This window comes from Ictalurus punctatus, chromosome 3 (assembly GCF_001660625.3).
Source record: "Ictalurus punctatus breed USDA103 chromosome 3, Coco_2.0, whole genome shotgun sequence".
Lineage (NCBI taxonomy): Eukaryota > Metazoa > Chordata > Actinopteri > Siluriformes > Ictaluridae > Ictalurus > Ictalurus punctatus.
In genome coordinates, this window is record NC_030418.2 from 19,737,778 (window position 1) to 19,856,251 (window position 118,474).

The 118,474-nt window shown below is 37.6% G+C and overlaps 8 protein-coding genes across 11 annotated transcripts; 4 read left to right on the forward strand and 4 right to left on the reverse strand.

The window, feature by feature from the left end:
* Nucleotides 1-9,056: 9,056 nt before the first annotated feature.
* On the reverse strand, nt 9,057-15,546 carry rps24 (ribosomal protein S24). Of its 2 annotated transcripts, XM_017462419.3 has the most exons (6): nt 15,455-15,546; nt 14,701-14,766; nt 14,407-14,616; nt 14,122-14,235; nt 9,567-9,586; nt 9,057-9,126 (listed from the first exon to the last, which is right to left on the reverse strand). In XM_017462419.3, the coding sequence occupies exons 1-5, from the start codon at nt 15,455-15,457 to the stop codon at nt 9,581-9,583; spliced, it is 399 nt and encodes a 132-aa protein (XP_017317908.1). In that variant the 5' UTR covers nt 15,458-15,546; the 3' UTR covers nt 9,057-9,126; nt 9,567-9,580.
* A 2,472-nt stretch (nt 15,547-18,018) lies between these two features.
* Nucleotides 18,019-25,692, forward strand: LOC108263461 (microsomal triglyceride transfer protein large subunit). 2 transcript variants are annotated; one of them, XM_017464261.3, is made up of 18 exons: nt 18,019-18,174; nt 18,453-18,637; nt 18,835-18,960; nt 19,654-19,761; nt 19,988-20,107; nt 20,565-20,704; nt 20,845-20,995; nt 21,250-21,398; nt 21,510-21,678; nt 21,765-21,872; nt 22,036-22,245; nt 22,389-22,600; nt 23,303-23,400; nt 23,575-23,696; nt 24,087-24,311; nt 24,564-24,688; nt 24,815-24,985; nt 25,320-25,692. In XM_017464261.3, the coding sequence occupies exons 1-18, from the start codon at nt 18,108-18,110 to the stop codon at nt 25,468-25,470; spliced, it is 2,637 nt and encodes an 878-aa protein (XP_017319750.1). In that variant the 5' UTR covers nt 18,019-18,107; the 3' UTR covers nt 25,471-25,692. The 2 variants fall into 2 exon arrangements, with proteins under 2 accessions (XP_017319750.1, XP_017319749.1); XM_017464260.3 differs by having other exon boundaries at nt 18,022-18,180.
* A 402-nt stretch (nt 25,693-26,094) lies between these two features.
* On the reverse strand, nt 26,095-42,113 carry pald1b (phosphatase domain containing paladin 1b). 2 transcript variants are annotated; one of them, XM_017464258.3, is made up of 20 exons: nt 41,199-42,113; nt 39,349-39,549; nt 37,957-38,059; nt 37,256-37,435; nt 35,760-35,924; nt 35,470-35,630; nt 35,301-35,376; nt 34,251-34,402; nt 33,903-33,996; nt 33,690-33,794; nt 33,473-33,568; nt 33,166-33,300; nt 32,910-33,026; nt 32,646-32,825; nt 31,280-31,477; nt 31,033-31,173; nt 30,856-30,927; nt 30,513-30,653; nt 28,002-28,157; nt 26,095-27,031 (listed from the first exon to the last, which is right to left on the reverse strand). In XM_017464258.3, the coding sequence occupies exons 2-20, from the start codon at nt 39,534-39,536 to the stop codon at nt 26,882-26,884; spliced, it is 2,610 nt and encodes an 869-aa protein (XP_017319747.1). In that variant the 5' UTR covers nt 39,537-39,549; nt 41,199-42,113; the 3' UTR covers nt 26,095-26,881. The 2 variants fall into 2 exon arrangements, with proteins under 2 accessions (XP_017319747.1, XP_017319746.1); XM_017464257.3 differs by lacking the exon at nt 41,199-42,113 and adding an exon at nt 39,868-40,663.
* A 2,226-nt stretch (nt 42,114-44,339) lies between these two features.
* On the reverse strand, nt 44,340-48,384 carry eif4ebp2 (eukaryotic translation initiation factor 4E binding protein 2). The gene is made up of 3 exons (XM_017464259.3): nt 48,075-48,384; nt 46,881-47,057; nt 44,340-46,767 (listed from the first exon to the last, which is right to left on the reverse strand). The coding sequence occupies exons 1-3, from the start codon at nt 48,205-48,207 to the stop codon at nt 46,736-46,738; spliced, it is 342 nt and encodes a 113-aa protein (XP_017319748.1). The 5' UTR covers nt 48,208-48,384; the 3' UTR covers nt 44,340-46,735.
* A 1,566-nt stretch (nt 48,385-49,950) lies between these two features.
* On the forward strand, nt 49,951-62,275 carry ppa1b (inorganic pyrophosphatase 1b). Its single transcript, NM_001200704.1, is given in 11 exon segments — nt 49,951-50,048; nt 51,352-51,416; nt 52,271-52,324; nt 52,496-52,615; nt 54,925-55,011; nt 55,141-55,267; nt 55,437-55,564; nt 56,667-56,752; nt 58,988-59,063; nt 60,667-60,706; nt 61,976-62,275. Coding segments are annotated over 11 exon segments (873 nt in total). The 5' UTR covers nt 49,951-49,987; the 3' UTR covers nt 62,005-62,275.
* Nucleotides 62,276-62,674: 399 nt separating this feature from the next.
* sar1ab (secretion associated, Ras related GTPase 1Ab) lies at nt 62,675-66,408 on the forward strand. The gene is made up of 7 exons (XM_017464717.3): nt 62,675-62,894; nt 64,000-64,071; nt 64,179-64,298; nt 64,432-64,497; nt 64,635-64,738; nt 64,886-65,017; nt 65,275-66,408. The coding sequence occupies exons 2-7, from the start codon at nt 64,014-64,016 to the stop codon at nt 65,389-65,391; spliced, it is 597 nt and encodes a 198-aa protein (XP_017320206.1). The 5' UTR covers nt 62,675-62,894; nt 64,000-64,013; the 3' UTR covers nt 65,392-66,408.
* An 816-nt stretch (nt 66,409-67,224) lies between these two features.
* Nucleotides 67,225-72,013, forward strand: tysnd1 (trypsin like peroxisomal matrix peptidase 1). The gene is made up of 4 exons (XM_017465038.3): nt 67,225-68,631; nt 68,746-68,876; nt 69,090-69,275; nt 69,812-72,013. The coding sequence occupies exons 1-4, from the start codon at nt 67,571-67,573 to the stop codon at nt 70,012-70,014; spliced, it is 1,581 nt and encodes a 526-aa protein (XP_017320527.1). The 5' UTR covers nt 67,225-67,570; the 3' UTR covers nt 70,015-72,013.
* A 466-nt stretch (nt 72,014-72,479) lies between these two features.
* On the reverse strand, nt 72,480-104,711 carry spock2 (SPARC (osteonectin), cwcv and kazal like domains proteoglycan 2). The gene is made up of 10 exons (XM_017463037.3): nt 104,359-104,711; nt 93,950-93,995; nt 89,635-89,749; nt 87,570-87,675; nt 86,716-86,830; nt 85,350-85,472; nt 84,803-85,021; nt 76,244-76,306; nt 75,292-75,429; nt 72,480-74,650 (listed from the first exon to the last, which is right to left on the reverse strand). The coding sequence occupies exons 1-10, from the start codon at nt 104,548-104,550 to the stop codon at nt 74,505-74,507; spliced, it is 1,263 nt and encodes a 420-aa protein (XP_017318526.1). The 5' UTR covers nt 104,551-104,711; the 3' UTR covers nt 72,480-74,504.
* Nucleotides 104,712-118,474: the final 13,763 nt, after the last annotated feature.

Sequence of the window (118,474 nt, forward strand, 5' to 3'; positions counted from 1 at the left end):
AAATCACTCAGTTCCTTATGGTTGCCCATTTTTATAAAACTTAATGGCAATTAAAAATGTTGTGATCATGCATCATCTTACACAGAATATCAGCAATATAAATGTGTCTTGATTTTGGAAAACCATTGAATGAATGCCCTCTTGTCATAGATACATACAGAAATAAAACCAGGAGAAAACATGTCATACAGATTAAAATAGAGTGAAATGTCTTAATGTGATATGTAGGGAATAAATCATTCAGACACAAGGCTTATTTGAAAATCACAGCTAGCAGAAAGCAGGTCGTAGACAGGGAGCAGTCCGTGTTTTGACATGTCAAATGACTGCAGTGAGAGGTGTGCGTGTGCTCTGCATTCAGCCGGTTTTTCCGGAAAATTCCACACAATCTCCTGCGGCTCGATGCGACCCCACCGGCAGCCCTTCTCACATCAAATTCAACATGCTTGTGCTACTAGAGGCTGGTGTCAATATTTTATTGACACCAGCCTCAAAGACTGCTGCTACAGTGACACCAGAGATAATTATTTTTTACCACAGTCTTTTTGTTCTGAGACATTTTCCCTCCTTCAACAGCCTGGCTCCAGCCATTCCTGTGGAGAATTGTTCTGCATAAATCAGCCAGTGGAATACTGAATCAGCTCCGCCACAGGGAATGTAGTTTTGTGTGCAGTGTGTGTGTGACTGATTATTACTACAAGTCGGGCCACAAAACCCAGGCAGAAGGAGCCCCCACGTGGCAGATTTTGTTACTGGAGTGGAAACACCATCTTTCACACACCCTGGGCCTGTTTCAATACTGTTTTAACAAGCACTCATTGACTTCATTTACCAGTTCCTTGTAGGGGAATCCCCACAACAGTCTTAATGGCCACGGTGTATTAAGTTTTGTAACATACTCTATTTGCTCATGTTTAGTAGATGAGTGGATCAAGTCAAAAATGAGTGTTGAATTAAGGAGCAGAAGCTGCTTCAATGGCATTGCAATCTGATGAAAAAAATAGCAGTTATTTATAAAAGCTAACGTGAATAATAAAATATTTTATATTAAAAAATTATATCGTGCCTTGACTAAACTTTTATCCACGTCTATGTTTTGTAAGTTGGTATTAAAATTGGGATTTTTACCATTTGATTTTCACAACAAAGGTGGCATGGTGATGTAGCGGTAGCTTTGCTGACTCACAGCTCCAGGGTTCCTGGTTCGATCCTAATCTCAGGTTACTGTCTGTGTGGAGTTTTGCATGTTCTTCCTGTTTCTCTTTCAGTTCTCTGGTTTCCTCCCATCTCCAAAAAACATGGCAGTAAGGGAATAAGCTATGCTAAATTGGCCCTAGGGGTGAATGAGTGTGTGAATGTGTGTGCATGGTGCTCTGAATGGACTGGCATCCCATACTGGGTATATTCCCACTTTGCACTCTGTGTTTCCAGGATAGGCTCTAGATCCACCGCAACCCTGATGGGGATAAACCGGTTACTTAACCTGAATGAATGATTTACATAGTATGTCTAACATTTGAAGGTGCAAAATGTTTATACTATAGCACTAAAGTTGTTGATGTTCTTTTGGCTGCTCCAATTCAGCATCACCACAGCAGATCATTGGTCCTCATATTTGATTTGGTATAGTTTTTTTTTTTTGCCCTTCCTGACACAACCCTCCCATTTTATCCCGGCTTGGGACTGGCACTGAGTGCAGTGGCTAGGGTTCCCTGCCCAGGAACTGAACCTGCGTCATGGTTGTGAGAGCGCAGTATCCTTAGCCACTAGACCGCCAGGGAACACTATGGCACAAAGGTTATTTAAACAAAAAAGCAGACAATTGTTGGTTGCACAAGTTTTAACCCCTCAGTGTCAACACTAGAACCACGTTCTGGTTGAAACAGAAACCGTTTAGGGGATTCACAGAAATAAGGGAGGAAATGCTTACACAATTGCAATCTTTATGGTATTTATTTGTAAATAAATATATAAACTATATTGACCCCCCTGCCCAAACATAGACACTGATATTATGGGCTATTTGTGTAGATTCATGACATATAATCCCAAATAAGTCCATTTTTGTTTCAGGTTGTAATGCTACAAAATGTGAAAAAGTTCAAGGCTAGTTACTACTCATTTTGTATATGTGAAACAAACTGGATTTTACATTTACAATTACTGCATCTCTTACATGACAGCGGATTCTCACTACTTTCTTACTTTAGCCTACTTTGCTAGTTAACATAAGCTTATGTTAACATTTGTTTTTTTGTAGCATAAGACTAAGAAATAAAGATGCTGATTAAGATGAGACTATCTAATGAGGACTTCACCAGAGGGCAAGCTAACAATGCTAAAACATCTTTTTCTTGATGTAGGGACTCACATTTGTACTTCAGAGTACAAATAAAGATGAGCATTGCCACAGTAATCGTTCCACCTCATGCTAAGGTCTGTTTCCACTTGGCCTTGAAAACAGAGCTGTGATCAGTCCAAAAATATGATTACTGAACACTGCCCTGGGTAAGGACATCTGCCAAGCAAATAAATAATGTAATATAACATAATGCAAACCTAACCTCAGGGATCCTGGGGGAAGCATGGCTGTTATCCACTCTGATTATGTGCATATTTAATCGCTGTTTACAGGCATGCTAATGAAATGCTCTTCGGAGGATGCCGACCAGATCCTTCACATTCTTTTTATAAAGTGGATTTGAGGTACATTAACACTCTCTGCCAAAGTCAGTGTGTCATCCAGTTTGAGCAACATGGCATTTCAGTTCAGTGAGAGGGCCAAATGCTTTCACTCTGAGCATCAATCAACATTCTCTTAAAAGCTTTTATTATTTTAATTACTCAGAAATTATTACTGTGTTGTTCATAGTTGATCTTTCAAATAAAAGGCACACTAGCATGATACATTAGGACATGGATTGTTCATCGGATTGTTTATAAAATGGACTATCCGTTAAACCTTGCTGCATTTGTAGAGCGCATTGCATCTCTCAGTTCAGTTTTCACTCGGCACCTGTGCTGACAATAGAATATTCCTCCGTGAAGCACAGTGCCCTGAGGCAGGAACACAGAAAGGCATGAAATCTTCAGATTTCCCTGCATGTTCCCAATGTTTTTGTGACTCATAAATCAGTGGGTTTGAACTGAGGTCTGTGCACACAGGGTGCTCTGAGTTTCTGTGGTTACAGCAGAACCCTAAAGACACAGTTTGCACAAGACTGCGTGCCCCAGTGACATTTCTCTAACAAGATCTCCTTAAACACATTGCCAGTTTGTAAGCTCTTCATAACGATACAAAGAACAGCAGTAGGATTATCTCAGCCTTATTGTAAGCATGTGCACTACTGATGCAATAAAAGCACACATACTAGACCCCTTTGGCTCTCTCTCATAACTATTTATGCTATTTTCTATAAGAGAAGCAAGTACAGCAGTCCACTGAAGCACTATGAGCTGTCTGCAGATCACACACAGTGAGATGAATTGTACAGTGGATATAAAAAGTCCACACCCCTCGGTTGAAATTGCAGGTTTTTGTGATGTTAAAAAAGAATCCAAGATAAGTCATGTCAGATCTTTTTACAGTTTTAATGTGAAAAATAACAATAAAAACATTTACAAACTGCTTACAAAACATTTTGCTTGCCATACAACACCCAGTGTTTTGGGTAAGAGTACATCTGAGCACTTAGCACATCTTGCTTTGACAATTTTATTGCTCCAGATCTATCAGATTGTGAGGGGATCCCCTGTGCACAGTTCTCTTTAAGTAAATCCACAGGTTTTTGGTAGGATTAAATCTGGACTCTGATTGGATCATTCTAAAATGTTAATCATCCATTCATTTGTTGACTTGGATTTGTGCTTTGCGTCGAAATTGTGCTGGAAGGTGAAATTTTACCTTTAGCTGTCTAACACAGGCATGCAGGTTTTGTACAAAAACAGATTGATATTTGGAGTTCCTTAATCCATTATTCCCTCTATCTTGACTTGAGTCCCAGTCCCAGTTGAAGAGAAGCAGCATCAAAGCATAATACTGCCACCACCATGCTTCACTGTGGATATGGTGTTCTTCAGGTAATAAGCTGTCTTGTTTTTAGAATTATGCTCTACCTTTGTCTTATCAGACCACAACACACCTTACCCCATAACCCAGACCTGAAAAATATGAGAGATTGTGGTCACATGCAGGGAGTGGCCAGTACTTACCAGATGTTCCTGCAGCTCCTATAATGTTGCTGTAAGCCTCTTGGCAGCCTCCATGATAAGTTTCCTTCTTGTTCTGTTGGTGGTAATGTCACTGTGGTGCCCAATTTTCTCCACTTTATTACAAATTTGTAAGCATGCTACTATGTTGGGTTGATGAACAGGCTCTTCTACGAAGGTGCAACATTCTGAATCCACTGTAAGTTAATGATATGGCTCTGAAGCTTGTTCATTACAGTATTTTGTTATAGCTGTCACAAAAGCATGTATAACCTTCTTACTATTAGCAGTCAAGAGTCTGTCCTGGACTTCAGAAATATTACGTACTTTGCTAAGATGATTTTTTAGGGCTGATGTGACCATAAAAAATATTTATACATAACTGATGCAAATTCTTAAAGAGCAATTTAATGCAACAGCCAAGTTCATGTTCTCTAAGCAGAGAGCAGTATGTACAAATTGTACATTTCACTTTTGACGAGGACTCTAAGTGGAAATAATTCTACACCATAGAGCATTCTCTCTTGCGTGCACCTTTCATAAAATTACAAGAATATCAAGTCGGTTTACAAACACAGCTTCTCTCAAGCTCTTGCCTCTGACAAACAGCCTCAAATTTGGATGCGTCTGAACCACTTTTAAACATTCTTGGAGTTTGTGGGAAAAACTAATTTGGCATCAGCTGATTGACTTTGAAATTGTCAATCAAAACTCGAGCCACCAGTTACTGACAAAGTGTCTTGAACCCATGCTTTATTGTGATCAGCAACTTGAACCACACCCCTAAATAGTCTTTAAACCCCAGTGTATTGACTGAAAACTGAAATAAGGAAAGCAAAACAGAGTTATAAAGGAAAGATTGAGAGGGAGCTTATTGACAACAATTTAGGTTCTGCCTGGGATGCTATGAAAACTATTGCTGGTTTAAAGTGCAAAAGGAACTCTAAAGTGGCACTGGAAGGTTATAGATGTGATTATCAGCTTGCATAAGAGTTTTATTTGAGGTTTGACACCCACAATTTTAAAAACAATAAAGTTTGAAAGCAGAAAATAAATATATCTGACAGTGGTCTTACTCCCTTTGGTGAACGTGATGTGGTTAAACACTCCAGAGCGTGGAACAGTCCTGGCCCTGATAATATAGGTAGATGCCTGCTTATCTGTTATCCCTTAATCAACAGAGGGTGCCAAAAATCTGGAAACAGTCTACCAATCCCAATCCCCAAACACTAAATGATTTTAGGCCTGTTGCTTTGACTTCCTTTGTCATGAAGTGTTTTGAAAGACTGATAAAAAAAAGAGCTCCTCGTGAAAACACAAAATCTCCTTGACCCGTTACAGTTTGTTCATAGGGCTAGGACAGGGGGTAGAAGATGCTACTGCCATTCTGCTAAACCTGTTATTCAAACATATGGAAGGTAGTAAAACACATGCCAGGACTTTATTTAGTGTTTAGCACGTTCGCCTCGCACCTCCAGGGTCAGGGTTCGATTCCCACCGTGGCCCTGTGTGTGCGGAGTTTGCAAGTTCTCCCCGTGCTGTGGGGGTTTCCTCCGAGTACTCCGGTTTCCTCCCCCAGTCCAAAGACATTCATGGTAGGCTGATTGGCATGGCTAAAGTGTCCGTAGTGTGTGAATGGGTGTGGGTGTGAGTGTGCCCTGCGATGGATTGGCACCCGGTCCAGGGTGTACCCCGCTTTGTGCCCAATGGCCTGAAAGAAGGATAAGTGGTATAGAAGATGGATGGATGGATCCCCACATTTTAGTAGACAAGTTCTTAAATTTTGGTCTTGATTTTAATATAGTCTGGATTCTTGATTTTTTTTAAAACTGATAGAACTCTGTTAGAACTGTATGTCTGAAGAGATGTCATCATCCATAGGGTCGGCATGATAACAGACATGTTTTAAAATTTGCAGATGATACTGCTATTTCCATCATCAATTTCAGGCGCAAGCCCTTAGCTCCTCAGAGTACTCAGAGTAAGGGGCAGGTGGTTAAAGTTGTAGAAATATACAGGTACTTTGGTGGCCTGATTGACAATAAGTTGACTTAACTCTAACACAGAGATGCTTTCTAAAAAGGGCCAGCAACAAATATTTTGCCTTCGTAAATTGTTGAAATTTCATGTTGATAAGACCTTGATGACCCTTTTTTGCAAATCCTACAATGAGTCTGTATTAACGTTTTCTGTAATATGTTGGTTTAGGAATCTCAGTATCAAGTCCCAAATTATCCCAAATAGTGAAGGTCAGCAGTAAAATCCTAGTTGCCCAGCAAAGCAAACTCACTGCTCTGTATAACAAACAGGTAGTGCAGAAAGCTAAATCTATTCTATCAGTCAGTGCCCACCCCCTTCACTCTGAGTTTCAGATTCTACCTTCCGGCTCCCGGTTTAGATTCCCCCCCTGTAAAGAGCAATAGTATAGATCATTTATTCCTACTGCCATTTCCGTTCTTATTTCAGGTAGGGGGATAAGTTTAGTATAGGAAAGTAGTGATGTTTTTCTTGTTAGTGATTTATTATTAGGACCCAAGCAACGATGGTGTGAGGCCCTTATTGGATCTGCTCCGCTTATTGGATCTGGCCCTATCGTTTTTCTAAGGATCATTATTAGGGCCCAAGCACCGGAGGCGCAGGCCGCTCTTGGCCTGCACAGAATAAGCAAATGCCTATTGTTTTTAATGTTTATTATTATTTTGTTAAGCAGTTTCATTCATTTTTGAGGCATTTGTGATGCTTCAAAATAAATGAAATTCGGCATACGCATCATACCTGGCGAAAATTAAAACATGTTGTAGTAAATAGGCTTTGCTGTGGTTCAGCAACTCCATAGCGCCCCTGAACAGTTAGGTATGGTCGTTGCACTCATGCACGACAAGGTTCACTTGGTTGTATCTGACTCTGTCCAACAGGTAGACAGCCATGCTGGCTGGAATGTGGGGTTTTCAAACATTCTCAAGGTGTTTTGAGAGGCTTACAATGATGGAAAATGCATGAAACTTTACATTTCTATTTCTGTTAGGACACCTTTTCATATGATATCGCAGTTTAACATACGTGTGCCTCCTGAGCTCCATAGCACCACCTAGGGTTTGAACACAAATTTGACACCCTTGTAGTGAACAAAAATTCAAGAAAATTTGGCATACACAATTTTTATAATTCTTTGGTCATTTCTTTTAGGTTTTGGACAACTGACTCAATAGTGCCCCTAACATTTCTGAATGAGTTTATTGTTGTGGTTGCCACAAAGTTTGCCTGATATTTACGAATTGTCCACATCCTATCAGACATATTTCCCATCGGATCGTATTAGCTCCGCCCAACAGAACGTCGGCCATTTTGAAAGTTTCGTGTTTCTTCTTAGATAACCAGATTCACTTGAAATTTAATTATTATAAACTCCAGACATATGTGATTATAAATTGTGAAGGAATAGTGGATATCTTAAATAAGGATGTAATGGTGGGCAATAGATTTGCTTAACACACAACACTATCAGATTCAGAGGTTTTAATGGTAAGGAGACAGTTAGATTGACAGTCATGAAATTTGGCATGAACATGAATGTCATCATTGTACAAATTTTTAACATTAGTTTGAGTGACTCCACCCAACAGAAAGTTGAGCAATTTTGGAATTCGTGCATTTTTTCCATATTTTTCTGAAACTCGTTCGTACTCCTCCTAGAGTTCAGTGGATTTCCTTTAAATTTGGTTGAAATAAACTTCACATATATGTGATTATAAATTGCCAAGGAATAGTGGATCTCAAATGAGGACATAATGGCTGCAAATTGATTTGCATGAGGCACCACACCAAACCAGGAAGTGGACATAACTCATGCTCGGTTTGATCAACCTTAACTTGTGCATTGCTACTAATCAGCCACTCCCGATTACAGTAATATGACAATTATGAGTCATTATAGCACCACCTAGACTGAAACTGTTATATTGCACTTTAAAAAGTTTATATGGGTTTACCATATGGATTCACGTTGATTTACTAGAGGATTTGTCTGATTTGCTTGAGAAATAGTCACATAAACCTAGAAAATTAAGGTGGAAGATTAATTTAAATAGGGTTCAGTGATTAAGGTAGTGTCATTGCCATAAATGATACCATGCTAAATAGAAAGTGTGAATAATTCTGTGCTGGTTTGAATGATGGGCTTCAAACTTCAAGTAGTTACTCCATATCAAGTCCTGATTACATCCACTTGACTTTTGTGCTTTTAGTTTTAGCACCACCTATCTGGAAAAGTAGGTGAACTGCACTTTGATATAGGAGGTTTGTTGATTTACCTGAAATTTGCCTACATCAATGTGTGTGATGAGGGTCAAATTTTCCTGCGTGGATGATCAATATGGGGGTTAAAGGTGTGGTTGAGGGAAGTAGGCACATTTTCTATTGTGTTACAGGATGTAACGGTATACTGGAACTGTGTAAAACTGCTGTTTTGAAGGAAAAGTCTTACATTAACTTGTTTACTGAATAGACAATGTTGAACATGCTCCTTTGGATAGCATGGAATATAATGGTGTCTATTTTAAGAGACAAAATGTAGAGCAAAATGTTACAGCTATTGAGAGTGCAAGTGACCAGTGTAAGATCAGTTGCAAAAGATGCCAGAGATTGGTAGTAGCTTTTCTAAATTCAATTCACTGCTTCGAAATCCTACATTTTCTCATGGGCTCGTTTTCTGATTACTTAATAATGCTCACCGTACCTCAGGTTTTAAATACTAGAAGCATATAGTGCTTTTTCTTTTTTAAATGTTAAAATGACTCCAAGTCAGTGTACAGTGTCCATAGGGTTCAAATAAACCACACAAGACAGCATCCTTTTAGAAATTTATTTGCGGACAATATACAAGAACATTCAGGATGATCATCTCCACTGAAGGTCTCACTGTTGGGACAAAAAATAAATAAAGTACACATTAGAAAACAGTCAATTTGGAAAAAGAACTCATGGCATTTTGCTTTTTGAGTCATCTACTGCTGCTGCTTCTCTATGCACACTAAAGGCAGTTCACTAAAAAATATCAAGTGGTTAAAGTTGGGTGACAAACATGGAATCTGGAAGTCACACTTCAAGCATGCACTCCATCAGCTATTCTAGACAAATGTAGAGTTAACTAAACATCATGCTGCTCACAGTGTAAATCAAAATTACTAGTCACTATCAATCTTGCTTTTACATGTTCAGAAATTAGAATTATACATGACAAACACAAACTGTCTTGTACTGGGATTTTCTCTAGAGGAAAAGTATTATAGGTTTAACATGCAGTGCACTCCAACTAAAAGTGGATTGCAATCAGCACACCATGCCAATTTCCGCTCTACCTTTTCCTGACATCTCATTTCTGAAAATATCCCGGAGAAGCAAAATAAAAAGGGCATAAAATGTGGGAAAGCATGAGATCCTTGTTCAAGACATGTGTGCAAAGAATTGTTCTGAAGGTTTTTAACCTCTAAAAACTCCAAGGAACAAAGGCTTACTTTTCTGTCTTAGAAAAGTTCTCTTAATCATTGTGCACTGTTTTTCATGGCATTACTAAATCAAGTGTTAAAAGGAGCATAAGAGGTTAAATCATAAACTTGCCAATAAGTTTAACTGTTCAATTCTACAAGTTGGTCATACAACTTGTGAAAGCCATCAGTGCCTTTTATTAGCACAGTCATGTGTCATAGATCTACTGATCACATTACATTGGTGGACAAATCAGTAGCCTGGGTGCCCAGGACAAGCAGATTGTGTGCCCGGGCTACTGTTTTTACTCATTGTTGCTTGGTGGTTAAGCAGGGTGCTGGTTGCACCAACATTTTTCATAATGCACTGCATTATGGCGTGACAGACCCTAAACAGAACATACAGGATTTTGCAGGGGGTTTTTTTTGATCATTGCAGCCAAAAACACTTGATTTTGCTGCAGATTTTTTTAACCAAAATTTGTGATGCAACTTTTACTAAATATTGGCACCATTAGTAAATATGTGCAAAGAAGGACGTGAAAAATTGTCTGTTGCTTAAAATTTTGATCTTTTGGTCAACAAAAATTCATAAAAATACACAGCTCTCATGGATATTAAACAATTGCATACAAAGCAGGTTTATATACATATACACATTATTTATTTATATATATATATATATTTATATATATATATATATATATATATATATATATATATATATATATATATATATATACACATATATATATATATATACACATATATATATATATATATATATATATATATATATATATATATATATATACATACACACACATATATACATATATATATATATATACACATACACACAAAATACATATATAGATATATATATTTATATATTATGTATGTATGTGTATATATATATATATATATATATATATATATATATATATATATATATATATATATATATATATATACACACACACACACACATATATATAAATAAACAACTGTTAAATACGTGTGCCAAATTTATTGGCACCCTTATAGTCAATACTTTATGCTACCTCCCTTTACTAAGATAATTCCAAATTTTCTCCTACAAAACCTGATGAAGTTGGAGAATATATGGCAAGGAACCTGAGACCAATCCTATAATAAGACTCCCTAGATCCTTCAAATTTTGAGGTCCACACTGGTGGACTGCCCTTTTCAGTTTTTCTTTTATTTTTTTGAACAGGTTTTCTGTGGGTTTTAAGTCAAGCGACTGGGATGGCCATGACAGGACCTTGATTTTGTGGTTAGTAAACCATTTCTGTGTTGATTTTGATGCATGTTTTGGACCAGTGTCCTGCTGGAAGATCCAATCATGGCCCAATTTAAAACTTTCTGGGGGATGCAGTCAGGTTTTCATTTAATATCTGTTGATATTTGATGGTCCATGATGCCATGTATCCAAACAAAATGTCCAGATCCGTGAGCATGAGGTACTTTTCCATATGGGTACCTTTCAGTGTGCGCCGAAACCACCTCTGTTGTTTATTGCCAAAAAGCTCTATTTTGGTTTCATCTGACCATACAACCCAATCCCATTTGAGGTTCCATTAGTGTCTGGTAAACTGAAGATGCTCGAGTTTGTTTTTGGAAGAGAGTAGAGGATTTTTTTCTTGAAACCCTTCCAAACAATTTGTGGTGATGTAGGTGACTTCGGATTGTAGTTTTGGAGATTTTCTGACTCAAAAGACGCAACTAACTTCTGCAATTCTCCAGCTGTGACCCATTTTTTTTGGCCAGACGAACCATCCTCTTCCCAGTGTGTTGAAATATAGACAAACGTCCAATTACAGGTTGATTCATAACATTTCCAGTTGAGTGGAACTTCATAATTATTGCCCTGATGGTGGAAATGGGCATTTTTAATGCTTTTGCTATTTTATTATAGCCACTTGCCATTTTGTGAAGCTCAACCTTTTGCTGCACATCACAGCTATATTCCTTGGTCTTACTCCTTGTTATGAATGACAAGGGCTGTTTCTAAAAGTCGCATATGTACTGCATTCGATGCAGTACCTACTGCACGGCCGCTGAAACAGTATGTACTAACGTGCGAGTGTGTGTAGAATGAACACAATCAAAGACATACTACATCCGCCATGTTGTCAGTCATGTGACCTTCAACTTTTTCCATAAACAAAAAATCTTAAAGGGACCACCCGATTAACAATGACACTAATGGCAAAATGCACATCAGGAAAGTTAACTGAACTAGCTATTTAATGCGGGCAGTGTTAACAGGTTGAGGTAAAAAAAAAAAAAAGAAAAAGAAAGAAGAAAAAAAAGGGTTTTCTTCTATTTATAAACCTGTTTTGTTTGCAATTGTTTGATATCCATGACAGCAGAATATTTGTAAAAAAAAATAAAATAAATATTTTAACAAAGGATCAAAAGGTTCAACAGCAAAGACAATTTTTCACAGCCTTTTTTGCTTACATTTACCAAGGGTACCAATATTAGTGGAGGGCACTGTACATTACTTCTTTACACCCATCACTTTCAAGTAGTCATTTAGTCTCCCAAGCCATGGGACTGGGCAGCAAAGAGTTTTCACTTGCCCAGTGAGAGATAAAAGTATGATTTGTCCACCTCTGCATTACTACTTCAGCTAATTTCATTAGTGCAAGTCAAGTACAGTGCCCTTAAAAGAATAGTACTTTCAAATAAGATGAAATGCACAAATTAACCCCTTACTAAATGTAGCTTCACAAATAAGACATTTGATAACTGAAGTTTGCATCTTTAGTGTTGCACTGGAGCTACAAGGCTAATATAGTTAACCAGTAAGAGAAGGCCATAGACTCCAGTTTATAATCATTCTTCAGACAACACACAGCTATACCATTTCAAACAGACTAAACAGATTGAGGTCTAAACTGGATTAAAGCAAACTGCATAGTCAAAACACTAAACAATAAAAGCCCAAACCACCTTCGTAAGGTGTTTTCAGACCTGTAGATATGTCCTTTGTTCTGAAACGGGAACTTGTTACAATGCTGAATTTTGTCCTTGGCTTGGTTCCTTTTCACAATTTTTCACTTTTGCAATATTTCAAAGCACAACAAAATGCGTTTATTTAAGTCCCGTAAACGAGTAAACTGCCCTCTCCTTGGTCAGAGTGCGCCTGTTTATGTTCCGGGGTGTTCAAGACGGATAGACAGCAGCTTTGTGACCTTATCGTTGTAGCTTTCTTTTTTAGCTGTGGTTATTATAATTTATCACTTTGAGCAGGAATGAACGTTTTATTGGGAAATAGTTGCAGTTCACCTGTTTCAGAGAAGGGCTATTACACGTAATTTAAAAATGAAGGGACGCGCTTTGCTCTTGAATTGCCATGACGTGCTCACCCACTGAATTCGTCAAAGATTAATCGGGTATGCTCATGGTTATCTAGCATATCTATCGCTTCTCAGCGTATTTAAATCGCAACAGCTTTTCAGGATTTCAGGAATGTTTAACCCTATAATGCACTGTGTTGTCCCAGAGTAACAAAACTATTTAAATCTGATAGGAATTAAACGATTTTAAAAACATTGATAGTCATGTTAATTTATGGATATTGGTGTGAAAGTTCCCATCATGCACTGCTATACAGATGGCTTTGTTGGGATGGATTGCTTTCTCACAACAAGCGAACCACTCTAGAGTTCACTTGCAATCACGCCGCTTGTTTTTGTGTGGATTGGAGCGTGATTGCCTTGCTCATATCTAAATGAGCCAAACCAAGGGAAAAACAAGCTCCAGGTTCCAAAACAAACGCTCCAAACGAGCCAAGTGTGAAAATGCCCTTACTCTGTTTTTACATTTTTATCTTGCACAATTAAGACACGGGGAGGTGTGGCTTTGAAGGCGGAATTATGTGATAAGGTATTTGAATTAGTTTCATTTATACTTTTTTTTTTTTTTTTTTTTTTTTTAAACAGACTCGTTCTGATGTTTTGGGACAAACCTACAATAATTTAGCAAAAAATATAAAACTTCAGATAAACTACATCTTAGATGAGGCGTTACATTCAGCATAAATGGAAAATAGGGTACATTTCATTTGACAAACTACTCCTTTATCTCAAGCGGGTAAATAGTGAGCCTTAAAGGATGAGTAGCCTGCAATATTATGCACACTACAGGTCACTGACTTTTCTATGATATTAAGAAACACGTTACGGGATCTCACTCCAGTAAATCTCTAATAGGAATTAGTCTATTTACGAGATTTTACCTTCTACAGTCCAGATGTACAAGGGAGAAGAAAGATGATATAAACATGGGAAAGGTGAGAAGAATTATTTAAAAAAAAAAAAAAAACGTAAAGACTGAAATATGGTATGGACAGAACTGAGAAAGTTGAATTGAAAATGTGTAAATAGAGTAACATTACCTTTTTGCCAGCAGCACCAACAGAGGCTTTCTTGGTGCCGCGTACTTTCTTCATTCTATTCTTTCTCTCCTTGCGCTGTTTTCTGGAGGTCTTTTTCTTCTCATAGAGGCCGTGCTAAAATAAGAAAAAGCACATTTTTGAAAGCCTGACTAACACTACTGAATGGACATCCTCGACTCAGTGGTTCAGGCACACAGCCATCATTTTCATCTGTTCTACGTCTTTCACAAGAAGAAATTGATTACTTCAGAATAAGAAATGAAAAAGCATGGAGCAACATCTCACTCTGGCCAGTCTGTATTTGGGCTCATTCTTCTTGGCATAGTCCAGTGAATCGTAGACCATGGCGAAACCTGTAGTCTTGCCGCCACCGAATTGAGTCTTGAAACCAAAGACGAACACCACATCAGGCGTGGTCTTGTACATTTTGGCAAGCTTCTCCCTGATTTCAGTCTTGGGGACTGTTGCTTTTCCAGGGTGCAGGACATCCAGAACCTGAGAAGGAAAGCATGCATCACTTATCAAGCATCAACATGGCAGGTACAGTTTAACTACCAGACTGTTTAAACCCTCACTCACCATTTGCTTCCTCTGAAGCAAGCGGTTTGTCATGAACTTCCGAGTCCTGAGTGTGACACTGTCGTTCTGAAACAGAAAAGGATAAACTGATTATCCTCTGCATGGACACATTTACAAGTTATTGAGACTTACAATTAAGCAAATAGACATGAACTCCCATGAGAACTGAGGTACAAATTTTCACTGAGACGTTAGAATTCATTTCAACTCAATTTTAAAGGCCTGGCCACAAGCATCACTTGCTAAAACACTACAAAAAAAAAAAAAAACCACGACGCAAGCAGTTTCTCACATACTGCACCCAGCACTAATTACTAACAAAGCTAGCTAACTATTTGAACAGGACCAGCGAGGCAGCAGAAAACACCTGGATGGCTAACTAGCTTAGCATTGGGCTAACTACACTAGACTGTTTAATAACCACACACATCAACTATAATAGTTAAAAACTCAAGATAACTAAAAGGTTTCATATCTTACAGCCAATTTCTACAAGCATTCTTTCCTCATACACAACATAACTGGAGCACGAGCCCGGACTAAGTCCTCAATAACAGAGTAAAAGCTAAACACAGACCTACATGCTACCACATCGTATTATACACTACAAAAAATAAACTCCCACCCCTACATTCATCTCAATATAGCCGTAATACATCCAGAGACATTATATAGAATTTTATTTTATTAATTTGGTAAGTTTGGTGCTTATGATTGCAAGGATTTTATTAGATTACTTTGAGGGGAAACTCACCATCTTGGCGTCGACTAGCTCAGGGGCGAAAAAAAGGAAGGAGGACCTGGAAGTGCCCAGCAATATGCCTGACCGGATCGGTGTTTGGGTGGCCACGTTATTGCCTGACTATAAAAAGCAGACTAACTGAAGAAAATGCGTTCACTGTACGAAAATAGTTAAAAACGTAAACAATGATGGGTTTTTACATGTAAGCGAAAAAAAAAATAAAGGGATTTTTATTATTAAAAAAAAAAAAAAAAAAAGCAACAAAGAACTAAACCATAAACTTGTCTATGGCTAAAACCCATTCGCTGTTTATGATGTAAATTTTACTGCTGCTAAAGGTCAGTAAAGTTTAGAGACAAGACCAGCTAAATATCATAGTCCTACATAGCACTGTAGCAGTTTTAGTTTAATGAATTAATGGTTTTCGCTTTAATAGGCCCCTCCTAGATGGTACACTGTTACCCAGCCAGGGCTATCTGTATTGGCCTAAGATATTAACTCAAGAGTGTTACTGAAAAAAAATAAAATAAATAAAAATACTTGATGTTAAAGTGTCAAAGACAGCATGATATTGTAGCTATTTATAACTCAGTAGCTTACTTTTTTTATATATATATATATATGAAGGTAGTAATATCCAAACGAGCCCTGTTTCCAGAACATTCGGAGAATGATTGTTTTTGGTTCCAGAGACCTTCTGATAACACTTTTTTTTTTGTGGTGGGGTTTCTGGAAATATAACATTTTGTTGTGCCTTATGGTTCAGAGAACATTTCCATAATGTTTCCCAAACATTCCTATAACTTTTAAATCATTTGAACCGCGCACTAACCTTGTGCTAACCCATGATGGCTTGGAGAATGTTCCCCTATGTTACATGCTCTAGAAAAGTTTAAATGATTTACTTTAAATACTCTGATAGGTCATCCACTTTTGGGTTACAAAGCTGAGGTTATCCCTTCTGTATTGGCCTACAATATTTACTCAGTGCTTATAAAATAATGTAGACCTGATGTTGAAGACAGTCTGGCACTGTAACCATCAACCTCATTATACAAATAAAATTTTGTAGCTTACATTTTCACATATGTTATATAAGAAGATAGTAATATAATATGTAAAAGAGCTCCTGGTGTATAAAAGCAGCCTGTTACAGGAGAACAAGGAATGTTATAATAATGGTGGCATGTAAGTGGTGGAATAGCTGCACTCTTTACTGCACACATAATGATGATCATTATATAATGCTGAAAGTCTTGCTTTTTAACCTGTGTTAAAATACAAGAGATAAGAAAAGAGCCTGTTTAAAATGAATAGCCATACTACAGAGAATTCAGATTCGTTTTGGTATGAAAATACCTCATCAATCAAATTCAGTAGCAGAGAAAAGGTTCTGAATCTTTAAATGGTTTTTGCAAGGACATCAGACATCAAAATTGTTTCCTGATTATCACCCTAAAAGTAGATGATAATGCAAAAATCATTTGCTATAAAACCTATGGAATTTGTCAAACATGCAGCCTAAAACGGCATGCCTAGATCCTACAACATTAGATTTATTTAAGTTTAAACAAATCAGCTATGGAGTTTTATCTGTATGCACAGGGTATTTCACTTCGAACACATTTCAGTGGCGTCATTGTGCTCTCTGTCACTATCCGCCTTATCTCAGGTTTACTTACAGATTTGCTATGATAAATGTGAAAAATCTAAATATTTGATGTCTTCTAAGGTAAAGTTAAAGTTTATACTTCAGTTTATACTAGAGTTACTGTACAGTTAAGATAAACCTTATACTTCTAGTAGTGGGACCAAACCGAGAGGTCAGAAAGACCTTTTTCAAATGTTCTTTGGCAAATCGGAATCATGTTGCTCAGTAGCACCATGTCCTCATGTGCCCTCGTGATTAGAGCAGGTTTTTTTGGGTTTTTTTTTTTTTTTTTTTTGCATTTTATTTCACATAAAGCAACATCATGTATGGCAAAAATAAAAGGTAATAAATTCTTGATCCCCTTGATGTTCGAACATAATATGCTTTAATGAGATAGATGTCTTTTTTATTATTTAAATCAGTGTAATTATTGAAAAAGCAACAATCATGGAAATCCAATGATTAAATCCAGTAATAAACATCACTGAAATATATCATGACTAATACACATGACATTTCAGATACTGTATACATTCATTCACACCTATGGTTAATTAATGTAGATAATTCACATAACTACCTGTTTTTTGGAGATGGGAGGAAACTGAGGAATGAGGAGGAAACCTACATGAGGATGGGGAGAACATGAACAATTTCACACAGACAATAACCTGAGCTCAGGATGGAGCTGAGGACCCATGAGCTGTGACGTGGCATTACTATGCATCTCACCTTTCTGCCATGTAATACAATGATCGTCTTAGTTATTGCTACGCAGAGAAGAAACTGATGTTACTGAATAAACACTAGTTTTAGAAGAAGTACATGTTGGCATGGAGCAATTCATTACAGGTATTTAAGCCACAGTACAAAACATCTCTGTATTGGCAGATGTTCAGTTTCTATATTGCATCATCCCCGCTTTCATTGGTAAAGCTTTTTCGTTGACACTGTTCTTTGTCAGACTGACCGAGTAAACCTGCCAGAATATTCTTGCTGCTCCAGTTCACAAAAATGAAGCCATACGTTTGTTTGACATTCTGCTTCCTTTTTCTTATTGGAATTAGGGACAATGTGATCGGTAAAGGTAATTTTATTCATCTGAACGATTTTTCATGAGGGATTTAATGCTCCTTCAAATTTTTTTCCACAATATTTCTTGTCTTCTTTGATTAATGACGTTTCTAATGTTTAATTTCAAACAGCTGATGCATTACTGAAATACAGCTGTTTCTAATTTTGGTACTACTGTGCTATTGATTTCTGTATTTTTCACCCTGCTTATGCATTTGATAATACCACTATGAGTTACTTAACACTTTTGTACTTCATTGAGTATAAACAGTGCTGGTGTTTCAGTCGTGCTCAGTACAGGCCTCCACTTCGATCCGGGGGTTCTGTATGAGTATGAGTACAGCACGTCTATGGAGGTGGCTCCCATCTCTGAGGATTTTGGAGAAGCTACTGCATTCACTGTGCTAGCAACCATACACATCCATTCACTATGGAGGAACAGCCAGCAAGAACAGCTTCTGCAATTACAAGTAAGTTTTATATTAGAAATAAAGGTTAAGGTGAAGCTTAAGGAATTTTATAATTGTTTATAGGTATATAATATTTAATGTTGCTAATATTGCATGTCTACATGGATCGCTTTTCACCTGAAAGGGTCTGGGAATTTTTTATTTATTTATTTATTTGTTTTAAATTTTTAAATATAGTTTACACTCTTTTACTGCAGATTCAAAATCTAAAACTGAATCCCAATTCAAGTGACTCCACCAGCAAACCTTTGGTCCTTGGTGACATGGCGAGTGGCTCTGAACATTTTAAGGAACCATTTCTTGTGCATATTCACTCAGGAAAGGTATGTTTATTCTTCTGAAAAATGGAAAACTCAAGTAGAGCACAGATGCCCTGTCATAGTGTTGCTAAAGGTTTTGATTAAAACCAAGCAGAAGCAAAACCAACATAACTCATCAATTAGTTTCAAACTACTTGGAAAAACTGCAGTCAGTATAGCTATTTGTGGATGAGATTAATTACTCTTATAGAGTCAGTGCAGAAACTACACAGATGTCTTTCAAAATAAACGATTTAAATATTACTCTTGATAATGATAAGGAATAAAGAATGAGGAAAGCTTGCTGAGGCAGGCACTATGCATTTAGAAGGACACTAAATGGTCCTTACCATATTGAACTAGATTTACATTTTGTGGAAATGTACAGTGCCCTCAAGAATTTTTATAGTATTATTTTATTTAAGAATTATATAGTTTTATTTTAAAAAAATAAAATTCAAACACAAAGGTTTTTTTTTTAAGTATTGCACTGGTTTCAATATGATCAACATCTGACATAAACTGTATTTGATTATCTCTTTAATTCATCTCTTCCTGTTTCTCTGGCATTGCATTTCTAAAACTAATTTCAAAAATCAGAATTCACAGGGATTTACTAGAGGACCTAGTGTAAAATATAAGGATCTCCAATTTGTCATGTAATGCCTTTGCTAAACTTAACTAAAATGTCCAGTAACATCTCTGTGATGTATTTAGATTAAAGAGGTTTTTGATGTTTCTTCGAACAACACGGTCAGCTTGAATTTCAAAAAAGGATTGGCAATGCTGCTCCAAATTCAAGCTCAGTCTGGAACCATTAAGGAAGTAAGCTGAAAACTTTTTTTTTATTTTTTTTTATCTTAATCCAATATTTTAAAGTCATGTTGTTTCACATATTCAGCACCAGTTTACTCAAATCACTTTCAGATACTATAGTTAAATACTACAGTGTTAACTTACTATATAGTTATACTTTTCCCTTTTAGTGAATCATAAGATATGATATCCATTTAATAAAAATATATTTGGCTTATGACTCATTTCATTTCAGGATGACACAACAGGACAGTGCCAGGTCTCATACCATATGTCAGGGGATGACATTATCAAAGTCAAACATCATGAAAACTGTGAAAAGAGAATGACTGATGGGAAGATGTTCGTTAACCAGGTATAAATATTACATATTCTGTAGTCATAAGAGCTTGGAACTCTCGTCTTAACTGATTGTGCAAAATGTATGATGGAATCTTATTTTGCACTGTGTAAAAATGTTAGTAGTATGCTGCTCAGAGAACACAGCAGACAGCTGTGCAGACCAAGGGTCATGTGAGCTTTTTATTTGGGCAAACAGTAACGTAAAATCGTGAACCTCAAAACAAATAACTCTGCAGCTTCCCTGCCCGCCTGACTTTGCTACACAACTGACATGCTGCAAATTTAACTGTTAACAGCTGAGTTGAATACCACAGAACTTATATTGTTACTACACCATTTTCACAATATTCTATTAAGAGCAGACACGTACTGTTTAGCCCTAGTGTGGCACTGAAACTTCTAAGAATTTTGATTTATTAAACGATAAGGACTGTATTTTATGTTTGTCCTAAATATTTCTGTAACTTTAGTTCTTTAGGGTGAGTTCAGGTGGGAGCTCTGAAACAGTTTTCACTATGGATGGTAGCCACATAAAATCAGTCATTTCAGAGGAATTTGGCTCACTGGTTTTAGATGAATATCCTACAGTAGGAATCCACATTTCTTCAAGGTATACTGCATGATTGTTTGGTTGAACCAGATGGCATTTAAAAATCTGTTGCATTATAAGCAGACCACATTTGTACTGTAAGATTAAATCATGATTGTGCATGAGACTGCATGTGGTGAAATCTGTGCGATTGTCTTTAGGCAGTTTTTGCAGCTCTTATCTACACACTCTGGTCCTAATGAGGCACAGGGAGCACTGCAGGACATGCTCAGGTCTCTCAAGGCAGGCTATGTGAATCATACCATTCATGCAATACCTGCTGTCAGACAGCCTGCCACCAAGAGATATTCAGTAAGTTACAATGATTTCTCACATTGTAATGCCTAATTAATTCATAGCCACAAAGCACACATACAGTCTTAAGAATGCCATTGTAATGTCATGATCCTGAAACATGTGGCTTAAGCAGGGCTTATTATATAAACTAAGTGTTTATAATGGATCTCAAGTTACTCAAAGAAGACACAATTAATGTAAAAACACAACATAAAAGAAATCTAAAAATGCCGAAAACCAGTTCACTTTTTGTTGAAATTTTCTTTTAGGTTCCTAAAATCCTAGCTCATTTGAAAGCAAAAGAGTTGCAGACTCAGTCAACAACAGTGAACATGTTCCTCCAGCTGTCAGAATACCTGCGAAATCTGGAAATGGTTCAAATAAAAAATATTTTGAAAAAGGCTCATGCCAATTTTGTGTAAGTATAAATAAAGTAAATAATTATGCCTATTTCTGTGCCATCAGAGTTGTTGATTTATTATTATTATTATTATTATTATTATTATTATTATTATTATTATTTCTTTAGTCCTATACTGATAGATGCAGCTGCAGCGGCCTCTACACCTGCTTCCCTGGAGGCCCTTGTCTCTTTTATCAACATCCCAAATCCAAAGACATCACCGCTGCTGGAGAAATTTCTCTACGCCTGTGCATTCTCTTCTCAGCCATCCACTCATTTAATTAATATCATCACTGTAAGGGAAATTCTAAACTATATTTACTATTGAGTTATAATTAGGAACTTTTTACTTAATTATACATTTTAATGTTTGTCTTCTAGCGCATCCTTACACACACATCTGCACAGTGGGAGACGCATGAAATGGCTCTCATTGTTCTTGGGACAGTAATCCGGAAAATGTGTTCTGCAGACATGTGCTACCTTCAGGTAAAATATAAGACAATGATTTTTTGTTCCCCCATTTGTTTTTATATTTTATGTTTATATATTTGCCTACATTTTTAGAAAGACACTTAGCACAGCATCCTATGAATGTAAGAAATGAAATGCTCCATTGTAAACTTTAAACACTTTGTATTTTACCTCCAAGGAAGTTGAACATGCTAAGGGACTTATTGTGAAAGGGCTGAGTGCATCCACTGAAGAAAGAGAGATAAAGTCCTACCTGCTAGCTCTAAAAAGTGCTTGCCTTCCAGAGACAGTGCCTGTCCTTCTCCAGTATATTGATCACTCAAAATCTGTGTCAAGCATTGTACTCTCAGCATTGCAGGGCTTTCCACCCCAATATATCACAAAAGAGGTAAAATAAACATTTTCTTTTTTTTTTTTGAAGAAAGAGTCCGGGGAAAACAAAAGAAACCACTGCATAGCCAATGCCACCTCTGTGTAAACAGGGCACAGACTGCATGCATAATTACCTTTTGATATGCACTCTCTTGTTAGGTTAAGGAGCATGCCAGAGACATATTTAACCAAAGAAAGAAGTCTTTTTCCATTCCTGTACGTCTGGATGCTGCTCAGCTCTTGCTTATGTATGATCCTCTGGACATAGATGTCCAAGAGATAATTCTGAAAATTGCAGAAGAAAAGCCTGAGGTCTCCAAGTTTCTTACCACCAAAATTATGAGCATGCTACAGTCAGATTCTCCTGCCAGGTAGGATCTATTTCCTTGAAGATTAAAAAATTAATTAAGAATTAAAAATTGTTTCTTTCTTCAAAGCATTGCTTTAAGGGATTTTTTTACACCTTGTGCTTAGTTATATTTTTACAAGATGTATGATTAAAAAAAAAGAAAGAAAAGAAAAATAAAGGGCCAAGCTCAAAATAGCTAAATATTAAGCTTTTAATGGCCTTAACAATAAACCATTGGTCAGAAAATTAGCAAGAATTAAAAAAATGCACTCCTGAGACCTCCTGTGCCACCAACATGCTCATTTATTTTTGCTCAATTGAACCGTTTGGGGAAAAGCTAAAAAAAGGGAAATGTACTTATATAGTCTTCTTGTATGCAAAGGTAAAATCATGATAATGATTTAAATGTTTGGTGTAAAATTCAAAAACACAAAATAAAGAAAGTGTACAAAATGATCTGCAAGTTTACCTAAAAGGCTTAAACATTTAAAGAAATCAAAGGGAAAATCTACCCCATTCTAAGTTTCTTTATCTATTTGTTTAATTCTTGCTAATTTTCTGACCAATGATTTGTTGTTAAGACCATTGAAAGCATAATATTTTGCCATTTTGTGCTTGGCCCATTTTTATTTTTTACCCACGAGTGTACTCTGATGGAATTTTGATATAAATTTTAAAAAATATATCTTCCTCCGCTTATCAAAATCTCTTGATCTCTTTTTAGAAATGTCATTCGTAATGTGTTGAAAGACCCAAAACTGAATAATTATTTCCATCTTGCACGATCTGGTTGTTCTTCTTCATATGCTGGACTGATGACAGGTATTAAACGTTTCCATTCACTTCCCAGAAATCTTTACCTTATTAAAGTTATTGCTTCTATTTTTGTCATCCAACCAACTTTATATGAATGAATTTAAACTGATTGAGACTAGTGCTGAATATGCTATGTGACATGAGAGTATTTTTCATTTTAATCTATTTAATGCTCCACAGAGAACAAGAACATGCTTGCATCATATGACTTTGAATTTCTCTTTTCTGAGTCTGGAGCTCCAAAGCAAAGCAATAGCCATTTCTATGCCCAAACCAGAGGGAGAAGTTTGCATTTACTGCAGGTACAAAAAGCAACTGTACTATTCACTAGCTAATGTAAAGAAATTCTTGTAACATAGACCATAAAGGCACTTTTAGGCATGATTTAGAAATGTTCCCACATCTTGGAAAAGAGTTTGTTAAAGTAATCAGTATACATTATGTGGAGTGTTATTTTCACACTTTCATAAACTCACCACTAATGAATGAGCTCAGTTGAACTGAACATCATTAAATCATTATTGCACAATGCTGTTTAATTACTGTATAATTAAGAGTTACCAAGACAACTTGAATTTTCAAAAAGATACAATACACATTAATTGTTCATAGATGAGAGTCACCTAACACCTAGTTCACATTACAAAGAAAGGAAGAAACAATAGATTAGCTTGTATTTTTGTATGCCCCAGGTTTCTCTAGAGACAAGTGGTCTTGATTCTCTGTTTGGGATTGAAGCAACAGGAGCAGAAGAGGAAGAGTTAATGGCAGGAATGTCAGCCATGTTTCTGGGTGTGCAGATCCAGCCCATTGTCTTCTTCCAGGGCTATGGAGACTTGATGAGCAAGTATTTCTCAGCAGGTGAAGGACCAATGAACATTATCTCTGGAAATATTCTCATTCTCGATCACAGACAGGTAAAATTTTGAGATGCATTTTTTTTGTTGTAATTTATTCATTGATCATTGATATTTTATTCCATAATTCATCCTTTACTCTCAGAATTGACTATCTGAGGTACTTAATCATGACACATTATGAGATAAAAAAAAAAAAAAAAAATTAAAATCAGATCAAATCAACATATTAAAGCATTTGCAGATAATCCCAAAGCAGAAATCGTTCAAAGCAGAACTTAAAAACAGCCAATGTACTCTTACCTCTATCAGAGTCTAATTCTCCAGTCTGGACTACAAGCTCATGGTATTTTTCATGGTGGTCTTTCTGTTGATGTATCAGCTGATTTGGCATTCAGCTTATTCACTCAGGAGTCAAAAACCTCTGTCAATAACAAGTATGTAAAATTGAGTGTGTGTATTACAATTACGTTGTCATTTCTATTCCTTACGAGCATTTATAATGATCCCTACATGAATTTTTCTTGGGGAGTTTATTAAGAAGAATCTGGTGCATTTCTTAGGTTCTCACTAATTGTCAGTGCCAAGGCAGAAGTGGACGCTCCACTCATAAGCACTATAGCTGAGACTGTGGTGAAGATGGACCCTTCCGTCAGATTTGTCACCACTGTTAGCTTCTATGACACCCCTGTACAATACTGTCTGCAGCTCATCAGAGATCCTCTGCTTTACAGGTAGAAGACTTAGATTTAAATATAGACTAATTTAAATGATATTTTTGGGACATTGTTTCAGAATGTATATATGTATACAATGTTAATCACACAAGCTTCAAAGTGGTCAAGCATTACATTGACCAGTCAAAGGATATAACACATGACAAATTGTATCATAATATCATAAAAATCTAAACATAGTATTCACAGACAACTTTAGCCTGACATACAGTACATGTATCTAATATTAAAGATGTACAGTATTTAAAATACAGAATACTGTAAGCTATTACGTTTACAGAGATTCTGTTATAATCTGTATTTTAATTAGCATTTCCATTTTCCTCCTCAGAGAGAGTGTGTCTACCCGAGTAAACATTCAAAACAGAACAAAACTTGTTCAGCGACGCAAACAAAAATGGACTCTTTCTGGAGAAGAGGCAGCATTCAATAGGGAAAATTCAAGGATGTGTAGAAATCTACTTAACCCAAACTCCAAATAACAATAAAATAATTTTGAGTCTTCATGATCATCCACTCATAAAGAGCATCGAGTTTCTCATTCATGGAGTATAACCTGTGGAAAACACTGTAGCTATATATGACTACACAAGTTCTTGCTTCAGAGACTAAAGGGACATGCTAAGCAGAGTGTTATAACAAATGACACCCTTTACAATTCAGACAAGCGAGAAAAACAAATCAATAAACTACTTTTCAATGTTTGCTGAATGATGCTGTAACTCTCTCAGGTGGAGCATAGTTAAGTGTTTACTATTGTTAAATATTATTTTAGGGTTTGTATTTTACTTGATTATGGAAAATACTCATACTTGTACTATTACTCAGCTACACTGTTTTTACCATTTACATTTTCATTTTGAACTTACAGGTAATGATTACAAATTTCAGAGAGTATGCCTTAAAGTATTTTTTATGCTGCCTCGATACCTTAATTCAGTTGATCAAACTGAGAAGCTCAGTTTTCATCCTGCTTCTACATATCAGACACTGTAATAAAAAAATAAATCATAATTGGTGTTGCCAGGTTCTAAAAATAGTATAACAATTCACTCACAGAAAACCCTATATACAGTATATTATATAAATATACATTCACCAGCCACTTAAGAGGAACACCTGTACATTTGCTCATTCATGTAATTATACAAATCCAGTCATGTGGCTACAGTGCAATTAATTAAGTCATGCAGATGCAGGTGAAGAGCTTCAGTTAACGTTCACGTCAAACATCAGAAAGGGAAAAAGTGTGATCTCAGTGACTTTGACCATGGCATAGATGTTGGTGCCAGACAGGCTGGATTGAGTATTTCAGAAACTGCTGATCTCCTGGAATTTTCATGCACAAATGTCTTTAGAGTTTACACATAAGGGTGTGAAAAATGGATAGTTGAAGATTGGAAAAACATCACATTTTATTTACTTTTTTGGTGAGCCTGTGCCCACTGTAGCTTAGGATTTCGGTTCTTGACAGGAATGGAACTCGATGTGATCATCTGCTGTTGTACCTATCCACCTCCACGTTTGCCATGTTGTGCATCAATGCCTGTGTTGGCTTAGTTTAGAAAAGGGGGTAAAACCTTTGCGTGAAATTTGACACCACAGCTGAATTTGCACAACCTCTGAAGTTTAATTCAGTTTCATATATTTAGAGATGTGAATCATCATTTCCACTTATTAATTTCACAAGCACTTTCATCCTTACACTTGAGCTGAGCAGTTAGGGGGTTAAGGGCCTTACTCAAGCGGTATCTTGGTGGTGCTGGCATTTGCCCTCTTAACGTTCTAATCAGTAGCCCAAAATTGACTGAGCCACTGCTCATCAAACCTAAAATAGTGTCCCGAATCATAAAACACCCCAATCTGAATCCTCTGTGAAAAGCTAGCATTCTGTTAGATGAGCTCTCCACGGATGGGCAGCGAGTAAGCATTATACTGTCTCCAGCGGTAGCGTAGTCTGGCCAGTGGACAACTATTGGGTGCCTCAAACTCAGGGAAGCCCAGCTGGTTGAGGAAATCGTAGATGCCGGCTCGTGCTGCCACCTGCCAAATCATTCAAAGACATGAGACATGAGATTTCTTTTCAAACATTTAATTCATATTTTAAACAGCAAAACTCAGCTGTTTTCTGATGCTGTTAATGCAACTAAAACTGTAATAATGTTCATGTCAGGGTATGTCTTAATATTTATATATAATGTAATATAATATAATATAATTTATTTATATGTTTTTACATTTTACTCCAATTAAAAATGAAATGGATGTTTACTTGCATAATTCAGGTCTAACAACAAAAAAAAATGAAAATAACATTATGCACATTCATGCCGATCATGAATAAGAGTAAAATTTTGGAACAGTTAGATAAGAGAATGTAACAGTCCCAAAATGTATATAAATATATTAGAAATAATATGGTGGTGCATCACTGAGGCTTTGGGGCTGTTTGTTTAGATGCTCATGTGAACATAGTGATAACATTACAAATTCTAGTAATTACAAAATGTGGTTGCCTCTGTCGAGAGGTTAAAATTAGACCATGGATGGACCCTTCCACAAAAAATCACTACAGACACAGGAATGGTTGCAGGACACAAAATGAATGTTTTGCAGTGGCAATCTGAGTGTCTGGATTTAAAACCTATCGAAATCCTGAGAATTGAAGTGGGCAGTTTATTACATGAGCAAACATAAGACTATAAAGGAGCTTGAAATGTTCTGTGTGGAGGAATTTGAGACATTATAGGAAGAGGATCAGTAGTGTTATTCACTAAAAAAAAATATTGTGAGGATGCCAATAATTCTGAAAGCAGTGTTTTGCAAAGAAAAACTATTTTATGAATCCCGAAACACCTAGACTACAAATGGTTATAATTATTTTAAAAAGTAAAATAAAAAGTTTTTTTTTTCCTTTTACTGTTAACAAGTATGAGTTTATTATCCCAGAGCAACAGCATGTGCATGTCAACTCTGTGTTTTGGTCTACACTGCTTATTGCATATGCTGTCACCTGGTGCATCCACAGGCTGAACGGTCGTCTCCAGGAGTCTTTCTTCTCCAGGTGGAGGTAACTGTTGAATAGGATGAAGTAAATATAGCGCTCCAAGTACTGCAGGCTTCTCAGACGTAACTGCTGCAATTCAGCATCTGATTTTGCTGTTTTGATCTGAGAAGGAAGAAGGAATGTCACATTTTTTGCTACTTGTCATTTGAAGTTATATAGAGCTGATGGCAGAACAAGGAGGACGTTGGCTCTATTCTACGCATATCTGTATGCTAGAAACTAAGGGGAAAGTATTAATACAAAAATGTACTGGATAGAAAAGTCTGTCTTTGTGAAATTTTACACAAGTGTGCCGTCGAATCATGAACGATTCGTTCATTTTGAATTAATTTTTAATATGACTCAGGAACAACGATTTGTCTGAGTGTGATTTGTCCATTTTTGACATGCATGCGCTGCAACATCTTCATAGGTTCTGTACCGGAAACGGAAATGATTAGTTCACCTCTCGAGTCGTTCGTTCTTCCAGTGCATAGACAATGCACCATACAGTACCGGAAACGGGAAGAATGAACGACTCAAACCCAAAGACTCAAGACGTGAACTAATCATTTCGTTTCCAGGGAACAGACGTGGCAAATGTGACGTGACTAAAGAAAGAAGGACTCGGATCAGGAGGTTGAGGTGAACCAACAGACTGCATAGCCTGAAGACCTAATGCTAAACTATTAATTAATCATTTCTGTTTATCATAATTCGGCCTTGGCTGCATTAGCCTATAGTTTATTTTAATATAGTTTATTAAGTACTAGATGTGTTGGGGAATTTAACATGTAACGTTGTAATTATATTCTGCTGAAATTAACGAAAATACTTGAAAAAAGATTCGTTCATTTTGCTGATCGAGATTCAAAGATCCAAATCAGTAAAATGATCCGAACGTCCCATTACTAGTGCCGACCCCATTAAAACAATCTCACAGCGACACCTAGCGGCCATAGTGAAATTGCAGTTTTAATAAATGATGTCCTTCTAGAGTTGCCGTAGTTAGTGTTGCATCAGAAACGCTGTATGGCTCAAGCACTTCAGCACGTATCCTAGCAAGTGTAGAAAAATCTGCATATTTTTTTCCCTGTCTGTTGACAGTTTGATTAATTTGTTGAGCAAGAAACTGAAACTTCTTGTATAATTTGTGTAATAAAGATTGCGTATGGTGACGATTGCTTTTATGTTTTCTTCAAATAGGCCATTAGGACTATTTGGAAAGGAAAGGAAAAGACTGAAATGAGGAAGCCGAATGAAAAGTACTGGAGTAATATTGTACACTTCAATTGAATGGTAGCCACTGGCTTGGAATCCGTTTATTAACCTTAAGACAACAAAGAAGTGAGTTTTAATGTAAACCATAAGCTTTTCTTCTTATTATTTTTTTATTTTTATTTTTTTTTAAGCTAGATGAGGTTTGATTTGCATTAGTTACCAGCGGCATGTATGGGTTTTTATAAATGTCTGTCAGCGGTAACACTTTTTTTTTTTTTTTTTTTTTTTTTTTTTTAGCACAAAATAAATAAAATGTAATAATAAATGCTGCAGCAGTTTAAGTGGTTATTGCTGTCTATTTCTTTGAGGGTTTTTTTTGTTGGTGGTGGTGTTTTGTTTTTGTTTTTACATGCTTGTCATGTCTCCTGCAGCCACTAAGAGGTGTTCTGAGCTCAAGGGAGATAAAGACGGTCCCATCAGATTACTTAAAACCTTACATGGGCTGTCATTTTGCTAAGAATTTTCTAAGAATGCCTATTAGTGAGCTGATATGGTTTGACTCCCCTCATGGAGATTGCTATTACTATTACTACTACTATTGTATCTACTCTTTCTTTAGTGCCTTGCCATGCCTCATCATCAGATGCTCTGCCCATGGACCACGCAGAGCCTGATATCTTTTGAACGCATTTCTGGCGACAAACATCAGGATCGGAAAAGCTGCAATCTGATCTACACAGTTCAGTCTAGATGGATTTCCATGTGCTGGTTTTCAGCAGGAAAACTTTGAACACTGTGACCCAGTGAGCTTTTTGGTGTATGATATAGTTACCTATAGTTCATGGCATCAGATCTTTAAATTTTATTAAAGGGTTTAATTAGAAGCAGGCAATGCTGAGTAAACAGCATAAAGTCACATTTACAGATACACTACCGCAAAAGGTCTGCGGTTCTCATCTGCCATGTTAGTCAAATGGCTCCTTTTTGTTGTCCTTGGACATATATATTGATGAAATATACCTGACTCGCTACTTCTGGAGAGTTCAGTATTTGGGTTTTTAAGGAATCACCCATAATTATTTCGGTTATTATTCACATATTAATGACAGGAAAAACCATTAATATGCACAAATCAGCTATAAAGAATGAGTTCCCATTGACTATATGAAGAAACTTGTACACATCAACAGAAATGTAACAACACTGTCTTCTTGTTGCTTAGATGAATAAGCCTGAATTAAAGGCACAAAAAGTCACCTGTTTATACGAGCATATAATGATCTCCCGTAAGTGGTAATGCATGGGAGTCATTGTCTCGCTGACGATGTCTAGGGCCATGTCCACTTCTCTTTTCATACGGTGACCATCAGGGAGCAGTCTGACCACCTGCATCACCACCTGAACATGCAAACACACCGTGTTCAATTTAAACGCTAGCACCAAAAACAAAACTGTGATGATACATTAATAGTGTCCTGGGGAGGTTTAAACAGAAAATGACCTAGATTAGAATTTTTTTTTAATTCTGCCCTGACCCACAAAGTTGCTGGAACATGTCTGAAAGTGATTCAAAGACAATAACAAGGAAAAAAAACTGTACCTCAAACTCTCCTTTTGTGTACTTTGCGTCTGGCACACTTACAATTTCGTCATCCACACAGTCAGGAAAGCCCTGAAGAAATCATTGTTATGATGTTATATCTTTGATCAGTCTGAGACTGATGATTGAGAATGATGTATTTCAATAAAAATGTTCACTCTAGACAGCATGACCTACATTGAAGTGCCAGAGAGTAAGTGTGGCGATGACCATGGCAGTTGTAGTTCGATCTTTCCCATCACTGCAGTTGAAGATAAAAGCTGAGCTGGGGTCCTCTCCAAGACTGCACTTCATGGCCTCTAATAGCTGGTCAAAAAACTAAAAGGCAGCAGTAACAGTTAATATCATTTACACCATATGTCATTTAAGTGTAATCTTTTACAGTTCTTGGCACTCAGAGGAATCCTGCGATGTGTTGTATTACCTCCTCCTTTGGAGCACAACAGTCAGTAATAGGGAGACGCTGATATGTGAGGCCTGGGTAAATGCTCTTTTGCTTGGCAAAGACTTCCTGGACAGTATGACAGCTTTTCAGCATTCTCATCTGCTTCTCTTGTTCAAGAACTACCTCAAGCCACTTCTCACACCTGAGAATATCCTCCTTTAGTGCCAGCTCCAGTGTCTGCGAAACAATATTATTTCTGCTGAATGTGGTTCGTATTTTGATTTTACTCCTTATAATCAATGAGAGAGCAGATTTGACAATAGCTCATCATAAAGCTTTTAGCATGACATCAACATGCGAAACACAGCTTACTGGTATACAGTGAATTATTTGCACCTTCCAAGAAATTCCAAAAATAATTATCTATATATAAATGAATAAAATGCAATTTGGGATATGTTTAAGCTTAATTATATGGAGATCCTGTACAGTTTCATTGTGTGTGTGTGTGTTTTTTTGTTTTTTTTTCAAACAAGTTATTTTCTAAATAGTTCATTTTTCTACAAATCACTGGTTTCCAAATGATCATCACTTCCACAATTAATTTTTGTTGAAGTCTACCCTGGAAAAAATAACAGCACAGACAATAACAGCGTCTCTAACAAGGTTGATCTTACACCATTCCTCCACAGAAAACTGTTTTATATTCTTTGTTTTATATTCCCACAGATTCAGCATTCAATTTTGGTCTCATCTGGCCAGAACACATTTTAATTGCAGTGATGCCTGGTAAAGTCCAGCGGCTGCATTTTGTGGGTTGCTTCCTTCATGCAATGTTTCTAAACAGCTTGTTGTTATGGAGGAGATGTCTAATAATTTATTTTGAAACTTGACAACCCCAAGGATCTTTCCCCTCATTCACCATCCTTTTCACCTTCCTTTTCACATGGCACATTTGTCTTCTCCAAGTCAATGTTTAACTGTTCCAGACTTTTAAAACTTAATCGCTTATGTATTCGTAAATTCATTATCTGATTTGTCCGTGTCAACAACTACCTAGATAGTTTGTGCAGAAAACGCTAACTAATTTTGACATACATGTTGAAAATACCACTATTTATATTTAAAAAAGGACATTTTCGTGAGAATATTCTTGGTTAGAAGAAAGGTAAGTATTTCCTCTAGTTGTGTACAGTTTGAGTCATTATATTTAATGTTTATCTTAATTTAAAAAATGTTTTCTTGAAGGGTGCCAATAATTCTGAAGTTATATCCATCTTCATGTATTCTAAGGCAAAACTCTTAGATCAGTTCAGATAATTGAATCTGAAAGTGTTTAAAGAGCTGCAGTGTTGAAGAGATGAAACTATATGTTAAATATGTAGACACCAAGTACTGGAAGTACCTCATGTTGTTGTGGGTTCTGCACATACACTTGGATTGGTTGCTCCAGACAGCCTGGTTCTCGAGAGGTGAACATCTGCCCATTACCTTCCAGAATCAGTTCCTCTTGCAGATTCACCCATACTATGCTGGAATGCCTCCGTCGCTCATCCGTGAGGTAAGATAACACAATAGAAACAGCCTGAAATAGGATTTAGTTTATTCTTATCCTTTCACTCAACATAGAATTACAACAGGACTATAAATGCAAGAAACCAGACTTTACCTCAGAGCTTGGCTGGGCCATGCCATACACAGTTGTCTTAAGAACTCGTCTGAAGTTGGCCACCCTCATTTCCTTGGCTGTACCAAGTACGTCTGGTACCAAAAACTCACTGGCCACCTTACAAACAAATCAATTATCTTTAGTGAGCAGTGTGTTTCTGAGGTAAATGTGTTGAGCTTTACATTCCAAGGCACATAAAATATCGACAGAACTCTCTTCTAATATACTGTATAAGAATGAGCACAAGAAACCTTACCAGTATCCTGGTTCCATCAGTGACAAGGCTGGCTGGTGCTAAGAGCTCAGAACGGTTCATACTGCCAAGCAGCCTGTAGATCCATGCATTCACACACAGCCACTGACTGAAACTCTGGCCAAACATCTGAGGATACTAGATGCCAATGATAGAGAAAGACCGATCACACAAAATCTATAATGAAAAAAATGTGAAAATGTATACAGAGAAAGACAACGAGGACTGAGATAGATTCAGAAAAGCAAAGAAAGATAAAGAAATACTGTGTAGATCATGCATTCCTTAATAATAATGCATGTTACAGTACCTGATCGTGAAGATAAGCATTGAACACTATTAAGTAGAAGTAAGACTCAAGACTCTGAAGGGTTCTTTGCAAGAAATAGGCCTTTGTACTGCTACCCTATAATAATAATAATAATGAAAAAGAAACACGCAATGCATTTATCACATGCCTCTTTCATAAACCTTATTCACATACATACAAATATGCTAAAAACAGTTAAAGTAAAAAATATACTCACTTGTATCTGATAATCCTCACAAATTGCTTCCATTTTTCTTTTATTTTCATATATTGCATCTTTGATGTTATGCATTTCTGAACACATTTCAATAGAGTTATTGACCTACAGTGAAAGAGCACAAAACATTTTTCACACTGCTGCAAACGTACTAGACGCAAAAGGACTACAATGTCATTAGGTACAGTGCTATCTGCAACTGTGAGAACTAACCTCATCAAGCACTTGTTGACCTTTAGGGAGACGACTGATCAGATTCTGAATGACTTGAAACTCTGGCTGTTGCTTGACCAGTGTGTCCTCTTCCCTTGACAATGAGACAAACATTTAACAATTTAACTCCACAAATGAATTCTTTTCACTGACTCTCTTTTTGGAAAAATGTGTGTATACAAGACTATCATATCAAACCCAGTGAATTGAAAGAGCTTTTGCATGAAGAAAAAAATCATTTGTGTTTTACTGATTAATATTTTTCCACATTAATGTTTCAGCTAAAGGCAGAGCAAATGGTAGAGGTAACACTGACCACCATTGCTGTATTGCTAGAAATACCCTCACCTGGTGTTGTACTGCACCCCATGTAGATGGTGAAAGACTAGTGCACCGAGGATAAGGCCGAGGTTGGTTCGTCCCACCCCCACCTGGCAGCTAAACAGCAGTGCAGGCAGAGGCCTGGAGCGATCACGCAATACTGACAAGCTAGGGCTTTTCTGTGTAGGAGAGGATGTCATCATATACATGGAGTGTTATTAGTTTGTGTGTGTGACATTCACTGTATGTAGGTCAGCATTAATAAACAGTATTGAAAATGACTTCTGTAGCTTAATCTACATAAACGCATTTTATGGTACATCCTTGGTAGTAATAATATTTTTTAAACTATTCCATTCCTTAGCTGTGTACCTTAAGCTTTTAAATGAGTAATTACCAATAAATCCTCGGTTAATGATTGTTGAGGCAAAAAATGCTTGATTTTGCTGTCTTTTTTTTTTTTTTTAAACCAATTTGTGGAGTTGGTTGTGCTTTTTTTGTGGAAAACTACTTGAATTGGTGAAATTGCAATTTCACAATACCGTCTTTCACAGTGATTTTTTTTTGGTAAATGAGACCTTTTAGCTGTGTCCATGTTTGACGCATATGAATTAAAGGGGGCTTTGGCTGAATGCGTGGAGTGATGATGTCACATGGTGTGTCAAATCTGTTGTGTCACATCTGTGGTAATTTTGAAAAATTGCAAGCTCCTGCAAATATTGTGGAGTTTCCTTGATTTTGTGTTTATTTCTGTAACTGCAAAACCGCAAACTCCTGGAGGGACTGCTAAACTGAATATAGATTTAGTAAAAAGGAATCCAGCTGTATGCACCAGATAAATCAGATATTAGCCACCAATTTAATGACATCAAATGCTTAATTATGACAGAACTGAAGTTCTTTCATGGGGTTCAAAACCTGCTGTCTCAGTATTAAATCTCAATTTCTTTTCTGTTGTTGTAACAGTTGTAACTGTGAAAAACCTTGGTCTTGGCAAGCCACAATAACCCCATAAAAGGGAAGTTAACAATATTTAAAAAGTGATAGTAGCACAGTAGTCATGAAATATGATCTTACCCTAAGCACATTTACAAATGCATCAAAATCCTCCTCCTCTGGTGCCCCCTCCATAGGAAGCAGGAGTCTGTAATATCTTCAAGAGAAATTCACTGGGCACTTAAAATTAAGAAATGTGATATACAGCAAATCAAATATTGCCTCGACCACAAAATGAACTACACATTACCTGTAAGAAGACCAATTAAACTGTGGTCTTTTGTAAACCTCCTCAGTTACATGTATGTCCTCCTCAGACACAATCCTAACATGTTGCGGCTCATCTTTAAAGTTTTCAATGTCATTATAAACATAGAAGATGTTCTCACAGAGTTTAGCAAAGTCACACAGCTGGGGAAAAGTAAATAAAAAAACAAGAAGCACATGATCAGTACCATACGGGATAAATACGGTGAATCTAGTCTAATATAAGGAACTTGAGCTACATTTACACATCAAACAGGCTAGTGTATAACCTACCTCTTTTCTGATGGTGAGCTCCAGCTGCTCTGCTCTGGCCACCCTTCTCAGGTCATGTAGGTTCTCATGGAGGTTCTCTTTCCTTCTGGGAGTGTATGGAATAAAGTCTTTATCCAGACGCAGGAAAACAACAGGCTCTTCCCGCACACAGATGAATATCAGTTCCTGTACATATAAAAATATATATTAAGGTGGATAAATTCTTCACAATGCAGTTGAGTAGCTAAAGTGCTAATGATAGTGTACTATATAAACAATATATGGGAATCACAGGTCTATGTTATTGAAGTATACTGTATATCTGTGTGGGTTATCTGTTTCATCTGCTGGTCTGTACTTCTGTAAAATACTCAGTCTCATCTCATAAGTGAGAGCATCAAAAGACTTTTCCAAAATCATGCTGACAAGATTAGTACTGTTTGCCAGATAAGATGCTAGCTTACTAACTCACTTTCACTGTAGAAGGTAGTGACAGCTAGCTAGACCTATAAATAAACAACAAAAAATTTTGCTTAATATTTTCAATTTATTTACATTATTTACCATTACAATTTACAACAATAATATAACAAGCTATACTAGCTGTGTAAAACATTATGGAATAAGTTTCCGGACGACTACTGCAGATCCAAGCACACTGTCTGTCTGACTAGCGCTGAAATGTTCAAATTTGAGATGTCAGTCATGTTAAACAACATTTCAATTATTGGGAGTTGGTTACGAGGTTCCAACCCCTTTGAGAGATCTCCCAATCTTCATATGGAGAAGTCGTGCATCAGGGCCAGACAAGCAAAGTGTGCACTGTCCAATAAATGTAGAGAAGCCATGCGTCCGGGTGTGACCAAAAATGATGTATTAAAAGCCTGTTGTCCAATTAGCATTGATCTTTTTTATGCAGGATATGCTGTCTACCAAACATGGTTTGTGTTGAATGTACAAACAGCAAGATATTGTGATAAGTGAGACATTTTCAAATTTTATTTGCTTAAATAGTCTATTTCACCATGAGTGATGAATAATATTGATACATTTCTACATTTAATTTAGAAAAACTTCACTGCTGCATGTTAATGATTTTTTTTTTTAGGTGAAGCCAGGCTGCCTATATAGTCTTAAAGCAATCGCCTCTGATTACTATACAACCCCTTTGTCTGAACTTCAACACACACACACACACACACACACACACACACACACACACACACACACACCCCTCAAAAAATTTGAGTATCGTGGAAAGTTCATTTTTTTTCTGTAATTTAATTTGAAAAAGTGGAGCTTTCATATATTCTAGGTTCATTACACAAAGTGAAATACTTCAAGCCTTTTTTTGTTTTAATGTTGATGATTACGACTTACAGCTCATGGAAATCAAAAATCTAGTATCTCAAATTATTAGAATAAAGAATTTATAATACAGAAATGTAATATATATGTATTATATCCTTAACACAACTGAAATAGGAGGTTTTTCCTATTGCACAATAATGACTGACCTCATAAGCTTCATTCTCTAGCCTCTGGAGGACCTGTTTGAAGCCGTTCAGGCTGGCCTGGCCCATTCCAAACAGAGGGTAGTTTTCCTTAGCTTTCCGGAAGTTAGGGGCCCCGTAGCTTCCTGTAGTGTTTAAGACATCTGCTCTACTATTCACATCCTGCACCATAAAAAACTCCCCCTGGGCAATAAAAAGCATATAAATATTGTGAGAGTGATAGTCACTCGTGATTTTAGTTAAAGTATGACCCCTCATATCCCCTAAAATAAATCTTTCAGTCTTTCAATCTTTTAATCTTTCAATCTGGTCAAGGAATTCTGGATGTAAGTCTTTGAAAAATATTAAAGGTCAAGAGAAATATGACAGGAATGATATTAAAAATCTAATTTCAAATAAAATGTCACGTTCCATAGAAATAAAAGACTAAATATTTGTAGGTTGTACTGACTTTCCTTTCATAGTGTTTCTCAATGCTGAGATAAAAAATTATGTAATAATAAAATATATAATAATTTGATGGTGGGTGTTTATTTAAATATTTCTGCCTAAAGGTTCTGACAATAAAGGCTTCCCCTTCAGGAGCAAGCTGTTTTTCAACAGTTAACAGTTGAACAATTTCACCATTAAATCACTATGAGATGAAAAGATCTACCCAAGTTTTCATAATATTGGTAAATCAGTTTCAAAAAGAGAATACTTACCAACACTAGGTAATGCTCGGGCAGTGTATCAGATATTTTTCCCACAGTGTAGTTAGCTGAGAGGATACTATCATGAATTTGAAACTCTTCCCGGCAGTTATACCTGCTCAAAGAGACAGCACTTAGTTTCTTCTCAAAACGTTTCGGCATAATCTAAACCTCTGGTTGATTTCACGGTTGACTGAAGTGATATTTGAGTCCCACTGATATTACATTTACAAATATTTATGTAAATTAAAGATAAAAGACACTATAAACATAGGTGACGTGGACTTTGAAATGAATCCATTTAACATGGCACATTTGAAACATTCTTTACAATGAGCTATCATCAATTATAGGTTATGAAATATTTGGAATAAGTCACATGTTCACCAAGAAGTTGCATTATAAAAATGTACCACAGATCATGGGAAGAAGAAAAATAAGACATATTATTATTAAAATAAGAGATATTGACTAATGACATCACTTTGAACCCTGATCACCCAAATTGCAAACTGAAGTAAATCAATATAATGTTTTAATGTTCTCGTGATAAAAGCAAGGAATGCCACGTAACCACATTTTGAGTATTTTCTTTTCTGAAACGCAACACTGACTATGTTTACATGCACATCAATATTCCAATATTAATCAGAATTTGGCAATATTCTAATTAGTACCAAGTCATGTAAACGCCACAACCCGATTGTCTGATTCAAATTAAGACAATATTCTGATTCCCCAAATGCTGATTCTCACCCTGGAATATGCCCATTTTTAATCTGTTGCATGTAAACACCTTATTCAGAAAATCCACTGAAAGCAGATACATGTGCATGCTCAGTCTACAAAGAATTGTGGGTGCTAACAGATGCTTAGCTGTAGGCTAGGTATTTAGGAATGGCAACTCAGGCATAGGTACAACAACCATGTATACAGGAATATTCTGATGCCTGTATGCATATAAACATCGTATTTGGAATGTGGTTGCAACCCGAATATAGACCTTAAACAGAATTTGATGTGCATGTAAATGTAGTCGCTGTTACTCATTTAATACTAAAACGCAACCACTGTCAGTAAAGAAACCTTGTAAGAAACACATTGTTACCATGCAAGTTAACACTTTTTTATGATAATATAAATCATTTAAAATAAAAGATTTAAAATCTTTGATTTTAAAAAATACATTTTAATTTTTAAGAGTTACAACAGGTAAAAGGTACCCTAACCATGGAATCACCCTTCTATTGTTAATTACATACATACATCACATTACACTGTAACAGCATGTTGATTTAAGGCAAACTAAATAGAAGAAAATGCACAACACATTATGAGAGCGTATGATATCAAGCACAGGATTAAGACATCACATTGGACAATCAGTTTGGTATTAGTGCTTACGTGATGACAACCGGGGCCACCTTGTTTGTGATAATGGACTTGGCCTTGCTGTTGGGAATGTTCAGTGCCTGCGAAGAGCTGCTGCTCATGGAGCGCTTGTCTTCAGCTATGTCACCAACTTGGTGATCGATGTGGTGTGTAGGAGTCACTGATGCAGGCTGAGACCCTGCACTAGCAGTAGTGCCCATAATCTTCACAGAGCTGTAATCAGACCACACACCAAAAGATTTTCACAGGAGAGACAGCAATACACAATTGCAAGGACAAATCAAGTGAATTTTGAGCTACTGTGTTTGTTTGTTTTTTTTTTTAAAAAGAAAAAAAAAAAGACATGATATTACAATACAACCTAATTAATGCACAAGGACACATTCAAACAAGACAGACTCCACTTACTAGAGTGGACTTGCATACATGAACAAGACAGTTGGGTACATTTAAAAAAAAAAAAAAAAAAAAAACTATATTGCATTTTCTATGATATTCGAACTGTCATTTAATATTAAAAGAATGTCTCACGATCTCACAGCTGTGCCGATATCCCTTGCTTTTTGCTTCTTCATTTCAGACCACTTCAAGCTTTTTTAATGAAACAAACCAACAAACAAAGCAACAAAGTTTCTGAGCTGCTAGCTGTATCTTCTTAGCATAACAAGCCCTGTTTTCCAAAGCACAAACACAAAAGCCACCTAGACATTTGCTACTCTTTAGTCATGTAGCTTCTGGTTCTTTTCTTACAGTGCCAGAGTTGAAGTAGGAGCTCCCAAGGGGGCAGCAGGGAAGTACTGTACATCTGGCAGCCAGACAGCTCTGTGGGCGGTTCCAGACATTCACAGGACAACCCCCTTTCATGGAGCAGGCCCAAAACACTCACAACTACTAAGTACCAAAACCAAGAAAGAGAATGAGATACAAACTAGAGCCTTTATTATTATTTCTACAGAAGTCTAATTTATGCATCAGCTGAGGTTTCAGGAATACAGTAGAGTATATCTGTAGAGTGATCAGTAGTGTGATTTTCTACACACATTTAATTTAATAAATACATAAAATAAAGCATCCTAGTGCATGTTTTTATTCTTTCATATTAGTACAGTATAACTGACTGGTCTACTCGAGGTTTGGACACTTTCCCAGACATCAGGAATGTTTATGTCTTTTCCGAAGACTTGATTGAAATTCCATTTGTGCTGCAATAGATCAGACAAAAAAAGCAAGGAGGAAAATCTCTAAATATGGCCAGAAAAAAAATCTCAGGATGCCTTTGTGTGATGTCACACAGATAGGAGGAAGGATATGAGCACCAAAGAGCCTTAGTGGAGAGGAGGAAGTGCTAAAGTACTGGGGGTACTAATGATTGATATATCCTTATTTTAAAGTTCATGAAGAAAAACGTGGATTATTATCAAGTCCCAGTGCTCATCCAAAACCACTTTAAAAAAACAAACAAAAAACAGTTCTGACACACCTCAAAGTTACAAACATACACTTCTGTGTATACATCCAGTTGTGTATATACAGTATGTGTCTTTCTCATAAGCCAGCACAGCCAATAACAGAGCATTACACCACCCACAGACAGCCACATGTTAGTGTGCTTATTTCTTTACTTAGATAACAAGGCTTAGCGCACTGATGCTACAAAAAACTGGACTATTTAACTCCATAGAATTATTACTTGAAAAACTATATTTGAGATATAAGCAAGGATTTCGCTTTTATGTGGCCATGAAAGCCAAGCAAAAAAAGCTCAAAGCACAGTTTGGAAAGTTTTTTTTTCTCCTTAGGACAATCAGAATAGTCTAGTCATTGTGGAAGGAAAAGTAAATATTGTATAACAGATTCCTTACCTAATTACTTCTTCGCTTATATGACCATGAGATTTTCAGTGTTCACGTGTAGAGGAGAATGAAGCATAGAAAAAAAAAAAATTCTCTAAGTTGTCTTGCATCTTGAATCCCCCAGAACTAAGCTCTCTGTATGAATCCTTTCTCACTTGATCTTGGTCATGTGGTCAGGCCTGAATGCAGGACTAAAGCAGCAAGGCAGAGGCTAGTTTACACAGAGAGAACAAGGGAGGTGGGCAAGTACTTATCCTCACCACCTCTTCAACTCACACAGGGTGAGGATATGAGATGAGGATGTGGGGGAGGACTCTTGTCTCATACACTCACCAATCAGCAATTCCATCTCCTGGCAACGTAGCACCTACACTTTAACGTGGGAACAACGAGGATGAGGAGGATTTACAGTAAAAGCAAAAGCATTAGTGAGTCAACAAGACCTTGCACGAAGAGTCTTCTGTACCAAAGAAAAGGAGGTCATCAGCACTCTTCTACACTTCTCACTAATCAGATTTTATTACCATACAGAAGAAGGATATGGCATTTAGCATTTCACAATATCCTGCAATACTCACATAACCAACCACAAAACTGATGTTTTGACCGCATTCTCAAGTATGAATAGTGACTAAAATAATCTGTACTCAATGTCCTTTAATTAGTGAATGCAAATGTGGATTAGTAAACGGGAATGGAAAATTCCACTAGTGTCACTTTTGTATTCAGGGACAAACAGCTTTAGTTTTCAGTGCCAGTTTCTTTCAGTGTTTTTAGTCTCAGTTAAATAAAGTCTTTTTAAGAGGTGGCGCCTTTCACAGTGCTGATAAAGAACACCCTCGGCTGGAAGGCCTGCTTGTCCGCCGTGGACAGTGTTGCCATGGGTTTCCAAGCAACTGAGCACATCTCAAGAATCATTTATACACTGTAGTTTCAACAAGATTAATTGCCTGAAAAGTAGGAAAGAAAAGGTTTAAACACTCCTTTTAAAGTCTCTTTTTTTGGTCTCGTTGTGAGTGAAATTTTTTGGTGATGTATCCCAAATATTCTGAGATTTAACCCTCCTAGTATGATGAAAAAAAGTTTATGTTATGGGTCAAGATGACTTCCACAGTTTAAATACACACAAAAAACAAAGACCAGCTTAAAACAGTTAACATTTATTATGGCTTGTACGAGGCCACAAAAATAAATTTTTTGCGTACAAGTTCATGACCCTAAATGAGGAAAAGTCAAAGAATTTCAAAGAGAAAAATTTAGATTAACCAGTATTTCAGACATCTCAAATGTGGAAATGGGTCAAATTGACCCATAACATAATGGCAGGGTTAAAATGGTATTTAAAGCACTCTTGTGGCAGATCAGATCTACCAAAATGAAAAATAAATAGAATTATGAAAAAAAAGACAATTCTGATATCAATAAATGAAATCACAAAACAATGGTGTTTATGTGCAAGTTCTTTTGACTATATGAAGGACTTTAATAATCTTTTTTTATAGCATTTCATAGCATAGTACATATCAAAGTATTTCAGGTAATTATTTGTCTACTGTATGCATTTACTCATTTGTTATACATTTTCATTCATTAACTCTTGCATTTTTCCTGTCCTTGTGATATAGGGCGGTCAATCAAACGTCAGAGTATTCCCATTGGTTGGTTGATAATACCCCATAGATTGACTGCACATAGGTTTGCATCATCACTATACACGTAAAGTGTGCTACATAGAAATAACTGAATAAAGGCAACATACAGCCCAAGATTCAAGACTATGAGCCGGATTGCTGAACTGGAAGACTAAACGTGGGATTATTTATACCTCTAAAAATCACAGTGAGTTTTAGAAATTTTGTTGCACACACTGATACTCTGGCTCAATAAATGATTAACCTATTTTTAAAAAACTGAGAAAAAACAATATTTAAACTGTGATTCAACTATTAATATATTTGTATTGTAAAAGAAGTTTGCAATTACATAAAATATTGACCATCAGCCACCTAGGGGACCCTCCATACACAGTAAAATCCCTAGTGTTGAATTAACACCCAGAGTGCTCGAGTCCAATGGACTTTATATAAGCACTGTAGGGTGTAAATTCAACACTCTGGGTGTTAAATCAACACTGGCGATTTTGCTGTGTACATACATTATATGGCCAAAGAATGTGGACACCTGACCATCACACCCAAATGTGGTCCTTCTCACAAATTGTTGTCACAATGTTGGAAGCACACAATTGCATAGATGTCGTTGTATCCTGTAGCATTAAGACTTCCCTTCACTAGAACTAAAGGGCGAAAACCTGTTCCAGCATCACAATGCACCTGTGCACAAAGCAAGCTCCATGAAGACAAGGTTAAATCTGTAATGGGATGTTCAAAAACCACATAGGTGTGTGTCAGTTGTACAAATACGTCTGGCCATATAGTATACCATGCATCATAAGGTTCATATGCAGAATTTAGACATCAGTTAGAACCGATTCATAGAACCATAGAAAACCATCATACCATCCCCACACCCGTTCTGCCATCTAGTGGTCACGTAAGATAAATTGCCATTTTAACCTTAGTACTTACCAATAGCAGGGTTCCTACTCCAATGCAAAATTCCATGATTTTTCCCTGACCAAAATCTTGAATTTCCATGACCTACTGTATGAAGAATGGTACAATGTATGTAACCCATTAAATCCGTAAGCTTAATTTCCTGGTTAGCAGGCATTCAGTGCAAAACTTAGTTTTCATTGCTTAAAAAGAACACATACTTCTCTCATGACTAGTCTTTATACCTCAAACAAAATGGTCCTAATAAAACTAAATATTTCTTTGATGCAAATAAAATCAATTCATTTACAAGGTACCATAAGCCATTTTAAGTACTTTTTTTTTTTTACCCATAACACAGTCACATTCAGCAAATGAGCACACTGTTTATTTAAAAAACAGAAACCAGATTATAACTATTGCTCAAATTTTAGCTAATACATTTGAAAAAGTTAAACAAAATTCCCTGACTTCAACCCCAAAATGATAAAACTCCTTGACTTTCCATGACTGGAATAGACTTTATTAAATTTCCATGACATTCCAGAAAGTCCATAACCCGTGGGAACCCTGAATAGATACAGAGAGCGACAAGTTTTGGGTTTTTTTTTTTTTTCCAAGGAACTTTTATTGATTTTGCTGTAATAGTGTCCACTGGCATTGGAATTTAATTTACAATCAAATTTACGTCAATTTTACAGGGTCTCTGTTACAGAACAAAAATGACTGACACTTTTTGTTTGCCTTTTGGTAAATTAATCTGGGAAGGCTCCTACAAATTGTAGGAATGTCTAATGGGCAATTTATGAATTTCAGTCTGAATTTTACGGCAAGTAAAAAATACACAAGGTTTCAGTTAAGGGGTTGAAAGACACTGGATTTGACAGCTCACAATACATTACGAGTGTACATTTAGCAAATACGCCACTGTCTGCTTTAACATACGTTTCATCTTGCCAATTGGTTGTTTAAATCTGAAATGCGAGTTAAATCTTTAAAAAAGAAAAAAAAAAAAAAAAAAAAAAGAGCCGTTAAATCCAATCAGTTACAATTTAAGTTGACCCAAATCAATTATCTTATTTCAACCAATATATTGCTGCAAGCCCAAACCTTTACCTCTAAAGCAGAGAAAAAGAATAACCAACATGTCTCCAAAAATATAAATGTATTCTGATAAACATCTTAATCCTAAACTCAGAAAAGGAAGAAAAAAAAGAAAAAAGTAGTATTAGAATTTTGGGGAAAAAGGAGCTAAACTTGTTTACGTCACAGCTGTGACACTTAGTAAAGTAAGGCATGGGTAAAGAGACTTATGTTACAAGACAAATTAATGATTTAAGCACATAAGGTGTAAAGCAGAGAATGAGTTGTATTCTCTTTTAAGTCACTTTTGAAAGACAATCACTTTGCTCTCCTGTGGAAAATCTCAAACCTTTTCCATTTCCCATGAGGAAGCAGGAAACAAAAATAAGAAACTTCACAGAAAATCAACATTTCTATAATGCTGACATCTGAGCTTAGGATAAGATATACAAGAGCTTAAACAAGATGCATAGAGGAGTATTGGAAATGTTTCATTCAAGCTTTTGATCCACCAATAAAAATAAAAATAATAATCAAATGTCAGGTCACTGCAACTATCCATCACCTCAAATGCTGCTACAACTTTCCTAACTGCATTATGAGTGATGCATAATAGCAGCACAAACTTCCTGACAACACTTCAGTGCTTTCCTACCTTTGATCTGAAGTTGCAGGTTTGTAAATATATTAGCAAATGGAAAGCAAAAGTAGACGTAACAACTGACATTATGATAAATACATATACTTCCCTGTTATTTCACCTGCATGAGCTAAAAGTGATATTGTACATGACATAAGTGCATACTGAGACCAGCTCTGGAATGGGGCTTATTTCTATTCATTACCGATTTATAAATCATATTTAACCATTCACTGGTCCAAAGCTGTGCATGTTGTCATTACCTTTGTCCAACAACTAATTTTGGGTCACTTGTACTACAGCATGTGTTGTTTATTAGACTCAGTGACCACTAAGCTGATGGTAATGCTTCAAGTATCATCAGGATTTACTCATAAATCAAAGGCAGGGGCAAATTATATTGCTAGCAGGTTCAATCTGAAAATTTAAACACAGTATCTCTAGCTGAAGACCAACTGGTCATCAATATTTTTAATGGATTTTTTTTCTCTTTGCATTAAATAAAGGGGAGAGGGGGGGGGCAGTTGTGGAAATTTGGCAGGATTCCAACTGCATTCTTACTTAAGGTCCATGGTTTAGGCATTTTATAAACCCCATGCTGAATCACATTTTAAAACAAAGCCCCCCCCCCCCCCCCCCCCCCCAAAAAAAAACCCCCAATGGATCCTGCTATGTATCAATGCCCAATTCAAAGGCTTGAAATGACAATGGTACTCTTTAAATCTGAACCAAAATGCATGACGCCAGTCAATGCTACTAGGCCTTTTATGGACATAAAAATAAAATATACTGAAAAGGTTGACACTGTTTAAAAATGATGAAACAACAAGGAGGTAACAGAAGGTGCACTAATGAGTAGATGTCTGGATGACAGACAACCACTGAGCATTTTGGATCATTTATCTTCCTGTGAAAGCAGCACTAAATTAACATGAAGAAATCTCTTGGTGGCTGTTTTGCAAGTGAATCTGTTTACATTAATTTTTACATTTGGGCACTTAAATACAGACATTTCCGTTGCTGGGTAGCCAAAGCCTGTACAACTGTTGGTAGACCTGAAACCTAACCAAACAAAATCAATCATTTGTTAACTTTCAGGGAGCCAGCAGCCCAGTGGGCCAACAGGAGTTGACTATCCCCATGATTATTTAGCAACCAACAGCTAGAGAGAGCTAAAGGAGAGGGCTCACAACAGTGTTTTCTACAAGCCAAGCCACTGGCACGTGGACGCCAGATTATTATTCGCTCATCACGTTGGTTCCTCTTCTTTAGATGTCCATCTCAAACTGAGCATCTTCACCTGAACCACAAAGTAAAGTCTCAACACAACATTTACAACAAGTAAAACAGCAGCACATCTAATTTATTAACAGCACTCATCAGTTTGTGGTTTAAGTGAATAAGAAGACAAACCTGTTCCTGGTTTGCCATCATGGTTATTGATGTTATTAGCTTCATTCCTCTTGTTCTCATTCAGGATGTTTTGGCTCGTCACTCCAGGGATGACGGGCAGGTGTGCTGGTGGAGTCTGGGCTATAGGGGAATTGCGCCGGTCTAACAGGAATTTACGGTCATAGATGATCCGGGTGCCTAAAATAAACAATAAGCAAATTATCAATAAAAACAAAACAAAAAAAAAACAAAATACCATTTTATTTTTTTTCTGCTTCTAAATATACTCAACAGTTGCACGTCAAGGTATACATAAATTACCCTGACAAAAAAAACAACAAACAAATAGAATTTGTAATGTTTTAATGGAAACTGAAATGGTCCCTGTGGGTCTCTGCTGGTAATTTATTGCCTTCTATTTGTGGCATGTCTAGCAGAAACCATTAAGGAACAGTAATGGTTAGATGATCGTTGGTAATGGTATTTGTAGTGGAAACCACTAACATTTCTGTGCCTGTTTTTTCTCTCCTTCCCAGCAGGGTAATTTCAAAGCAAATAAACCTTATTAAAACGTACAAATCACATAACTAGATAATGGAGATCTCCCCATCTATACATATACACACACACACACACACACCATATTAGTAGCAAACAAATATAAATATATATATTTTAAGTAATCATGTGTGCCTTGCTCAAATATTTGTACCTAATAATTAGCTAATAAAATGAAGTTGTATAGACTGCAGTGGATCTCTAAACATATTTCAGGCTATTTCTGGTAAACAAATTGTTTTTAACGGAAGTATAAAGCCAAACGTTCTACTGTTGTCGACGTTTAACACAGAATCTCTCTCATGATTGGACAAACTCAATCACTGCGCTGCAGAGTGACCAATCACACCATTTTATACAATAGCAGGGGCGGGGCGAGCCACCTGCCAGCATCCGAAATACCACAGTGTTGGACACAGAAGGCGCTGTAAAGAGTGCAGAAGTCATTCTTTTACACCCGAAATAGTGAGCCTACATAGGAAGTAGGGCGCCATTTGAAACCCAGCCCTTGTTTTTGTTTTGAACATGCTAGGTTTTCTAGCGAGGCGAGTAGGCCACAGGCTAAAGTCGAGCACAGCGAATGGAAGAATAAGTGACAACTATTTTGCATGTGAATTTTGGTCTAAGTAGCAAAAACCCGCTTTAAAATGCCATTACCGCCCGGGGTAGTTGAAAATAAAGTGCCTCCAGGAGTGGTGCAATAATCGTGAGGTAGCTGCGTTGAGTCGTCGATCAGCACCGTCCTGGTCGGAATGGCCCTGCTCTCGCTATGCTGACGACTGGACGACATTGCATTAGATTGGGTCGCTGAACGGTGGCGAGCTAAAGTTTTAATGCCGACGGAAAGTAGAACCCCGGGCCCTTTTCCTTCTTTTCTGTCTTTTTCTAAAGCTTTCTTGTCGTTTGACTCGACCTCCCAGCCTTCAGCACCGTCCCTCCCTCCGCCAGGCAGGAAGCAGAGCGCCTCCGCAGGATATAAGCGCAAAGCTAGAGCTGAACACGTGTCCACACGGGGCGCGTCTCACTTAGTGATGGGAAGTTCGGATCATTTTACTGACTCGGTTCTTTTTTTTCCTTTTTCTTAAACGAATCGTTTTTCGAGTCATTTAGTTCATTTCAGCAGAATATAATTAAAATGTTAGGTGTTACATGTTAGATTCCCCAACACATCTAGTACTTAGGCAAACGTTGATCACATTTGGAATAAAAATAAACTACAGACTAATGCAGCCAAGGCCGAATTATGAGAAACAGAAATGATTAATTAATAGTTTAGCATTAGGTCTTCAGGCAATGCAGTCTGTTAGTTCACCTCACCTCCCGATCTGAGTCGTTCTTTCTTCTGTAACGTCACATTTGTCACGTCTGTTCCCCGGAAACAGAAATGATTAGTTGGACCATGTTGCATGCATCAATTTCAAAATAAACATTTACCTTCAAAAAAAATTATGCAGTTGATTATGTAAAACATCAAATACCTTGTCTTTATGATTTTTTTCTTTAAATACAAGTCAGAGTACATTTACAAATCATTCCTCTTCTCAGCATTTTCCATACTGTCCCAACTTTATTGGAATTGGGGTTGTATTTTATAAGGATGATCTTCACTTCTCCAGTACAGTTCCAGAGACATGTAGAATCTGTGCCAAGACATGTTGAAGTTGTTCTTGCAGCTTGTGGTGCCCCAACACCTTACTAGGATGACGTGTTTTCCTTTAGGACAATGGTGGAACAACGGTTAAGGCTCTGGGTTACTAATCGGAAGGTTGGGGGCTCAAGCCTCAGTATTGCCAAGCTGATGCTGTTGGGCTCTTGAGCAAGGCCCTTAACCCTCCCTGCTCCAGGGGTGCTGTATTGTGGCTGACCCTGTGCTCTGACTGCAACTTCCTAACAAGTTGGTATATAAAGGTACATCTTATCTTATGCAAAAAAAAATTATTTCACTGTGTTGTAATGTATAAGTGACAAATAAAGACTTCTTAATTTGTCAACTATGTATAGCTAACGTTAGATGTTTGAAAAAAAAAAAGAAGGGTTTTTTAAAAAAAAAAAAAAAAGTCTGTAATTGTATGAAGGAACAATTACCTGGATGTCATCACTGTAAAATATCAGATTTTGGCAACTCAATATGTTAAAAGTGAGTTTGTATGAATCAGTCAATAATCTGATTTCTTTTAATAATATAATTCCCATTAAGAACCATTAAAACCATTACAAATTCTATGAGGGTTTCTATTTTTTTTTTTTTTTAATTATTATTATTATTATTTCTCAGCAGGGTCTGTTTCTGTTTGAGAATAGTTCTATGTGTGTACATTAGGTATAATAATAAAGAACAAGTGAAATTCACTCTGTCAATAGAAACTCATGTTGATTCTGATCTGAAATTAGTTGCCTACCAACTTGCAGCAGGGTTTCTGCTCGTGCACTAGCTAGGGCAAGTGAAGGAGGGCTTGATTTTCTCTGAGTCAAGCCTCTTCCCTTCTACACGCAGGCTTTTTATTGAGCTTCTGAGTCCCACGTCACCGAGGTGCATTATCGCTACACGCTTTCCAGTAGTAGCAGTAGCCATGAGCTTCTCAATCGAAGAAAGAGGAAAACCCAACACTCTGAGCTACAGGGTGTTTTACAGTGAGTGCCGTGGTTTCTTTGTCATCTATAAGAAACCTTGTATAGATGCTGCAGTCTTTTGAACGTAGAGAGATTTATAAAGCAAAGCAAGCTGCCTGTCTTGTAAGAGCAGAGGCTAGTTTCTCCTGAACTGTCATGGCAGACCTATAGCTGCGTTAGACCTGGTTCTTTCATATAAACATATACGTGGTACGTCAGCATTAAATGATGATGATGATGATGATGATAATAATAATAATAATAATAATAATAATAATAATAATAATAAAAAAAGATAAAGATCCCGTTAAGTGAAAATAGAAACAGTTTCGGGACAGATTTGTCCGAGAGATAGTGCAAGGATGTCAGTATCAGTGACTCTCCGGCTACTCTGGAAATGCTTGAGTAACTCTGTGTTTATAAAGCATCGCACTGCAGGGATTCGGTAATGTTACTGGGAACGTTTCATCCCAGTTTTTAAAAACTCTCTATCCTCCCCTTGGGTACTGAGCTTTCTAACAGTCACGATAATGTAAGAAGGCGGGTGGAGCACTGGACTGTATGTGCAACAGGACTGTGATAACGCAGTGTCTGTTCTGGCTCTAAGGCGTTATTCATGTTAGCCAGATGACTGCTACAGAACACTTCTTAAAATGTAACAAATACTGTAGATTTATATATATATATATATATATATATATATATATATATATATATATATATATATTATATACACATACATACGTACGTACGTGTCAACGAAAACGCCTTGAGAAAGTACCTCCAGCTCATTGTGAAAGTGAAAGTCAGTTTATCTATTTTTATCTGTCACATTGTTTTTCAAAGGAACTGGACCAAAGTTATTGTGTTTTTGTCAGCTTAATTTCTAGTGTTACTATCCAGCATATATCTATAATCCAGTAAGTATCTCTAGTGTACTTCAGTAATATATGTCCTTGTTGGAAAACAAACAATAGAAACCATCACAGAAATTCTAATGGTTGCCACTACAAATACCATTACAAACCATCAGCAAACCATTGCCATTATTGTCCTTAATGGTATCCACTAGACATAGCATGCCGCCAATAGAAGGCAACAAATTATGTTGTTGTTGTTGTTGTTTTCAGCAGGGATCTTAAAATATATTCAAACCCCCATTGGTTAATTCCTTGTGTGACATTTAACAAATACCCTGCACTATGTTGTATACAATTATTCAGTTTATTGGAGCATTAATACTGTGACTCATTGGAGGAGAATGTACTGTAAACCTATCATTCTATGTCAGTGTGTGAGATATGTGTATCTCTCTTCTAAACAGAGAACCAAGATGGAAAATACATTTCACCGTTCCATGACATCCCTATCTACGCAGATGAAGCCCAGGTATTGTATTCATGTAACTTGGATGTTTCTCTTCAGAGTTACTGAGAATTGTGTAGCTTAACTTCTTGGGTATAATTACAGAAGATAGTTTTTCTCCTCATGAGACCTCTTGGGTAATCCCATGTTATTTCTCAACTTTGAAATATTTTGAGCTATTGTTGCAAGAAGTGCAGAAATTTGAACCTTTTAGCACAGTTTGAAATAGTTACACTGGACAACTTGTCATCTCATCGTTTGACACTTGTTCAATTCCACAAGCTATGTGTTAGGATTAGAGAATCTTCAGGTTACTTTACTCAAGTAGAAAGAAAGTGAAAGTACACAAGAAAGACTGTGCCATCGCCCTGTTACACACTTCCTGCACCGAGCTTGGGAGAGTTTTCTAAATGACTCGCAGACGCACAAATTTCAAATGGCTAGATCTCTGCTTTACTTAGAGAAAAGCAGAGTGTATATATCATGCTTGACATACAAGAGACAATGGGTTAACTATTGATTGGCTAGGTGGAAGGGCATATTTGCATACAACAGGAAGCAAGACAGGAAAAACTCTTTGGTTTTCAAGAAGTCATAGGAATACAAGCAAATGTTAAATGTTCTTCAGGAAGATGTGTGAATGCGTGCAAATGGTATTTGAGGAGATGAATCAATACACAAACGGTGAGGAGCTTTATCTGCCTATACCTGGTTGGGAAGAGTACCCCCCCCCCAAACTCTGTTCCCTTGTTTTCACAATAAACATATCATATGACTAGTATAAACAGATGTTTATACTAGTCATAAACATGTCAGGATTAAAATACAGCTATCACTATATGAGCAGAAATCACATTCAAAAATTATTTATTCCACAGAACATTTTCCACATGGTTGTGGAGGTACCCCGATGGACAAATGCAAAAATGGAGGTATGACTAATAGAATAAATGAATACAATTTTGTTGCCCTTCTATAACCAATGCAATTGTACGTGAAGTCTTGTGACATTGCCTCGTGCACTACTAATTCCTAGTATATAATTATGGAAACAGTGTCCTAACTATGAATGATTCCGTGCCAACAAGTGCTTTTATTCTCAGATTGCCACAAAGGACCCACTTAATCCAATAAAGCAGGATGTGAAAAAGGGGAATTTGCGTTATGTGGCCAATGTTTTCCCATATAAAGGATACATCTGGAACTATGGTGCAATTCCTCAGGTAAGGCAGATGTAACTGATGCACTTTTCTGACCACTTTGCTAAAAGTGTATTATATCGTGCGTAAGGATGGGCGATATAGTATGACTATCTTAGACGGTAAATGATTAAAATGATTTGTTTTTACAGGAAGATTGTGCATTTTATCAGTTGCTGACATTGCTCAGACATGGCAGCTCAAGTGATTTTATGAACCAGCGTTGCTTTATTTGTTAGTCTAGCTTGCGTTCTCCCTGACAGACACAGAAACAGTAATAACCAAGAGGCAGTTCCACAGCTTATTTGTCATAATGTTACATGGAAACACAGCAGCATGGCTGAAAACATGCATTTGTTTACCCACTAAGAAAGCTTCCCAATGAGTGCTGAAAGCCATGTCGCAGGATGTAGTGAACAGCACTGCATCCAGAAACAGCAAAAAGTAAGCAAATTCTTCTGAAAATGTGCTACTTTTGAGAAAACAATTAAGCGCTTGAACGACGTTACTGATGCCGTGACATTGTATCAGGACGAGGCTGTAATACTTGTCAAAAACAGGGTTTTAAGGAACTTCTAAAAATAGTTTATCCTCATTATGACTTACTGAGTCTCATGTTTTTCTGACCGTGCCATTCCTCAGCTGTACACAGCATGCTGAGAAGTGCAATCAAAATCAAAACAATGAAGCACCAATTAGCTTATTTAAAAAATGTTAAGTAAAAATGTAAAACAAACCCTGCCAATGTATTTAGTATTTAAAAATGCACTTTGGCATTGGTGATGTACATTTTTTAAATATGCTGTCTATACCTGATCAAAGTTTAAAACCTTTTTGAAAAGGTACTTTGGCCTAAGTGGACGCTGTTATTCATTTTCTTTGAGATTATACACTGCCTGGCCAAAAAAGGTTGCTGTTTGGATTTAAATAAGCAAATAATTAAGAGCCTATGACTGGATCATTATTGCACTCAGTAATTGTTGTACCCATCATGCAGCAATTCTTTTAACCCTAACTGATGCAGTGTGTAGCTTTGCATTTAAAAAAACAAAAACAAAAAAACAAACAAACCAAAAAACCACATCCTGTGGTTTAAAAGATGTTACTGTGTTCCAGAAGGGGAAATAAGTGCCCTGCATCAAGCAAAGAAACAACTAAGGAGATTACTGAAATCCCTGGAATTGGATTTAAAAACTGTCCAACGCATTATTAAAACCTGTAAGGAGAGTGGTGAACTGTCACCTGGAAGAAATGTCAGAAAAATGAATGTTGAAAATCTTGAATGATCGTGATTTGAGATCTTTCAAAAGATTGGTGAAGTCAAATCGTAAAAAATTGACAGTGAACTCATGGCTATGTTTAATAGTGAATGTAACAGCATTTCCACTTCCACAATGTGACGAGAACTTACAGGATTGGGACTAAATTGCTGTGTGGTCTATTCAGTGCAAGGCTAATCCGATAGAAACGTCTTCAGTTATGCTAGGGAGCATAAAGATTGGACTGAGAAGCAGTGGAAAAAGGTCATGGTCTGATGAGTCCAGAATTACCCTATTCCAAAGCGATGTGTGCATCAGGTAAGAAGGGAAGCACATGAAGCGATGTACCCATCATGCATAGTGCCTGCTGTGGCTCAGGTGGTAGAGCGGGTTGTCCACTAACTGTAGGGTTGGCGGTTTGATTCCTAGTCCACATGACTCCACATGCCAAATTGTCCTTGGGCAAGACACTGAAACCCCAAGTTTATAAACCCAAGTTCAAGCTAGTGCCTTGCATGGCAGCTCTGCTACCATGTGCGAGTGTGGGTAAATGAGAAACAGTGTAAAGCTTTGTAGAACCGCTAAGGTTAAAAAAAGCATTATATAAGTGCAGACCATTTACCATTAATATACAGATCTCTGGAAACTGGGGTTGCTTTAATTGGTCGGGTCTAGTCAGCTGAGTCACTGAATGCACTGAATGACCAGGTTATCCTATTATTTGTTCCCCCCCATCCCTGATGGCACAGGCATATTCCAGGATGATATCGCCAAGATTCATCAGGCTCAAATTGTGAAAGAGCATGAGGAATCATTTTCACACATGAATTGGCCAACATGACCTTAACCCAATTGAAAGTCTTTGGCATGTGCTAGAGGAGACTTGACTCTCCCATCTCTAATACGAGATTTCGGCCAAAAATTAATGCAACCCTGGATAGAAATAAATGTTGTTGCATTGCACAGGGTTCATACAGGGTTATTCACATTTAGCATTGAAACAAACAGTGGTTCACCTAGTTTTTCTGAACCTACTTGGTGTATGACTCCAATAATTTTTCCCCCTTCTGACAGACATGGGAAGACCCTGCCCACAAAGACTGTGATACTGAATGCTGTGGTGACAATGACCCAATTGATGTCTGTGAAATTGGCAGCAGAGTATGTATTATTTTGTCTGTTAATTTTAATAGTATGTAGTTCAGTTTATACTTTGTGTCTCGATGTTTCTTGTGTAGGCCTCTGTTATATAAATAACTGAACGTTTTTATTTTTTTTAATTTTATTTAGGTATGCACACGAGGAGAAGTTATCAAAGTGAAAGTCCTGGGTGTACTGGCTATGATTGATGAAGGCGAAACTGACTGGAAAGTTATTGCAATCAATGTTGATGACCCAGAAGCAAAAGACTTGAATGGTGACTGATTTTTAATGTCCTTAAAGTTAAAAACTTTAACTTTTTTTTTTTTATATATATAGGCATAAATGCTCATAAATTAAACACTTTTATTCTTGTGTCTTTCTTTGACATGGCAATGTTTATTAGAATGGTATTGTTCTCATTTGCTCGGTAATGTTAATTTCAGATATTACTGATGTTCAGCGACTCAAGCCAGGCTACCTTGAAGCTACTGTGGATTGGTTTAGACGATACAAAGTACCAGACGGAAAGCCTGAAAACAAGTTTGCTTTCAACGAAGAGTTTAAAGACAAGGTGCCTTCATGTTTTGTTCTCTACTGTTCAGGTCAATACAAAAAGGACAAAAAATACACACCCAGTAATGCTAAAAGGAATTCTAGAATGAGGCACAAACTACAGTATGTGGACACCTGACTATGTCACCCGTATGTGCTTTTTGAACATAAGCATGCAAAGACATTCTAGACAATTGTGTGCTTCCAACTTTGTGGCACAGTTTGGGGAAGGCCCACATATGGGGGCCATGGTCATGCATCCACATGCTTTTGTCCATGTAATGGATTTATTTGGCATTATAACTAGCCAGTACTATAGGCAATTGATGACCATGTCCCATGTATTTGCAACTAAATAAAAAAGAAACCGGATCAACAAATTAGACGAATACAGGTTTTTAGTAGTTCTATATTAATGTATAATTTAAATTTAACATACCCAGCTGACCAGTGAATCCACAGGGGTGAACAAATCTCAGATTTCATGTCCAGGTTATTAGATTTGTATTTGTTGTTTTATTTATTATTTATCAATTTAAAAAAAAAATGATAAAGAAGAAAAACCCTACTATCTTACTGTTTACAGACTTTTTCAAAACTTCTAATTTTTTTAACATGGTATACATGTTTAAACTTAATACACTTTACAGTGGTGCATCACAGTAGCATGTGCAACTTGTTACAAATCCCACCAATTGCTGCTTTCCGGATGTCGGCTGAGGTCTGATCTGACGGACAGTAGAATGATTTTTACTAGACAGATTAATTAATGTGCACAGACAGTCACATTTTAGTATCAGGAACATGCAGATATGTCGCAACAAACGCATACAGTACAAAGCCATCTCCTGTTATAAGTAATAGTCTTTGTGGTTAAATGTATTTTGTGAAATGCTGGCCAATGTCTTTTTGTCAAGGCTGCAAATACAGTGTGCTACTTGGATACCTTTTTATGATCATAGCTTCTTTGTTTCCTTTAGTATATATTAATGCACATAATAGCTGACAATACTGTCCACCCCTGACCTAATAAGTGATTTTGAAAACAAATCCAGAACAAGCTGTTAATTTTTTTTGTGTGTGGTTTTTTTTTTTTTTTTTTTTTTTTTTACAAAATACAGGACTTTGCCATTAAGACAATCAAAAGCACACATGACTTCTGGAAGGCACTTATTTCACAACCGGCCAGTTCAGGAGGTCTGAGCTGGTAAGAACTTTTTCACTTCATTGTCATGAATTTCTGTGTAATGTTCAAATAATGAGAGGAAATTGTGCTCATTTGTTTTCTGAGGCAAATCACTAACTCCCCATATCAGTATTATATTGTATTATACAACACTTGGTTCTAGTCCACTAATTTGATTTGTCGAATGGCATTTCAAGAGTGTCTACATTTCCTATAACACTGGTGGGACTCTGTTTCACTCTGTGTCACTTCGCTCGTCTGTGTAATATTCCCCTTCCTATTTCAAAGCCGTTACTACAGTAGTGTTAGTGACCTCATCAGCAGACATGGCCAATGATACTTTTCAGGAATATAACTTTTGGCTTGAAATATGAAGGCTCTCAGATGAAGATGAAAAAGAAGGGATGTCAATTTTACCTCAAGCACCTTCAGTGGGATTGTATAAATCAATGTGAGCTAGCTATGTGGCTTCATGGGGATCTATTTTCTTCCGCTAGTGGAGTAAAAATAAAGAGAACAGCCATATTGAGTCCAAAATGTCACTTACTCGATATTAACTTTGTGTGTATATAGAACTGTTGTATAAAAGCAATATTGCACAAGCAGGAGTGCCATTATACTGAACATCAGCACGGCTGTGATTTACAGAGCCCTGTAGGAGGGAGGGAGATAGATAGGTGGATAGAATCTCGTGTGTGTGTGTGTGTGTGTGTGTGTGTGTGTGTGTGTGTGTGTGTGTGTGTAAAATGTACAAGGTACAATGTAAAGTAGTGAGTGTACGTCTTGTATAACAGTGTAAATTTGCTGTCCCCTCAAAATAACTCAACACACAGCAATTAACGTCTAAACTGCTGGCAACAAAAGTGAGTACACCCCTAAGTGAAAATGTCCTAATTGGGCCCAAAGTGTCAATATTTTGTGTGGCCACCATTATTTTCCAGCACTGCCTTAACCCTCTTGGGCATGGAGTTCACCGGAGCTTCACAGGTTGCCACTGGAGTCCTCTTCCACTCCTCCATGACGACATCACGAAGCTGGTGGATGTTAGAGACCTTGTGCTCCTCTACCTTCTCATTGAGGATGCCCCACAGATGCTCAATAGGGTTTAGGTCTGGAGACATGCTTGGCCAATCCATCACCTTCACCCTCAGCTTCTTTAGCAAGGCAGTGGTCGTCTTGGAGGTGTGTTTGGGGTCGTTATCATGCTGGAATACTGCATACTGATCATGCTCTGCTTCAGTATGTCACAGTACATGTTGGCATTTATGGTTCTCTCAATGAACTGTAGCTCCCCAGTGCCGACAGCACTCATGCAGCCCCAGACCATGACACTCCCACCACCATGCTTGACTGTAGGCAAGACACACTTGTCTTTGTACTCCTCACCTGGTTTCCGCCACACACGCTTGACACCATCTGAACCAAATAAGTTTATCTTGGTCTCATCAGACCACAGGACATGGTTCCGGTAATCCATGTCCTTAGTCTGCTTGTCTTCAGCAAACTGTTTGCGGGATTTCTTGTGCATCATCTTTAGAAGAGGCTTCCTTCTGGGAACGACAGCCATGCAGACCAGTTTTGTGCATTGTGCAGCGTATGGTCTGAGCGCTGGCAGGCTGACAAGCTGAGAGCGATGACATCAAATTTAACACACCTGCTCCCCATTCACACCTGAGACCTTGTAACACTAACAAGTCACATGGCACCGGGCAGGGAAAATGGCTAATTGGGCCCAATTTGGACATTTTCACTTAGGGGTGTACTCACTTTTGTTGCCAGCAGTTTAGACATTAATGGCTGTGTGTTGAGTTATTTTGAGGGGACAGCAAATTTACACTGTTATACAAGCTGTACACTCACTACTTTACATTGTAGCAAAGTGTTGTCACATGAAAAGATATAATCAAATATTTACAAAAATGTGAGGGGTGTACTCACTTTTGTGTGTGTGTGAGAGAGATTATATTTATATATATATATATATATATATATATATATATATATATATATATTACACACATACATACTAACATAACATAATGAAAGTACAGACTACAAAGCCCAGATCTGGACCATTTTAGACACAGGAACTTTCTGAACAAGGCTTTCCATAAAGCAATATCAAGATCTGTAACAGAATGATGTAGCCTAGAAATCAGAAAAGGAACAGACGGATAAAAATTGTCATGCATTATTGTCCCGTCCTTGTCTTATGCTAAACTTACCCTAAAGTGATCTTTGTGCTCTGCTGTACAGTAAAAACACTTGTGTGTCGGAGGCAGGCAATCCATTCTGCTTCTCGCTGGAGGATGCAAAGGCAGTTGTTGATGGCGTAAGAACTTTTTCCCCTCTTTTGCTTATATGAAATGTATTCTTATGTGGTTATTTTGCAGTAGATAAATATATTCTTGCCATTCACTACTATCATAGGACTTTGAAATGTGTTTACATTTTTTATTGGTGTTTATTTATTTAATAATTGCAAATGTTGTTGTTTCCTGCTGACCTACATTTCATATCAACACCATATCAAACAGATATATATATATATATATATATATATATATATATATATATATATATATATATATATCTCTTTATTCTATCTATCTATCTCTAGACATGTGAAACAGAAAGGGGAATTTAAAATGACAATTAAAAAAAAAAAAAGATTAAAAGAAAAGATCAGTAGCTTTCCATCAATGTAATGAGAATAATCCAAGCAACATCAAAATGACTTTTTACTGTGTTTAATGTAATTACAGTTTTTTGCAAAAACCTTTGATGTAATTTTGCTTTACTAGGGGGGAAAAAAATGATTGCCATATAAAGCCATTAAGGCATTTGTGTACATTGCGGATGTCTGGTGTTTTCTTTTGATCCACTTCCCTGATTTTCCTCTTTACTTACTGATGAGAGTGACAAAAACAGTACTGACACGATCTACAGGCGATTGGTTAATGTTGACCAGTTTGTTATTCTTCTGTCTTAAGCCGGGTGCACACTGACTTTTTTTTTTTTTTTTTTTTTTTTTTAAATAGTCCTTTGCGACTGTTGCTTGTCAGACTGTATGAACTTGATCCCGTTGTAAGCCATGTCACACTGTAGGATCTTAGTTATCATTAATGTCAGACTGTACGACAGTCAAAATGTGGAAAACGGACGCATGCAAGAAGATTGCTAGGGAGTAGGAGCAGCCACACTACAGGACTGTGCCTCAAAACTTCTGACCCGGCCAGAATTTAATCGGAGGGAAAATCTGATCGCAACGGCCATTAATCGGCTGTCGGGGAACACGTCAAACTAGTGATCAAAGACTATAAAATTTGGCCTAGGATTATAGGAATCTTTTAGAATTCTCAATTTCTCAGATGACCAAATCGTGGCCAAAATCGTATAGTGTGAACCTGGCTTTAGCTGATCTACACAGTCATTTAAAGGCAGTGTAGAAATTAAACCGTTAAACAACATTGGCAAACATTTCAAAATGCTAAAGCATTGGCATAAAATCCCCAAGATGGGGACCTGCCCATTATTTTTGTAGCTGTACTTACTATAGACTGAAGTATGGTTGCTTGCATAAAGCTACAGGGTATGACCTTTTTAAGTAATTGAAGAAGTAGTATTAAGAGATGTCTGCTGGACTAGTTCACATTGAAAGCTTAATTTTGTCATTTATTGTTTGCCTAATAAACTACAACACATTTATGCATCTACTTTTATAGTGAGCTGTTTATTCATGATTGTGAACCTGATCTATTTCACTTTCACTTTGAATAGTGGTAGTAAGGAATGTATTATAGTAATGTAGATATTTATTATGTGCTGCACATTGTCAATGATTTGGACTTTGCTAGACTAGAACATTTCAAAACAGGATTTATTGCCTTTTTTATATATATAAATATTTTAAATATTGTTTCTTCTCATTTCAGACTTGTCCCTGTGGTGATGCAGAATCCATTCCAGACTCAGGTATGTGGGTCTCTTTCTTTTTAGTCATTTATTAAACACAAACATTTTCTGTATCCAGTTACAAAAACTTTTTTTTTTTTTTTTTTTTTTTTTTTAAATAGTAGCTTTGCATTTCCTCCCAATATATTTCAATTACCAAATAATTGTGACGAGTGTCTAGAATTTGCATCGTTTATTTATACAACCCCAATTCTGAAAAAGTTGGGACAGTATGGAAAATGCAAAAAAGAGTCATTTGAAAAATTCACCCTGTACTATATTGAAAACATATATTATTAACATGCTGTTTTGTCCAAAAATTATTTGAAAAAATACACAAAACACAATTCCACTGTACTACTGTCCATCTCAAATGAGACTGAGCCCAGAGAAGTCGGCGGCACTTCTGGACTGTGTTGATGTATGGCTCCTGCTTTGCATAGTAAAGCCTTAACTTGCATCTGTGGACTGACAAAGGTTTACCAAAGTATTCCCAAGCCCATGTCAGGATATCCATTACAGACTCATGGCGGTTTTTAAGACAGGGACGTCTGAGGGATCGGAGATCACGCACATTCAGAAGTGGTTTTCAGCCTTGCCCTTTACGCTCCGAGATTTAACAGGATTCCTTGAATCTTTTAATTATATTGTGCACTGTAGAAGGTGAAATGCTCAAAATCCTACCGATCTGACTTTGGGCAATGTTGTTCTCATAGTGTTGGATTATTCGCTGACGTATGTGTTGGCAGATTGGCGAGCCTCGACCCATCCTTGCTCTTGAAGGACTAGGCCTTTTTTGGAGACTCCTTATATACTATGATTAGACAACTGACTCACCTGTTTCACATCACTTTATTTAAACTTGTCGCATTGCTATTGGTCCTAAATTGTTCTGTCCCAACTATTTTAGAACGTGTCGCATGCAATTTCTAAATAAACGTTTATCTTCAATAAAACTATGCATTTGATTAGGTAAAACATCACATACCTTGTCTTTTATGTTTTTTGTTTCAATACAAGTCAAAGTAAATTTACAAGTCACTTCTTTGTTTTCATTAGCATTTTCCACACTGTCCCAATTTTTTCAGAATTGGGGTTGTAAGATAGTGAAGCAAAGTAGGACAAACCGTCCTGGTTTCAAAATTCAAATATTCAGGAGGTGTTTTATTGATTTTTTTTTTTTTTTTTTTTTTTTTAAACTGAAGAGCAAATGTCATGTTTTAAATGCAACATTTAATGGTCTGTTTAAAATAAATAAAGAAATAACATTGTTATTCCCTTCTTTTTCAGTTGACAAATGGTTTTATTATCAGAAGTGACAAGAAAAGGCCCAATCTTCATGGACCAGTCTGATTTAATCCAATTGGAGTATGTACGCATAGACAGAAATGAATAATTTAACATGTATGGAAGCTTACAATTAGAGTAGTAGGGAAAAGTTAACACATCTTGCTAAATAGATATATTTTTCAGTTCATTGTGTAAGTATGCTATGGGATTGCATACAGTTTATGATTCTTATGGAAAGTAAGCAGTCTGGTCAAACTCAGGTACTGGAAGGTTGTTGAATCAATAAAGTTTTTCCCCACTTCTTCCTGTCATTGTGTCATCTGTGTTTCTGCTTTACAAATGTACTACATGGAGTTTGTGATACTGCATGCTACATCGTGCTGCTTCTCAGGATTAATGCTGGTGGCAGGTTGGCTCACACACCAGGGGCAAGAACTTTTACAATGGGCGCGTGAACAGGTTAAAACTAATGACTTTATTGTGGTGGGGTAAAATATTAATCCACAACATTTGGTCAGTGGTTCCAAGGAATAGTTCGCTTCCATGTTAGTTAGGTAAACCTGCTTGTTTCTGTTGTTGTTAATATACATTACGTTGATGTTTTACTCATGCACACTAGGGTGGCACTGCCTAGCCCGTAGCTACACCCCTATTTCACACACAGCTGCCGTTTTACATTATCCTCTATCTCTCTCTCTCACACACACGTTTCCACCATACGAGGGCGCTGCTCACACTCCGTTAGCGCATATCCCAACACAGTCGGTTTGTTTACTTGACGCATTTAGTTAGAAAATAGCCAATATAGCTTATAGTGAGTATTGACACTTACAGCAGTGAAGTCGTGGATCCAGCAGAGAAACTGAGAAAGCTGAGGTGGTTTCGGTGACTCTAAGCTGACGGGGTGACACTCCTCGACGTGAGTTTATGCTGAAACATGAGTCTGCTATACCATCGCAGTCCATGATAGATAGACTGGGTGCCTTTTATACTGGCTTCCTGTAGTTAAAACAATGTTGATGTGTTTTTACTACGTGCTAGTGGGACAAATACGATTTGTTTTGTTATTCGATCTGTGTCTGTTTATATATGTATATATGTATGTGTGCTACTCAGGGTATGGTATGGGTTAGACGGCCACAGTATTTTCATCCCGTTTTAACAACTGGCCTGATGACGTTTTAAATAATACTCTTTCTTTAACTAGTAATGTGAGCGCAAAGCAGTGCTTTATTCATTACACGTCATGTTGCGTTTATCACCTAACGTTTAAACGGTGTACAAAACGCAAACCGAAACACATTAGGAGTTCGGGTTTGCCTTCATGATGTCTGCCATTTGAGTGACATTTGTGCGCGCGTGTGTAGATAAATGTGCGCGCGCATGTATTAGAAGTCTTAGTGGGGACCCAGTGTGTCCACAGAGATTGGAATAGCTGACAGTTTTGACCTTGTGGGGACATTAAAGGGACGGTAAAAAGGAAAACTGTCTTTTAACAACAAAAACTTCAACTTTTAATTTAAAATAAATAAATAAATAAATAAATGCATACATATAAAGGTTGTGGTTAGGGTTAGATTTAGTTGTAGACATAGCATTAATTAGCTCATAATAATAATAATAATAATAATTATTATTATTATTATGAATAATAATTGTCAATGGAAAGTCCTCACAAGGATAGTTGTGTGTGAGTATGTGTGTGTACCATTGGCCCATGGTGTCAGGTAACTATCACTAACCCGTTCGTAAAAATAGTTGGTAGCTAAATAGTGTTGCATCTGTAGGACACAGTGTCATGTATACAGTGGAATTGTACAAATCAGCCACAATGCCTTAATAAACGCTTAGTTGGGGTGTGGGTGTGTGTGGGTGGGTGGCACAGTCCTTTAAACTGTGCCACAATGTCAACCTCAAAACACTGCTCTGAAATTTATGAATGATTGAATGTATTTACTTATGAACAAATTTGGTATTGTTATACATGTTCGATTTTGGTTTTCTCCAATTTTCTTTGCCTTCAGGGAATAGCAACAGAATGTCTTTCATATTTGATTGGATCTACAGAGGATTCAATAGTGTACTGCAAATATTAGGTAATGTATCACGAGTAAGCCATTTAGCTGTTAACATTAATACTACCAGCTGTAAGAAACAGTTTCTGTAAGAAACACGTGATTGGTTTCACCCGTTTTCTCTATAGGACTGTATAAAAAGACCGGAAAGCTGGTTTTCCTTGGATTAGACAATGCAGGAAAAACAACATTATTGCATATGCTTAAGGATGATCGACTTGGGCAGCATGTGCCAACGCTTCATCCAAGTCAGTAGTCGTTGTTTATCTGTGCTGCATGGATACTCTGCAGTATGTGAAAAATGTTTCAATAGGCATAACATTAAACCTGATCATCTAGGCTGGTGTCATATATTTGCGTTTGTTTTATAATTTCTATTAGCTTCAGAAGAGTTGACCATTGCTGGGATGACTTTCACTACGTTTGACCTGGGTGGACATGCACAAGGTAACCATGGCGATCCATCAAATCATACGAAGAATTACAGTATGATTTATAGTGTTAGTGTACACTTTACAGTTAAGGGACATCCAAAGATAACTGTTTTACAGCTTTGCAAATGTATTTTTGTTCTTTAACTGCAGCAAGAAGAGTTTGGAAGAATTACTTACCAGCCATAAATGGAATAGTCTACCTTGTGGATTGTGCTGACCATGACCGCCTACATGAGGCTAAAATCGAACTAGATGTAAGCTTGTATTGTTATTATTATTATTATTATTATTATTATTAATAATAATAATTATTAATTATTGTATTCTAGTCATTATCTTTTTATTTACCAAGACAAAGTTTGTATAGAAACTCCAAAATGACTATTTGTCTCAAACTTTAGGCCCTGCTAACTGATGAGACCATATCTGATGTGCCAATCCTTATTTTGGGAAATAAAATTGATCGACCTGAGGCAATAAGTGAAGATGTACTGCGAGGAACCTTTGGCCTACATGGACATACTACTGGGAAGGTAGAAAATTAATAAACAAACACACCATAAGGCATGGGCCTTAGTGTTATTTGTAGTGTTTTGTATTTCTTAATATGACTTCAACATTTTGCTGAAAAGAAAAATGTGGCTTTTTCAGCAAGTGTACATCTTTTGCATTAGAGCTATTACAATTCTGGAATGCTCTGATTACAACATCTCTCTCAACAGCTCATCTTTTTTTTCATGAATTTTTTAAATTTAAAATTTTAAGCCAATTATTGCTTGTTTACCTTTAGGGGAGTGTGTCACTGAAAGAGCTGAACATGAGGCCAATGGAAGTTTTCATGTGCAGCGTGTTAAAAAGACAAGGATACGGAGATGGTTTCCGATGGCTTTCTCAATATATTGACTAATTGGTTAAGACTAAACAGCCTCTCCAAACCACTTGGCCCTATTTATTGAAGGTTTGAATCAGGAGTAAAGAACTATTTAAAATGGAATGAAAACTGACAATTTTTCTGGTAGTAGTATTTTTTTTAATTGTGCCAAATATAAAACATGCTCCTTAAAGACATTTGTGTACTCTCAAATGACAGAGACTAATAACTGATTGTATCATTTCTCCTTTTAAAGTTTAAACAATCTGTATGGTACATATTGAGTCAGGAGTATTTGAGGATAAATTGCATTCAGGGTTTGTTGGGTCTACATTACATACCCTTTCTGTTACATACACTTTCAGATAAAAATGTATTGTACATGTTTGTTTGTTTTTTTTTAAATGGGAAAAGTGGATGATATGGAAATAAACCAACAGATATATGAAATATGGTGCAATAACGAGACCTATGTAGCTTGCATATACTTTATTTTTATTTTTAAACACTTAACACCTGTGTGCCTTAATGAGTGTGGTGTGGTATCAACAACTGATTGGTACATGTAATTACACACACACACACACACACACACACACACACACACACACACACACATATATATATATATATATATATATATATATATATATATATATATATATATGTGTGTGTGTGTGTGTGTGTGTGTGTGTGTGTATGTGTGTATGTATATTAGAATGTAATTTTTATTTTAGGGCCACACTATTGTAGATGCGATATATGATTCTTAAAATTCATACTCTATTTCTGCAACAAGTACCTTTTGACCTTCAGCTACAATTGACATGCAGTGATGAACAAGAGTGCATGAACAGCACAACAACAAATGTTTAGAGAAAGAGCACTTGTGCAATACAGACTGTCATGTTAAGTCACTTTCGCATGTGTAAATAGAACTGCTTTCAAACATCATTTTTAAATGTGGCTTAAAAAAAACAAAAACCTTAATAAGACAATTTTCAAGGCTTATTTTGGAGCAGACAAAAATAAAAGTGAATATTTTCAATTCTAGTTGTATGTTGTCTGTACTTTGTTCTGACAGAATTTGGGATAAAGTTTATTTGCATTTGTAAAAAGTGTATTGAATTTATGGTAACACACAGCATAACCAACATTTTGTAGACACCAGATCCATACCGTATGTGGGCTTTGCCCAAACTGTTGCCACAAAGATTGAATCACATAATTGTATAGAACGTCCATGCTGTAGCATTACAAGTTCACCGGTACTGTTCCAGCATGACATTGCTCCTGTACACAAAGTGACCTCCATGAATACATTGTTTGCCAAGGTTACTGTGAAAGAACTAGAGTGGCCTGCACAGAGCCCTGACCTCAGCCCCACTGAACCCCTGACCTCAGCCCCACTGGACCTCAGCCCCACTGAACCCCAGCCCTCAGTCTACATCACTGCCTGACCTCACTAATGCTCTTGTCCCCACAGATCTCCATAGACAAGCTCCAAAACCTAGTGGAAAGCCTAACCAGAGCAGTGAACGTTAACGCAAAAGGGAACTAGATCTCGAATGGGATGCACGTCATGTGTCCTCAAACTCTTTGGCCATATAGTGTACATTGGCGTGAGAAATACACATTTATTTTGTATTAACAGTTTGCACATTATTTTCATAATTACGACCCAAGCAATATTCAAAACAAGATTTGAACAATTAGATAATTATATCAAAACCGTTAAAAGGGGTTTATATAACTCCAAACGGCCATTAAGTTTACTGCCGTGTTTTGGTCCTGCTCCAATCAGGAAACGGGATACCAGTAGGTTACACGTACGGACCAATGGGAAACGACGCAGGTTTGTACAACGACCAATGAGATCAAAACCGGAAGCGTTTCTTTTCTGTTTTCTGTTGCAGCTGTGCGGTTTGTAGAAATGGCTGTGCGTTACATAAAATGTTAAATAGGATGAATTAAAGCCATTCGATGTACACGACTTCGTGTTTATATTAGTGCTGTTCTGTTTTTAAACCGAGGACGGGTATGCCATTTGTTTAAAAGTAGGCTACATGCTATTGGGATGAAAGTTCGTTTCACGGCGTCAGTTGAGTTAGGAATCTGGTTCATTTTCGATCTTTAAACACAGGAGTTAATATCTCTGCAGTATCTGTATTGTAGGGGATTTCATTCGACAGGGTTTGTTTTTTTTCCTTTGGAAATGTCTGTCGAGCAGATGTGTTGTGTTGTCACTGTTTCTGAGAGTAGCTGCAATGAGAAGCAACAGTCGACTGTAAATCCACTGAGCTGTAGTGGAGTGGTGTTAAGCTCCCAGTCTGGACTTGTGCTCTGCAGTGGGCTCTTGCTTTCTCGTTTCCTGTTGGATAAAGAGTGTATAAGCCAAAACCCCAATGTGTTAAGTGCTCACCAATTTAGTAACAAAATTCAAGTTAAAATAGACCATGTAGGTGGAAAGTTGAGCCAATGCACAAGCAAGAGATCCATTGGGATGAATGGGTGTCCAACGTGCCATAAACCTGCTGAGCTGCTCATGATGATTAACTGCGTGGAGTTCCAGATGGCTTTTCGAAAACTGTTCACTGACTCTGAACAGTGGACGTTTACTGATCGTGATGAGGACAACGAAATTCTCTATGACTCAAATTTCTTGAGTTGGTTTGCAGTGCTGAAAATGACCACCAATACCCAAGTTGATCCTGTGCCTTGGATAAAGAGTACAGCGCTTACAAAGGGATGTTCTGTACTGGCGTGTGGATCTCCATTTGGTTCTTTCTGTCCAGATCTGTTCATGAGCACACTGAGCAAAGGCATCGTGAGCAACCTAGCTGGAGAGGAGAATGCATTGATTTTGACAGATGCCCGCTGTCTGCCTGGCACTCAGGGAGGAGGCCTCTTTGTTATTGATGGAGACACGTCATATCTTGTGGGCTTAATCGCTTCACCACTGTGTTGGAAGTCAAATGAATGGATTGGCCTGACTTTAGTGTGTTCTCTGCATTTAATTTTGAAAAACATATTACAGTCTGTAACCTCTCATCAGTCACTGAGAGAGATATCAACACACTCATTCGGTGATATCCTTCATGTCCAAGCTGATACGCATCAAATGTCAGAAAATGGAAAATATCCCATGGTGGTGGTGGTTGAATGTGGACAAATTTGGGGTTCTGGAATTGTGTTAAATCCATATTTAGTGTTAACTTGCAGACATGTTGTGAATGGGAGACAATTTCTTAAAGTCACACTCGGCACAAATCAAAGGTAGTGTCTTGCTTATTGATTTATTTATTAAATTTTATTATGAAATAAAATGTTTTATAACCACTATGATGGTTCATAATTCAACAAATGTAAAAATTTCCTTTCTCCCGTCAGACCTCTAACTGTGAGTAGCAGAGTGCTGTATGCTACAAAGGAATCTTCTCCTTATGATCTTGCTGTTGTGCAGCTCCAGGAGCCTTTGTCACATGTCATGGTGCCACAGCTAACCACCATTTTTTTGCCTGGTAAGATAAGAGTTGGTGTGAATAACTGCATGTTAACTGATAGCCACGTTGTACTATCGTTTTTGTAGTTATGATTCCCTCTTGCCCTTTCGCTTCCAATGGAACCAGAAATCTTCATATTTCGTTAATGGGCTCATTTCAAATTAATTGCCTCAAAATAAATTGCATTGTTTAGTAGATGCATTAAAGATCAGCTTATTTCTCTGTTTCTAGGTGAGGATGTGCTTGTGCTGGGTTATGGAGCTTTAGGGAAAACCTGTGGCCCATCCCTGACCTCAGGGATACTCTCTAGAGTTGTCTACCTGCAAAACAAGCCAGTGATGCTACAGACAACTTGTGCAGTGACTTGCGGAGCCAGTGGTGGGGCTGTTGTACGCGCCAGAACGGGCGAGTTGTTGGGTAACACACTGTTAAATAATCACCTAAATCTGCCTTATTTCATGTGTATTTAATTACACAATTTATTCAGTATATCACAACTCATTTTCACTCATAGTAGTATTCGTACTGTCAACATAGCAGTGACATGCACATGGCTATGAATACACTGTTTTCTGATTTTAATCACTAGGGGGCATCATTTAACTAATATGAAGTTTCTAGCAAAAGCAGCGGTGTCCAATCTTCTCCGGAAAGGGCTGGTGTGGGTGCAGGTTTTCATTCCAACCAAGCAGGAGCCACACCTGATTCCACCTGTTTAATCAGTTGATCTTGGCTTCCAATAGACTCAGGTGTGGCTTCTGCTTGGTTGGAATGAAAACCTGCACCCACACCGGCCTTTTCCGGAGAAGATTAGACACCCCTGAGCAAAAGTATTCTGGAATATTGTGTTATGTATTATACCTGAACTTTTCCAAAAATGTAATAAAGGTTAAAGTTGCAATATCTCAGTCATATCAGTCTAACAATTAATAAATGCATTTGCTTTTATCCAGGTATTGTGTCCAGTAATACAAGAGACTTTGCAGCCAAGGTTACATATCCCCATTTAAACTACAGCATTCCAGTATCTGTCTTGGAGCCTCTTCTGAGTCGATTTGCACAAACACAAGACCCTGCTGTGTTTCAGGAATTGGATTGTGCAGAGGATGCAGTTAAGAGAGTGTGGAGACTTCAAATTCCTCAAAGTAAGCTGTGAATATACACCGATCAGCCATAACATTCAAACCACGGACAGGTGAAGTGAATAACATTGATTATCTCATTACCATGGCAGCTGCCATGGGGAGGGATATATTATTGAAGTTGATGTGTTGGAAGCAGGAAAAATGGGCACACATAAGGATCTTAACAACTTTGACAAGGGCCAAATTATGATGGTTAGATGACAGGTCTTGTGGAGTGTTCCTGTTATGCAGTGGTTCATATCTACTAAAAGCTGCCAAATGCTGTAAATGCAAAAGTGGTTCAAGGAAGGACAACTAGTGAACCGATGACAGGGTCGTGGGTGCCTAAGGCTCGCTGATGCATGTGGGGAGCGAAGGCTGGCCCGTCTGGTCCGATCCCACAGAAGAGCTACTGTAGCACAAATTGCTGAAAAAGTTAATGCTGGCTATGATAGAAAGGGGTCAGAACACACAGTACATCCCAGCTTTCTGTGTATGGGGCTGTGTAGATGCAGACTGGTCAGAGTGCCCATGCTGACCCCGTCCTCTGCCGAAAGTGCCTACAATGTGCCCGTGAGCATCAGAACTGGACCATGGAGCAATGGAAGAAGGTGGCCTGGTCTGATGAATCATGTTTTTTTTCCACATCATGTGGACGGCTGGATGCGTGTGCATCGTTTACTTTGGGATGAGACTGCACCAGGAGGCACTATGGGAAGAAGGCAAGCCAGCAGAGGCAGTGTGATGCTCTGGGCAATGTTCTGCTGCTAAACTTTGTGTCCTGGCATTCATGAGGATGTTACCACATGTATCACCTGACACATTGCCCACATTGCCCTGACACATTGCAAAAATTGTACAGGAACAGGTTGAGGAACTTGGCAAAGGTTCAAGGTGTTGACTTGGCCTACAAATTCTCCAGATCTCAATCTGATAGAGCATCTGTGGGATGTGCTTCACAAACAAGTCTGATCCACGGAGGCCCCAACTCACAACTTACAGGATTTAAAGGATCTGCTGCTGACTTCTTGGTGCCAGATACCACAGCACACCTTCAGAGGTCTTGCGGAGTCCATTTCTCGACGGGTCAGAACTGGTTTCCCAGCACAAGAGTACCTACACACTATTAGGCAGGTGGTTTTAATTTTATGGCTGATTGGTAATGTGAGTGACATTGCCATGTGCATACTATTGCATTCGACATTCCCATAATGGCATTTACAAAGAGACTTCCCGTTTTAATTGCTGAACATTCAGTCTACTGTAAGAATAGAAAAAAAAGGAAAATGGATTTTGAGCTCATTGGTTGCTGGTTATTTTGACTTTGAGTGAACAGATGTAAAAAAAATTAATTCTCTCTGGACATCAAATGTAATTAGAATTGATTAGTACAAAAAAGAATATAAGCAATTGTGTATATTGCTATGAAAATAAAAACAAAATTGATTTTATTTTATTACTTCATAAAATGATTTTTTTTTGCTGTGTTTTGACGATACTTTTAAAGGATTTTTAACTGAAGACACTGAAACTATTATTCTGCTGTTTTGCCATGTCATGTGGCCAAGCATATGACTTGTGCTTTATTACAACTATGGTAAACTTTTAATTATTTCCAAAAATATAACTGCTTGTTCTGTTATACAGTAGGCCAATATTAAGCCAGCCATGAAATAGATGTCAAATTTGAAGAATTGAATGTAGGAATGCCCTTAAGTGGTGTGTCTTTTCATGCACGTTGTCAGTATGCTTAAGAGACTATCAAACACTGACCGAAACTAAGTAAATATGGGGAAAGAAGAGTCTGATTAGAAAACAAATGCAGCCGGAAGCAGTTGTTCTCAGACTGGAGATGAAATCACAGACTATTACTGCTGCTTTCACAGTTGTCCCGGCTACAGTTTATCGTATATGAAGCCTAACTTGCTGAACTGCACATTCGTTTGACTGGAACAAAGTATTTCAATTCTGACATGTTGCATTTCAACTACACTTTGTCAGTGAGCCTCATTAAAAGTTAATTATCTGTCACTGTTCTTTTTCTTTAAATTATTTTGAACATTTTGGAATTAGTGTGAACCAAAGCCCAGAGATACTCCTTGAATTTTCCCACAATTTTAGTCAATGCTAATTCCCACTGTAATAATTGAATCTCCTCTATATCATTGTAGATACCAGTTTATATTTTGAGTATTTATAAAATAATATGGCTTAGGTGTGAGTCTGTGTTCTCTTAGTTTTAGGTAGGGCAGGAAAGCAGAGTAAAATGTAGTGTTACATGCAATTCAGTATGACGCAAGGCTGCATTTTAAACAAACATTAGGTTCTTAAGAACATCAAGAGGCCGGCCAACTGCGTCACACAAGGTTGTAAATCGGCTGAACCTGCTCGGATCACTTATATCTTGTCACTACTCTCGATCAACAGGAGAGAAGAACTCATTTGTTTTTCCTACCTGATGAGAGCGAGACCTTGCAGAATAACAGAGAACACAATATTTGGGCCCAATGCCTTTAATCATAATTATACTGAGCCAAAAAGATGATATATTGGGACAAAGAAACATGCAACTAAATGCAAATATAATGCAATTGCCAGGGCAAATACACTGTGTCTTTATACTCCAACTATTTACACTGATAAATGTATATGCCAATACAATTATATGCAAGTTAATCCATACTCGGAGGTGATGACCTCTTACACATGAGGAAAACAAAAACGGTTATCTCCTCTCAGTCAGACTGTGTGACAGGCATTCTAAAGACATGGATTAAAACTTTAATCCAACTGACAAAGAAAAATCCTATTATTCTTTCTTACAGAGAACTAGTTGTTATCTGCAGTTGATTTAAAGAGAAGACAAGCATATTACATCCTATTACATCACACTCCCAAATTTCTCCGTCTGGGGGTTAATAAAGTCTTATCTTATTTCCCAATCCTGCAGCCAGGATTTGTCTGAATGTATTACTATACCAGATAATATCTGTAATTCACACGCATTTAAGATCTGCCTGGATTAGGCACAATACCTGTGCGTCTTGTGCTGAGCATAGAAAAGCATTTTCAAACAGTGTTGTGCTCTCGAGAGGGAGTGAGTACTTTGTAATTGTTTCAGTGTATGATACGAGCTGCACAGTGTTTACACCAAAAGACCTGTTTTTATGTGTATGAAATCACTGGGGCCTGACGTCTCGCTGTTATATGACCTGAAACCATAGACAGCCTGAAACATTGTAAGACAAGTCTTATCTGGTGACAGAAACGTTTATACCAAGAACGTCTGAATGCATTTGGTACGTGAATGTAGTTTTCTTCAATGTAAACCAAAACTATAAACCCTTGCAGCAAAAATATGTATAATTAGGAGCATTACAATAGACTCCTATTTCACCATGGTTGATGAGAGGATCTGATTAGTCAACAGACAAATAGAAAGACAGACAGGTCCCCCTGGCTGTCAACGGGTTGCATATCTTATTCTCCATACTGCTATTCATACATATATTTACTGAGACATTCCTCAGAGATAAAGCATTTTCCCTTAACCTACTTTTTTTGAGCAGATTCTATGATTTTATAAAAATCTGAAAGTGGAGACCATGTTTTTACAAAGTGTTGCTGGGTCTCGGAAGATTCAGGGGATTCATTAGTTGGTCAAATACAAGAAAATACCTTCTTTTGAGTAACAAAGGTAAGACAGGTGATATGCAGAATATGTTAAGGACTATGCAAAGCATGGCATTACAATTGACATTTTGTCCAACAAGAAATGCATTATGATGTTGCACAAATTTATAGACAAGGACAGGACATGCTATATCTTGCAATGACGGAAACTCTTGACGGACAGATAATGTATGAGTAACGGAATTGTGGCTAGTTTTCAGAGCAGTTTTGGCTTTTGAATTTTTTATTCTTGTATTCTAACCAGTGAAAATATATGGGGTTAATTAAACCTGTAAATGGTGTACCCACCAATGGTCAAGATATTCAGTCATTCATACGTTTTCACTTGCCTGTCTTAGTTCAAATCTAAACGCAGCCATAAAAGTCTGAGACTAAAAGGTAACGTTTCCAAATATATGTATATATGTGCATTTAGTTTATGCTTCTTGCATACAAATGATGTGTCACGTGATGAGATGAAGCACGCTGTATAGCATTTGCAAAGCTCCAATTCATCTAAAGAGAAAATGCCCAATTATCAATTACCTAGATTCCAGCTTAAGATTGCTGATGCTATTAACTTTATCAGATCACAATCTTGAACATACAACAAAAAATGTTTCACAAGTATATATAAGATCACTTTTAAAACTCTTTCCCATACCCATAATTTTCAATTATCACAACTCAAACCCTTTCCCCACTTTCCCTGGCCAATGCTGTTTGGAGTGCAGTATAGACTTGTCCAACCCTCCAGCTTCCACCATTTTGTGTCAGCAAGAGATGGAGCTGCCTCTGAATCAGTGGTCAAAGTAAAGCTATCTTGACCAGGCAACCATTTTGTTTTGGTCTACCAGATATAGCCACCATCGTCCATTTCCCCAGTCTCCTCCTCCTCTTCTTCAGCCTCTTCTCCAGTGTCCTCCGCTTCTTTTTCCTCCTCATCCTCCCATCCCACGCCACTGGCAAAATCCCCTGAGTAGCCGGCCACTTCATCTAAGAAATGCAAAGCAAAAGTAGGGGAAAAAAAACCCAAATGTTCCTGTAATATTTAATGAATCTGCTGTTTACTTTCCATCAGCTAAACATGATTTCAGCATAACAAAACAATCTCCGCAAATCTACCACAAACTGTGCAATTTCCTTCTAATAAAGGCCGAATTAAAAATCCAATTGCTTACACTGTGGCAAATGGCAAGCATGTGCGTTCAACTATTAATGAAAACCACAAAGAGTGTCTGGAAGAATGCAGCACGCATTGGTAACATCCATTAAAGCAAAATGTGCAGTTTACTAAAGGAAGAAATGAGAACGCTTCAGCTACCTGCTTGGATACAACAAATAAGCCCTGTGGCTTTGACATTGAGCTTTTTAATGGCTATTTTAAGCCCAGTCAGGGTATTTGTTCTTATCACCTGCAGGTCCATCACAGCCAGTAGTAATTAATCTTACAGACCTTTATTTCAAGTGAGACAACTGCTCTTTTGGAATGGTAATGAACCTGGTCTAATGAATGTAACACTTGGTCTTCTGTCAGAGGAGTGACTGATGGTTTTGTGTATCTAAGCCCTTGCAACAAAGGAAGCCTTGTGCTCTCTGTACGTGTGTTTGTGTGCCTGCACGTCGTGTGTGCTTACCACAGTCAGAGTTGCCATGGATTCTGGAGCCCATTAACTCTTCTCCATGCTGGTCTACACACCAGCATTCCTCCTTGCTTTGGTCACATTGCAGCTTCCTATAATAACCATCCTCATCACAGCTGGGGATATATGCACCTATCATGCCAAAAACATGCATGTTCAGTTCAGGCGTGTCATGATTTATGTTCGATTTCACATAATTCTTCAATCCAATTGAGCATTGCACCACAGCAGAGATTGCAAAGCAGTCTTAGTTCTGCAAAATAATCAGTCATGCGCCCGAGCCAGATGACAGCAGTGTGTTGGGAACAACCTTGAGAAGGACTTTCCAACTGATTACTGGATGTAATTTTTTTTCTGAACAGTAAAAAAAAAAAAAAAAAAAAAAATCCTGCTTATATAAATACTCATGAGAAAACATGTTTTGCTAGTTCAGGGCAGCTTTGAAAGTTGTGCCTAAAAAACCCACTGATGTGTATTTTAGGAGACAAATCTGCACTGTGGTGATGATGCCAGCTTGTGGCAAAGCGTCAGGGAGTATGCGTGTGTTTGGCCACCTCTGGCTGATTCCTGCATCTGCAGTATGTCCTTGGAGATTCCTGCTGGCAGCACTGCCCACTGCCAGCTCTGATCCATACTAATCCCCATGCCTGATTAACAGCTAATCCCAGCCTCGTGCTTGTCATCTGCTTAATGAAACTCCTACAGCATCTCCTCTGTGATGTTTGATCAATCTGTCCTTTACCTAACTTATCCCATTCTCGCTGTAGCCCTAAGCTTCTGTTTCTGCATGTTCCTCACTTATTCTTCCCATTCCTGGGCCATTCCATATCGTTGCTTATTTCACTTATATTACTATTTCATTTTACTCAGGTTGTCACTTTCCATTTCCTTCCTTCTGTCTGGTTCCTGGCCTGAATGTTTTTTCCCCATGAATGTTCATACGTACCTGGCTTCATTTTGGCTCCTTCCTGCATTTGGATCCTCTCTAACTCAGCCAGGCAGGGAGGCTCTGAGGAGCAAAACAATTATAGCATTAGAGGGAGGCAGCTTGCTAATCTCCTCCGGCCAAACCCTGAGCTCCTGCACCAGCCCCTGATGAAACTGCCATTCATTTCCCACTGCAGCTGCTCTATTAAATCACACACCAATATATTTCTTTTCACAGAGATATTGATTGATAGACTTTCATAATCCTGTGTTGGTACAAATTCAGAAAATGTATTAACGAAATACAGCAATGACAATACTGTCAGCATAATCACTTACCATATTTTACTTATTATTTTATAAATAAAAACTTTCCTCTAGTTCCAGAGTGCTATAGGCAACATAAACACAACATAAAAATAGCATACATAAAATCCTGCAGGTACAGGTCAAGAGCTTCAGTTAATGTTCACATCAATTATCAGACTGGGGAAAAAAACATGACCTCAGTTACTTTGACCATGGCATGGTTGTTGGTGCCAGACACATGCTGGTTTGAGCATTTCAGAAACGGCATCTCTCCTGGGATTTTCAGGCAAAACAGTCTATAGAGTTTGCACAGAAGGGTGAAAAAAACCATCCAGTGAACAGTGGCTGTGTGGGCAGAAACTCCAGTTTATGAGAGAGCCTGGAGGAGAATGGCTACACTTGTTCAGGCTAACTAGTCTACAATAGCTCAAATAACCACTCTTTGCAACTATGGTAATCATAAAATGATCATAAAATCAGGATGCACAACACATCGAACCTTGAGGCAGATGGGCTACAACAGAAGACCACATTGGGTTCCATTCCCGTCAGCCAAGAACAGGAATCTGAGGCTATAGTGGGCACAGGTTCACCAAACTGGACAGGTGGCAACATTACGCCCTGGATGGGACGCTAGTCCATTGCAGGCCCCAGTGTTAACTAAATATCAAAATTATATACCTATATGAGGAAAGAATTCAAATGAATGAAACACTGTATATGGGAAAGTACTCTTTCACACTATTTGTCCATTTGAGTCCGAATCAGAGTAAACTGATACTTTTGGTTTGGTTTGTAGTTGGTTAGTTTAGTTTCATCCATCCATCCATTTTTTGTACTGCATAATCTATAGTACACAGGGTCACAGGGAGCCTGGAGCCTATCCCAGGAGACTTGGAGCATGAGGCGGGGGACACCATGAATGAGGTGCCTACCCTCTGCTGGGCACAATCGCACACATACACACACACACACACACACACTCATTCACACACTACGGTCAATTTGGAAATACCAATCAGCCTACAACACACACCTTTGGACTCCGAAGCACGGGAAGAACATGCAAACTCCGTGCACACAGGGCAGAGGCAGGAATCGAGCCCCCAGCCCTGGAGGTGCGAGGCAAGCGGGCTAACCACTAAACCACCGTGCCCCCTGGTTTCATGATACACATAATTAAATTAACCAAGGAAAAAAAACTGGCTGAGAGGTATGTAGGAATAAACAAGGTGTGATGTGTGTAACGGACAAGCATTTGCCCTATCGTTGTGAGATCGTGTGTTTGAATTCTGACGATGCCACATTCCAAGAGAGCTGTCAATCACAGTGTCTAGTCAAATGTCTCTGAGCTCTTGTATGTGAATGATGGAGGTTAGTGCTTTCTTCTGAGTGTGTTATGCTGCCCTATGATGAACAGCATGAACAGCAGTTTGAAAAGATGCAGTTGACTGGCTTCATGTGTTTTGAAGGAAACATGTTAGCCCTCCCCCTCCCCAGCTGGTAGCTTTTATTGTTCTTAATGCATTGCACTGAAAAAAATATTGGAGTGAAAAGTGTGGTAACATTTTCCATACATAAAGTCTTAGTAGATCTAACTAAGCACATATTTAGGTAAGGTTTACATGGCAAGAAGGATTATTCTCATAAAAAACTGAAGTAAATTTAACTAGCAGTTATCTTTTACTAGTAAATTTTACTCAAACTTCAGTTAAATGGTGAACTATTGTACAAACAAAACAAATAACTCAACCTTTTGTTTCTTTAACTAAATTGTAATTATGTAATTAATTACGTAAATCTCAATGTCTCGTTTCATAAATCATTTATCATCCTAGGGCTGGGAGATAAAACTCTATAAGTATTTATCAATGGTACAACTTTATTGGTAACGACAGAAAAAATGTTCGGGATAACGCTCGATAAAATGTAAACAGACATGAAGTTTGGCTGCATGAACAACCCTCAAGCTTGCGCCGATCATAAACAGCGATCATAGATCATAAACAGCCTATTGTATGCCTTGATAAAGGAGTTTGCTATGACTGACAAGCAAACAACCAATAACAAGATGCGTATCTGAGGAGTTCGGTTGCGTCATCGCCATGTGACATCAGAACACATACGAAAATTAGTGCAGAGCCTGACAAGGAGATTGTGAATAAAAAAGGATGTGTCAGCTCACCAGTGTTGCAATTTTGGGGTTTTTTTTGTTTCTTTTCTTCTGACCAACATCAGAACACCGTTGTGTTTAAGCTTTGCCAAAAAAAAAAAAAAAAAAAACGTCCCGGCCAAGTACGGAGAAACAAGCTGTGGGAGACTTGTAGTGCGCATGTGCAGTGCTCCACATGTATACACAGTGCGTATCTGACATTTTGCCGATATTTGTGTTTTCTGTTAAAAACGTTGGCTCTGGGAAGGACAGTGAATTTCCTCAGAGCAGGAGCTCAACTCGTCAGATGCTGACCTCAGCACAGTGTTATCCGGAAGTAAGTGTTAAAGTGGAAGTTTTATACGAGGCTAGGCTAACTATGCTAACAGGCTGAACACAAACCAGAGCACCAGGAGTCCCATTCTGTGTTATAATGCGATGTTGATGTCCCTTAAAGTTTGCCTTTTACATTGCACACATTTTGTAACATTTTATTTATTAAGTCCAAGAGTTTCTTTAATGCTTTTTAAAATTAATTTAATCTTCATATAAGATATGAGAGATGATATTTATTTAAATTCTATTTTGTTTTTGACTGTTAAAACTAAAATTATTTGTTGTTTGCCTTAATAAAGTGGGTCAATTAAAAATACAATGGGTAAATTCAAACCTTTTCTTCTATTGGACTTCTACTGTATAAAAAAGAAAATTTTTTATCAATAATTATCGATACCAAATGATATGAAACATTACATCGTGATAAATTTTTTAGCTGTACCGCCCAGCCCTATATCATCCTTACAACTTAATGGACACTAACACCTTAATGGTTCATAACTCCAATGGTACATGCACTTACATCAGCTTTCATAAAGACTGACCTCACACATACACAGACAAACCATGAATGAGAAAAGTAAACTCAGGAAGCCGTACTGAAACACTAGATCTTTCAAAACATTTCATAATACAATAGCCAGCCCAACACAAATCAAGAAATACGGAAAATAATATTTTTTGCTTCCATAATTCTTAAAATGTCATCAGTATGAAGTTCCGCAAACACAAATTGAGTTCAAAAACCACACCCCCACCATAGGATGCAATCCATCCATTTTCCATACCGATTATCCGACACAGGGTTATGGGGGAGCCTATCCCAGGGAGCTTGGGGCACAAGGTGGGGGACATCCTGGGCAGGGGGCCAGTCCATCGCAGCGCACAATCACAGTCATGCACACACAGAGCAGAGGCAGGATTCAAACCTCCAACCCCAGAGATGCAAAGCAACAGTGTTACCCCAGGATGCAACATATTTCACTATTTAATTTAATTAAGAGAAGTTTTTCTGCAAGCATTTAAGTAATTCTAATAATTTTTGTGTATAAAAATCACACGTTGGTTTTTGTCACATTTACTGAACCCCTGAATCATTTTTGTTTTCAGTGTGAAGTTTTTATATGTTTACCTTGTTTTATATTCATTATTTTATTTGTGCAGGTCAACAATCATTCCTCTTTTGTGCTGAAATTTCTTTTGTTTTCTCCCATGCTAATGGATAACGAAGGAATTTTATATACGTGTAACCTCATGTTTATACCCCAAGAGGAAAAGGACATGGTTTGTTTGTATTTATTTAAAACATTCCTTATGAATTCAAAAATTTGGCCACTTTTTTTCTAGAGAAAATACTTTCATACAATCATTTTAGCTCATTTTTTATGAAGGCTGCTAATATACATAAATGAATCATTTTAATTAATTATTCATTCCATGATTAATCAATCATTCCAAATGCCAGATCACTCACACAGAAGTAAAAGTCAAGGATCAGAGCTCAGTGTGATCTATGCCAGGAGAGGTGAGAATGCTTAACCAGAATCAAATAAAAGGAATGTGTGTGTCTGTGTGTGTGTGTGTGGGCGCGTTGTGCAGAGATTCTTCTCTGTGCCGTTTCTGTACTGGTGGGTGGAACATATGCTTGTTTTTGTAAAACAGTCTCATCCTACTCTATGGCATAGGCATGCCCCCCCCCCCCCCCACCCCCCCCGCTCCCCGACACACACACACACACACACACACACACAGGAATGAAGAAGCAAGCTAGTGTTAACAATATGCATTATGCCCCACCGAAAACCACACACTAATACAAAAAGGGATTTCCCTTCAGCAAACACAACACTGCCACCCACACACAAAACACATGCTAATCCTCAATCACATGAACCTCTGTAGTTTTCATTCAGTACAGATTTCTTGAGAAGCACAATGCATAGGCAGTGGGAAAAGATAAATGGTTCTTTTTCTTTTCCTTAAACAAACAAAATCTCTGGACACCATAATAAAGGCCAATGCAGCGCATGTCTCCCCCATCACTCGCGAAACTGTGTGATAAGAGTCAAAAGCTTTGGATTACTGTAATCCAAGCATCCCACATATGGTTGAATTCCAATCTCAAAATTTTGATTACATTTAGAAAACCAATTAAGCCTAATCAAGTGCAGTTTGAATGAGTTCTGTCAGCATGAGGGATAAGGCCAGTGACGTGGCACCAGACTCTTAGTACATCACATTTGCTCATAAACACTATATTTAAAACAAAATAAAAAAAATCATACCACTGGTGTATATATTCATAGGCATATGCTTTTGAAACATTGACTGCCATCAAAATATCTTCCTCAAATATTGATTTAAACCAGATCATATGAATCCAGTGTTCAAAAAATTTATTTATTTTTTAAAAAATTTTAAGTGGCATACAAAGGTGACCACAATATAAAACTGCTACAGATGCAGGCTTTGCAAAATTTTGGATTAAAGATTTTAGCACCTGTATTTTGCATTCATTCCTTTTTGGTTTCGAAATGAAAATGGGAAAACATTGAAACAGCTTTTTATTTTATGTTTATTTTCAATTTTAAAATACGTTTTGAAAAATCAAATATTGCTTCATTTTTATCGTTTCTAAAAGATGGGATACACATACACTGATGAGCCAAACATTATGACCACCTGCCTAATGTGCTGTTGGTCCTCCTCATGCCGCCAAAACAGCTCCGACCCACTGAGGCCTGTGGACTCTACAAGATCTCTGAAGGTATCTGGCACCAAGTCATTAGCTGTAGATCCTTTAAGTCCTGTAAACTGTGCAGTGGAGCCGCCGTGGATCAGACTTGTTGTTCCAGCGCATCCCAAAGATGCCCGAGCGGATTGAGATATGGGGAATTTGAAGGCCAGGGCAACACCCTGAACTCTTTGTCATGTTCCTCAAACAATTCCCAAACAATGTGTGCAGTGTAGCATTGTGCATTATCCTGTTGAAACAGGCCACTGCCCTTGGGGAATACCGTTGCCATGAAGGGGTGTACCTGGTCCACAACGATGTTTAGGTAGGTGGCACATGACAAACTGATATCCACAATAATTCCCAGGACCTAGGGTTTCCTAGCAGAACATTGCCCAGAGCATCTCAGTCCCTCCACTGACTTGTCTTCTGGTGCCATCACTTTCCCAGGTAAATGGCACACATGTACATCCACGTGATGTAAAAGAAAATAGAAGTCAGACCAGGCGAACTTTGTCCATTGCTCCAATGTACAGTCCTGATGCAAGTGTGCTCATTGTAGGAGCTTTCAATGGTGTACAGGGGTTAGCATGGGCCAGTCTGCGGCTACACAGCCCCACACACTGTGTTGTCAAACATTCCTTCAGTAACATAAAAAATTTCTGTGACCACAGTAACCCTTCTTTCAGTTTGGACCAGAAGGGATAGAGTTAATTGCCCTTGTGCATCAATGAGCCTTGGGTGCCCAATACCCTTTCACTAATTTGTGGTTTGTCCCTCTTCAGACCACTGTTGATAGATAATGCTGAGCAAAGCACCCCACAAGCCTTGCTGTTTCGGAGATGCACTGACCCAGTTGTCTGGTCATATCAAATCTCGCTCAGGGGTTCACGTCTGTCCATCCAACACGTCAACTATGAGAACTGACTGTTTGCTTACTGTCGAATATATCCCAGACCTTGACATCTGCCATTGTCATGATGTTTGACATTGACAGCTCTCATAATGTTTTGGCTCATCAGCATATGCAGAAATAAATTTAGGGTGATTCAGACGTCTTAAATGGCAGCACCTGGAAAATCCTGCTGATTTCTTCAGCCACTGTCTCCCTCTTGCTATTTTTAAAAAGTACATAGTGATCCAATTTAGCAGTACATCAGGCATTAATAGCAATCTTTAATCTTCCCAGTAATTGCTGATACACATCTAGGTCATTCAAGATCATACATTAATGAGGAAAAACTAGCAAAGGAAAAATATAGGAGATTTTTGTAATATTTTTGTTTTAAAGCCAAAAACTGTTTTTAACAACTCCTTTGCTTTTTTTTTCATTTTGAAATGAACAATGAATGACCACAACATACATGAACCAATGACATACACCCTGATTTAAATTTCTACATTTTTTTTTTTTAAATCATGATGTGACACTTTTTAACATGCAGTGAAGATTTTTAAAGAGCACCTATTATGCTTTTTCAGATATTACCTTTCATGTATTTTGTTATAGAGCTGTTTGTAAATGTAAAAAATCTGCAAAGTTTCAAAAATCAAAGCGCATGATAAATGGAGTTATTGACTCCCAAAAGAAGGAACCGATTCTGAACACCTGAAACGAGTTGTTAGTAATTCCAGACTTACTTCCTGTACTAAGCTACGTAGGTTTGTAACAAAAAACCCATCTCTGGTCTTCATTGGCTGCTCGCAAACTTGTACTTTGACCCACTCTCAAACACTACAGTTGAGGTTCCGTCCTGAAAGAGTTAGGTTCACGTCTAGAAGACATTGTTTTCTGTGCTGCGAAAGAAAAAACACTTTGCATAAACTACCAAAGGATGACGGTGTAAAGCGTCAGTGGATAGAATTCATTTTTCCTTTGTGAAAGGAACCGATTCTGAACACCTTCGTTTGTGTTCCCGTCATGTTACTGACGACTGCTTCTCAAATCTACCTGAAGTCAATGTGTGATTTGCGAAACGATTATTCATTAAAGACCCACTTTAAGTGGACCATCTTGTGCTTCTGGATCACAACCTGTAAGTATGATTAATAATGTATGTATGTATTTTCTACAGAGTGTTCCAAATGCATGGATTTGTGTTGTATATGTGTACAGCCAGTGCACAGCTGTTAGCCTTTTAGCTGTTAGCCTCTGCTAACTGGCTAACTCACGTTATTGTCAAAATACATATAAACTTACCACTGAGAAATGTCTTGTTCTCATCGTGCTTGCGATGCTGGTTCGGGTTGACCTTCCAATGATCACTATCGGACTCCGACTCAAATTAGTAAGATAAAACCGACGACATTATTACAGAGCTTTAGATATGGTAAGGGGCGTTTCCTGTCCGACACGCGCTGTAAGCGGTAGACCGATCACAATCACAGACTGGGACATCTGACCAATCAGAGCACAGTAGGCTCTCTGAAAGGAGGAGTTTATAGTGAATGGATTTCTGAATGAATCGTTTGTGATGCTGGGAAAAAAAGGTAATGCTGCAATGTAAATTATGAGAAAGTTAATGTGTGTTTTGACCTTGGATGCATGTAAACCTATAAGGATATGAGACCTTTAAAACAAAATTAGGCGCATTTAAAAACCATAATATTTGCTCTTTAAAAAATCTAAATTTATGTTTATAGTTCTTTGATAAAGCCCATGGCAACTGTATTTACTTTGCATCAGTTGATTGGATAAAAAGGTACTTCCTACTATGATATTAATTTTATAAACTGTACAAGGCCACATTATATATTTATTGTTACTAAAATAAATTGAATAATATTATCACATCATATTAATTTATAGTAAATGCATGTATCTCATTATAAAACAATAAAGCAGTGGATAGAAAGCATCTTTTTCTTATTCTGAACACAATATAGGTCAGGTTCAGGCCAAGAGCTGAGAAGGCAAACTCAGCAGTGCTCAAATAAAATCAGCTTTAAAAAGTTTAACTCCTTCTGTAATTCTGTAATAGTAAATCAGTCATGGAAGACCCTAGTGAATTTTAGGTCAGCTGAAAGTATGTATGAATGTAGCTTACTCTCTCTCCAGAAGCAGAGGCACCATTCAGCTGTGGAGACTTTGCCATCACGATAGGAATCACAGGAATTAAAGAAGGGCCGGATACACACTTCATACTTGTCCAGATTAATAGCAGCCAGCTCAGCCTGGTCCAGATACAGGTCATTATTAGTGTCCAACTTCGAAAACATCCACCCAATGGAGTCCTTACAGGTCGCCACTAGAGTGCGGTCCAAAACTGTACAGAAAAGTGCATTATTAAACATCAAATATGATTTCAGCTTACAGCCTTGTTTCTGACTAGTCTTCAAAGCAACATAATTGAACTAAGCTGATTCTGATTAAGCGTGAATTTTATGGCAGGTGGGAAAGCCTTTTTAGAAATATTTGTGTTCATTTATATTCGCTTGCACTCACAAGCACATTCCTAATATAACATGCTAACTGTGCTCTGTTTCTCAGCAGTGAGCTTTGGATTTAGGCAGCCTCAGCAAAAGCTCATCGGTGTAATCTTTTTCAGAATCAAATCAATGGCTGAGCAGACAGCTGAGAGCTTTGGACCTTACTTGATGCTGAGGTGGCTGCAGTAGGCTTGCGTGTGTTGTTCTGCTTGGCACTGCCCTGAAGCAGCTGGAACCAGTCCCGCAGACGATCACCCAGATCTGCCAGGTCCTGGCCTGTACAACTGTCTATGGGACCGAATGGGAGAAAGATGTAGAGCAGAATGTAAGGGGATGAAATAAAACAAGGTAAGAATTTAGGTAGGGGAAGTAAAAAAACTGCGGAAAGGCAACTGTAAAAGAACTGCTTTGCTCCTTGAAATACCCGTCCCTCCAGGATTTCGCCATTTTGTGATCAGGGAAATGAACGCAAAATCAAGCAAGCAGTGCAATATTCGGAGGAGCTTTCAATTTTTCGAATTACTGCAATTGATCAGTTTACACTGAACATCCTGTTCAAAAGTTTTCATCCCCCTGGCTCTTAATGTACCGTGTTACCTTCTGGAGCATCAGTGAATGTTTGGACTTTATGTAATAGTCGTGTACAAGTCCCTCAGTTGTCCTCAGTCTGAAAAGATGGATCTCAACATCATATAGCCGCTGTTGGAAAGGGGTCAAATATGCAGAACAGGCTGGAAAAGGAATGAATGTGCAGGACTTGTAGGATTTTCCTGAAGAACAGTGGGCAGTTTAACTGCTCAGGACCAACAAGGGACTCATGAACAACTATCACAAAACATAAAAACAGTCGTGGATCATCCAGGTAACGACACATAGTATTAAGAATCAAGAGTATGTAAACCTTTGAACAGGGTAATTTTTTATAAATTCAGCTCTTATCTTGTCTTGTGGACTATATGTAAACACCTGTTATGTGAAATAGCTTATTCAGGACAGCACTAAATAAAAAACAACATTGGATTTTTATGATCCCACTTCTTTTGTTAACAGTATTAAGATGTAGCAGATTCTACAAGGGGTATACAAACTTTTGGGCACAACTATATAGTTTATATATAGTTGTAGAGAATTTCACATCAACCAGTTATTTTATGGGTCCTTGAAAAATCTTTCAGTACATTTGGCACTAGAAATCCACTTGCAAACTAGGTCGACTGTGTTTGTAAGTCCCATGCATTTGGACAAGATGAGAGTGCCTGTTGGCTATGACTTATGGAAACGAGTTTAGTGAAAGACAGTTGAGTAAATCTGCTCTGTGAGTTCAGTGAATGGCTAATAGCAGCACAGTACTGCAGGCATCCACTACTTCAATCACCTGATCTGGAGAAGAAGAAAAAAAAATGCTACCTATGCAGGTGCAGCAATAAATAAATCATAGAGCTATTTAAGCTTTGCGGTAGTGCAGTGATGGAGGTAGTTATAGCAGTAGAACAGCTGCAGTCATTTGATGGTCACTGAAAGTGCTACGTACCATGTTTACTGTCTGCCACTGTACTCGGCACAGCTGTAGTGGAACATGGGCAGGGACCAGTGCACTTCACACTTAGCTCTTTCTCTGTGAGACAGGCCTGATGCTCAAGCTTACACTGAGGCAACCATACACACACACACACACACAGAGAGAGAGAGAGAGAGAGAGAGAGAGAGAGAGAGAGAGAGACAGAAAAAATAAGACGGTCTAGATAAGCAACATTTGATTATTGTTGTGCGGCAGGCCATAAAAGCAGTTTATTTAAGCAGTGGGATTTGAGTCCAGATTCTGTACAAATATTTTATAAAGGTGACCACAAGAAAGATGAGGCAACATCTTTGTGGGAAAGCTAATTTCCTTCAGTACCTCAGCCTCTCTACAAGGTCAGTAAGAGATAAAATAAACAGAGACTATACGTAAATCTCTTTTCATTTCTTCCTTCTTTCTCGCTCTCTTCATGTCTGTCTTTCTGTAGTGCACTCGTCTTCTCATCCCCTGGCATTTGCAATCCCTATGGGCGATTCATCTTAGGTTTTGTGGACTTCATGAGCTACGATAAATGGGATATCCATGATGACAGAGAAACTAACAAAGCAGCCCACTGCTGCTGCACATTCTGATTCATAGGACAGTCATAAAGGATAAATAACCACAAGCAATGATTCCATCATTTCCTTCAAAAGGAGAAAAGAAAAAAAAGAAGAAGAAAAAAAAGTACATGCCGGTACTTTGTCAGTACTGACAAAAATAATAATAATAAGTCTTAAATTGCACACCGTTTTGACATTTGAAATAAGAAGAAAATTAATAAATAAGAAAATCAGATATCCATATCAGTAGCAGCTGTGTTCTACCTGAGAAGCGTAGTTATGTCCATCAGAACCACACACAGGCCCAGATGTGGACACAGGACACGGTTTGCAGTTGTTCTCCTGCTGACCCACCACTGGATGCTTCAGCCTGTAAAATTACACACATTACTGTACCACTCGTGAAAGTCGTCTGACTGGCCCTAGGTCCTAGTGGTGGCTTGGCGGTTAAGGTTAAGGCGCTGATTGGAAGGTCAGGGGTTCGAGCCCCAGCACTGCCAAGCTGCCACTGTTGGGCCCTTGAGCAAGGCCCTTAACCCTCTCTGCTCCAGGGTGCTGTATCTTGGCTGACCCTGTGCTCTGACCCCAACTTCCTGACATGCTGGGGTATGCAAAGAAAATAATTTCACTGTGCATATGTATATGTGATCAATAAAGACTCATTACCATTAGATCCATTCAATCACCTCTCTGTGCTCTTTGATGCACAAGTGACCTCTGTTTTCTAGTAGGTGTGTGTAGAATGTTCTGCTCACTAAAATGTTCCTCTTTGTCAGAAATATTAAACCAGTTCATACTCAGTAATGAAATGACTGTACTGGCCATAAGTGGTGGATTTGCTTTTGCCATGGATGGTGCTTGTAGATAACAGGGGCTTTCCTGATGATTTAAAAAGGGAGAAAATCTCACTCATGGGGTGGCACTGTGAGTGCAGTGGTTAGTGTACATTGTGTTACTCTGCATGTTTGTCTCTAGGTGGACTGTCTACGCTAAATTGCCTATAGGTGTGAATGAGTGTGTGAACATGTGTGTACATGGTGCCCTGGGATGCACTGGCGGCCCATTCGGGGTGTGTCCCTGCCTCCCACCCAGTGTTCCTGGGACAGGCTCCAAATTCTGGACCCAGATCGGGATAAAGCACTTAGTGAAGAATTAATACAACTCTTTCCTGTGATATAGGTAAAAAAAAATACTGAATCCCACCAAGTAATATCAATTGGGTTTTTTTGTGTGTGTTTTTTTTAAAAACAACATTTTATACTGTGCTATAATAGCGCTGAGCTTTGAATGATGTTCTCTTCAGCATATAGTGACTAATGCATGTTTGCTTACTGCAGTATTTTCATCTATCTACACTGTAACTTCTATTTACACATCAGGGTTTTCTTAAAAAATGTTTTGATCTGCACTAAGGCCACAAAGCAGTTATTGCTTACTTCCAGGGACAGCATGTTGAGGGAAACAGGGATACTATGCTGAGACAGGCCTATGGTTCTCAACCAACAGCTACCATCAGAGAAAAGATTCATAAATCTAAAGTCCATTAATACAGAGCGATCATCCCTGATGCCCAGGCACCAAACAAGGAAGCTTGCAGTTCCACCATGCTGAGTTCCCAATGTGAAGCTACTGAACCACAAAAGGATCATTCAGCAACCTATCATTTTGTTCTTAATCTGTCAGCAGAATGTGACCACCATATCTGTTAGAGAAGTACCAGATACCAGAGCACACTCTGTTAGGTGTAGATAGACTCAAATATCGTCCATGTGCATTTTAGAGTATTTGCATATGAGCAACTATAGCGTTAGCATACACTGTAAACTACAGCATGAGTATTTTGTATTTTGAATAGCTGCTCTTTGCGCTGTCAGTGTAAAGGCCAAATTGTTTAATATGACAGAATGATGGATGGGGCACCACTGCAGTCTGGTGTAAAATGGGCTTAAGAGGAGCTCCAAATTGAACCAAGTATTCCATTAATCAATTTCCTGTACATAGAACTACATTATCAATAGCAGTTGAAAAAGATTTCCTGCGACCCCCACCCACATCTCAAACGACCTCATCCCAATCCATAAATGTGCTTAGAATAGAATATATTATTGTAAGATAAAGCCATTTGATTGTTAAGATCTCACCTTACCTGTTTAGTTTAATAACTGTTTATTGGTGTTTTAAACTGTGATTGCTATATTCAAGCATAAAGCAAATCTGTGACTGCTTTCTTATGATAGAACTAGTCCTGCTAGGTATAGAGAGAGAGAGAGAGAGAGAGAGAGAGAGAGAGAGAGAGAGAGAGAATTGTTAAAGGATGAGTTAATTTTACCTGTACTCCAGCTTCTTACGGTTGACACACACAGCACGCTGATAGCCCTGGGCAACACACACCTTGTGTGGGCTACACTTCACCTTCTGACAGGGGTCTTTAGTGGTATCTACATCTGTAAGAGGAGAGGAGACCATGTAATACATAATAGCAATCACTGTTTGGTACAGACAGGCTGTAGGGAGTCTACAATTATCTCCGAAATAATTCTGGGCTACAGAGAAAGAGTGGTTAAATGCAGAAGGACAAATAAAAAAAAAAGAAGCTTTTAATAAACAATGGCCACTGCTACTGTATATGTCAGATGATATAAGGCTAAATTAATTACATTTATTAACCGAATCTTGTGACCAGGCAAACCCAATCCAATATCTGTAAAGAAAACTTCCATGAGCTTCCAGGCTGTGACATTCTTTCTGTCGTTCTAATGTCCAAATCTGCACATGACATGGAAACACACAATGTTCAAATGTTTCCATACAACTTTATACAAAAAAACATTACACAGAGAATTATATTGTTGCTAGTGGTTCGAATATTTAGGATGGAGGTTGCCCTTTATGCCCTTTATTCATTTGTAATCCGATCTATGCATAAGTCTCATTTGGCTCTTTACGTGCTTAGTTGTTTGTCGTGCTCATTGTCATAGCAACCTTCTCAGAATTAATATTTTGTTTTCCTTTACATTAATGAAGGTATTTAGTGGTACCATGGCTCTGGGTGGATCTATAAACCATGCTGTATCACTACAGCCTCACTAAAATTAAAGAAAAGACAAGAATGATGATGTTGCTATAGCAACAGTCCCACTATAGAGAGACAGGACAATTGCTGGACTGTGATAAGTGACAAAAATTCGACTACCTTTTCCCCATACATACACTTGTTTACCACTGATCTCTGATTCGCCACTCTCATTCTCTGGAGATATCTTTATCAGGTTTGCCCAAAAACCCTATAAAAATTGTAATTAAGCTTCCTGTATTGAGGCAGAGCTAAGTTCAGCTTAGGAAAATGGAGAAAATCGTAGCTGCTTTAGGCTGAGTTCTGCCTCCGCTTCTTGACATAATCGTCACACTCATGCTTTGTTTACGCACGCAGAAGCATTTAACACTATCATCACTGTCTTGGAGCTGAACGCCAGAAACAAACTCCTGATCTAACAACAATCTTTAAACGTGAGCTTGCACAGTCAGTAAACAGCAGACAGAGTGCTGCAGACTGGATCTGGCATGCTCATGTGTTAGAATAATTGAACATAAGAGGATAGGATTTATAGCTGTAAAGGCTGAAATATGTCTCCAGGTGTTTGAGAAAAATATGTCTAATGTGCCTGGGACAATATAATACAATTGCTTTGTAACTGATAGGTCATGATTGTTTCCACATGATCAAGGATGATGATCAGTATATCAATTAGGGAGAAAACATCCAAAACAAGGCATTCACGGATTTTACATGAAATTGATCTATAGCTGTGCTACATGAGCAGTCATGCACTGTTTAACAGTATATAATTCTGAGCATTGAGTCTGACCTTCCACGAGCAGCATTACAATCCCTATACTTTAATAATATGCATGCAGAGGAGCCTGCCGAATGCTATTGTTCCTTCTGTTAAAGTCTGTTTGTCAAAAGCACTCCTCGGTATGATTTTCTTTCACCCAAAGAGACATGACAAACCCAACTGTTTGAGAAAGGTTCTGTTATAAAAGGATTTGTTATAAATTGCTTCGATGCTCCTTCTAAGATCAGTGGCTTGCGACTTGTTTGTCCCTACAGTGCACACTATAGGTTTTTGTCTTTTAAATGGAGACATAAGACTAGTTTAGTTATGAGGAGCCAAGAAAATCTCTCAGGTACACATCCTTCTTCTATTTCATTATTTAACAAAGAAATGATGATTTTAGCTAATGAAAGGGGAGACAAACAACGCAAAAGACACCAATTCCTCACCGCATAATTGTTAGAATGCAAGGTTTTCTTAGTGTGTTTGTTTTTCTTAATTGACCCTTACGTATCTAATAGAATAATAAACCTCTGCTTTAGATTCTGTAGTATAATACAAAGCCACATAACATAAAAAAATGACATGAAATGACATAAAAAACAAATAACAAATTCAGAATTTTTCATGAATGATACTTCAACCATGTCTTTGCATTAATTTTCTTGCAGAGCTTAATAGTTAATAATACTTATCATTGAACTTTAAAATACTACATTTTTGTCAAATGACTAATAGTTACAGAGTTGATTTCACTGCAGCCTTTTGAGTACTAACTTAAAATATGTCACGAAATACAGGAACTTCTTTAATGTCTGCAGTTGAAGTGGGCCGGAACAAAGCCAATGTCACTCAGTGCTAAATCCTGGCTCCAGGACTCTTATTAGGCCTTCAGTGGAACTGACAACGATTCATTAATTACATTCTGAGAAAAGTGATAATGGACTCCTCTATTATGTGGTCATCATTTAAAACTGTAAATCAAGATACAGTGTTGAAATGTGTCTGGCCATTTCTCCACTTTAGCACTCTGTAGAGGTTACTTCATTTCAATTATAAGGTATAACATATACAATCATGTAAAGTACACACCATGGAAATTGTTGGCTTTTTTGACATATTTGGACAAGCAAACATTTGATCATCTTTGAAACAGTCCCTATTAATAAAGCAGATATACTTTAACAAAACCACAAGGAAAATGAGCTTTTCAATCATTTATTCAAAAGAAATATCAGTAGATGTGATATTCTTCTGTGGGAAAGGTAAGTACAGAAGCTAGTATTGCCCCCTTTAGCAAATATAACTTCTTGTAGGCGTTTTGCATAATTGTCCACCAGGCTTGCTGGTACTTCTGACTAGTCTTCCATGCAATATTATTTCAGTTGCAAGATATCTGAAGGTTTTCTTGCAAGCACTGCCCATTTCAAATCCCCCCACAACATTTCAATGGAATTCAAATCCAGGCTTTGATTAGGACATTCCATAACACTCAATTTCTTCTTTTTGAGCCATTCTTAGTGGATTTGCTAGTGTGGATCATTATCCTGTTGAAAGGTCCACTTTCAGTTCAACTTCATCTTTCGGACAGATGGCCTCACATTATCCTCAAGCACTCTTTGATATGATGCAGAATTCATAGTTGAATCAATGAATGCAAGCTGTCCAGTCCCTGAGGCAGTGAAGCAACCCCAAACCATAACATTTCCACCATTGTGTTTCACAGTTGCTATGATGTGCTTCACCTGAAAAGCTGTCTTTGGCCTGTGCCAAACATGTCTGCTGTTACTGTGGCCAAACAACTCTAACTTTGATTCGTCTGTCCAGAGCACATTATTCTAAAAGGACCAGTCTTTGCCTACATGCACATTGGCAAACTGTTGTCTTGCTTTAATGTTCTTTTTAGACAGCAAAGGCTTTTTCCTGGCATGCCTCCCATGCAGATCAAATTTGTGCAATCTCTTTCTGATTGTAGAAGTATGCAACAGCACCAACAGTTGCAAGACTTACTAGCAGATCCTGTGATGAAATTTTGGGGTTCTTGGAGACTTCTTTTTGCATCAGACGGTCTACTCTTGGGCTGAATTTGCATGGATGGCCAGTCCTGGACAAATCTGGAGTTGTTTGAAATCTGCGCCATTTGTAGATGAGTTTCCTTACAGTGGAATGATGTATTTCAAATAATTTGGAGAACTTTTTAAATTCCTTGCCACAACCTTTTTTTCTGAAGGCCTTACAGAACTCTTTAGATCTTGGCATGATGACACAACACACCTCAAAAGCAAAGGGAACACCAGACACTAGATATGAGAGGGGTGTAAATAAGACAGGTTCCACCTGCACTCCTTAAGCCGGTTCTAATCACTGGCACCTAATCGTCAACACCTAATTCTAAGTTTATGGATTTTAAGGTGTGATAAATGTAGGGGTGTACTTACTTTTTTCCTCATGTGACTGATCTGATTTTTTGTTAAATTAAATTGTGAAAATTACTACAAAATGTAAATTTTATGTGTAATTTGATGGAGTGTATCAAATTAATAATAGGCACTGTTTCAAAAGAGGATCAAATGTTTGCTTGTTCAAATATGTCCAAAAAACAACAACAATTTCCATGGGGTGTACAAATTTTTTACACATGACTGTAGATAGTGCCAGGCTGCAGTTTTAATGAAGATGTCGATCTTCCTGAACTGCAGGTTTGATTGTTTTCTTATCTGATGCTTTCACTGGTCATTTTCCAGTAGTCAGACCTGATTGTCAATAAGTCAAATAACTGGACAGAACTGTGATTGCTGTGAAACTTACTTTCATTTGAGCCTTGGTTTTCATCCCATGATCTGATGTAATCATCCTAATGGAGAGAAAGAGAGGTGTTGTTGTTGTTTTTTTTAATTTAACTTAAATTGGTGAGTTAAACCTGTATGCAATGTGGATTTCATGTAATTAAATCGTTATTGGGTTCTACTGAAGAAAGTAATCAGTGTTAAGAAGTTAAAGCAAGCAGAAGGTTCAGAAACACAGGGCAAAAGAAGGGGGTTGAAAGACACAAGTACTTAGAATTAAATAGATAATGATGATAAATTCCCCATCGTACAAAGAAACATCAAAGAAAGCCAAGGACGTAAGAGAGATTTGGACCATATTACTGACCTCTACTTCCTGGTGAAACGTGAGGCAGATGAGTAAAAGAGAAAAGAAAAAAGCAGACAGTTAGAGGAGAATACGTCTCGTAGGAGATAATACAAAAGAAAAAGAAGACAATGTACAAATGCTTAATATATCTCACTGGTCTCTAGGCAGGATAATTCATCTGTATATTTCCCAATCTGTACACTAAAATAGTTAATTGTTTCATCATACACTTGTTATTCAGGGTCTTCACAGTCGCATATGTAAGCATTATCACCAATTATATGCCTTGCACACATTGCTTCTTGCTGTTCTGCATGTAAATAAGAAGTGTTCACAAATATGCAGTTTGGATTTAAACTCCACAAACTTTTAATAATTTGTCTTTAATACAGTTTCACAAAGATTACATAAACAAGAGAACGTATTATACAAGAGTAAGGATATGTCAAAAAAAATGTGAGCAAGATAGTGCGCATCATACTGTTAAAATGAGAGATGTGTTGTTTTAAATCAATGTCAGTATCCATACAGATATAGAGCTTATGTGCTGTTAATCCTACAGTAAATACAAGCCGTTCTGTGAATTGATGTGCCTTTTTTCCAGGGCTGTCGAGGCTTGAGAAATACAGTCCTCTAAAAATTTACAGTACATAAAAAGGCTGCCAGAAACCCCTGCTTCAGATCAAAGAGGAATAAGCATTCCTCATAAAAAAGCATGGCACTTTGGTGTTGTTTTTTTTTTCAAGACCTATTTCATTGAGGTAGATTGCTCTATTATCGGCACACCATCAGCTTTGCCATTTGCATAACATTAATCAAACCTCAGCCACCTAAACGCCTTTCTGCTCCATAAAAATGAAAAACAGCTTTCCTCCTTTGGCTTGTACAATAAAGTCATGAATGATGTCACTCTCTAAAAGGTTAGAACTTAAAACCTTGGGTAATTTTTTAGCAGTAGGCAGACATGATGTTGGTACCCTGGCATCTGCATTATTTAGTGCCCTGACAAGGCCCTGGGCAGATAGCATGGCAGGACATGCAGAGGGCTTTTATGTGGTCACGGTGGTGAGGCTACTGCTGTTATTGTTGTTTGGTTCATTTTGGTTCATCGTTTCTGCATGCACATTGAATATATCTCCAAACAATGAAAGTACAAGTGTTTACATTGCATGTACTCCTACTTTCTGTACTCTTTACACTCAGACAGCAAAGTGAGTAGAAAATGATCTGCTAATATGTTCTTCATCTTGGTGATGATGAGCAAACACAGGCATGAGTCAGAGCACGAAACAGTGCCACACCACACAGAAACAGGCTCCTAATGTCAAAATATGCACCTAGCTACAAGGGGTCGGCGACAGGGCTTTCAAATATTATCAAGATGTTTAGGATTTTTTTTTTTTGCAAGAACCATATTCTGCAACAAATAAAATATTACAATATGAAAAACCTGAGGATACCAGTACATGTTCACTGATGTACAGTGGACATAATCAAGCACGAACATAACAGCAATACTGAGTAGAACATTAGCATGATTACTAGAGCATCTCAACTAGCAAGGCTGTCATAGTGCGACAAAATCTTACGATACCCTTGGGAATCCATCCATGCATCCATCGATTTTCTATACCACTTATCCTTATCACAGGGAGCCTGGAGCCTATCCCAGGGTATTCGGGGCACAAAGCGGGGGACACCTTCGAAGTGGTGTCAATCGCACACTTTGATGGGGTGCACAATCGCGCATACACACACACTACGGACAATTTGGAAATGCCAATCAACCTCCAACGCAGGTCTTTGGACCGAAGGAGGAAACCGAAGTACCCGGAGGTGGGAATCGATTGCCCCAACGCCGGAGGTGTGAAGCAAACGTGCTACTACTAAGCCACCATGCCCCACCTTGGGAATCCTTTAAAAGAAATTAGATAGCTGTGATGTTAGCTGACCCTGGAGGTTCTATACTGAGTGAGTACACATCCTTCATTGGTAAGACAACTGTGCTGCAGTCTGTGAAAAGAGACAGTATGTCAAATGTTCAACACGCTGTACAGCCTTCCCTGACAGAGTCAAAGTAACACTGCTAGCCTTCACTTGAACTCTGAGAACCTCTCATATTCAAGCCTGTGTGATATTTTAGATAGAATGAGCCACTGAGTTTTTTTTTTCTTAGAACCTGCCATCATGCGTGCAAACATAATCCAGTCATAACATAATCTCTTATGAACAGTTCTCATATCTTTATCTAGATCTACCTGAGCACATAAACATCTGGTGAGATCTGGTTCTGTTTGATAGCCAGTGAGTGCTTTGTGTTATCAGATATTCCAGAGAACTCCTTTGAGTGTTCTCTATCATGGATATCAGTCACAGGACCATGTCTCGTCATTCAGTGCAGCACAATATTTCGCTCACCTCTTTGCAAGAGAACACTGATTGACCGCCTTCTAACCTCTTAACATACTCTTCCAAAAATGTAACTGTGTGTTAGAGGCATGAATGCGGTTGTACGTGCACATGCAGTTTGAAAAGCAAACTCAGCAAGACTGGGTGATTAGGTTCAACTGCTTCCTTACATTTGAAATACAGTATAGAGGAAGAGTGATTTATCATTGTAACCAGGATATACAGTACTGTGCAAAAGTCTTAGGCACCCCTTTTTTTTTACTACAAACTGTGTTACAGATTTTTATTTTATGACTTCTATATTATCGAGTCAGTACGAAAACATTTTAGATTCCCAAACATTAGTTTTTCAGCACAAAATGAAATGTTACAGAAAATTGTTTGTATGTCAGTAAATAAACCAGCATATTAAGTGGTAAGAGACACTTTTCAGACAAAAAACATAATGAAGGCTGCTGGATTTTGCTGCAAAAATAAGAATCAAGTGTGACAGTCAAAATCTCCAAAAGAACCGTGGCTAGTTCTGCAAGATGCTCAATAAAACTTACAGCTCATTTCCTTATACAACTGCACTAATTCTACCTGAGACTACTTTTTTTTTCTCGCATCCCACACAAAGATAACTGTGCTGGGCTGCTAACAGGCATGTGGGCTTCTCACAGCTCACAAATACATGTGTTCACATTCAGTTGCCTTTCAATTGACAATCCAATCAGTCATGTACCACGAAAAGACTAGGAATAAGCAGTGCACCCACCAGAACTCTGTTTTCACTGTCACAGCACAGTTGGACCAGACAGGCAAACATAAGCCTCCTACTTGATTTATGCACAAGGCTTATTTGACCAGGCTTTTCAGATTAGCAGCACGGCACATCAAAAGCACTGCTACCAGCCCACTCAGCTGATTCAGAGCATCCCAGCCTTCCTTGAAGCTTGAAGGTCTACCATTCAGAAGAGGTTTTCAGAGCCAAGGAAGACATGCAGGCATCTCCTCAGAGACACATCTCTGACCTAGACTGACAGATCATTTTAAGAAGCCCAAAGACTTTACACAGAATAAAGCGAACATCTCTGAGAGAATGCCCTGCAGTTGAATATCGCCAAGCTTCACTATTGTCTATTAGGGAAACATAAAGCTGTGGGTGGCAGGTTCAGCATAGTAGTCTGAGAGTAGTCTGTCTCCTGAGCTTCCAGATTCCAAGAAAACAATGTGTAAGATTGCTCAACTGTAGCATGCACTATGGCACATGACAGCCAAAAGTAAAAAGAGGTTCTCAGACAATGAGCTATTAATTAAATTAAATATCTATCAATCAAAGTGTGACTGAAGGTCAATGAATGTCATATCCATAGTATACATAAAATGTGGTGTGGCAAGACATATGGATCAAATCTTGTTACTGCTGTTTAACTCAGTTTTGTCCAAGACTATAAAACGGTCACAACCATATCACACTGCTATCCAGTCTTCTGTATCAAATACAATGAATGAATCACTGTGTCAGTGTTAAATCACTATACTGCTGTTTTGTGCCTTGTCTACATCCATGCTCCCTGAGTGCGTATTCGAATACGCAGCCATGTACCCATGATCATCATTCAGAAAAGTATCTGAATAACATCTGACTACGACAAATGCCATCAATGTATCAGAAACATCACAGAAGAATAAACAGGATAATCTGAACAAGATGCCATTTCAACAGGGCCAGTTTTACACATATATGTGATATACATGAAAGACAATGATGCATTAAACAATACATATATCTCATGTATTTTTGGAAAGTCACATTCACAAATAAGATTACAAGACTATTTTTTTAATCACACAGCTATTCATAATAGTAGTAACTACATACAAGCAGGATGGTACATCCATACATTTTCCTGCTTAATTAATATAAGCGCTACATTTAATTTGTCAAGGCACACTAATACAACCTTAATTATAGTCTTAATTAATCCCAATCCACACACATTCATTTAGTTCAGGCTCAGAAATGATGCTGCAGAGACAAATTAACAAGCTCTTTGTAACTCAGTAAAAATGTCCTAGTTGTAAGTCTTCAGTACACACTTCAGTCTCAAACACTGCCACCAACTGAATGAGAGTGAATGACAGCTATAAAGGTGACAGCCAGAGGGAGCAATACAGGAAAGACAGAAAATCAAGTGATGCCTTTAAATGAGCAAATCTGACATGAAAAGCAGTCAATAACCCATTATGCCCAAAATCAGCAGAAAGAAGTGAGGGACTTGACTGCTGTGGAGCAGATCTTGACAGCTTAGACAGGGCATGTCAACCTTACACATTTCCTAAACACATTCCCAGTATACTCTGGCTCATTATGACTAGAGGCAGACTGCACTTCACTGACATTTGGACCAAGTCTCTGCCAAATAACTTTGCTACTTATTACTACTTTCAAAGGAAAGTTCTCAGTCTGAGGTATGTTTGGCCTTTGACCTTATTTCAGATGTTTCAACTGTGTGCAATATTTTGTGCCTAGAGTGAAGAAAGAGAAAAAGCCGGTAGAAACATGGAAATGTTCAACTGGTCAATAACAGTGTTAGCAGTCTTAGAAGTGTAATTTATAAAACAAAACGTCTTGCTCAGAAATGTATAGGAGACACTGCTGAAACTGGTGCTGGACCTGCCATACTTTGCACCTGCACTCCTCAATGTCCAATTCAGCAGGAAAGGGCACAGAACACAGGAGTGGCATGATGAAAGACCAGTTTCTCTTGACTCAATTAGCCCCCCCCCCCCCAGGCTGGTGTGTGGCCAGAAGCTTCTACACCCAACTGACTTGCTTTCATTGGCTGCCATTTCAATGTACTCCAACTGTGCTGCCTATTAAGCCTGTGCACAGTCCCTTGGGCCAATCTTGCAAGTTTATCAGTACTGGATTTAGAGCAAGAAACCTGCACATTGCAAACAGGATTCTCTGGCTGTTGTGTGCCAGTATAGCTTGCTGAATTGTGATTTGTCTAAACCCAGACTGTATTAGGGATATTTGCCGGCATTACGTTAAACAGGATTATAGATAATTATGGCCCATATGTCATAATGACAACACCACGACAGGGGTATACTCACTTACACAGCCACGTGGTTACAATCCTGATGGATTACTGCCAATCATGACAGCACTGTGGGACTTTCATATAGCTGGCATACATACCCAGCGGGACTGTCACAAGTGCTCATTCTTCACACTAACCAGCCAGGTATCTCACCTATCACTGAGGGTGAAATGGATGCTTCATCATTTCAGCTGCTATGGAGTCACACTTCATTGATTTATTAGGCTCACAAATGCAAACAGCACACATTTGTACCAGTGATTAATGCACTTGATTAGATGCAACAAATTCATCTCTTGGTCAAGCTTCTGCTCTGCCAATAAAGACATTATTATTAAACTATCATCATCAACATGCTCATCTCATCTTGAAAACATCTTCCTATCTGCAATTAGGAAGTCTGCAAAATGACAGGCTTCCCTAAGAGTAACATTATTACACCCACCTCAGCCTGGTCCAGTGTGCATCTTAATACCATGGTAATGATTAGGGAACTGGGGAGAAGATGCATGAAACATTTTGCTTCATTAAAAATGTAGTGGCAGTGTAACAGGTGCGAGCCTGACAGTCTTCCGCTGCTGAGGGGAAGCACTGCTTTTAATGAGCTCCTTCTACACTGAGAGAAGGGGAGAGATAGAGGCTGGCAGCCACCAGAGGATTGGCCGGATCTGTTCGTTGTTTATTTTCAGTGGAACAGATGACAGCTTCACTCCTGCTTTCTGAGAAACTCTCTCTTAGCTGCTGATGGAGGAGGGGGCAATCAGAGGCATGCACTCACAGAAACTGCTACATATATGCTGATAATGAGCATAATCCTATTACAACTCTGAAATGGTCATTAGAAGACAATGTTATTGCAGCCAAGGAAAATATTGTACGTTCATCACATGCATTAGCATCACACTGAATATAGGGCTTCGTTAAAATATTGTTTAGAATTACTTATATTCAGTCAGCATGGTCTTCAATGGTCTAATCTTTTACATTGTCATTCACTTGGATTTAAATTTCAACCATGGAATAGGATTTTATGTTCTACTAATATGGAAATATACAGAGAACATGACTCAAGTAGATCCACAGTGTTACAACTGAAAGCAGGAATCTCCTTAGTGTTGCCTGTTTCACACTCGTCATGGTTGCTTCATTGAAAATCTCATCATAAATGTTGTTCTTTGCCAATTTGGGGAAGGAAAACATCTTGCGCTTTCTCAAAATATTATAAGATTTAAATAAACAGGCCAGCAAAACACACCCTCGAAACATGAATATTAGGCTATGTTGAAATATATTCTTTAGTTGATATTTAAAATACATTAAAAAACTGTATATACGCTATATACTCAAACAAAACTGTTTTAATATCTAAACACCATTTCTTAATAGTGTGCAACGCACAACTGACTGAATATGATTTATGCATCCTACTCAAGGATGTCTCAGCATCATGTGGCAATTCAAACTAATTTCTCATGATACAATCTAGTTGAAAACTCTGAAAGGTGTTTCATGATCCACAGATTAGTTATCTTATTAGTTATCTCAGGCTCCAGGGCCTAATAGACACTACAAATGGCATTGCAAAGATCTACATAGAATAGGAAGCAACAAGAGAGTATTTATATGTCTGTTTGTTTACTCAATCTATGTTAATCAAACCTATAGGCAGAGAATAAGATAGTGTCTGGTTTTTAAGCCCATCAGCAGAAGAAATATCTATCCCAGTAGAGTAAATGCATATCTACAAAAAATATCCTCCCCTGATACAGACAATAAAACATTGTAAAGAATGTTCATTAAATATTTATGTTTGTGTGTGTGTGTGTGTGTGTGTGTGTGTGTGTGTGTGTGTGTGTGTGTATACATATGCTTTTTTTCTTCTGCTGTTTGGATTACAGTTACCATTCATTACAATGCCACTCAATACTCTGTGTCTCGAAGGGCATTAAAAGTCTGAATCAATTTCGGTAATCTGACTTTGCCTTGATACCCATTGAAGGTAAAATAAATATTTTCACAAACAGAGCCCACCATTTGTACTCAATACAGTTTAACTACTTCCTATACCTGTATGGAAAAGGTACTAAACATCGGTGTATTTTAATCTGTGATGTGTCTCAAAATTTACTAACTACATTGCCTTTTAACATATTCAGGTTCAATGTCTATGTATTGAATGCACTGCTTTTATGTAATTGCAGTCCCTACTAATAATCATATATTCTTAAGAGGAGTTGTGTGCTTTAACACACTATTATTCTGGTGAGTGTAAAAGGACACAAGTCTGCTAAAAAAAATGGGCATGAAGGATGCCACTGCCTCTTTTTAAAGGGATGTACCTCTCAGCCTAATGGTGCATCTTAACCACCTCAGAGGACACACGAACTACTAATGAATCTCTTTTCCTTTCAAGAAGAGAAGAGCTTTCTTAAAAAAGAATGAACTATTATGAGAAACATTTGCAAGTTTCTTGCTGCTAAATTCACACTTATATCAAAGCGGTTGTTCTAGGTTTTCTCAGGAGAAGGTGTGGTGGATCAGATTTACAGGGGTTCTCCAGTGTCTGTTCACCAGAGACACCAGGTAACAAATCCCAAACTGCAGTTTTCTGTAACCATTAGGAACAATGTGACTTCCCTGAAGCTGTAGCATCAAATGGAAACAAAACAAAAACACTTGCGCAATGCACATATTTAGGAGCCAATGCACTTTCTCTGTTTCCACAATTTGATCTATGTATAAAAAAGCAATACAAAGGCTAGGTAGTGCATCTGAAATCACATGTCAAATCAGTACTACAAAAAGATTAGTGTAAGTTAAACCAAAGTATTAATTATCTCCAGATACTTCAGATGTAAGAAAAAAAAACTAAACAGAGGCGATGTTATATAAAAAAAAATTCATTAAAAAAATCCAAAGTGGAAAAGTGCTAGATATTACTCAATCCCACAGTTCACAGTATGGCTTCTGAGGTAGTCAGCTTGAGTAAATGGTGGATGGCAGTAAAGTAACTTTCAGTAGAACTGCATTATGAAAAGTTCGTAATGCAGTTACAGAAAGCAAAGTTCTGAGGTCATACATGTGAAGATTACTAGCTGTGTCATACATGTGAAGATTATTCCAGTCACTCGAATGCTATACCATCCATCCATCTTCTACACCGCTTATCCTTCAGAGTCACGGGGAACCTGGAGCCTATCCCGGGGAGCATTGGGCACAAGACGGGGTACACCCTGGACAGGGTGCCAATCCATTGAAGGGCACAATCACATACACATTCACACACCCATTCATACACTACGGACACTTTGGACATGCCAATCAGCCTAGCATGCATGTCTTTGGACTGGGGGAGGAAACCGGAGTACATGGAAGGAAACCCACGCAGCACGGGGAGAACATACAAACTACGCGGACACAGGACGCACCCTGTCGGTTTGAGGTGAACACGCTAACCACTAAGCCACCGTGCACCCAAATGCTATACCATAATTAGGAAAATGCTTTGCCACTGAGGAGAAGTCTGTAGCCTGTAGTATTCAATTTCAGACGCATAAAAAGGATCTCAGCTGGATGGCTAATACAGGGACCATAGATGTGATTGTGTTTAAAGTATTAGAGAGTAGTTATTTCAACAGGACATTCCTGTGTGTTATTTCCTATGCAGGAGGTGGCCGATGATCCAAATACAGAGGCTCCTAAGCAGCAGAGCTTAAATGAAAGTGTAATCATGTAAAACTCGTTGGGGGTTTAATGTTTCATTCACTAGTGATAGTCCATACAATAGTTACTGTAAGCCTATAACAGGGGAAAGATTTCTACTAGGGTTATTCAATACACAGCTTAAGCAAAAGCTGGACATTTTGAACGTCGAGGCATGACAAGCTTCCAAATTGAGCTCTTTACTGTTGTTGTTTTATTTGCTTACTTATTTTTAATCACACATCCTCTGGTAAATTGTGCGTGCTGTGCTAACTGCTCAGCAAAGGCATATGGCTCAGTGTTTGCAGTTTTAAGTGAATTGTCACTGAAGCAGAGCCAATTAACCCTCCACATTTGCACATCACTACAAAATCTGTGATGAGAATATAGACAATAACTAATATACACTAGCATTTGAAGATGAACCCCATTAATGAACTGAACAAGAGCATAAGTGAAGTTTCACCTCTTGGCCAACAGTCTGACCGACATGTTCTGTCAACAATAAACATGACAAGTCCTGAATTTCAGAAACTCAACCTCTTCAGTACTTTGCTTTTGTAAACTAGGGTAGCCAATATTACTTCAGCCAGTTTAAAATACAAGACAAGGATAACTTAATTAGGCACAACTGGTTAATATTTAAACCCAAACATTTCACGAAAAGCACATTCAATCATGTAAAGCACCTCTGAAGTGTGGAGAGTATGCGTTTAGTACACAGCATTCAGTACGATAGCAAGCTATGCGGTTTCGGACACAGCCTTAAGGACGAACTCGACGCCAGACCTCACACAACAATCCCATTCGGTGTAAATAAAGGCTTTTGTAGACTATTAAATGAAACGAAGCTCGTGTTGGTCGTTCAAATGGACTTACATCTCGGAATCGGTTCCAGTGTTTGATCTTGCGACTGTATTGGGAAATGGTGGCCAGCCACTGCTCGTCTTCCATGAAATTGCCGCTTTTCTGAACCGCATCTTTGCCACCTCGCTTTCCGTCCGCCTGAACCGGAGACCCCGAGAGCACCAGGATCGGGAGGAGAAGAGAGACAAGACACAAGAGCACCATGATGTCCGGTAACCAGGGTTCCGCAAGAGGACACCGAGTCAGAGGATCTGTTCCTCCTAACAGCAAGAGATGGATGCTGAGGCTTCACTGAAATGTGACCCGATTACAGGATGCTGGTTACACACACACTGCTCTAGAGAGAGAGAGAGAGAGAGAGAGGGAGAAAGAGAGAGAGAGAGAGAGAGAGAGAGAGAGAGAGTCAGGTAAATAGATGAGTGCTAAGGTTTGCATCAGACATAGTTTCTGGATAAATATAAAAATAGACCTGCATCGAGTCAGCATAAATGAAAAAAATATATACGATTTCTTTCTTCTTCTTTTTTTTAACAGAAAAATATTTCTTGAAAAGGAGTTTTCCCATGAACCTCTGCAAAAACTGAAATAACTGTGAGAGTTTTATCAGGAAGAATGGGCAAATATAACAACTGAAAAGATTCAAAAAGCTGCTCAGAGGATGCACAAAAAGGGTAAACAGCATGTGGCCATACAAGTTATTAAAAGAAGGTTAATCCAGAAATGGAAATGCAAACTTGACAAACTGTGCTGATGTTATATTGGGTTTCCTTTCTATTCTGTTTTTTTGTTGTTGTTCATAAACATTATTTTCATTTTGTTCTTGTGCAGGATTAAAACTTTTGCTCAAAGTATAAAGTGGTTTAATCACAAATAGCAGACACTTAAATACACATAAATATGCAACAAGGTGTCTTTCCATGTGTTACCTCCATGAAGTACCTCTTGTTTACTCTTTTAAGAACAAAAACTAAAAAAAATAAGACTGTGTGCACAGTCAGGGAACGGACTACACAATGAACTCGGATGGAAGTGACCTTCAAGAGCCCTGGACTAAACACATTCCTGAAGAGACTGCATTTGCACAGGGCCCACAAAATCGTTGAAAGCCACAGTATCCAATGTGCAGTATGTAAATTTACTCAAATTGGTGAGTGAATTTACATACAGCTGAAGCTTGAATGGGTGGTTGTTTTTCTTTGCAAAAATATTACATTCAAATTAAAAGTGAATTGTAATCAATGACATCGGTTACTGAACAAAAAATTAAAGTTATTAAAACACTGCAAACAATTAAGTAAAGTACAAGTGCTTCAAATATAGTGGTGGAATAGCATTTTATCTTAACTAACTTGATGTAGCAGATAAAATGACAACACATCAAGTGACAGAGCACAAATAATCCTGTGTCACTCACACATGTTAGTGTGTGGTGTAATCGAAACCACAGACACCCATGGGAACTCTGGTGTTCTACTTGTTACTGAAGGTCATGCATCCTGTACTTGACCATGGCTGGTCATTATGTGGTTATGTGATTAAGGTTCATGCATGTTTGTCAGTGACTAGTGATTCAGTAATCCAAAGAGCTGCAAGCCTGAAACAAAAGGATTTAGCAAGACTAAATCCTTTTGGAAAATTTGATGTGACTTTTGCGATATGCATACATAGTAGTATGTACCCATAAATACTATACTCTTTCTGAATGCCTAACCCTACATGATATTTTAAACTATATACTGTATGTAAATCCAGTAAGAATGTTTGTTTTCATTTTAAAATCATTTTCAGTGTATTACATTCACAATATGCAACATAAATTCTATTAAATCCAGAAATCCCTTTCATGCCATGGCATGTTGCCATGTGCGAAGAAGAATATAAGCATAATAAAACAAAAGTATTTTCTTTTGGTCAACCTGTTTGAAAATAGAATTTTTGGGTTTAAATGAGAAGTGATATTTGGAGAAAGGAAAACACTGCATTCCAGCATAAGAACCTTATCCCATCTGTGAAATATGCTGGTGTTAGTATTATGGTTTTTGCCTGTTTTGCTACATCTGGGCCTGGACGACATGCCATAATTGATGAAACAATGAATTCTGAAGTATACCAGCAATTTTTAAAGGAAAATGTCAGGACATCTGTCCATGAACTGAATCTCAAGGGAAAGTGTGTCATGCAGTAAGACAAGGACCCTAAGCACACAACACGTTTTACCAAAGATTGGTTAAAGAAGAATAAAGTTAATGGTTTGGAATGGTCAAGTAAAAGTTCTGAACTTAATCCCATCGAAATGTTGTCGATGGACCTGAAACAAGAGGTTCATGTGAGGAAACCCACCAACATCCCAGAGTTGAAGCTGTTCTGCAATGAGGAACGCGTGAATATTCCTCCAAGCCGTTGTGCAGAACTGATCAACAGTTACCGGAAACGTTTAATTGCAGTTATTGCTGCACCGGGGAGGGGGGGGTCACACCAGATACTGAAAGCACAGATTCACATACTTTTGCCACTCACAGATATGTAATATTGGATCATTTTCCTCAATAAATAAAACACCAAGTGCAATATTTTTGTCTTGTTTGTTTATCTGGGTTCTCTTTATCTACTTTTAGGACTTGTGTGAAAATCTGATGATGTTTTAGGTCATCTTGGTGCAGAAATATAGAAAATTCTACATTAAATTAAATTCACAAACTTTCAAGCACCACTGTAAGAAGGTTACTAAATGTTTCTGGAACTTCCTGGACTTTTTAAAATCATGCCACCATCACTGAGTTCACTGACTTTCTCCCATTTCTGTTCTCATGGCCTTTTTTTTCTAAACAGAATGAATTGACTATTGACTACAGGCAATTCTCTGAGGTAGAAACATCAATGTTTGAAGATGACAATGTATTATAGCATCCGAGGGGGCAGTTTCCCCTGCTCTCAACAGTTTCCACCAATGGTTTGCAGGGCCACTTCTGTCACTGATATGCTGCAGTGAAGGCCAATACTATACTTAGTCATCCTGATTTCACCCTCTTTCAATTGCAGTGAGACGCTGATACATCTCTGATATCAATACCTTTTCATAGTCAATTAGTTCTGCAGCCTAATACTGGTCACAGTATTACACACGTCAGCCACACACAGTTTCAATAGGTCTTTCTTCTCATAGCTTTTACAGCTTACATCTGTTTATGCTACTGCTTTCCAATAGCATCAGTTGTAAGTAGATGAATAAAATCCGAACACAAAATCTATATCAATAAGTTAGCTTAATAGCTTAATATACACAGTATACTTAATATATGTCTTCCTTGTGGAAAGTAATGCAAAAGTTCAGATTAGAGAGAGTATGTTCAATGTGATTCTTGTGCTACTGTGACATGTAACAGTTACTTTTGCACTGCAATTCTTCTTCTTTGTTCTGTACTGCTCTAAAAGAGACCAGGTTGTGATCAGAAGCCTGTGGAGAAAAAAGGATTCCAGACTCAACTATATAATGAAGTATGAATTGCTGCAACAACTGCAGTTCTTCAGGGTTATAAAAGTGATCTTTAAATTTTGTCCCATATTATTAATTTTAGATCAAGTGAATATAAAACCGTTGAACATTTAATGTTAGGTTTAATGCCTTCATATATTTTTTTTAATAAAAAACTTTGCGCTATAAACATGGGATCTAGACAGAAGTAAGACCACACAAATTAACTCACTCCTAGAATGCAGCTTTTCGCTCAGTTTTAATAATTGATTCCACTGTTGTCTTGCACCTGTCTTTTGAATAAAACCGTATACAGAAGGACAGTATGCTATTAATTGATGAAAACAATGGCTGCTCAGAGAATGAATGACATCAAATCAATAAATCAGACCACAGGGGAAATGAGCAATGCTACATTATATACAGTATGCCTCGCTGTACTACAACCCATTCTCTCCTCCCCCAGAAAAAAAAATTCAACATTTTTAAAAATAAAAGTGTGTTTACTTTCCTATAGCCATCTGCTGTCCTGACATTAACTTGGATTTGGCTTGGTGCCTGAATTCGATTAATGGCTGGACTTTCTAAAAGTCAGGAACATCTTCATTTTAAAGAACAGAGCACAGTCTTGACATATCATTGCTGGAATTACAACAGTGTGAACAATATTATTGTTTCTGCCTATAGCAATACAGCCCATGTGTTCATGCCATACTGCAGCAGAAATGTTGCAGTGTGACCTGGAGGTATGATATTATTACTAATTTACTGATATATCATAATACATTAAAACTGTCAGCTGCATACACATTTCCCACCACATTAACCTTAAGACTGTACCAAGAGGTGCTGCGCAAAGTATAGGAACTGAAAAAGAGAACATTGCCTCTCAGCAAGATTTATCCAGCATCAATGTTTCTTCTGCACCTTTGGGAATTGGAATCCTCTTCTAGCTCCTCCAGCCATAAATCAAACTGTAAATGGAACAATGTTTTAGCCAGTGACTAAGAGCACACACACAGAGAGAGAGAGAGAGAGAGAGAGAGAGAGAGAGAGAGAGAGAGAGAGAGAGAGAGAGAGAGAGAGATGGCATGGCACCTCTATTTGGGGCCACAGGTAAAAAACCACACACTCAGTCTTCATCTAAACACAATATTAACAGTTTGTTGTAGAGTGAGTTTGGTTTAATATTGCTCATCTTTCATAGAATGTCAAATATACTTTAATATCGCTACAAAAAAAAAAACATAGTATTTCCAAATGCCACCAAATACTTACATTTATATACATGCTATTTTTATTTGAGATTTTTTTTTATACTCCTGTGTTTTGTGTTATGTAAGTTTGCAATTGCAGAATGGGGAAAAGAAGAGGCACCAAATAAAGGTTTCAAGATTTCCAGCGGATGCGGCCCATACCAAGCAGAAGCCTTCATGTTCTAAAAGCATGGTGTTTCTATGGATACAGACTACTCCATGCAGCCCTGGGACTTTTCTGCAGCACTCCCTCTACATTTGATTCAGTATTGCTGATTATTTAACAGAACTCTTGCTATCAGCATTGAGGCTACATGCACAATCACACAGAGAATTAAGCTATTCTTCTTGGTGCAAGCACAACCACCCATGTACAGCAAGGAAAACGTCCCACATATTCAAAAAGGGTAAATCTATTCAATAGTGCTAGCTGCAGCTGCTCTAAATGCAGGCTGATGTATAGAGGTGTGCCACAGATCAGTGATAGCTTATAATTGCAATACATTTAACACAGTGGACGGTTGTTGGTATAAATTTAGACCCTGTTATATCAATTTTGTTAATAATGTTAATATTATACATAAGTAGAAAGAACAGTTACAACAATAGAGTATTTGTCAAATTTGTGTACATGAATTATAATAGCTCATGAATGCCTCCTAGTGTACACTTTTGTTATTACAAATGATTTTCCTAATCCCTAACCTCAGATTTCTAACTGTTCACTCAGTAATCACCACCAAACATTTTACAACATTAACATATATAACATTGGAAATAATACTGATTACCCCCCCACCCCCACCCCCCCCCCCACACACACACATACAAACACACTGCACTTCTCTGAGTAAAACAGTAAAATCTAACATCTAATATTTCACTGTGTGGCATGACATATTGTCATATATAAAAATATAGAGTAGACATTACAGCTGGGTAAAAAAAAATCGATTCACCGATTTTAATCGATCTTCAATTTAAGGAAACGATATGTATTTGGGAAATCCCCGAATCGATTATTAATGCGCGTGCTTTAATTGAGAGGATGTAAATATTATCTGTAGTTCACCTTTCGATCTGAAGATGTCGCCATCTTTCATGTTTTGAATTTTGAAAAAAATGGTTTTATTTTTATCCTTTCGGTTATATTTGATCTTAAATATGTTTTATGTTGTTTACAATGTTTTAATTTTTTTTACAGTAATGTGCAGTTTGTGTGCACCATGTGTGCACTGTATGCACATATTTATGATTTCTTGTTAAAATGTTTGTTACTCAAAGTAAAAGTAAAAAGTAATGAAACATAATTGTGAGCCCTATTGTTAAAGTAAATATGTATTTCAGTAATATAGCTAAGTAGGAGCATTTCAGTTATCAGCATTTATATTAAAACATGGATTCCATTTCTGCAAAACTAACATTTTAAATGAAATATTGATAATTGATTGTTATTGAAGCAAATAGAAATCATAATTGAATCGAATCAAATCGACCAAATTTGTCGCAATACCAAGCCCAAGTAGACATTCTGAGCAATGGCACATCCATCTCCACAGTGATTGGCAAAAGCATTGACTACATTTTAAACATTTAATAAGCATAATTTTTCAAGGTGGATACAAACAAATTTCTTTTTAAATCGTGTGCAAGAGCATTGTCACAAGTGTGATATTCATGTAAATCCAGTTATAATGTTCATACCCTACAAGTAAAATCACTAATATGAACCTCGACTGACTTAATTTGACTCATATAACTGGCATGTTACTGCAATTTTATATACAGCTTACTTTAAATAGCTTTAAATGACTTCAAATGCTTTAAAAGGTTTAAATATCTTATTTATTTTATTTGCACAAAAGAATTTAATGAAAATTTTGTGAAGCTCAATTGTTTCAGATGAAGGATTTTAAGCAAATCAATCCAAAAGAACCCCATAAATTAAGAAAATGAGACTAGGAAGGAACAAAAGGACAAAAGAAATGACACCCTTTTAAAGGAAGAAGAGAAGCACTGCAATGGCTCAGTTGGATTGCTGGAAGATTTAGAGCAGATCGCATTTAGGAGGTACTCTTTCATGCTTTAATCTCATTTTTCAGCTCTGAAAACTTTCCTTTTATTGATTTTTTGGGAATCACTACATGACATTTATTAACATATGTATGTGAGTCCACAGAATATCAGCATTTCTGAACTGTTGTAAACACGTGTTCCTTTGAAACACTGATTCTGTTTATAGTGTTTAAAACACTGATTCTGTACAAACAAATCCATTTGAGAAAAACCAACTCCAGACAACCAAGGAGAGATTTACATGACATTGTTTTCTATGTTCATTCATCAGTTCAAAACATGAAAAAAGCAAAAAAAAAAAAAAAAAAAAAAAAAAAAAATGGATGTAGTGTTTGTGTCCACTATTCTTTCAATGAAATAAACTGTTAAATAAATAAATAAATAAATAAATAAATAAATAAATAAATAAATAAAAAAGGCGCCGGTTTATCCAATGGGCATAATGGGCACTGGCCCAGGGGTCCATGCACACTTGGAGCCCAAGAGAGGGGAAGACAATAATTATTTTCTTTTATTATCTTTTTTTTTTTTTTTTTTTAACGTTGCCAGAAACGGAGGGCAATGTCTGGTTGGAGCACACAAGATTAAAAAAGACAAGCTCTGTTTAACGTGTACAGTGGTGTTGTATGGAGTGTAGCTCCTGAAAGTCTCCTTTAACACGTTCTCCCCGAGTTCAGATCCACCTTTTACTGAACTCACTCTTCTCCTTTTTACATCACATATCAGATCTGAAAGACATTTATTTCCAATAAAAATTAAGAAAACATTTGATAAATGGAAATAAAGTAATAAAATAAAATTTAATAATATTAAAGTCCTATGGGACCTATTGTTCCAACAAGGTGGCATCCATTTAATATTTGCAATAAATATAGTAATTTACACTCTGTTATTACTGTATCCAGTTAAATGTACAATAATACTGAGGTGCGAATTGTATCTGCCACTATTTATATATAAGTAGGCCTATAAATAGCATCTAACAACTATTTGCACTTATTGCAAAGAACTGCTACTTTTAGCCTATATAGTGTAAATAGAATATATCTCTATTGTCACTTAGTGTAAATAGCCACTGCCTTCAGATAATGACACCATGCAAAACCAATAAAAAGCACGCTGATATTGTTTTTTATCTAAACAGATTGATATAATTGATAAAGTGCAAGTGTGGAAAGCCCGCACTGTGTTCAGATAACCAGCACTGAATGGAGCGGACTGTGGGAGTCGTCCTACAAGACATTGTGCCCAGGGGCCTCTGAATTCTTAATCCAGCCTAAGCGCAACAACCCAAGCGCAATGTAATAAGTGCACCTGTGTGTGTGTGTGTGTTTGTGTGTGTGTGTGTGTGTGTGTGTGTGTGTGTGTGTGAGTGTGAGTGTGTGTACAGGGGTTCTTGAAAGGTTGTGAGCCCTTTTTCTATATATCTGCATAACTATGACCAAAACATCAGCAGATTTTTACACAAGTCCTAAAGATAGACAAAGAGAACCAATAATACAAATGACACAAAAACATCATATTTGGATATATATTTATTATGAAAATGATCCAATATTACATATTTCTGAGTTAATTTAAAGGTGAAATTGGAGTCAGGTGATTTCAATAAGTGGGAGGACAATCAGGTGTGAGTGAGCACCCTGTTTTATTTAAATAACATGGATCTATCAAAATCTGATCTTCACAACACATGTTTGTGGAAGTATATCATGGTACGAACAAAGGAGATTTCTGAGGACCTCAGAAAAAGAGTTGTTGATGCTCATCAGGCTGGAAAAGGTTACAAAATCATCTCTAATAGTTTGGACTCCACCAATCCACAGTCAGACACATCGTGTACAGATGGAGGAAATTCAACACCATTGTTTATGGGGTTAGAACTGTTTCATAATTCAAATAAATAGGCTAGATTACGATTCCCAAATAAATAAATGTAGAGATTTACAAAAATTAAACAAATTCACAAATGCATTCAATGAGATCCACGAATGTCTAGCCTATATGTTAGTAGTTTCACAAAAATAAATAAAATTGACAAATAAATAAAATGAGATTTGCAAATATATTACAAATATGTTTTTGTCACAAACACAGCGCTGCCCTGTATTCATTTGTGGATTGCTGCACGCATTTGTGGGTTTTGAAAAATTTCTAGTCAAGAGTGCACACAAATACACAAATACGTGGACTCCGCCCACCGTCTACTCAAGCCAATAGGATAACCGACACATTGCACTGACCAATCGTAGCACATTCTCACGTTTTGCTTTAAAACCAGGATGGGAACAAAGTCATATTGCACCAAACTGGCAAATGAAGGCTCTTCAACGTGGTTGATCAGGAGGAATGACGACAGGAAAGTGGATCTAAACATCTCACAGCATCACTGTAACAACATCTAAAAGAAAGCAAGCAACATTATGGGTCATCAATTCTTTATGTTAAGGGAATATATGTGTTTTCACCAGTGTTTCCTGTAGGCTATCACTACCGAATCCACGGCAAACCCGAGTTGTGATTTTACAGTAAATTGAGTGTAGTGAGATTAAAAGACTGTCTATCGGGAAAAAATGGCATTGGCAAGGAAATGTACTCACAGGCAGCCTGCCAAAACACAGCGCGACCAGTGTCATCCAGTTCACGGGCTGACGATTACATTCTCTAAATCAGAGGTTCTCAACCTTTTGTAACTAAAGCCCCCCCCCACCTGGAGGACTTTGACAGGACAGGTCAGACTGTCAGAATTAGAGATGTCTTCAGTTTCCTCACTCATCTCCAAACAGAAGGTGTATGGATAGGCTATAATGATTTAATAGCTTGTCATCAAATCGTGGCTTGTTATTATTATTATTATTATTATTATTATCATTATTATTACTATTATTGTTGTTGTTGTTGATGATGATGATGATGATGATAATAATAATAATAATAATAATAATAATAATAATAATAATATCAAATAAATGTTTTACTGCTGTAACTGTAAATGTATTACCGGATCCATAAATGATTATCTTATAATTATCTTTGTAATTTACATTGGAGTTTATCTGTATCCTTTTTATTGCTAATAAAATATAGAAAGCAGACTGACTGCCAGTGTCTCACTATTTAAATTGTATTTGCTGATTTTGTTCCATTTTGGTACAATGATGGTCAATTATTAGTACTTAAAGATGCACCATTTCAATTTTTTTCAGTATTTAAAAATGAACAAGCTTTGTTAACAGAATTCTGACCTGGAGCACAAGAAAAACAAAGACGGTTGAAGACAGGAATGGCTCAGCATTTATTAAACATGAAATAAGCAAAATCTATGCTTGACAAGCCTGAGTTTCACAATTCTTTATGACAATTAATAATTTTCCAAGTTTAACTTGAATCAAAATTCTAAGTAACTGGAGACAGTTACGTAGAATCTTGATAGATAGACTTGGAAAAAAAATTTCAATAACTTTTTTGTACTCCACGTTGATCATAAACCATTGAAATTGTTTGAAAAATATAAACATTATTGTGCTTTTTATCCAGAAAAACCACAGCTCGCCAATTTACTTGTATTGCCCAGATCATTATGGCGGACGCATTGGCATATCGCTGCAACGGGCCAAAGCAAAGCAGCCAATGCCGAGAACACTGAACAACAATGGTGTGCATGGCAGGGTTGCAAGGAGAAAACCACTGCTATCCGAAAAGAACATTGCTGTCTTTCTGCATTTTGCTAAAGATCACATGGACAGCCAGAAGGCTGTTGGAAAAATGCTTTGTGGATGGAAGAGACCAAAATAGAACCTTTTGGTTTAAATGAGAAGTGTTATGTTTGGAGAAAGGAAAACACTGCATTCCATGATAAGAAACTTATCCCAACTGTGAAACATGGTGGTGGTAGTATCGTGGTTTGGGCCTGTCATGCTGCATCTGGGCCTGGACGGCTTGCCATAATTGATGGAACAACAAATTCTGAATTATATTTCTAAAGGAAAATGTCAGGACATCTGTCCATGAACTGAATCTAAAAAGAAAGTGGGTCATGCAGCAAAACAGCAACCCTAAGCACACAAATCATTCTACCAAATAATGATTAAAGAAGAATAAAGTTAATGTTTTGAAATGGCCAAGTCAATGTCCTGATCTTAATCCTATAGAAATGTTGTGGAGAAATGACTTGAAGCAAGCAGTTCATGTGAGGAAACCCACCAACATCCCAGAGTTGAAGCTGTTCTATACTGAGGAATGGGCTAATATTCCTCCAAGACATTACTTTTAGGACAAACGTGATGATAGCATATTATAATACAATTGAAACATTAATACATACACACCCAACTGATAGTACATGTATATAATTACATGTATAATTAGTAGAGATGCACCGATACTAAATTTCTCAGCCGATACTAATTATTCAGAGTGATATCGGTCGATACCAATAGTTCTGCCTTTTATGCCTTCTTTTAAATTAATAATAATTAATTCCACAATTATGAAAAAAATTAAATAGGAACTTTATTCTCTCCATTTCAACAAGTTGTTTCACAGTAACTGGTCTCATAAACAGAAAACACATTGCTCAAATTAACTTTAACACATGAACTAAATTCTGAAGATTTAATTAAGATTTCTTAACTCATTCATATTCATATGAACATACTCATGTCATTCATATTAACATTGACTGAATTTTAAAAAACCTCCTGTTATGCTTCACATTCACACCACAAACAAAAGCATTTCTATGTCGTCATTGAACATCAAACTGGTAATATATAATATAAACTTTTTATATATTAACATATACTACTCTACAAATATATTTTTCTGTGCAATATATACTTTTTTGTCAACTCACCTTCATTTAAAACTTTCAACAATGTACTGGCACTTTAATTCAGGGTGAGCAGCTTGAGCAGCTTGAGCAGTGTAGCAAAAAAAAAATTGTCTCGACAGCGAAACTCCCGCTTCACTGCTGCAGCGTCCGGTGTAAAATTTTATCAGTGCAGAACTTACAGAGATTACAAACTGCAGTTTTGTCATCATTCCATACAAAAGACATCATCTTTACACACAACATGAAATCGATGTGTTTTCCCATCCTCTTTTAATTGACAGGATATAATAAGCCCTGATCATCGGATGTTTTTCAACTATCGGCCGATGGCCAATAACGTTTATTGGCCGATAACTCGATGCATCTCTAATAATCTAATAGTTGCTCTTTTTATGTGGCTGAATATTAAATCACATTCTAGTGGCCAAAACATTACTGTAGACACATAAATAGAAATGAGTATAAAACACTAGTAAATTATACGTAAATTATAAAATTATGTAATTGCCTCCTAATGAATCTCTTTGTTTAAAAAGCAACAGTTCTTTCACCTTCTGTGTTTTGTGATATGAGCTAATTGTGTGCTAATAATGTGTTTAGCTGATTACTATTATTATTATTATTATTATTATTATTATTATTATTATTGTTGTTGTTGTTGTTGTTGTTGTTGTTGTTCTTATTTAATTCATCATCCTCTTCAGTAATGCTTCATTCTGGTCAGATTTGTAGTGAGTTTAGAGTCTGTCCTGGCAACTCTGGGCACAAGGCCAAAGTATTCACCCTGGATAGGATGGATTTGGACAGTGGTAGGAAACCAGAGAACCCTGAGGAAACCCAAGAGAGCATAGGGAGCACATGCAGTAATCCATGATAGTGTTTGAACCCAGAACTCTGGAGCTGTGAGACCATGCTGTGAATGTAACTTTTTTTTATTCATTTGAAAGCCTTTGTATCATTATAACAAGTTGTATGAATCACATAAGAATGTTGCTTTGCATATATTTTAAATATGAAATATACATACATCTATCAATTTTCATATTAAAAATATCACCATATGCAGTAAGTATTTAAATAAGTTCTTTTAAAAGTATGTAAAAAAAAAAAAAAAAAGAAAGAAAAGAAAAAGAAAAAAAGACCATTGTAGTGCTGCTTTCTATTCACAGTAGGAGTGTAGAGCCATACCATAAGCTAAAGATGAATAAACCGTCTTTACACATGATGGGACATGACAGCAAAGTTGAGGTGTCAAAACAATAAATCAGAAATCAGTATAAAAGAGAAATAACTGTTGTTTTAGATCTCGCACTGCAACACTCTCTCTCTCTCTCTCTCTCTCTCTCTCTCTCTCTCTCTCTCTCTCTCTCTCTCTCTCTCTCTCTCTCTCTCTCTCTCTCTCTCTCTCACACACACACACACACACAGAGGGAGAGAGAGAGAGAGAGTGTTTTGGGGGAGAAGGAAACACAAAATGGCCAGGGGCCAGGTTCAGGTCCAAGCCCCAGAATGGATTTGTGAGGCTGCAGTGCTCCCTGCCCATGTCAGCCTGCGGCACTGAATTTACAGTTTATGTTCTGTAACTTCTGTGGGAACATCTTTAAAATCACACCGAAACTCTTTGACATCAGAAATGGCTAGGACAGCAAGATTACCTGTAACATCACTGAATTCGTTCGCTAACTAGCTAGCATGCTAGTTCATATAAAAGCTAGTTAATTTGGCTAGTTTAAGAACCGCGTATAACTGATTAACTATAATTATCAAAACGACAGAATCTAACATGAAACAGATTCAAATACAACAAACACTTAATAAAACACAAGTTAGGCCTATATTAAACGTTAGCGCATGTCCGGGCGTTGACCCCCAACTGCAACAACTGATTTCTGCTTCAAACAAAAGAGTCTGTTTCCAAGTCTTCGTGGCAATTTTTCCTAAATAAATGTAAATTCTTGTACACTCGTTTCAGTACCGGTGAAATATTTCTTTATTTGCAGAACATGGAGTCTGTTACTACGCCAAAACGATTACATTTGGTCAATTATGTGTTTTGTTTTGCTGCTTGCACTTACAGACCCGTCTTTCTCATTACAGGTTATTTGGAGTTTGTTTTCCTAATACATCGGGTATATTCTTTTGCTCCTAGGAAGGACTTTTCATTCTCGAAGTCTCAGACACAGGCCTACAGACTTAATTTGTTATGCTTGCAGTTATAAGGCTATTATTTCAGCATCATGTCTTTATCGGGTTCACGCGAACATGCTTGTTGATATGTTACTGTTACAGCCCCGATGTCTACGTGACTTCTTGGCGTTTTGGGGAGAGTGGGGGAGGGGCGGGGCCACCGCAGACCACCAATTTCACAAGCGCTTCAAATTCCAGCAGAGTGGAACGTTGTGCACGTGCGCTGAAAGCTGATTGGTTCCGACGTGGGACTAGAAAAGAACCGCAAACAAGCAAAAAACAAGAAGTTCTTGAATGAATCAT

Coding starts and splice junctions, on each gene's coding strand:
- eif4ebp2 (XM_017464259.3), bottom strand. CDS start 48,207: ATGTCGTCCAGTCGTCAGCATAGCGAGAGCAGGGCCATTCCGACCAGG. Junction 47,058..48,074: donor ATTTTCAACTACCCCGGGCG/GTAATGGCATTT, acceptor TGTTTATTTTAG/GCACCCGGATCATCTATGAC. Junction 46,768..46,880: donor TGATGGCAAACCAGGAACAG/GTTTGTCTTCTT, acceptor TTTGTGGTTCAG/GTGAAGATGCTCAGTTTGAG.
- pald1b (XM_017464257.3), bottom strand. CDS start 39,911: ATGAAGAAGCAAAAAGCAAGGGATATCGGCACAGCTGTGAGATC. Junction 33,795..33,902: donor GTCAACAAGTGCTTGATGAG/GTTAGTTCTCAC, acceptor CTTTCACTGTAG/GTCAATAACTCTATTGAAAT. Junction 31,174..31,279: donor GTTGTGCTCCAAAGGAGGAG/GTAATACAACAC, acceptor GCTGCCTTTTAG/TTTTTTGACCAGCTATTAGA.
- tysnd1 (XM_017465038.3), top strand. CDS start 67,571: ATGTCTGTCGAGCAGATGTGTTGTGTTGTCACTGTTTCTGAGAGTAGC. Junction 68,632..68,745: donor ACACTCGGCACAAATCAAAG/GTAGTGTCTTGC, acceptor TTCTCCCGTCAG/ACCTCTAACTGTGAGTAGCA. Junction 68,877..69,089: donor AACCACCATTTTTTTGCCTG/GTAAGATAAGAG, acceptor CTCTGTTTCTAG/GTGAGGATGTGCTTGTGCTG.
- spock2 (XM_017463037.3), bottom strand. CDS start 104,550: ATGGTGCTCTTGTGTCTTGTCTCTCTTCTCCTCCCGATCCTGGTGCTC. Junction 86,831..87,569: donor GACATAACTACGCTTCTCAG/GTAGAACACAGC, acceptor TGGTTGCCTCAG/TGTAAGCTTGAGCATCAGGC. Junction 75,430..76,243: donor AGGAGCCAAAATGAAGCCAG/GTACGTATGAAC, acceptor TTGGCATGATAG/GTGCATATATCCCCAGCTGT.
- rps24 (XM_017462419.3), bottom strand. Junction 14,617..14,700: donor TGCTTCAGAGGAAGCAAATG/GTGAGTGAGGGT, acceptor TTTCCTTCTCAG/GTTCTGGATGTCCTGCACCC. Junction 14,236..14,406: donor CCAAATACAGACTGGCCAGA/GTGAGATGTTGC, acceptor TTCTTATTTTAG/CACGGCCTCTATGAGAAGAA.
- sar1ab (XM_017464717.3), top strand. CDS start 64,014: ATGTCTTTCATATTTGATTGGATCTACAGAGGATTCAATAGTGTACTG. Junction 64,299..64,431: donor TGTGCCAACGCTTCATCCAA/GTCAGTAGTCGT, acceptor AATTTCTATTAG/CTTCAGAAGAGTTGACCATT. Junction 65,018..65,274: donor ATGGACATACTACTGGGAAG/GTAGAAAATTAA, acceptor GTTTACCTTTAG/GGGAGTGTGTCACTGAAAGA.
- LOC108263461 (XM_017464260.3), top strand. CDS start 18,108: ATGAAGCCATACGTTTGTTTGACATTCTGCTTCCTTTTTCTTATTGGA. Junction 18,181..18,452: donor GGACAATGTGATCGGTAAAG/GTAATTTTATTC, acceptor CTGGTGTTTCAG/TCGTGCTCAGTACAGGCCTC. Junction 18,638..18,834: donor AACAGCTTCTGCAATTACAA/GTAAGTTTTATA, acceptor CTTTTACTGCAG/ATTCAAAATCTAAAACTGAA.